Raw genomic sequence first — 144,179 nt, forward strand, 5'->3', positions numbered from 1 at the left:
GCATAACCTCCATATGCAGCACAGGCTTCCTCGCATTTTGATGGAGGGAAAGCCGCCCCATTTCCTATGGACATGGATTTTGAAGATGAAGAACAAAGGCATGATGTGCCACAAAAAGATAAGCCATTTCCTTAGTGGTACAGGCAACCTTTGGATAGAGCAAAACCTCTAACCATGATTTTTTTCTCTTCTGATAAAGGTACTCAAGATTCAAGAGCCTACCACCTTTGTTGAAGCACATGTAAGCAGAATATGACTCCATCCTAAAAAATCACACTTAAGACCTTATAGATCATCCTCCAAGACGTAAGGTAATTGGCACTAAGTGGGTTTAAAAAGAAAAATACATATCTAATGGTGTTTTGAAAAAGAAAAAGTCACGGGTGGTCACCAGAGGTTTTGCACAAGGTGAAGATTTTAACTTTCAAGAACTTTTAGGAAACCTTTGCTCCTACATCTAGGTTAATCACAATCTACACCATTCTTGCATTGGCAACACAAGTGGTCTCCAAAGGTTTTAACTTTTAGGAAACCTTCACTCCTACAACTAGGTTAACCCACAATTTGCACCATCCTTGCATTGGCAACACAAGTGGGATGGCTTGTTCTCCAAATAGATGTAAAATATTATTTCCTCAATAGGAACCTCGAGGAGGAGGTATATGTGGAATAGCCACCTAGGTTCGTGGGGTTCTCAATTTTGAAAGCAAAGTTTGCAGGTTATAGAAGGCACTCTCTGGGCTAAAATAGGCCCATGAGCATGGTACTAGAGGATTAATGCTTACTTTGTGAGTATTGGTCTCCTACGTAGCCCTTCAAATGAAAATTTATATGTCTTTTGTGACCAAGGGAAGTATATGGTCATTGTTCTCTCTGTAGATGACCTCGTCTTGACACGAGAATTACATGGTCATTATTGTCTATGTAGATAACCTCATCTTGATAGGGGATCACTAGAAAAAGATCTCACAAATACAACAAATGCTTAGTGTAGCGTTTAAGATGAAAAACCTTAGGCTCATGCATTATTGTTTGGGGATTGAGGTTTGGAAAAAGCAAGATATAATTTTCATCTCTCAACAAAAATATGCAGGTGAGATACTCAAGGAATTTGGCATGACCAAATGCAAGGCAGTTGGAACCCTAATGTAGATTGACTTCATAGAAGCCAGATAACATTTTCATCTTGTTAAAAATGTTATTCGATAGAAGCCAAATAACATTTTTTGTCTCTCAATAGAAATATACAAGTGAGATACTCAAGGAATTTGGCATGACCAACCTCCATTGGGACCCCAATGGAGGTTGATCCAAAGTTGTCCATTGAAGACATCGCAAGCCTTATGGATGAGACTTATAAGATTCCTCCCTCCAGCTTTTGAGGTGTACAGGTGTAATAACCTCCCCTTCTAATCTTGTAATTATTCCCCTCTTTGAAATAAAAGAAAGATTCTGTTTTACCCTGTTTTGACCTAGAGAGAGAAAAATATCTAGAGAGAGGTAATCCAAAATTGAGATATTTTTTGATATAAAAATCCTCCTAGTGTCTAAAATGGTTTCCCTTGAAACAAAAATTCAAAAAGAACTTTCCAATGTGCAACTGGAATTAATTGAAAATAAGTATAAAGGACCTTAGCCTAAGGTCTAGATTTTTAGAAAATTTTGGATTATGGTCCAATTAAGGTTCCTATGGGCCAATAGGATCAATCCAAGTGTGGGGAGGAGATAAATCTAATTTTTAAAAGAAAAATACCCAAATTTGAGTAAATGTCCACATAAGATGAAGAGTTGACTAAGTACAAGGTTTATTAGTAAAAAACTATGAATACTACTAAAAAATGAGATATTTTGGGTATAATGATTCAATTTTGGATATAATGCTTCAATTTTGACACCTTGGTAAGGAGAAGGGGGCTCTTCAAGGAGGCGCCTATTTCACATGTGTAGTGGAGTTTTAAACTCAAAAATATTGTGATATTTTTATCTCTCCTCTCTCCTAGATCAAACCAAATCAAAAGGGAGCCAAACTAGGTCTAAATCTTGTCCAAATTTAGCCAAACTGAACCTGAAAAATTCTAGAAAATAGTTAGACTTGGTTAGAGACCTCCCTCACCTATAAATAGATCCTTAGTCCTTTGTAAAAATATATGAGAACTATACCATGCTAGTATTATCTTGAAATAATGATATTTTCTATTATCCTCTAAAAATCCTCTACAAATTGAAGAGAGTTTCTCTCTCTCTCTCTTCAATCTTCCTTGGAGTCTTCGTCAACATACCAAACCAATTGATTGGTTGGGGGCCTCTACATTGATTAAAGAATCAAGCAATCTAGGAGGTAAAGTGTGGTTTATGGTCTTTTTTTAAAAAATCTCCAAATGTTTCTCTCTTCTCAACCCCTCTCAAGCTTGAGAAGCATTCAATTAAATGGCTTTTTTATACAATTGAAGTTCTTTAATGAATAGTAGTGATAAAACACATAAATTTCCATTTATGCTTAAATTAAATGTTTTTTTAAAGCATGTCTCTCTCTCTCTCTCCCCCAAAGAATGGTCATTCCTATGACCTATTCTATATTCAAATGATGCTTCTCATGAAGCAATTCTCTAATCTAAAAGTAATTTCTATGCTTGTCAAATTGAAGCCAAATAAGTGGCTTTTTAAATCTTTTATGTTATTTAATTCATGGAAAAATTAGGAATCAAGTCCATAATTGGATATTGATCCAATTAATGGTTATTCTATCATATGATATTACTAAACTTTATGTTTTCAAAATTATTGAGAATTATCAGTAATAGCAGCGAAGCTATGGTAAAATTTTAAAAAAATTAACACATAAATCATTTTCATTCATAATATGAAAAGAGGACTTCCCACCATATTCTAGGATTAATCATCCTAGATTAATTGAATGATTCTCATTATAATTATGAAAAATTTGATTTTTATGTTTATGCATAAATAGTTAATTAGAAAAAAGAGAAATTTCTAGTAATTCATTTTTATGTTTAAAGAGTAATCCCCATGACAATGAAAATCCATGTATTCCAATGAAGTAAGAGAAAAATTAGGATGCTAAAATAATGTATATTTTATTTAAAAATTAAAGAAGTATTTTAGTTAAATTTATCTATTTGCATAGATAAATTTAAATGATAAAAGAGGAATTCCCACCATATTGGAATTCAAAGTGTAATTTTTAGCATATTGAAATTAATGGGGGTATTTTATTTAAATTCAAAGATGAATTTTAGAAAAATTTATTTTATCTATGAGAAATATTTAAATGTTAAAAGAGGAATTTCTATGACATTTGGAATTCCATCATTTAGATGGGAAAAGAGGAATTCCTAGTATATTGGAATTAATGAGTATTTTATTTAAATTCAAAGATAAAATTTTAGATAAATTTATTTTATCTATGAGAAATATTTAAATGTTAAAAGAGGAATTCCTATGACATTTGGAATTCCATCATTTAGATGGGAAAAGAGGAATTCCTAGCATATTGGAATTAATTAGTATTTTATTTAAATTCAAAGATAAATTTTAGATAAATTTATTTTATCTATGAGAAATATTTAAATTTTAAAAGAGGAATTCCTATGACATTTGGAATTCCATCATTTAGATGAGAAAAGAGAAATTCCTCGCATATTGAAATCATGGATATTTTATTTTAGATGAATTTATTTTATGAGAAATATTTGATGATAAAAGAGAAATTCCCATAACATTGGATTGCAAATAATTAAATGCAAAAAGAGGAATTCCCATGGTAATTGAGATCCAAGAAATTCAATGGGAAGAAGAGGAATTTTTAGTATAATTCAATTTATGATTATTTACCAAAAGTGAAAATATGGGTAGAATTGATTTCTACAAATCCCATGAATTCTTTTATTCAAAAGAGGAATATTGAATATAATTCAATTGAGGAATTGAGAAGGAATATAGAAATAGTCGTTCGAGAAAAGGAACCTTTAATTAGGCCAAGCAATTTGGTAGAAATTTAGAAAAAGTCCCATTATCGGTATCAAACTAGAAAAAGCTATTAAATGGGAATAGCATGTGAATGGGTGTGAATGATGAGATGAGAATGAGATGAGAGGATATGTGAAAAGGGTGAGATGGGGAGTACATGGATATGGATGTGGATGTGTTTGTGAAAAAATGGATGTGGATGAGAATGAGAATGAAATGTGGATGTGTTTGTGAAAGAATGGATGTGTTTGTGAAAGAATGGATGTGGATGAGAATGAGAATGAAATGTGGTGTGATGTAAAGAGATGTGATGTGATGTGAATGTGATGTAGATGTGGATAAGATGTGGTGTGATGTAAAGAGATGTGATGTGATGTGAAATATATGTGGATGTGAAGTAATAGATGAGAATGTATGGATAGATGTGGGTAGTCGTACATGTGAGCGATTGGAGGGATGTGGATGAATGAGATGAGACATGTATGAATAAGACATGATGTGGATGTGATGTAATGTGGATGGGATGAATGGGATATGATGTGGGTAGATGTGATGTGATGTAATGTGGATAGAATGTATGTGATGGGATGGTGATGAGAATGAATGTGATGGATGTGAATGGATGGATGTGATGTGATGGATGTGAATGGATGAATGGATGGATGTGATGTGATGGATGTGAATGGATGAATGTGATGTGATGGATGTGAATGGGTGGATGTGATGTGATGTGAGTCGGACAAGTATGAATGAATGATATGTGATGTGAATGGATGAAATGTGATGTCATGTGAATCAGGATGTGAATGAATGATATGTGATGTGAATGGATGAGATGTGATGTGATGTGAATCGGAATGTGAATGAATGAGATGTGATGTGAATGAATGTAATGTGATGTGATGTGATGTGGATTGGGGTAGATATGAATGGATAAGATGTGAATGAATGTGATATGATGAGATGTGGAGATGGGTAGATGCGAGTGGATGAGATGTGATGAGGGTAAATGAGCAAAGATGTGATGAGATGGAAAATGATGTGTTTGGATGAGAATGGGTATACATATGAATTGGATGTGATGAGATGGAAAATGATATGATTGGATGAGAATGGGTATACATATGAATTGGACGTGGATTAAGTAATGTGGATTGATGTGCAACAATGTGGAAAGATGAGAGTTTGTTATAGAAACTGTATTTATGACCTGTTTTAAAATGACTGTTTTATGTCAATAATGCTGGGAAAGCATTTTGACCGTCTTGTGAATGAGGTCGTGGGAGACCTAACTGATAAAGTTACAATAGCTGACGGAGAGTCAATGGAGGACGTCTCACGTAGCAAGGTCGGCCGAGGTCTTGACCAACCTCGGTTCGATTTAAATGGTGAGCTTCCGGTACGGTGGATGAGGGACCAAGGAAGCGGCCTATGAGTGAAGCGCTAGGTGACCTGCGAAGGATCCTAGAGGGTGTTGACCATACGGTGCTCACCGAAGATACCCACACGTGCATCATGGAAGATATTGGAACAAGGAGTAAGAGTTGTTTTCTGAATTCGGACATGGATCTGGTTGATTGACCTTGCTGGTCCTCAACGGATGAATCCATGGCTCTTTTATATGGATCTGTTGGTTGATCTTACTGATCTCTCAACGGAGATTCCATCTTGATTTTTATAAGTGAATATATTATCGGGTACTATGAGCTAGGAACTATCGAAAAGGCCCCTGAGGGGGACAGGTGGTGAGCGTTTTGGTTGCCAATTATGCCATAGGTACACCGATGAAGGAATGATTGGAAATTAGGATTCACCGGATATTTTGGAGGATTATGATTAGTGACGATATGGTTTCATTAAATGATTGTTTTAAAGATAGCTGAATCTCTGAAAAAGGCAATTTCATATTGGAGGATTATGATTAGTGATGATATGGTTTCATTAAATGATTGTTTTAAAGATAGCTGAATCTCTGAAAAAGGCAATTTCATATTGAGTGTGTAAGTGGTGTGACTGGCGTTAAATTTGCATGAATATCCGGCTTGGGGGCCTGGGAACTCTTTTCCCTGGTACGTGGAACAAAACCTAACCAAATTCCTAATTGGATCCCATCAGTTGGCTAACCCATGGGACTGGATGGGGCTGGACTGATGGATCCGTAAAATGAGACTCTAGTACGATGGATGACGTAAATCCCAGATAGTAATTGTTTTATGGAAAAAGAATCAATGGCTGTGCCTCTCGATGGGGAAAAAAAGAGTTGGTTTCTATGATCTAGGTGCAAGTTTCTTCCTTGATCTGACCAAGTGACTCACAGGTTCGGTCAGATCAGTTTGGTCAGTAATGACCCTGTCTACGTTAGAGTAAAAATATCCTGGAGGAATCGCCCATGCTTTTTGGTGGGCGAGGGAAATTTTTCCGAGCTTGGTTTTGGAAGAACCAGGGGATTAGTCTTCTGTCCGGATATCCGTGCGAGGCCTCGAGTGAGAGGCCCTGTCCCATGCAAGAGGTGCTACTTCCGCCTGCTAGCACCCCGAATTCGTTGCGCAGAGGGGGCAGGGATCTTTCAAGACTTTACCAGAGATCAGTTTTGATGTTGGTGTTTTGAGCAGGTTCTGCCCAAAAAGCCCCAAGAGAATCATTGAAAATTAGGTATGCAAGTTTTATGATACATTGAAGGTACTCAGGAGTATGGCATCACCTATGCTATATGCAAAACAATGGCTTTTGTGACTCAGATTGGGTAGGTAATTCAAGGTGCTTAATAAGGATACTATTTTTCTCTTAGTTCAAGATGCATTTCTTAGACTATTGCACTCTTGTTGAGTACAAAGCTACATGCTTTGCATCATGTGAGGCATTGTGGCTAAGGAGGATTCTACAGGATATGGGAGTGGTGCAGAAGTAGCCTATAATACTATATTGACAACCAAAGTTGCATGGCCATTGCTCAGAATCCTATTGAGATTCATTATCACTTTATGTACAAGATCATCATGTTTAGGGAGGTCAAGATGGTCTAGTTCGTGAAAACAAAGAATTGTGCAAACATCTTCACAAAGTCTCTTAGTAGGGATTAGATGGAGCGGCATTTTCATTGACTTGGCTTTAGACCACATATGTATGGATATCGAGGGGGGGTGTTGGATATCAATGCCCCACCCTTATATTATATTGTCCAGGCAACACTGGCTATCTCATGTTTGTATAGCCCCTATTATGAGGAGTATCCATGGTTGAGCACCTCGAGCACCTAGCATCCCCTTATTTACACAGGAAGGGAGCTTATGAGGCCAAATGGTTTATAGACGACTTGGATTAGATTTGGAGCACTATCAAATATTCTTTTCCACACATGGACTAGGTAGACTTTACTCTTGGACACTTGTCTAGATATTTCAAGGGTCGAATAGGGTTCAAGATGAGCCCAAATGATCATGGGAGGCGGGGAAACTGCTACGGTGCTGTGCAATCACCAGTACGTCCTAAAGGGCTGATTCTACACTGCAAATGGTGTCACCAAATATGACCACAGACCTACATGGTCATGTCATAGCTACCCCATGTATACATGCCCATATAGACATAAAACTAGCCCATTCTCCACACACTTCATTGGTCACACTATGAGTTTGCTCCCTAGCTTCTAGCAACATATAGCCTCCAGCTTAACAATTCCAAATTAGCCCCATCAAATCTCCCTTTATCACAGGAGCACATGGGTGTGGTAATTTTCTATCTATTATATTACTTCAGTAATACGGTATTCTTCTCTATCTCTTGAGCACAACGAGTTCTACTAATCCACTCGTCAAAGGATATAAGAGGATCAGCCATATGATGATAAGGTAATGTGTGAGAATGAATGATGAATTACACATAGGAAAAGGCTAGAGAGTGAAAGCAAGTGAAGGTATAATGAAAATGAATGAACTTACTAATACTTATAACTCACTTATACTTACATTTATATTAATAAATCGTATTAATACTTAGATTTATAATTATACTTATATATATGCTGATACCTATATTTGAAACAATACTTAATTAATTACGAGTATATATACATAAGAAACTTATACACATACTTATAATCAAACAATTTAGAGTTTTAAAAAAAGCTTTATGTCAAACGTAGATTTGACTTACAATTCTACTTATTTTACAAGAACTTAAAAAATAAAATATAAACACAAATTTTACAAAAATCAAAAATTTCTATCATTAATTTCAGATGGGGAATGCTACAACTACTCCACAATCTCAAGGATGTGAGGGACAATACATTGCTTGCATATAAGGCTTTTCACATCTACTCCTAACCTTCTTACCATCTAGCTTGAAATAGAAGTTTGTAGGAGGATCATTTAACATCAATGTATCTCTTATCTAAGAAAGGCAAGAGACCAATTACGCCCTACGTTGGATATAATTGTGTCATGACCCTCCCAAAGAACAGACACATCCATCATAGTGGTTTGTTTGGGATCCCATAAATTTTGATCTAAATTAGCCAATCACCTCTTAAGATCCTCCATCTTCTATACATGAAATGCATACATAATTTTGTCGAACAATGAAGTACATTTTCATCAAAGCAAACAACATTAGTAAAACCATGTTTTTAGCAGTCACATTTATTCTAGTCACATTCATTGTAGCTCTTGCCTAAAGGTTATATGTATATCAATATATGTATATATATATGTACACACACACACACACACATATATATATGTTATGTATGTACATGTATGTATGTATATATATATATATATACCACAGACACACACATGTATGCATGTATGTATATATATACCACAGACACACACATGTATGCATGTATGTATATATATGTTATGTACTTTCTTTATAACAACATACGGTCCATAGTATCTGGGAGAGAGCTTCTTGTACTCCACTAAAGATAAGGAACTTCTTTTTGCTCGTACTCGAATGAAGACCATATCTAATTTTTCAAACACTCTCTCTGATCTATTTTTATCTACATACTGCTTTTGCCTATCTTGGGCTGCCTAAATATCTTTACGGATTGATTGCATTTGCTGGTCCATGTCATCAAGCATATGTCTGGACATTTCGACTCTGATCCATGGGTCGGACCAAGTCAATGGTGTAAGGCAATCTTGTCCATACATAGCTTTGAAATTACTCATCCCAATTGTAAGATTCCTCCCTCCAGCTTTTGAGGTGTGTAGGTATAAGAACCTCCCCTTCTGATCTTATAATTATTCCCCTCTCTGAAATAAAAGAAAGATCATGTTTTACCCTGTTTTGACCTGGAGAGAGAAAATGTCTAGAGGGAGGTAATTCAAAATTGAGATATTTTTGGATATAAAAATCCTCCTAGTGTCTAAAATAGTTTCCCCTAAAAATAGAAATTCAAAAAGAACTTTCCAATGTGCAATTGGAATTAATTGAATATAGGTATAAAGGACCTTAGCCTAAGGAGATTTTCAGAAATTTTTAGATTATGGTCCAATTAAGGTTCTTATGGACCAATAAGATTAATCCAAATGTAGGGAAGAGATAAATTAAGGTTCTTATGGACCAATAAGATTAATCCAAATGTAAGGAAGAGATAAATTGAAGAATAAAAGAAAAACCCCTCAAAATTGAGTAAATGCTCACATAAGATGAAGAGTGGACTAAGGACCAAAGAAAAGAATTAAAAAACTGAATTTTGACACCTCAGAGTGGGGATCTCCCCTCATGAAGGAGGCGCCTTTTCTCTCATCATTAACTCCAATTTTTAATCAATAAAATGAGATATTTCATCTCTCCTCTCTCCTATTCCAAAACTAGATCCAAAAAGTAAGCTGAACTGACCCAAAATGGTCAAAAATTGACCAAACAGATCTGGAAAATTCTAGAATCAATCTGCTTGGTTAGAGGCTCACTTTTTCCTATAAATAGAAGCCTCTCCCTTTGTAAAAGCTTAATGGTGTTTATGCACTATTACTCTGTTCCTATCCTAAGCCATTTACATTGAATTTTTTAATAATTCAATTGTTTTTGGCCTAATCCTCTCCAAAGTGAATTGGTGGCCACTCTTACTTCAAACAAGAGTAGAACCCTCAATCCCTCAAGCCAAAGGAGAGCTTACAAGCTCTATGTAAGTTAATTAAAAATCTATGGTTTTCTTGATTTTTATGTTTTGAAATGTTTGAATTAAATTCAAATGCTATGCCTTTGATAAAAAGGCCACCCCTTTCTCTTCTTTACATTCCAACCTTTCTCAATCCTAGAAAGATTAACTAAAGGATTAATTAAACTCTTCTTATTGTTTACTCTCTTGAATTTAGAAAATTGTGTAGATTAGAGTTCTATATATCTAATTTGGGTTAGTTTAAGTTAAATAGAGAATGATAAAAATGAGAAATGGTCAGCCATACAAAGGAGGTTATGGCAAAATTTTCCAGAATTTTGTGAAAAAGAAAGTTTGTTTTTATGTTATTCCAAAAGAGTAATTCCCACCATTTTTGCATCTGAAAGAAATATTCTAATTACTCCATGTACATATTCACCTATAAATATGCATGGATATCACTGATATTAATTTAATAAATTTGATTGTATGCATAGAAAGATGTATAAAGGAATTTTTTTATTACAAAAGTGTTATTCTCATTAAATTTGATTTTTATGCATAGAAAGATGCATAAAGGAATTTTTTTATTACAAAAGTGTTATTCTCATTAAATTTGATTTTATGTGAATAGAAAGATGCATAAAGGAATTGTTTTTTATTACAAAAGTGTTATTCTCATTAAATTTGATTTTATGCATAGCAAGATGCATAAAGGAATTTTTTCACTACAAAAGTGTTATTCTCATAAAATTTGATTTTGTGCATAGAAAGATGCATAAAGGAATTTTTTTAATTACAAAAGTGTTATTCTCATTAAATTTGATTTTTATGCATAGAAAGATGCATAAAGGAATTTTTTTTATTACAAAAGTGTTATTCTCATTAAAATTGATTTTTATGCATAGAAAGATGCATAAAGGATTTTTTTTCTTACAAAAGTGTTATTCTCGTTAAAATTGATTTTTATGCATAGAAAGATGCATAAAGAAATTTTATTTTATTACAAAAGTGTTATTCTCATTAAAATTTATTTTTATGCATAGAAAGATGCATAAATGAATTTTTTTATTACAAAAGTGTTATTCTCATTAAATTTGATTTTATGCATAGAAAGATGCATAAAGGAATTTTTTTATTACAAAAGTGTTATTCTCATTAAATTTGATTTTTATGCATAGAAAGATGCAGAAAGGAATTTTTTTAATTACAAAAGTGTTATTCTCATTAAATTTGATTTTATGCATAAATAGATGCATAAAAGGATTTTTCTTATAAAAGAGTTATTCCCATTGAAGTTGATTTTTATGCATAAACAGATGCATAAAGAATTTTTATATCAAAATTAGAATTCTCTTATATTCTATGAGTATTTGATAAATGAATAATTAAATACTCTAAGAGAAAATTTTCTATCGTTTTTTATATTCACGCAGATTGTAAAAAGAGAATTCAAGAAATCTATCGAGATCGAAATATTCAGATAAATGATTAATCTATTCCTCATTGGAATTCCTAACTAATTTAGAAATCAGTTAAGTGAATATTCAAAGAAAGAAATTCAGTAAAATAGTAACTGAATTATCAAATCTTTTTGAGAAAGATAGATCAAGAAAAATCTTATTCGACTCGAACCTTGAATCAGACTATGACCAAGACCAAACTCTTTTGTTAGTTTCGAGGAAAGAAGGTGTGACCAGTTTAGAAAAATACACTTAAAACTCCCGCCAAATCTAAAACTAAGTTTGAGACCCTTCCAATTGATCTGTGGATCAAGGTTATAGAATTCGAGGAATTCTGGTATGAAATTCTAAATTTTGATCAAGAAGTTTTGGGGATACTGATTCAAGAAATACTCCTTATATTCAAAAGAAAATCAAATTGAAAACTTGCATAGAAATGATATGTGATGTGAATAGATATGATGAGATGTAATGATGAGATGAGATGTCATGTAAATCAGATAGAAGTGAATGAATGGAGGGATGGGATGTGATGTGAATATGTATGTGAAGAATGGATGTGGATGTGTCTTGTGAATGAGGTCGTGGAGACCTATCTGATAAAGTTACAACAGCTGATGGAGAGTCAACAGAGGACATCTCGTGTAGTAGCAAGGTCGGCCGAGGTCTTGACCAGCCTCACTTCGATTTAAATGGTGAGCTTCTGGTACGGTGGATGAGTAACTAAGGAAGCGGCCTATGAGTGAAGTGCTAGGTGACCTGCAAAGGATCCTAGAGGATGCTGACCATACGGTGCTCGGGCTCTGGGTCGTCGAAGATACCCACACATACGTCATGGAAGACATTGGAACAAGGAGTAAGAGTTGTTTTCTGAATTCCGGCATGGATCTGGTTGATTGACCTTGCTAGTCCTCAATGGATGAGTCCATGGCTCTTTTATATGGATCTGTTGGTTGATCTTGCTGATCTTCGATTCCATTTTGATTTTTATAAGTGAATATATTGCCGGGTACTATGAGCTAGGAACTATTGAAAAGGCCCCTGAGTGGACAGGTGGTGAGCGTTCTGATTGCCAATGATGCCATAAGTACACTGATGAAGGAAAAATTAAAAATTAGGATTCAATCGGATTAATTTTGGAGGATGATGATCAATGATACTATAGTTTTATTAAATGATTGTTTTAAAGACAGCTGAATCTGTGAAAAAGGCAATTTCATATTGGGTGTGTAAGTGGTGTGACTAGTTTTAAGTTTGCATGAATATCCGGCTAGGGGGCCTGGGAATTCTTTTTCCTGGTACCCGGGACAAAACCTAACCAAATTCTTAAATGGATCCCATCACTATAGTAGTTGGGTGGTTGGCTAACCCACGGGACTAGATGGGGTTAGGCTGGACTGATGGATCCCTAAAATGAGACTCAATTCTATTATGGTACGATAGATGAAGTAAATCCCAGATAAAAATTTGTTCTATGGAAAAGAATCAACAGTTGTGCCTCTCAATGAGGAAAAAAGTATTGGTCTCTATGAGATCCAAGTGCAAGTCTTTTCCTTGATCTGACTATGATACTTACGGGTTCGGTCAGATCAGTTCAGTTAGTTAAGGCTCTTGACTACGTTAGAGAAAAAAATATCCTGGAGGAATCACCCGTGCTTTCCGGGTGAGGGAAGTTTTTTTGAGTTCGATTTTGGAAGAACTAAGGGATTAGTCTTTTGTCCGGATATTCGTGAGCGAGGCCCCAACAAGTGAAGGACCCTACCCCATGCAAGAAGTGCTACTTTCGCTACTAGCACCCCAAGTGAAGGACCCTACCCCATGCAAGAAGTGCTACTTTCGCTACTAGCATCCCAGGATTCATTGCGCGGAGGAGACAGGGATCTTTCACCAATGCCTCGATGATAAGACGCATTGTAAGCAAATTCAACCAGGTGCAAATGGCTTAACCACTTCTTGGGTTCTCTGCCAAAGCATGACCAAAGGATATCTTCTATTACCTGATTCACTCTTTTAGTCTGGCCATCTGTTTCGGGGTGATAGATTGTACTGAGATCCAAGAAAGTTCCTACTGCTTCGAAGAATGCAGTCTAGAATTTCGATGTGAACTTGGGATCTCTGTCACTTACTATCCTCCTAGGTAAGCCATGTAATCTAAAGATCTCTTTAAGAAAAACTCTGGAAACATCCACTACAGTGTATGTTTCTTTCACTGGAATCAAATGGGCAACTTTGGTTAGTCTGTCACAACAACTACCACAAAAATGGAGTTGTAACCTGATTGCACTAATGGTAGTCAAGTGACAAAATCCATACTGATACATTTCCACTTCATTTGTGGAATGTCTAGGGGTTGCAGCTTTCCTGGCATCTTGACTCTCTCTGCCTTGACTCTCTGACACATTAAGCATTGCGGCACATGATCAAGTACATCCTTTTTCAATCCTGGATAGAAGAAGCTTTCCTTCACAGACATATAGGTTTTTATAAGCCATGGATGTCTAGCTATTAGGCTATCATGGGCTTCTCTCAGAATCCTTTACTTTATTCCCTCATCATTGGGAATGCATAGCCGATTATTATAATACATGCATCCTTCATCCAATTTGTACCCAAGAACTTGACTCATTTCCTCATCAGGAGTCTTGCTTTCTTACATCTGAAGGGTAGCAATAGGAGCAAAGAATTTGTCCTGCATGATTCTCTCCCTTGCTTCACTGATCAATGGATTTGACACCATTGTAATTGCAAGCAAGGAGGCTTTTCTGCTGAGTGCAACTACCACCACATTTTCTTTCCCTAGCCGATACTTGATTTCAAAATCGAATTGCTGCATGGTCTGCATCCATCTCCTTTGACGCATGTTGAGATCCCTTTGGGTGAAGATCCACTTCAGACTTTGATGATCTGTCTCATCAAGGTGAACGTCTGTCCCAAAAGATAATGTCTCCACAACTTCAAAGCATAAAAACTACTGAGAGTAACTCCAAGTCATGGATGGCATAATTTCTCTCATGTGTGTCCTGAGTTTTTTGGATTCATAGGCCACTGCATGACCTTTCTACATAAGAGCACCGCCTAAGGCGAAACCATTGGCATCAGTAACTACCTCAAAAGGTTTGGTAAAATCTAGCAATTTAAGGACAGGGTTGGTTACTAAAGCTGTCTTTGGCTTATCAAAGGCACTCTGACACATAGCAGGCCACTGAAATAGGGTACTCTTCTTGAGAAGGCTAGTTAAAGGGGATGCTATCTAAGCATACCTGGGTATAAAGATTCTATACCATCCAGTTAATCCTAGGAATCCTCTGACTTCCTTTACCGTCTTGGGTTCTGGCCAATCTACGACTGCTTGGATCTTTGCGTGGTCAGGAGAAATTCCACTTTAGACACTATGAATCCCAAGTATTCCACCTGGTCAACAGAGAAAGAACACTTGCTCTTTTTTGCAAAGAGTTGGTGCTTTCTTAGGATTTCCAGGACCTTACGCACATGATCTTCATGATCTGCAGCATTTTTTGAGTATACCAAGATATCATCAAAGAAGACAAGAACAAAATCATCCAAGTATTCTTTGAGAATATCTTGCATAAGACAATTAAACGTTGCTATCTTGCATAAGACAATTAAACGTTGCCGGGGCATTAGTCAATCCAAACGGCATGACTGTGAACTCATAATGCCCATAGCGAGTATTGAATGTTGTCTTCGGGATGTCCTGTTCCTTGATTGTGATCTGGTAGTACCCATATTTGAGATCTATCTTTGTGAACATTTGGGTTCCACTTATCCAAAAGTTCATCAATCCTAGGGATAGGATACTTATTTTTAATTGTTAATTGATTCAATCCTCTGTAGTCAATATAAAGTCTTAACGTTCCATCCTTCTTCTTCTAAAAGAGAACGGAGGTGAGACAATGGGTCTGATGAATCCCTGTTCTAACAGTTATCTTAACTGCTCCTTAAGTTCTATGGCTTCAGGGATTGGCATTTTGTATGTACACTGCTGGGCTACTGGCTGAGCTTTTGGGGTTAACTTGATCTCATGATCTACTTCGCGAGTCGGAGGCATCTCAGTCAGCTCTTCGGGGAACACATCTCCATACTCACTTAACCACTCTAGTTCTTTAGCCTTGGATTTTAGGTCTACCGGATTCATCTTAACGACATAAACAGCTTGCCTCTTTCTGAGCCCTTTTAACAATTTAGAAGCTTTGACTAATTGTAGCACTGGGGATCCAAAAATTCCAATTCCTTGAACTTTATTCCCGTGTGAAGGTCAAGGAAAGAGATGGTTCCATTGTGACAATGAATGTCAACCTGATTCTTATGGAGCCAATCCATTCCAAGGATTCTATCATAGATTCCCAAGGGTAGGACTCTGAATTAGCAATCTGTTACGTTCCCATCTAGACTAAACTGAATAAGGTCTGTCTCAAGGTGTGAAAAGAATCTTTCCACTGGCCAATTCCACTTGCATAGGTTTCCCTGATTTTTGATTTATAACTAACTTACGCAGACATCCTGGGGAAATAAAAGAATGAGTACTGCATGAATCAATCAAAAGCTTGAATTGCTTACCCTGGTACTCTACTGGAGTCTGGAGGACTAAAAATTGACGATTCTGCCCCTAATGCCTCAATTGCGATATAGATCTCTCCTTTTTCTTCCTCCACTTCCTCAGCTAGTGATGGCTCTAGCTGTTGTAGTCTGAGGTGGAACTCTCTCTTTTTGGTTTCCCCAATTCTAGGAGGGAGTTCGGAGACCACTTTGCATGGAGGCTGTAGGCTGAGCTGGCACTCTTCTAGGGTTGCCCTGATTTTGGCGTGGGGGGCCCTGATTGGACTGATACGAAGGAGTCTGTCTCTGAACTCTGGGACCCTAGCTTCCTTGTCCCACAGAAGGAGATGGGCAATCCTTGAGCTGGTGCCCAAACCCCTAACAACCAAAACACATGTTCTCACTTTGAAGCTCTTCCCTCTGCATTCTTGAAAGAGCCGGAGTTTGTGAGAAAGAGCTTCGAGGAAAAGGTCTTCCTTCATTCCTGAAACTTCCTATCTCCAGATTCTGATTGGGACCTTGGTGTCTCTTTAGAGGCGGAAGGTTGGAAGAACTTCCCGGTGTTTGGAATCTCTTGAAGGATGAGGGAGCTGGCTTTGGCGAGACTTTAACGAGATGAAGGCTTTGGCGAAGTCCTTTGCCATCCTTACAGCTTCAGCCATGGGGACTAGCTTGGCATTCTTGACCTGGGTGTCTAAAGGTTCGTTCATTCCGTGTTGCAATATGTACATAGAGCATCTCGGCTCCAAAAAGTCAAAACCTCCTCGGGGAAATGGATGACGATGATACTGGGCGCTACAGACGTGCCCTGATATAAATGTTCCCTCACTGCTAAAGGAGCTACTATCTTACTCTTTGGAATAAAGTGACTAAGAAGTCTATAGATATGGCAGGAAAGTCTGAAATTTCGAGGCATGGGGGGGTGATACAGAATAACAACATGGATCCCTTTTAGCCTCATCAGGATCATAGCCAACGAGATATTCTCCCTCAACATCACTCGCTGGTCGGAAGAGACATGGACATACTACCCTGCGAACCACTTGTGCTGCCATCTCTAACCGCTGGGTTTGGGAAATATAAATCCTCGAAATGGCTTGCGAGTCTAGCTTGGCTCGTTTGAGTCATAGGCGGAAGAGATAATATGCTGGAAGGCAAAAGCAGTCATATCCTGTGATTGGGTGAGATCAGGAATAACGGATAAGCATAGAACTTCCATCTATAAAACCAAATTCTTTGATTAAAAATCTTCATTATAATGAAGCCTAAGGAATGAAAATACAATACGTAAATGAAGCTTAAGGAATGAAAATACAATACATAAATGATCTTTCTGAGTTTTCATTATATATTTCTAATAAGAATTCATTTTTCTTATTAATGAAGCTTAAGGAATGAAAATACAATACGTAAATGATCTTTCTGAGTTTTTATTATATATTTCTAATAAGAATTCATTTTTCTTATTAGCTTTTCACAAAGCTGTGATACCAGCTGTGAAACCCCTGCCCCCTCCGAGGGCGCTGACAACAGAAGCAACGTCAACCTCTCACACGGGGCAGGGATCCACACTTGGGGCCTCGCCCCCACGAATATCGGGACAAGAGACTAGCTCGGCAGTTCCTCCAAAACCGAACCCGAAAACTTTCCTCGCCCGGAAGGCACGGGCGATTCCACTAGGAAAATCATCTAATGGGAGAATTGATCTAACGAGTCAAAGTCTTAACTAACCAAATTGATCCGCAGAACCTGAAAGTCACATGGTCAGATCAAGGAAGAGACTTGCACTTGGTCCATAGAATCACCGCTTCACCCCCCTCGGCTGATCCCCTCCCACAGAACAAGGGTCTTCCCATAGGACTTAATCTAACTACGTAACTTAATCGTAACTATTTGTATCGTAAGAATCCCTCGATCCAGCCAACCAATCCATGGGTTAGCCAACCGCACAACCACTGTATTGGCGGGATTCCTTTATAAAAATTTGGTTATGTTTTGCTCGGGTACCGAGGAAAAGAGTTCCCATGCCCCCTAGCCGGCGCTTCAAGCAAAATTCAAGGTAGTCATACCACTTACACACCTAATATGAAATTGCCATTTTAATAGATTCGGTTGTCTTTAAAACAATCTTTCAATGAAATCATAGTATTACTGATCATAATCCTCCAAAATATTGAGTCTATTGTTTTACAAACTATATCATCCAGACTCTCCGTTGTTCAAGACCAGTTGGTCAACCAACGAGATCCAATATCAAAATTCAATTCACAAAAGCAATTCTTTTCAGTTCATCCGTATCTTCCTCGACGTATGCATGGGTGTCCTAGCAATCGCAAGCTCATGCATCACTTGGTCAGAACCCTCTAGGATCCTACTTAGGTGTCCTAGAACTTTACTCAAGGACCGCTTCATCGGTCCTCACCCACCGTACCGGAAGCGCACCATTTTGACCATACTGAGGCTGATCAAGACCTCGAGAGGCTTTGCGTGAGCAACGTCCTTTGACGACTCCCGCCAGCTATTACAACAAGTCTCTCCTTAGTTAATCACATACCAAATGCTTCCTCTAGCATTCTGGCATAAAATAATCCTTTAAAAAGAAAACAAAGGTTCTATGCAAGTAGAATTCCCAGTTCGAGATTGGCTCCACAAAACCCTTTTCCTATAATCCAAATTTTCTTAATGAGAAAACAAAGGTTCTATGCAAGTAGAATTCCCAGTTCGAGATTGGCTCCACAAAACCCTTTTCCTATAATCATTGATCTCTCATCAGGGTAATCTACCCATCATTTGACTGAATTTCCAACTAGATTCTTGGTGATTTTGGTTAAGGAAAAACTACGCTAATTCAGTGGTAGTCTATTCTTTGTGTCAAGAATTGGAAATGGTCTCGAGGTTTTTGCTTGATTCAGATTCGAGAGATGGGCAAGTAGTTTACTAGTCGCCCTTCTCACAGTCATGGTCTAACCAAAATTATTCGATTTACTTCTAGCTTTCCTAAGGATTAAGAAATAGTTCTATACGATAATATCAAGATTTTATAAAAATACTCTTCTTCCATTAATCCAATTTTGGGTATATATCAATTTGGTTTATCCACATAAAATTATCTAGGAATATTCTTACCACCAAATTAATTATCAACATTAAAATACCCTAATTTTCTAGGTGGAATTATGGTGAAAATTCCTCTTTTGTCATCAAAGTTAATTTAAACCTTTTTCTACTTAAAATACTATAAAAATTCCTCTTTTTAATTAAATACAAATATCCATTTTTTTGAATATGCCAAAAATTTCTCTTTTTGCATTTAAATGATTGAATTCCAAATGTCATAGGAATTCCTCTTTTATCATTTAAAAATTCTTATGCATAAAATAAATTTATCAAAAATTTATCTTTTAAATTAAATAAAAATATCCATTATTTTGAATATTTCAAATTCCTCTTTTTGCATTTAAATGATTGAATTTCAAATGTCATGGGAATTCCTCTTTTATCATTTAGAAATTCTTATGCATAAATTTATCATAAATTTCTTCTCTTTTTCTTAATTAAATAATTATGCATAAATACGAAAAGGTATTCTTTCCTAAATATGGTCAAAATCATTATTTTTGCTTACATTTCTAAACCTACACTATGGTAGGAGTTCCACTTTTAGTATTATGCATAAAAATAAGATATATATTTTTTTTTCAGAAAAATTTACCATAGCTTCGCTGCTCTTACTGATAATTTTTAAATTTCTTAGAAGAATAAAAGCTTGTAATGAAAATATGATAGAAGTTCTACTTTTAAGCTTAAATTTAAACTATGAATTTAAATCATAATTTTAACCATAATTATAATTATGATTATCCCACTAGATTAAGCTAAATTCAACATTCCTCTTTTTCCAATTTACTAGGATAATCCTTTTCTCGTTTAGAATGAATTAAAGTAGTTTTTTAACTACTCATAAACAATCTAAAGAATTAACCATTATTTTAATAGCACACAATCATGAAAATATCATTTTCTTAATCTCTAGCTCATCAAGCCTAGAGTTTGGTTTTGGAATAAGAGATTATCTTTGAGAAACATTCTTTTGTTAAAGAATTAGCCATAGAGATGACTATTCTTTTTGAGAGAGAGTTATTTTGAACTTCTGTTTCAGGGAAATATATTTTAGATATTAGAAAAATTTTAATATCCAAAAATATCTCGATATTGAATTACCTCTCTCTAGAATTTTTCTTCTCTCTAGGCAAAAACAAGGAAAAACAATATTTTCTTGCATTCTGAAATAGGGAATGATTACAAGGGATTGAGGTAAAAGCTTATTCAATATTCAAGCTGAGGAGGAATCTTACAGATATCCTCATTATACAGGTGGACATAGCTAAAACCAGTGTGATTTGGGTGCAAAATGAAAAATGTTGTTTTTTGGCTACATCAAGAAGGTACAACAAAATGTATTTTGGGAGGAGAACTTTCAGCTCCATGCTGGAAGTCTGGATAATTTGTTAGCCAGGGTTGTCCTCTTAGTTCTCTACTATATGCCATTGCTACGTATCTGATGCTCATATGACCTGCTACATGGAATTTCATGGGGTATGGAAACAAGTTTGTGGCTCAAGCCTATGCCAATGATTCTTTCTTTTTTCAACAGAGAGCTTGATGTGAGAATTCTCATGCAAGATTTGTCACTTTATGGGTTGGTTGTTGGGCTAAATATTAACTTCACAAAATTAAAGCTATTACCTTTGAAAATTTATGATTGGCATAGATTACTAATGCACATGACAAATTGTGCCACCTGATTAAATAGTCAAACATCTTGGATATCCCATTGGATGGGAAATCTCCCTCAAAGAAGAGTGAGTGAGTGATGCACAAGCTACATCACAAAATTGAATATTGTAAGTTGTCTACATGGACATTGCATGTATGTCTACGAATAGTGCAGCCAATAATCATGGCATATGTGCAATTTTATCTATCTTTTTTGCCCTTGTCTTACAGGCAGATTGATCATTTCATGTATAAAGCCTTGGAATGCCTGTGAAAAACAAAAGTAGACAGAAAATCCCTTTGTCTACTGATGAAGCAAGAATCGGTTTACTCGCTTAAGATGCATGGTGGACTTAATATTCTCAATATCCATTATCATATCTTTGTAAGGAAGGAAATGCTTCTACCTAATTTTGTGGCACAAATAAATCCATGGGCTTAAGATGCATGGTGGACTTAATATTCTCAATATCCATTATCATATCTTTGCAAGGAAGGAAATGCTTCTACCTAATTTTGTGGCACAAATAAATCCATGGGCTTGCATGTTGGGCAGTTTCTGTGTCTCCATACATACAGAAGCATATGGACTTTGGGTCACTTGTTTATGATTATTTAGTTTTTGGACATTTTAATGGTAAAATCATAGGTTCTCCCTATGTTACTGCTCTCATTCAAGGGTGGAAATCTTTGTTACTCCACCTTCATTGGTCGATCTGGCCCCCAAACTAGGGAAACTCTTTGATTATAGAGAGCATTCATTAAAGTAGGGTGTTTTAAGTGCCTCTTACATTATCCCACGCTTGGAATTCACCACATACAAGATATTATTAATGAGAATGGTATGGTTTTTTCGTTCCCTCAAGTAGTCATACATTATCATTTGGGATTGTATCATAGATTGATTTGAAAAGACATTACGGAGATGATGCAACCATTATAGCTAGTGCTTGCGCTTCAAGAAAAAAGGATAACTCTTAGAGACTCAATTTTTGATAGGTATCTCCCTAGATATACACCTCTTTCTTTTCATCAGCTCCCAGTTTCTAGGGCATTCAAGCTTCTTTTATCCCCCTTGGATTCATGAGCATGCAAATCATCTATGGATAATGCCTAAATCTTTGGTGGAAAGCGGCGTTGGGACAGATATGGAATAGTAGATTGTCCTTGAAGCGAAGACCATTTCTATGGAGATGTATTATGGGTGTTTTTCTAGTGGGGATTCTTTTGGCACAAAGCCATGTTGCTTTAGCCTCATGTAGGTTGGTGATTCTCTCACCCACATGAGACAGTGCCCTATCTTTTGTGGTACCACTCCCACTCTCGAGTCCTCCTGGATAGATTGTTAGGGTACCTACGAGCATGATTTTCTAGGCAAAAGTTTTGGGAGGTAGTTTTGCTTTTTGGTCAACTCTCTCCACCATTCCTAGCTTATGTAGTCTTTCTAAGTTGGATGAAATTTTGGGCACTTTGGACATCTATCATGTCTCGAGTCAACTACTTTTTTTTATGTTCATGTCAACCCTTTTTTCTTCTTCCATAGATCACTTTACCAGACTCTCATAAATCTTTTTAATCTTAGAGATCTCTCTTTTTTTATAGTTTTTACTGAGGTGTTTTTCCACTATTTTTGATCTAAGTCATAGCCATCCCATTGTAGGACAACTATGAATGTACATTTGTTAGCCCCATTTTGAGGTTAACTAGCATCTCTCCATTACACATGAGAGATAGCATAATTAGTATCATGTAACAGCACTCTAAAGGTTGTAATTATGAGAATAGCTAGCTATGCCATAAAACCATGTAATTTGTAAACCATTGAGTCCACCTTTTATTAAGTTTTGGGTGCCCAAGTGTGAATAAGGACTAGATGTATAAATAACACTATTCTCATAATGAAAGACACAATCGCTCTTTGTGCTAGTTGAGTTTAGTCTTATCGCCTTGCTTTCTTGCTTGTCTATGGTGTGTGAGAGAGTTAAGAGTAGAGAGCTACATTCTTGGTACATGTTCCTTTCATGCTTGTGTTCTTGAAGGTGAGAGTTGAGAGGAGTGAATGTCCTTGTGAGAAGCATGGCAACCAGCTTGAGGAGGAGGCAAGTGAGTGGTGCTAGCTACCACTAGTAAAGCTTATAGTAGTCTACACAGATACAAGCTTATACACTGGCAAGTACCCCATGACAAGTTAAGGTGAGCATTATCCTTTGTATTAGGGGAGGGGTGGTGCATCCTGTAATATTTTTGGTCTCATGACTAGGGAAAACTTTTCTACTCTATTTGCACTCCTAACATCTTCTTACAAGTCTATTTTCCCTTACTATAGTAGCTGTTGAAGCCCTGAGATGGGTTGAGATAAGAATAGCTTGTGGATAAGGTTGTGAAGAAAGAGGAGAAAAGGAGGAAAAAAATATTTTCTACTATTTGAGCATTGAAATTTATCATTTGCATTGTTTATAAGTTAGGTAACCAACTAGTTTAGCATTTGCATCAATATTTACATGGTGTGAACTCCATAATCATAATCGTGATTGTGCAGGAACACCCATTTGTTGCATTTTCCAAAGTCTCAAAAAATCATAAAAACTAAGAGCCATTGAGTCCATTGCTTGTTGTCATTGGAACATCTATTTTGCAAGGAATCAAATCGGAAAAACTAAACTAGAAAATTTAAGATTTGCAACGTGAAACATTGATTTTTGGGTCAAAACCTACAAAATCATGCTCACGTGATTCTGCAAGCTGCAAAATCATGGCCGCAATTTTTGTTCATGGTGTGATTCTCTCACAACTTATCCGATCCAAAATTTTTGGGATCGTGCATTAAATGCACCCTATTTTTGGAAAGATTCCATCTTATCCATTCGTAATTAACAACGAAACCAAAATTATGGCATGATTTTTTATCATGCATGATTGCCATGTCATCAAAAATCACGTCACTATCATGTCATGCTAGAAGTATCATATCCATGATTGATACATCATCAATCACAACCAAGGAATCACGTCTGTGACTATTATTCACATGTGATTACCACGTCATCCAAAATCACAGTAATAGGAGTTAACTAATTGATCAACTAGACCTCTAAAATAGGTTCTAAAGGTACCAGGAGACTCATTTGAACAATCCTTGGACCTTTTTTGAAAAAAAAATCATAGCCGTGATTCTAAAAGTTAATCACGGCCGTGATTCTCAACCCTATAAAATCACTTCTTGTGATATTTTTTAAATCAAAAGGAAAACTGTGAGAATAGTGTTATTTATGCGTCTAGTCCTTATTCACACTTGAGAATACCTAAGAAAGATTTCATAATTTCTTTTAGAATCACGCCCGTGATTATTAATTACATCGTGATACTATAAACCCTTGCCGTTATTCTTTAGAAACCTGTCATTTGTAGAGTTGAAAACTTCAAGTGTGCAAATGTTAAGTTTTTACCTGTTAAAACAAATTTATACACTTAAGGTCGGGAAGGCTTATTGGTGAGGACGACATTACTCCCAATGATAGCACATCTAACCAATCGGGATCCCCCTACCAGAGAAGCCTTGGGTCAGCTCACACGATCATCACACAAAGGAGTGCTTTGCATAGGCTTAACTCTTTTGAGTCATCAAGTAGTGAGGAATCCATGGAAAACCTTCTTAATGAGGAGGTAGCAGGGGAGAAGGTGTCATAAATGGTAGGAGCCGAGGAAGGGTCGCGTGCAAAGGGGTCCCACTTCCCTGTCGCCTAGCCACCAAAACCCCCAACCGTCCCCAAAAGCGTGGATCCGGGACAATGAGAGGGGTTGTATCAATGTGCTATATGAAGCCTATGTCGAGGTAGGAGAGGACACGATGTGGGGGGATGACCTAGGATATCATCCAATAGCTCCCCTCCTAGCGAATGCCAATGCACGGATTGCACACAATAGGAGGCCACACCAATGCACGGATTGCACACAATAGGAGGCCACACCAATGAGGAGAGCATCAAGGCCAACAGTAGGATGTTAAGGTGAGAGCATACACGAAATTAGATGGGGCAGATGCTGACAACCAAATGTAGACACACACTCTGATACCATGAAAATAGCAGGAGCCAAGAAAGGGTCGCAGGGAAGGGGGTCCCACTCCCCTGCTACCTAGCCACCCAAACCCCCCATTATCGCTCAAAGGGTGGATCCAAGATAATGAGGGGGTTGTATCAATGTGCCATATGAACCCTATGTTAAGGTAGGAAAGAACATGATCTGGGATAAGTGATATATGTCAAGCCTGAGGGGGATGAGCTAGGGTATCATCCAATAGAAGGAAACTTCTTCTCCAACACTATTTAAAGGGTTCATGGGCTTAGCCCGAGGAATCCTTGGGTATGCACAAGAGCTTGAAAGGGAAGCTCCACAAGTTACCAAGGGAGAACCATTGAGCTTAGACACAGAAGCAAGTATTGAAAGACCTAGAAGCACAGGACAACATCTAAGAGAGGAACTATTACCAAGAATGAGCAACCCTCAACCCATGGTATAGTATACTCCAAGAATACAAAAGGGATCTTGTGAGCACCTAAGAATAGAGGAAATTTACTTTCCCACTTCTAGAGAGCTAGAGATTATGGAAAAATAAGAGAAGCACAAGCCCAACTTAGAAGGATTGAACAAGAAAAGACCAACTTAGACCTCTACAGGGAGATGGCTGAGAGGCATGCTTATGATACGGCAAGTCATGGAGAGGATTCCACTAATCTTACAGGATTGAGGCATGATGAGAATTTGGTTGCATGAGCTAGAGAAGTTGAACTAGTAATGGAGGAGGGTATGCCACCCCTAGAGCCTATTCCAAAGGAGCCTCAAGATGACCTTGTGATGCTGGTCACAGCACCTCTCTCAAGAAACAACAAGGAACTATTACAAGGTGATGCAAAGAAGACATACACCAAGGCTAAGGTAGATGTAATGTTACGAGCCCAAGAATTCTAGGAGTATATGAGAGGCTTGTTGTTAACAAGGAGGGAGCCTGGGAGGGGCAGTCTGGGATGATGGCATAAATAGAAACATAGAAAATGTCCTAATACCACCTGACCCAAGGGTATAAATAAATCAACATGCTAGAGCCACGAGAGGCCAAGGCAAGGGGGACGAAAACAGGATGGTGTATGAGGCCCCACCAAGGGAGCCAATGAGCGTAGCCCCTCATATGAGAGTCACAACACCCATAAATCTAGTATGGCCAAAGAAATAGGAAGGGGAGTTGATAGGGAGTTAGGTACTGCATTGACACCACAAAGAGCAACACCAGTCAAGCCCACCAACCATGTGACAAGATTAATGTTAAAGTTTTTAAGTGATGGCAATACCATATTGCACTTGGAAATATTTGAATTGGTGGGTAAAATATGTAGACCATGATTAGTGACCAAATGAAGATATTTGCATTTTCCCTTACATTAGAAGGGAAAGCACATCAATGGTATCGAGATTGCTTAAGCCAGAAGACAGGATTACCTTCACACAACCTAAGAGTGCGTTTGTAACCAATTTTACATGAAGTGAAGATAAGTGGAGCCCTATTTCTCAATTGTATAACATTGAGCAAAAGGAGTATGAGTTGAAGCAAGGCAACATCTCTCATCTAAAGAACCTAAAATCTAGGTGTAAACCTAGAGAAAGGTTGACAGATGAGAAATTGCTACCATGCTTCCAAAGGGGGGTGAGGGATACTGAAATGCATGAGTACTTACTATTGACCAAACTAACATCGCTTAATAATTGTTGCAAGCTAGCCACATCGACTTTGAGGATCACATGCTTGAGTTACCATAACTTGATGACACCAAATCTATTCACTATAGTACGTGTGTCGAACAAGCAGACCACCTTAGAGAGACGTATAAAAAATATGACTCTAGATGAGCTAAGCACTACACTCCTAGAAAAGATAAAGCTAAAAGAGGCAAAGGAGACACCCACAAGCTAGCATTTATACCCTCGATAAGAGATGATATGGTGTTTCATGTATTGGAAAAATCATACGAGCATTGAGTGTCCTTAGTTTTGAGATCTCACTCATTGATGTATTTGCGCATTGTGTTCAACTTGGAAGCCATGATATGAGTATGAGTAGGTACCCATGTTTAAAATGCAACAGATGCAAGTACCTCAAGTGTTTGAGTTGCCTTCCACACGGGGTAATATTTAGCTTTACTACCTGCACCACCTGAGTAAGGGCTTGCACCAGAGGTAAATCTTTCAAATGTGCAAAACCAGACAAGGGTATTGTGTAGAGTACTTGAGGTACCTATACTGCCACCTATTCTACCACCATAACCACCAACACCTCGCATAACGCCAATCAATCAAAGGATCATTGAGGAGGTGCCAAACAAATGAGAGTATGCATGGGAGCCTCGAACAACTTTGGAGGAGTTATATGACAATTGGGAGGTGACCTTGGAGTATTTCCTAATACAAAGGAGTACACCAATGCTAGTATTCTAAGCTGTAACACAATGGAAGGGTCATGCAATTTATAACACCATGAGGAGAGCCCCATTTGCGATGATACCACTGTCAAGGACCTCATTGAGTGTCTACTTAAGAGATTTACACAACAAATCTGAAAACTATTCAAGTCAACACACCCTCAGTTGGTTGCATAAAGTGTGAAATTGACCACCTGATTAAGGATTTTCCTTACAAGGACACTAAAGAGTCTTCCACAACCACTAACCCAACCATAGGACTTTGAATGATTGGGGTGCAATCTAGGGTGGTGACAATAACACTTAATGTCATAAATCATACACAAGTACTAAAGACCTCGAAAGAAGAGTTGTTATAGCTAAGCCTTCTACATGAACAACAAGAAGGAGAAGACGAGCAAAGAAGGTGGGACGAGAAGAGTTTGTAGTAGTCATTTAGGACGGTTTAGATGAAGGAACAGTTAAAACGTCTTCCACTAATTCAAACTAGGAACATGTATTGACAAGAAAATATGAGGATATAGCAAGGGAGGGAACTGAGCGGATTGAAGAGCCCTAGACACCGAGGGGAGTGGAAAAATACCCAAATTCCAAGAAGGAGATCAAAAAGTTAAAGGTTGCACAAACTTTAGTTTGGGAAAGACAAAATATGATTGAAGAACCACCCGACAAGCTAGTCGGGTAGTTGAAACAATCTATCCTAGATAGAATCTCACGAAGGAAGCCAAATAGCTAAATGTGCCAGAGCCCATTTCAGAACACACCAAGGGTGAAACTGCTGACTCAGAAGAGGAAGGAACAAACGACTTATTCTCATGGATGTTTGATGAAGAAGGGGATTATCCCCTTTATGATTCAACAAATCTGGTTTTAGGCTCATACATTAATGAGGCTAGATGGGATCAAGCACCCAGGGATGTGGCCAGACTATCTTCCTTTCCTGTGTGGAAATCAAAATTTCGATTGGAAACTAGCTAGGAGGAAATTTCAGACTATGGACTAATCTAAAAGACTAGATGGAGAGTCGACGAAGGTAGGCTGATCCTCGAATCAATGAAGGAGTACCTATGCCTCTTGAAAAATAATGAAGATATGAAAGAAGCAAGAGATAATCTACCCAAACTTGTCCAGATTTTGGTTAACCAAATGGGAAATTATTGAGAGTGATGACACAAATGCAACACTTCTCATGGTGCATAAGGGTTATCAAGCTCTTATAATCCTGGATGGGAAAGCCGGAGTGAGTATCGTCGCAAAACAATGTTGGGAAAAATAGGGAAAGCCAACCTTAGAGCGGAGGAACCTCATTGTTAAGATGGCTAATGGTACCATGTCACAACCCATGGGAGTTCTACATAATTTAAAGATGAATGTCTCCTCTTTTCACTAATTGCCATACATTTGCAGTGATGAATTTTATTGAACATGTAGATTTATACAATGTGATTCTTGGAAGACCTTTTATGAGAAGTGCCAAATTGGTACATGATTGGGACACATATTACATCTATCTATGAAAGGATTCACAAATCCTAAAAATATACATGCAAACCTAGAAGATGCATCCCATGGATGAGGGGCTATTTCGCAATGACGATTCAAAAACTATAGAAAAAACTACCTCGTTATAACTATGTGCAACCTATGAACCACTAGAACCATCATAAGAAGAGAACATCTTATATTCTCTTCCAAATGATATTTTTTATGAGAATTGGATGCATATATTGGCCACGATAGATGTCACAGGGTAGACTAGACAAAATCTATGGAACCTGATGAGACACCAGTTACAATACAAATGTTGGGACCCTCAATAATGAACCAGTCTGAGGAGAGCTCTTCAAACAAGCAGGGAACTGAATCTGGTAAAGAGAACAAAGCCTCAATTTCAACCGTGCAAAGTTGAAGTTTTGGAAATGGCTGAAGAAGAAATGTTACCAAGCAAATTGTAATGAGATTCTAAGAAGAAGCCCCACGGATGCACAATGGCTAAGATACGTTAAAGCTATTGAAGTTCATGAGAAATTTTCTAAGAATTGGGGAAAGGAGTTGAGCAAGGTAATGCTATTAACTCCGCAGGAGCCAAAACTTAGCCAAGAGTCCCCCAAGCTTTTAAGGTCAACAAGAAGGAAGCAAAACAAAGCTTTGGCTAAGGTGAAACCAAAAGTAAAAAGAGCTTTGGTAAGAAGAGAGAAGAATGACAAAGAGCTCGATTTGCAGAAGGTTCCTAACCATTTCAAATCCTTCGATGTTGATGAGAGGAGATAGTTCACCCATGGGCACAATGCTCAAAAGGAGATCGAATAGGATCCTTGTATGATGGACCTTCATAGGTGAAAGAGGTGAATATTGCAAAGATTGATGAGGACCCTAAACGTATTTTCATTGTACGGACCTCACTCTGCAACAAGAAGAAGAGGCATTGATAACTCTGTTAAAAGAGTTTAAAGATTGCTTTAGAATAGTCCAACAGAAAGCACTTTGTATGTTAAACGTGTGGATGATGTACATCTAATCATTGCTCTCTATGTACCAAATGAATCTAAAATATTCAGCAATTATAAAGGAGTAAATCGATAAACTCATTGCAATGAATTTCATTTATAAAATTGAACACATAGATTGGGTATCACCACTTGTGATTGTACCAAAGAAAAACAAGAAGCTCCACATGTGTGTTGACTTGAAAAAGGTAAATGCAATGACTCAGAGTGATCATTGCCCATTACGATACACAGAACATGTTTGGAAATGGGTGACATGAGAGCTGAAGGTTATTCGCAATAGTGGGCGCTTGAGCTAAACACACTCAACTATAGCTGTAAATGTTGCCATGTACTCAGCTTCACAGCTAGAAGTGGCCACAGTGGGTTGCTTGTTATTGAGCCATAATATACATGAATCACCAAGGCGAATGCAAAAACCACTCGTGGACACTCGTGCATCATAAATCCAACCCAGTCAAAGTCTGTAAATGCATACAACTATGATTTACCCCCCTTGGGATAAAATAACCCAAAGTGCTCTTTAGGTAACAGAACACCCATTTAACAGACTGCCAATGCTTTGTATAAATCTACTCAATGTTGAGACCACATACTAAATGTCAAGCCCAGTGTTACACAAAAAGATAACTCATCCAATAGCTTCTTGATACAAGCCAGCATCAAAAGGATCACCTGCATCTTCAAGACTTAGTCATAAACCTCGCTCCATAGGTGAAGCCACAGGTTTACAATCTTCAAGATTGAACCTCTTCAACAACGCATCTATGTATTTCCTTTGCATCATAACAATGCCATCATTACGCTGCCAAAACTCAATGCCCAAATAATATCGCATGGAGATCTGACATCTCAAAAGACTTATCTAAATCAGCTCTACAAAAGCTAAAATATGATCATCATTAGGGTCGGTGAGCAGTATCTCATCAATGTATAACACGATGACTAATAAAACATCCTTATTTCCCTTAATATAGAGGGTACTATCAGTTGGCTATTGCAAAAACCTTGTGCAACCAAATATGCATGCATCTTTTCATCCATGCTCTAGGAGCCTGCTTAAGACCATATAAATCTTTATTTAATCTATGTACATTTGATTCTTGACTTTTCTTCAATCTAAGATACATAGACCTCCTCATGCAAATCTCCATTCAAGAAAGCATTTTTGATATCCAACTGATGTACATTCCAACCTTTATGTGCTGCAAATGCAATGATAGTCTACATGGCAGTCATACAACATGTGAGAGCAAAGGTTTCACCATAGTCGATGCCTTTCTCTTATGCATAACACTTTGCAAACAATAAGCATATCTTTGTATCGCTCAACACTATCATCCGCTCTACATTTGAGCTTGTAAACCCATTTTGCACCAATGCCTTCTTGCCAAGAGGCAAGTCTACCAAATCCCATGTATCATTTTGAGTATCGAATCATACTCATATTGCATAGCACTCATCCAATTTTCAGATTTCCTTGATTCATCAAAGGAGACAAGTTCCTCTTCATCGTATAAACTAGCAAGAAGAGCATGCTTGCATCATCTCTACTCACAAGAATCCGCTTAGTAGCAGGATAATAGAGATGATAACCCTTACTTTTCAAGTTGTATCCCACAAAAATACATTTAACAACTTTATCATCAAGCTTGCTGTAAATTTGCTCAGGCGGCACAAGTGTGTAAGCAAGATAACCAAAATGCGTAAGTGAGCCACAGAGGGCTTTCTACCATCCAAGCTTCAAAAGGCATAATTGTATGCAAAGCCTTTGTAGGACACTTGTTCAAAACATATATTATCACATGACTATTTCTAGCCAGAAACCGTGAGCTAACTCCTAACTGCTTCTAGCCGGAGGGCTTTCTACCATCCCAAGCTTCAAAGGGCATAATTATATTTATAAGACACCTGTTCAAAACATATGTTGCACACGACTGCTTCTAGCTAGAAACCATGAGGTAACTCCTGACTTTTGACCATACATCGTGCCATCTCCAAGAGAGACACCTATTTTTCCATTCAGCTACACCGTTTTGCTAAGGTGTATAATTCATAGTACATTGGTGTTTTAACCCATGAGTGATCAGCCATGTATGCATGAAACTCCTTAGACATATACTCCCCCCCTCGATCAGTACTACACGTAGGGTACCAATCTTACATGTAGAAACATTCCAGCTATCAGGCTATCATGGGCTTCTCTCAGAATCCTTCCTTTTATTCCCTCATCATTGAGAATGCCTAGCCAATTATTAAAATACATGCATCCTTCATCCAATTTGTACCCAAGAACTCGACTCATTTCCTGAGGAGTCTTGCTTTCCTGCATCAGAAGGGTAGCAATAGGGGCAAAGAATTTATCCTGCATGATTCTCTCCCTTGCTTCACTGATTAATGGATTTGACACCACTATAATTGCAAGCAAGGAGGCTTTTCTGCTGAGTGCATCTGCCACCACATTTTCTTTCCTTGGCCGATACTTAATTTCAAAATTGAATTCCTACAGGGTCTGCATCCATCTCCTTTGATGCATGTTGAGATCCCTTTGGGTGAAGATCCACTTTAGATTTTGATGATCTGTCATCAAGGTGAACGTCTGTCCCAAAAGATAATGTCTCCACAATTTCAGAGCATAAACTACTGAGAGTAACTCCAAGTCATGGACGGCATAATTTCTCTCATGTGTTCTGAGCTTTCTGGATTCATAGGCCACTGCATGACCTTCCTGCATAAGAGCACCGCCTAAGGCAAACCCACTGGCATCAGTAACTACCTCAAAAGGTTTGGTAAAATCTGGCAATTTAAGGATAGGGTTGGTTACTAAGGCTGTCTTCAGCTTATCAAAGGCACTCTGACACATAGCAGACCACTGAAATAGGTCACTCTTTTTAATAAGGTTAGTTAAAGGGGATGCTATAAAGATCCTATACCATCCAATTAATCCTAGGAATCCTCTGACTTCCTTTACTGTCTTGGGTTGCGGTCAATCTATGACTGCTTGGATCTTTGTAGGGTCAGAAGAAATCCCACCTTTTGACACTATAAATCCCAAGTATTCCACCTGGTCAACAGAGAAAGAACACTTCCTCTTTTTTGTAAAGAGTTAGTGCTTCCTTTTGCGCACATGATCTTCATGATCTGCAGCATTCTTTGAGTATACCAAGATGTCATCAAAGAAGACAAGAACAAAATCATCTAAGTATTCTCTGAGAATATCTTGCATAAGACGATTAAATGTCATTGGGGCATTAGTAAATCCAAACGGTATGACTGTGAACTCATAATGTCCATAGCGAGTATTGAATGCTGTCTTCGGGATGTCTTGTTCCTTGATTCTGATCTGGTAGTACTCGGATTTGAGATCTATCTTTGTGAACATTTGGGTCCCACTTAACCGATCCAGAAGTTCATCAATCCTAGGGATATGATACTTATTTTTAATTTGTTAATTGATTCAATCCTCTGTAGTCAATACAGAGTCTTAACATTCCATCTTTCTTCTTTTGAAAGAGAACAATCGCACCCTAAGGTGAGACACTAGGTCTGACAAATCCCTGCTCTAACAGTTGTCTTAACTGCTCCTTAAGTTCTATGGCTTCAGGGACCGGCATTTTGTATGCGCGCTAAGCTATTGGCTGAGCTCCGAGGGTTAACTCGATCTCATGATCTACTTCGCGAGTCGGAGGCATCTCAGTCAACTCTTTAGGGAACACATCTGCACACTTAACCACTCTGGTTCTTTAGCCTTGCATTTTATATCTATTGGATTCATCTTAACGACATAAATAGCTTGCCTCTTTTTGAGCCCTTTTAACAATTTAGAAGCCTTGACTAATTGTAGCATTGGGGATCCGGAAATTCCAGTTTCTTGAACTTTATTCTCATGAAGGCCAAGGAAAGAGATGGTTCCATTGTGACAATGAATGTCAGCCTAATTCTTTTGGAGCCAATCCATTCTAAGGATTCCATTATAGATTCCCAAGGGTAGGACTTTGAACTAGCACTTTGTTACGTTCCCATCTAGACTAAACTGAATAAGGTCTATCTCAAGGTATGTGAAAAGAATCTCCACTGGCCAATTCCACTTGCATAGGTTTCCCTGATTTTTGATTTAGGACTAACTTACGCAGACATCCTGGGGAATTAAAAGAATAAGTACTGCCTGAATCAAACGAAAGCTTGAATTGCTTACCTTGGTACTCTGCTGGAGTCTGGAGAGGAGGACTGAAAATTGATGATTATTCCCCTGATGCTCAATTGCGGCATAAATCTTTCCTTTTTCTTCCTCCACTTCCTCAGCTATAGTGACGGCTCTAGCTGCTGTAGTCTGAGGTGAAACTCTCTCTTTGGTTACTCCAATTCTAGGAGGGAGTTCGGAGACTGCTTTGCATGGAGGCTGCAGGCTGAGCTGGCACTCTTCTAGGGTTGCCCTGATTTTGGCACGGGGGACCCTGATTGGACTGATATGAAGGAGTTTGTCTCTGAACTCTAGGACCCTAGCTTCCTTGGCCCACAGAAGGAGATGGGCAATCCTTGATCTGGTGCCCAAACCCCTAACATCCAAAGCACACTTCTCACTTTGAAGCTCTTTCCTCTGCATTCTTATGTTATGATCTCTTGTGTAGAGGATCATATCTACTCACTTATTACCATTTCACACTATAGCTACATGCTATTGGATTGGAGTTATTCCTCTTGATGGTATGGGACATCAAGGTAGAGTTATTTCTCTTGATGGTATTGGATTAGAGTTATTCCTCTTGATGGTATGGGACATCAAGGTAGAGTTATTTCTCTTGATGGTATTGGATTAGAGTTATTCCTCTTGATGGTATGGGACATCAAGGTAGAGGTATGATGTATTTCATTATATTTCATGTGTGCATCCCTTGGGCTCGGGGGTGGTTGGGTGGATGAGTTTATACCCGATTTATGCATGTTTATGCATAACAATTATCTAGAGAGATCTTGGAGTTTTAACAGTGGTATAGGAGCAATCTCTAGTTAATTGTTGTTGATTTTTTCTTATTTCTAGTTAATAAAAATGTTATTTTGTTGATTTGTGGTGATGATTTACATGTGGATTGTCGATATGGCGATTGGAACGCATGTTATTACTATTCAATGGACGAATCGACGTTGCAGGGGAATTTCGTGAGTTTAATGCTATTTTTTTCTATTTTTTATGGTTTAAAATAAGCATTAATGGAAATTTCTACAAAAATATCACATATTTTATTGTGGATATTTTTTGGTAGAATGGATTCCCTAAATTTCTAGAATTTTAAGAAAATTTTTGAGTATTTTTATGGTCAAAAATGTATTTTTTATACTTTTTTGTGGATTTTTCCGTGGGTATGGGATAAAATTTTTGTCGATTTTCTTTTAAAATGCAGTAGGGAGGGACAACATGTTGATGCATGAAATGCTCTCCCATGTGCGTGGGATCCTCTCCGCCTCTCAATTCTGATTTTTCTCATCTTTTTTCCTCTCCCACCGTGTAAACTCCTTTTAAAAGGAATTTTTAATTAAATATTAATCATAATTAATGCTTAATTATAATTAAGTATAGGTTTAATTAAAAACTTTAATCAAATGATTAATTAAGGTTAAGCTCTTTGTAGTAACAGAGAGAGAAGGAGGGGAAATTGAGTGGAGAAGATGGAGAGGAGAAAAGGAGTGGAGATGGACAGGAGAGGTTCTCACCTCTCCTCCATTTTTCTACGCATAGGGTCGGCGGTGAAAAACGACCCCCCCCCCAAAAAATTTTATAAGCTTTTTATTCAGCTTATAAATCTTGTTTCTTTTCATTTTTTTAAAAATGAGTTTTTTATTATTTACAAAAAAAGCTTTTGAAATTAATTTTAAAAAAAGCTTGAAAAAAGCCTAAAAATTAGAGAAAAAATGAAATATGAGGAAAAAAAATCTCTGAAAATTTCTGAAATTTTTTTCTTGGTGCCTTTTGGCTTTTCATCTTCTCGGAAATCTTTTGGCTTTTTGCTTTCTCGAAACCTTTTAGCTTTTCGAATTCCGAAAAATATTTTGACCTTCCGTATTCCGTCACATGAATGAGCTAGTGTAGCAAATTAACAGGAGTTTAAAATTATTGAAAGTAAATCAAGAGTTCGCAAGGTGTCAAAGGTTAATCAAGGTTTATAACTAACCTAAGTCAAGAAAAATAACCAAGCTTAATAAATAAACAGATGACTACACTGTGTCTACTCTAAGAACAAGTTAATACCACGAGCCTAGGGACACAAGAAACATCAGAGTTACATGAGCCTTTTGCCTTTATTTTTTTTTATGCACGTGACAATTTTTACACACAATGGTGACCTTCCTAAAGCAAAACTAACATCGATCCTGGTACCATGTTTAACACAAGGCATTATCCAGGAATCTATTAGCTCACTTTGGGCAAGGCTACCCCCTACCAACCAAGGCATCGGTCTGGAGTAGAATACTCCTCGCCTACCAAGTATCAATAAGGCGATAGGCCAACATTAAAGCACATCATAGACTTGTATTGCCATTTATTGTAGGCTTTTTTTTTTAAATCTATTTCTTTTGATCTTCGCTCTTAAACTATAATTTGTCTTGCATCCTTTCGACAAAGGGGTAAAAGCTATGTCCTAGAGGTCAACACACACATGGCCAGGTGTCAAACATTAAGATGGTTTGACCCTATACCTAAGACAATCGTATTCCAAGGTTAACTAAAGACGTCATGCATTCTCAGGAATATATCCAATAAGGTTAAGCTCATTAATGATTTACACTAGCACGTCAAGCAACTTCAAAAACTAAGTAGTACATTGACAATTTCCATGTGGTCATGCATTATAGTTCATGCAATTAATTGAACAGAAAAAACGAAAGAGAGTGGGTATGGAAGAATTACACCTGTATTTTGGAGATCTCCTTGATTCGATGAGAGAAATGCCCGCAATTTGATGAGATATTTATGTATGAGTGTTGCGGCTATCTCAGGACTTGAAAGCGAACCCACCTCAAACTTTTCAACCTGTACAATAAACTAACAAGCACTATACCTTGAGAGGCACATCAGTGTGAAAAATTAAAGACTCGTTTAAGGAATCTAAACTAGAAAAAACTTGAAAACACTAACCTACCTACCAGTCACCACACTACTACTGAGGATACGGTAAGAGAATGTTGTAGAGTCCTAGCTCTAGCCCTAAGGCTAAGCCTCTATCTGCATCATCCAAATAAATAAAGTCAACCTCAGTAGTGCCATGAGTTTCATCCGTCCATTCATCATTGTCAGATATTTCGTTTTCATTTTCCCATCCACATAAACTCATCAAGAATGTAACCATGCGAGGATAGTCATCTTGTGGAAAAGAAAAGCATTAGGCTATCGGGGATATTTCCTCTACGGAGTAGGGGTCAGTCATGGTCAATTGGCGAATTAGCCATTCTAATTCCTTAACATTTTCCTCTCTGGCTAGTACATCTATATGATCCCATTCAGTTTCAATTATAGGATAGCACATGTGAAATATCTGAGAAAGGTACAGATGATACCTCTCACCAAAGGTGGGAGTGGATGAAGTGTATGATGATCGTGCATCTGCCATATCTGCAAACACAGATATAGCATCAGTAGGTTTATGACAGGTCAATCTAGTTCTTGATTGGATACGGATATTTCTCCTCTTTTTGTGCTCTTGCTCTTTTTACTATTTTTTCTTTATTTTTTTTAAAAAAAATATATGAAGCTATATATATACATCCCCTTGAATTTGGCAATTACATGGTCCGGGGAGAAGGTTAAGGAGGAAGCATTAGAATGTCGAGCGTGAGTACATGCTCCCCCTTTCCTTGGGTAGATCATATTATTTGCAATGATGTTGCAGCCTCTTGGAACCAATTTGTCCAGCGGGTCATAGGTTGTGATGTGGGCAGATAGCTTTTTATGACCCTTGTGGCCACATCCAATTGCAGAGATGGTAGTGTACGCTCCCATTGACGAATGGAGGAAATGGTTTCTGACGATACTATTACAAGGGGAGACGTAGAGTCATCGGTTTTTTGTTGGGTGTTGACAAGAGTAGGTGTAGAGCATGAAGACACTTTTATATCAATGTGTGCCTGGCATGAGGAGGTAGAAGCTTCATGTGGCTCCCCCCTTCCTGAGCTAGGTGGTATTGATCGATATCGTTTGGGAATCCAAACTAACTCTGGAAGAAGTGGTGCGGAGCACTCTGTTACCTTTCCCTTACCACAGTCTTGAATTGTCATTGGGGTGGCAACAATTGGTTTACAAGGTTTTATAGGTGATGTAGAGGGATTCACCTTATGTTTAGGGACCCAAATGTGGTCATTCCCCTCGTAGTACCCTTGGGCTACTAATAATTTTTTAGGGATCCATCGCGTTGTTACATTGCCCTTTCTTGGGTGGGTAGCTGCTTTCCTTTTACGAGGCTTCTTGGTGGCTGAACGAGATTGAGCAGGGGAAGTAGTTATTGACGAAGCTTTTGGGACCCATTTGTATGTGTTTTTTGGCATAGTAAGCGGAGCTTTAAAGACCACCCTGCATGTTTCCACTCTTAGCGTTGAAGCTTTAGAGGGGTGGCAAACAATCAAAGATGGTTTTGCCACTGGATTTTGTGATTTTTCATTATCTAACATTTTGTCCAGGGTTGATGGCTTAGGAGCGGGATTTTGAGCGGTCAGACCTAGTGTTGGTTCTTGCGTTGTGACTCGTCTAATTGCCCAATCGATATTGCACTTGGTGGCCATCATCCATTTGCGCCCTAAGTTTACAGTGCCTTCCATAGTACCAGCAGGCATAACCAAAAAGCTTTGAATTACGGTCCCCTTATCATAGGCAACCGAAGTGTGCAGAATTCCTGAGACACGGGTTTTCTTCTTGTTGATACCTTGAACTTGGATAGCACTCTTGGATAAAGGTGGTTTTCCAAGTTGACACCACATGCCATATGATAGCAAATTGTGTTGCGCTCTTGTATCCAATAATGCATTATACAGCACCTCTCCGTAAGGACTCTGTAACTCAATTGGGTATCTTAGAGGTGGGTCAGATTCCAGTGAATCCTCGTCTGCCTCCTCGAAAAATGCTTGTGTAGTCCCCAAGTTGGCTTCTCGTTGGCGCCTAGCATGCTGTTGACGTTCTTTGGCTTCAACTCTTGCTTGTATTTTCTTAAGCTCAGTTTGTTCTTTAGCTGCCTTCTTTTAATGGATTGCATATAACTCCTCTTGGCTTAGGGGGTCATAGTATCTTTTGAATTTACTCCCATTAAATGGTTTCAACTCCCTCGAGAGTCTCCACTCTGATGGTACCTTGCGGGGTAATTTATGGGGTCAGGCATTCCCTCACTAAACATTCTTTCAAGCAAAAAGGGTGTTTGCCCACTTCCTGATGTCCTATCCTCACTTTCTTCCCTAATGATACTAGGTATAGCTAACGGTGTATGGCTCCTGTGAGGCTGAACTTGCGTAAGAAACACTGTATCTGGAATTTTGATTTTTCTCGAGTTTGGTTCCAGTTCTCTTTGTGTTTCTTCCACCAAACCCCTTAAGTGTTGCACTTATTCAATCTCCTCAACTGGGTCGATGTGCTCCCTTGATTTGGTTGCATCTGAGTAGTGATCTTCTGTAGCCTATTAGGGCACTCCGCTACATGATGCGGTCCACCACAATCATAGCATTGAAGAGGTGGTCTCCTCGCCAAGGTATTAAGGTTTTGCCCTCTTGTGGCGAGAGCAGCCGCTTGATATACAGGCTTGACTTGCCCGAAATGATCCTCCATGTAGTACTGGGGAATCATTTCAAACGTATCAATCCCATATGGAGCAGTGGGGTCTATCTCCTCTTCATAATCCCCACACACACTATGTGACTCACAACCCATCTGGTTTATTCGGGTAATCCTTGGATGTGGAGGTTGTGGTCCTAGCACTGGCGGTGGTAATGGCACAGACCTGACTACATTCGGATTCCTTGGAACTATGTGCTGTGACGGTTGCTCGACAGGTTGTGCAGGCATTAGCGCGGGTACTTGAGGTGTGTTTGACCAGGCTAGTGGTGCTTGATTTGCCAACATTCGCTTAAGTACTAGACAATCTTTAGATTGATGGCCATACTTACCACATGCATTGCAATTCCCATTGAATTTAACTCTGAATGTGGGACATTCACTCGTGCTATGTGGTCCTAAGCACACCAAACACCATTGTTGCTCTCTCCTTGGGTACATATGGCTATTCTGAGGAGCTCGATTACCCCTAAAGTATTCTTGGAGAGCCTTAGTAAGGTCGGTCACAGACATTTCAGATATCTTGGGCTCCTTGGCAATGGGTTTTACCGTCATTGGCTCGTGCCTAGATACTTGCGAACTAACGGATTTTGTCTCCGAAGACACCTTTTTACCTGCAATCATCAAGTTGTCTTCTAACTGGATTGCATTGGCAGTGATGACTGCTTCCCACGTTGTAAGACCTCTAATGACTAGGCCATTGTATATGTCCTCATGGCGCAATCCCCGAATGAATCTATCGAGCTGTTTGTTATTATTGAAGCGCTCATCGGGAGTGCAACGAGAATTTAGATGCTTCAATCGACTTATAAAGTCTCTCACTGACTCCCCTTCTTCGCGTTCAGCTTTTTGGAGTTGAGATGCTACTCCCCAAAGCACACCCTCACATATGTATTCTTTCAAGAACAATCTCTTGAGAGTGGGGTAGTGAGTGCGCTCTTCAACTCCTATCACCTAGGTGAGCAGGCATAGCTGGTGGAGGCACTTCTGGGATAGCCTGGCTGATAGGAGTTGGTGTTGGTCTGAGTATGTTGGCAAATGACGTAGGATATGATATGTGACTAGGCCTAGCTCCTCTTGGATAAGGATTGTGATAAAGCAGTCGGTCATGGAGCATACGCCATTGGCATACTGAGAGGCGTAGGAGCTACATGAGCATGAGTAGCGATAGGTACATATGGTTGATAGGCACTGGCACGCACTGTTGTATGTACTGTTCCACTAGGTAGCGGCGTCGTACTAACTATAGCGGTAACAGGTGCACTTTCCATTATGCTCATCATTGGGGTAGGCATTGCGGATTCCCTAATGGAAAGTTGAGCCAAGGTTGGAAAGCTAAAGTTACTGCTCGTGGGCTCAACCTGCATTGAGACTCCAGGCGAAACAACATACGAAGGGTCTATGGGACTCACCGAGAGAGTCTCCAATTGTGATAGGGTTGGTTGTTTGGCCTTGCCCGTATCCAAAAACCTCATAGGGCCAGTGGAAACTAGGTTCACTCCCCTATTTTGCCTCTCAATTTGGATAATTCTATGAATAACCTCACATATCATTTGCTGTTGCTCTTCTAGATTAGTGGCGCTAGATGTAGATCGTAGGACTTCTAACCAACCCACATGGTATGTGTAACCCGTGTATAGGTCCGTTAGAGTCTCTGTGTGTAGATCATATTCCCAATTTTCATTGAGAAATATCCCATCCAGACTTGGTGTGCCAAACGGTTCTCTTGAAGTGGACGCAATGACACTTCTTATGGGTTGGCTTCTAGGGACCTCTACTTTAGGAAGAGCATCGGAATGTGGTAGCTCAGTAGGGCCCTCATTAAACGAATTGGGTAGAATATCCACATGGACACTCCTTGGGAGGGTAGGGTCCACATGAGATGTGAATGGGTATCGTTTAAAGGATCCTAGCATGCTTTACAGCACCGTGTTCGCCTATCCAAAGCTCTTGTGGTCTTCAAAGCAGTCCGTTTCCCTATGGGGGAAAGGGCAAAAGCCTATTTGCTTGTGGAGGGAAGGGTGAGGGCTTTATCCCACATGCTCACACTTTACTCCTTGGGGAGTGGGCTACATCCAGGGTCAGGATCAATTGGGGGTTTTTCTTTTCAAATTTTTTTTCTCTAATTAAAAAATCTTTCCTCTCCACATGTTTGGTTTTTTCTTTAAAAATAAAATTTTATTTTTTATTTTTTATTTTTTATTTTTTGAAATTAATTTTTTTAAAGATAAGTTTTCTAGGGTTTCTTTCTGGGGTTCAGCCTTGGTCGCGGTGCAGTTCGCACACAGCACAGGTCTGCTGGGGATTCAGAAATCCACCTTACACGCAGAAAACCAGATAACAGAATGCACGCCCACACGCGAAGCGAAAAAATAACAAAAGAAACAGAAATGCAGAAGACAAATTGCAGAAACAGATTGCAAAACACGGAAACACCTCAACAACAAACACACAGTCGCTTTCCTACAGTGTAAATTAAGCTTCGCGCAGCAGCCCGAGTTGCAAACTGGAGCTTGGTGCAGGGCAACTCCCCGGCAGCGGCGCCAAAAATGTGCGCTTTTGCCGCACAGGTCGTATAGCTGGTGAACACCGTATGCGAGCCACGAATGGCTGCAAGCATACAACCAGGAAAGCAAGCTCAAACAGAATGCAAAAGGTGTGTCACTCACCGCTCAACCGCCGCTTTGAAGGATTCCCGCGTCACAGTGAAGAAGGAGCCGCCCTCGCCGCTCTACCGCCTCTCCGTCGCCGTGCCGCTACACAGTGCTCGATCGCTCTCACTCTCTCTCTCTCTCTCTCTCTCTCTCTCACATGCAGGAGAAGGAAACCAAGGAGATAAGGCAAGAGCACTCTTGTATTCACAACACATGAGAATGAGGATTTTAGGGTTACATTTGACTCTTATAGGTGACTTGGCCGTTCACACTTGGGCGCCCATACATGGCCGGCCGATCCTAACCCTTATCCTACTGATATTCAAGGTGCGCCTCTCATCGGCGATCACCCAATCCCTTCATCCTTAACATATGGTGCCGACAAGCCCAGCCCATGACTCAGAATATTTAAATTAATGACGTAAAACATAGTACGTCTCAATGTCCGTCATAGGTTAACATGCAACAAGACTTCCTTCTTTCCGATGATGACATTGAGCAGGTGATGCATGCCTTCATGCTCACAATGGCCATGCTTGAAGATTGATTGAAATCTTTGAAGCCGCTGAGTTACTATAGTCAAGGTTGTCGCTTGGTTCACTGTGCACCATGTGTGCTTCTTTCTCACTTAGAAGCTTCCTTTCCTTCAAATACAAGCTACTATAGTTTTGGCTACCTTCCTTCTCTAGATGGCAATGCCTCACGATCTTGTCTTCCTCTTGCAACTTAGCTCTAACTGTTGTGCTGCCTTCTTCAAAACAGTAGAGTGCCTCCTCATTTTGATCATGTTTGGAAAATCCTGCCAATAGAGCACTCCACGAGACCATGTCTCAAACTTGAAGCATGTCACACCTCCAATGACTTCCACTACCAATAGTTCCCCTCTTCTTGCTGTAATAAGCTTTGCCTCTGCAACCTCTTTTGTGAGGTTTTAGCCAATAACTTGGCAATATTGAGTTCCCCATTGAGCTCCAAATTTTCATGCTCTCCTCTTGCATGCCAAAACTACTACAAGTGTGCTTTTCACATGGTCTCTTAAACGAAACCATAGGTGCATATAAAGTAAAAATGAATGCTCCAATAGCATCCACAACTAGCTCATCTTCCATGAGAAAATCAATGAGCACAATCCTTCCATAATGCTCCACTTGGGCTCCAATCAGCCCACTATTGCTTTTCTTCACACGAACAAGCATGCACCTCACATCCTTGCCAAATTGCAAGGTACTAAGGGATTCAAACAGCCCAAAATAGCAACCCCTTTCCAAAATTTCATGAGGCAAAACTCACAAAACCAACCTTCTTGAGACACCCTTTTCCGAATTCTTTTATGTGGCTCTCAACATTCACACATCTTATGTGGCATTCTTATCTTACCACAATATCTTGCACCTCTAGGGTGCTTTCCCACATACTCAACCAAATAACCTGTTCATTTTACATTGCACATTTCAACACAAGCTAATTTAATGGGTGGAGAAAGAGCTACTATGTTCGACTTAACGAGTTACAAAAATTATATTGGCACAATCCCTCTACATCCAGAGCTTCATCCAAATATTCATGGGCCTACCGCCATGAAGTATCTATCCTAGAATGCCCCATGACTTAACACAACAAGCCCGGAAGGACTAACAAGCTCCATACTCTCTCTACCTAACTTACCACCGTGATTCAGCAAAATCACAACCATGATTATGTAGAATCATGTCAACTAACTTTGTCCTATCCTCATCATGGAGGGCTACAATCAATTACCCCATGTCTCCCAAGCCCCATCTACCTCCTTATTGGCCAACACACCACTGTCTTGAAACCGTGATTCTTCCTCGTCGTGATTCTCATGTCTACATAATCACGCCTCACAAAATGATATGAAAATCATCTCTACACAAGCACGGTAAGGTTACATGCTTAGATTTCACAGAATCAAGTCCCTCTTAGCAATATTATTCGGCGTGATTCTTGATAATCACCGTTAGGTTTGACATGATCACACTAACCTTGACGTGATCACGCCGACCATTGTTATGATCATGACTCAAATTCTAAGACCGATAAAATCATCCCACATGTCATCACCATAATTCACCCAGCCGCCATGATCCCCCTGGCCATAAACAGTCTATTTTTTCATTGTTAGCATACTTTTTAAAATCTTTGTCTTTCAATTTCACTATTTTCATGGAGCTCTTCATCATCGTGTGGTGCTCCTCGCTTGCTCTCTCCATGTCTGCACTCCCTCTCACCATTAGCACCACACCACTCAAGTAGGACTCATGGTCCTCTGCTCTTTTTTGGTTGGTTGATTTTGTTTGTTTGGTTGTTTCATTCCAGCTAGTTTCATGGTCTTGTTTTCCGAAACCTTGTAAGCATTTTCATGGTTATGATTTTTAAATATTTCCATATTCTTTCACATGTTGATATCAAGGTCTATCAAATCTTTTTCACCCTCATGTCAAGGTCTATAATCTCTGAACACTTTCCTACATCAACCCCAACCTGTTGTGATTTTGCAGTCTACGAAATCACAGCATCCAATTCATAATGTATATGTATATGTATATGTATGTATGTGTAAATGTAAATGTACATATATGTGTAAATGTAAATGTAAATGTATATATATGTGTGTTATACATACACACACATGTACATATATGTATATGTGTGTGTATGTATGTAGATACATACATACACACACGTATATATATGTATACATGTGTGTATGTATGTAGATACATACATACACACACATATACATTTGTATATGTGTGTGTGTATGTATGTATATATGTATATGTGTGTGTATGTATATATGTATATATGTATACGTGTGTATAAGTATATATGTATATTTATGTGTGTATATATGTATGTATGTATGTCTATGTATGTATGTCTGTATGTATGTGTGTGTGTGTGTATATATTTACATATACATACATAGATATATGTATTTATATATGTGTAAATGTATCTGTGTGTGTGTGTGTGTGTGTGTGTGTGTGTGTGTGTATAGATATATATGTTGTGTATATATGTATGTATGTATGTATATGTTTATATGTATGTAGGTATGTGTTTGTATGTATACACACACACACACACACGCATGGACACACTCACAATGTTAATCACAAAAATATCAATGTGTTAATATAAATATACTTTACCATATTATATTAAAACAGGGAAAAGGAAAAGGGATAAAATGAAGCAAAAGTTGGATAGAAAGGGAAATATTACATATATTAACATTCCATATGTTTTTTTATGTTTTATAAAAGTTATTTTTTTAAAGCATGCCTCTACTAAGACCAATAGAACATAAGGCTATGTCATAAGTGTATATTTATGCAAGCAATAAACATATTCTGATCCTTAGTTTTTTTTTACACGCCTTCAAGACCAAAAGAACATAAGGCTATGTCATAAGTATATATTTATGTGGGCAAAAAAATTACAAATATCAATTTCAATGCTTCCTTAATATGCCACTTACTAACTCTGCAACCCTTTGATCGTGGGAAAAGCTTGTGGGAGAGATCAACCAAATTTTTATGTGTTTGCACATTAAGCATTATGGGTGATATCCTAAATTCACTCATTTAATCGTGAAATATCAAAGAATATTCTTGGAGGGAGACTAAGTCAAAGTCTTGATAAAATACCAACATCTAGAATAGCAAACAACTTTTGAATAAGCACCAATAAAAATAGAGAATCTCTCTCTCTCTCTCTCTCTCTCTCTCTCTCTCTCTCTCTCTCTCTCTCTCTCTCTCTCTCTCTCTCTCTCTCTCTCTCTCTCTCTCTCTCTCTCTCTCTCTCTCCGTAATAGAAGATATATTACCAAAAATTACTTTACAAATGGCCACATGGCCTTCGGGTGATGTACTAGCTTTCCCTCACTAATTACTCCGAACCATAGGTGTAACTCGGAGTACCCTCATCCAATATATAGCCTTGTCATTCTCCACCGAATGAGCTAACCCAAGGAAGAGGTTTGCCACAATAGTAGCCCTTTTATATGACCAATGTGAGCTGTAATACCAACTTTTGCATCAAATAGAAGGCATTCCTAGAGTTAGCCAGATATGCCACAAACCTATCCACCTGAAAAAATGAAAGAAAACTTAATATTATGGGTTATTTGGCCCATTTGGAATCTTGTCAAAAATCCAGTCTTTAATCTTTACGAGCCTATCTGTCAATGGAATCCATATGTGGGAAAGAAAATCCCACACCTTCTTTGCCACCGGACATGAAATGAAAAGATGTGGGCATGTTTCCAAGCATGTAATCCAAAACACACAATTACTAGAAGCAATCCACCGCTTTTGCAACTGGTCCCCCAATGGTAGGCCTCCAACTAGCATGCGCCATAGAAACACCTTCCCTTGATATGGAATCTTAGTCCACCAGCCCTGTAAGATTACTTCCTTCCACCAGGCCCTACTTTTCCTGATGTTCCATACCCTATTAGCCTTCTTAGTGATCTAATGCTTCTCTCTCTCTCTCTCTCTCTCTCTCTCTCTCTCTCTCTCATGTCCAATTCCTTTATTTTCTACCCAGCCTCCTCCTCCTCCTCCTTAAATATGCAAATCATTATTTAAGTTCTTTGTTCATAATAAGCACTAGACGACCTCTTTGAAGATAGGTAAAAATACCAAATTTTTCTCCATAGGAATTTTCATTAAATTTTTTGTTAGCTTTTGCAAGTTATTACGCTACTCGAATTGGATGGATTTTGCTATAGCTACAATTTTTTATAGGAAAAGGATCCATTACATCCCACTAAAAGTGATTCTAATTTAAAACTACACAATGGGGATTTTGAATATTAGACTATATCTTTAGCCCATAGGAATGAACTAATGGATGAAGGGCATGAACTTCCAATTTCATCACTTGATAAGGTTGAAATTTTTTTTATTTTATTAGTATTAATATTTTTATATGTTGGGGCATTAATTTATTTTCTTTAGGTCTATGCATTACAATCTTATCTCAAGAGCTAAGTGTTCATATTATACAGCTTATATAGGAAAGTGTTCATATTATACAGCTTATATAGGAAAATGTTCATATTATGGAATCTTATATAGGAATAGATTTAGCTCATTATGAGATAATGATCGTAAATGACCTTTTTGTTTCTTTTCACACCTTCCCTACCCACCCCTTATAGGGTAAAAAATAAACAATAAAGTGCTAGTTTTTGCTGCCTTTGTTTGTGAGGGTGAAAAAACTTGCCAAAAAATGTGCATAAAAATATATATATAATAGCATATACATTCCTTGCTTAACAAGGTGCTGGGGAATATATCTACATTTAGAACAACTATGTTGGTGTTAACACAGGGAACTCTTCTTGAACTCCAACATCATGTAGGCTCTAGTACCCACAAGTAATGAAACCATGGTGGTGTTAGCATGGGGCATTGTTCATGAACTCCATCACATAGGCTCTCGTACCCACAACAAGTACTTTATCATTATTGTTCTCAAGTCTAAGCCACTAGTGGAATTAGAATGGTCAAGTAATTGTGTCTATAGTTTTGTAAGATGGGAACTAGATATTCAATAACCCAATAATCTAAACCACTAGTAGAATTAGAATGCTTAGGTAATTGTGTCTATAGTTTTGTAAGATGGGTAACTAGATATTTAATAACCCACCAAGTGTGGTCTCAAAGCACGTACCATGTGCATAGTATCCATCTTTTGAGAAAATATTGATATTTGAATACCCAAGTTCTCACAAGATCTATAAGGACAATAAATCCAAGTGTGGATATTTGGTCTTAAATTTGGTTTGTGTTAGAAGTGTTAAGTCTCTCTGCTTTTCTTGTATAAAAATGACATTGCGTTTTAAGCACTAAGAAGATGGAATCTCATTGAGAAACCCATTGCTTAAACAACTTGTACTTAGTGGTTTATAACCATGATAAAGATAAGGGTTTGAGTGATAATTTCCAAGTTGATAGTCCTCTTAATTCTGTTGTAGCTCTTATGAAGTAATAAGTCACCTTGTTTCTTATTGTATGACATGTGGAGTAATGCTCTTCTTCTATTCATTGTTTTTTTCAATGCTCGTTCAAGGAAACAAGCATAACTTATCAAAAAAATTATGGCATTGATGTAAATTTAAGCATGTGGAGCTTTACTTAGGGGATTCTTCATTATTATTGTTTCATTGTATAAACAAAGGTAATAGCTTGCTTGGTGGTGGCATTAATGTTAGCCTAAGCATGATGAACACTAGTTAATGATTCATTTTTATCCTTTAGAAAGAAATAAAGACAAGTTTTGAAATGACATGGGATTGATATAAAACAAAGCATGCACAACACTAGTAGCTTGATGATTTAAAATGATTAGTACAAGGAAGTACAAGGGAGATATAAAGATTTGGGTATATGTTATTATGTTTACAAAGAATATAACTTGGTAAGCATAGTAAATGTGGAGTACTTGTAGGGCTCCACTAATTGGTTTCCATTACTAGGGCAACACAACCATCATGGTTGCAATTAAGGTGGCACTAATTATGGCTATGTTTATGGCTTGGGATGTAACTTAGGTTATGGGTAGCACAATTATGATGGTGGTGGTTATTGTTATGGATCCAACCATGTCAAAGCCACGAGCAAGGTGGTTATGGATCCAACCATGTCAAAGCCACGAGCAAGGTGGTAGTGGTGGTAGGCATAGTTGAGGGTTTCTAGGTGATGGGTCATAACATAGGCCAAGTTTTGAAATGCCTCCAGACACACACAAGAGTGGTGACCCTGGACTCTGCATTTTCTTCACACATGATAAATGCAATCCCTAACTGCATGGTCGTACTAGCTACAATATTGGCATGGCACACAATTGCTTGAGCGGTGCTTTATACTGCCACAATGATGTAGAAATTCAGAACACACAAACAGAAGGGGGGGGAAAGGAAACTCAAATGAACAAAACATGGCTGAAATAACTGGAAACGCCTATATTACTTATATTTCTTGCTTCATTACAAAATCAGCTTTGCTTCTTAAAGTGGCCAATTAGTTACATGCATAGATATGAAAGACATCCGATGAACAACTAGCTAAACATGCATCCTAATAACTAAGGTGTGAACCTGCCACCATCGACAATGTGTCTATTAAATGTAGAGCCCATGGGTATGTTGCAAGTGTTGTGCATGGGTATAATGCTAAAGGTGTGCCCGTGTAGAAGCTTCTTCCAAAGAAATCTCCAACACATTTATTTCTTTGAGTCTTTTAATTATGCTTTTTTGTAATCTTTTTTCATGCAACTTAAGTGTGGCACCCTAGGACATGGGTTTTACACCAACTTTGGGCCCATAAAGAATTTAGATAGTAGTAGAGGGACTCAACATGGGGTGAGACTTACCAACTGCATTGGTTCCAAAGATATCACAAATGTCATAGAAATACATGACAAAGGGCTTGCGGGAAAGCCAATGATTGAATTGGCGAATGATCTCAAAGGGTTTCCAAAATGTAATATCTAGAATATCTTTGAAAGTGATGACCAATGTATGGCCATGGACATATTTAACCACCATGACTTAAATTTGGGACCTTCATTGAGGTTGAAGACCAATTGCTTGTTCGTTGGTTCTTGCACCTCCTTAAGGATGAGGATAATAAGCTGGAAGAACTAGCATGTGGCTAGCAGAGTTGAGGGCCTTGGTATAGTAGATGCCATTGAAGTTCTTGGGCACCTCCTTAAAGATGGGGATAATGAGCTTGAAGAATTGACATGTGGCTACTATAGGAGGGGCAAGAACCTGGTATAGTTGAGGTCATTAAAGTTCTTTATTCGAAGCCTCCTTAAGGATGAGGATAATGAGCATGTGGAAGAACTAGCATGTGGCTACTATAGTGGGGTCAAGGACCTTGGTATAGTAGAGATCAATAAAGTTATTTATTCAAAGCCACATCTTTATAGTGGTGAGTGGTGTGGGGCCACCAATGTATGGGAAGTTATAGATAGACCTTTTTCCTTCCATGCACATGAATTTTCACTAGGACTACCTTGTACTTGGGGTCAATGTGGACTACTATGGATGTGGACATGTATCACATTTAGTGATCACACTAAGTGGTGCAACTCAGGTTAGACTCCAATATGACCTGCAATTGGATAGTGCCTATGATCAACAAAGTGACAGGCTCCTCTATGTGCTATAAGTTCCACTAGGCAAATGTGGACTACTGTGGATGTGGCCATGTGTCACATTTAGAGATCACTAATAGGGTGGCGCTACTCGGGTTAGACTCCAATACAACCTGCGATTGGATAGTCCCTAGGATCAACAAAGTGACAGGCTTCTCTAGTCTGCTATAAGTTCCACTAGGCAAATAGAAGATCCATGTGTTGATTCACCAGATGGATTTTGGTCATGTCAAAGGGTGTATCCAAGTGGTTATGGACGCTACCATGGGGAATGTAAGATCTCGCATAGTGGGCAAGTATGTGAGCTAATGTTCATGGTGGAAATGAAAGGACACCATTGGGTCCTTCCCATCATCTTCATTGATAGTGGTGCCTCATTGAGATTTGGCCTCGTATGGAATGATTTGAGGATGGTGGGGGCTCATGAATGTGGTTAATGAGGTGGTTGAGTTAGGGGATAAGCTCTAGGCTTTGGAAATGAACTGTGAAGAATTGTGGAGTGAGTAGAGGCTCTACCAAATGGTGTGGACAGATTAACAAGAGGGTTATGGGTGGGGTGTAGAGTTGGGCCGATTGGAGTGGTGGTGGGTGGGGTGGTCTTGGAAGCACTTCTAGCAGTGTTTGGGTTTGGCTCCTAGGTGGTTACTTTTCTATCCAAATGTTAGAAGAATGAGACAGATTTGCGTGTGCATCTTCTCTAGAAGACTACCTTGGTTTCCTTCTAATGATTCTTCAAGGTTATCCTCTTTGTCTTCAAGCTTGTGGCTTTGAAAAAGGTCATAGGCCTCTTGTGCCTTGTTAATGGAGAGGGCTTGTTGCAAGTAAGCCACATGGACTGTATGAATGGTGGCAATGGTGAGGTCTTGCTTGAGGTAAGCGTAGACTATATGATATAGCCAGAGTATGCCTTCCATGTTGTTTTGGTTTTTAGGCATGTTATAAAGCTGGTGGTAAGTATACATTCACTACTTAGTGAACAAGGGTCTTCATGGCTAGCATTACCAAGTGAAGTGAATCTTCGTGAGAGTAGGGAAGTTGAGTTTGGGTGGTGCTGTGAGATCGAGGAAGTGATCTTCCTAGATAATGAGTGTAGAATTCATGAACAAGTGGCACCACGTGGTGAGGTTGGACATAAACCACCCAAATGGATGGTATGAATGGTGGCATCTCCAATGATGAGGTTTTGCTTGAGGTAAGTGTAGACTATATGATATAACCAAAGGATGCCTTCCAGGTTGTTTTGGTTGTTGGGCATACTATATAGCTTGAGGTAAAAGTAGACTTTTAGTACTTAGTGAACAAGGGTCCTCCTGGCTAGCATGGCCAAGTGAAGTGAATCTTCATGGGTAGGGAAGTTGACGTTAAATAAAATAAATAAATCAAAAAACACATTTTGATCTAATGTGAATCATTTTGTGTACATATTTTGCATTCGTGTGATGTAGGTCATGTATCATATAAAAAATAAATTATATCACATATTGATCTCTTGTAGATTATTTTGTATGCACATATTAATATCTTGGGTATCAACTTGTGTATTATTTTGATCTCTTGTAGATCATTTTGTGTACAAATATTAATATCTTGGGTATCAACTTGTGCTTATCCCAAAGCTTGAAAATGTTAGTAAATTATATTTTATCTTCTTGAGATATTATGTATGTTTATTTTTGTATCTTTGAGACCCTCAAATATAGTTCTTTGATGCGGCATGTATTGGTAGCGAAAGGTCTATGGAATGTTATGGTTGATACTGTGAAACGTTTTAATTCCTCTGATGAACATGATGTAGAAGGAACATCTACATAGACTTAGTTTCACATGGTACACTACCACATGATAGCACACCTCCTGTGTAGGAACAAACAAAGTGGGATGGGAGAGATGTGTAAGCATATGCGTTGCTTGCTTTGTCGGTCAAGAGGAGTACCATTCCTCACATTCGGTCATGTAGGACTGTTAAACATGCTTGGGATGTACTTGCATTATTGTACCAAGTACATAATAAAGCACGCGTTGCTTATCTATGCAAGCAATTAGAGTCAGAGCATATGAATGAGGAAGACTCTATGGACAATTTCCTTATAAAAATCAAGGATTTTAAGGAGCAGTTGGCCAGTGTTGATGAATTCATTAGTGTCTACTATCTTAAATGCGTTGCCGAACTCCTATTAAAGTTTTTCTTCTACCATTAGACTCATAAATGAAAGACAATCCAAATGTCTTGAAGTTTAAGGAGTTACTTTATGTGCTATTGCAAGAAGAGTAATCAAGGCAAAACAAATCTATTATGTGTATAGGAGATCAGGCTTTTACTACTAATCAACAAAGAGGCAAAGGTAAATCCTTTCCTCATGGTAGTTATATAAGCTAAAATCAGAGTCATTGGGCAAGCCTACAGACAAGGAAGGAGATAAGGAAGGCGGCAAGACAAAGAAAAAGGAAAAATGCAACTGTAGCAAGAAAGCTGGTCACTACATTAATGAGTGTAGGAAGTGGATGGAGAAGGAGAAAAAGAAAGACTCAGATATGGCTGTAGTTGATGCATTAGCATCTAATGTAAAAAACAATGAATTTGTAAACTATGCACATGATGATTGGACTTTCATTGTGCAATGTAGTTTTGACCCTGTGCAAAAGGATGTATACATGGTTGTTATAGATGTACATGTCTAGTATTTTGACAGTGGTGCTAGTAAGCACATTACTTCTTATCCCAGTTTATTCTCATCACTTTGAATTTGCTCCACAGGGAAACACGGTTACATGTGCAAATAATTCCTCATATCATGTAAAAGAAGTTGGTAAAATTGTTCTCACTACTACAAATGGTGGAACAATCATGTTCTCAGATGTATTATATGTACTATGGATTAATAAGAACTTGTTATCTGTCTCTCCCATTACTAAGGTTAGCTTAGTGGTTCAGTTTGTGATAATAGATGTATTATTCATGATCGTATAGTGACGGTAATACAATTGTTGCTTCTAGTACTTTGTCTCATGGCCTTTATAAGCTAGATACATATGAAAGACAAAAGCATGTTGTATGTACAGTTTTTGCCACAAAGGCAATGGGTGATTGTAAGTTGTGGCATACACGCTTTGGTCACTTGAACTTTGGCAGTTTGTTGCATTTACGTAAGCATATCATGGAGTTTGAGTTTCCACATCTTGGAGCCCTTATCAAGCATGTTTGTAAGGGCTATATTCTTGAAAAAATGTAGCGGCATCATTTCCCAAAGATGGTTCAACTAGAGCTATCCAAAAAAAATTACAACTTATACACAATGATGTATGTGGTCCTATGAGGATACCATCTATTAGGGGCTACCTCTATATTGTCACATCTATTAGGGGCTACCTCTATATTGTCACATTTATTGATTATTATTTCATTCATACCTAGGTATATCCATTGAAATAGAAATCAGAGGTTTTTATGTGCTTTAAGCACTTTGTTGCTATGGTTGAAAATGTATCTACATGTAAGATTGGTACCCTACATACTGATCTCAAGGGGAGGAGTATATGTCTAAGAAGTTTCATGTATACATGGCTAATCATGGGAAAAAACGTTGAGCGATACAAATCAAGGCTTATTTGCAAAGGGTTATGCATAGGAAAAAGGCATTAACTACAGTGAGACCTTTGCACCCACATGTCGTGCTTTGTATGGTCTTAAGTAGGCTCCCAAAGCATGGTATGAGAAGATACATGCATACTTAAGAAATCCATAGGGATCCTATTATTGGTGCTCATATGGGTCTTGTTATTTATAAGACTCATAGTTCTCTTGCTCGTGGTTTCTTGTCTCTACGGGCAAAGTCATCGAAAATTGTTGTACTGGTGGTGCGGTTCTTGGAGGAACTAGTTGAGGTGGTAGTATCATAGGTGGATATGGCAATTATGACCGTCTATACATACCTCGTAGTTAAGGGGTTTTGATAGTGAAGCTTATGCTTGCTAGAAATGGATATGGCAATTATGGCCGTCTATACATACCAGTTAAGGGGTTTTGATAGTGATGCTTGTGCTTGATAATGAGGATGGGGGCTGGCAAGGCTAATGGTTACCTTGGCATGTAGGGAGCATGTCATGGTGCCAAAGTCCACCCTGAGAGTTCACCTTACTAGGTTTTCTTGGTAGTTATGTCATGGTTCTGGTGAATGGTTGCTATCTAGGCCTTAGGATTGGGCCATCCATACTTGTATGATTTCAATGGCAAGTTGCACACCAAACCATACTCTTCATGAAAATAGGAGAGGGTGTCCTAATTGAGGTGCTGGCTAGGACTGGCCTTGAGAATTCCCTTGGGATTGGCCCCTGTCACCACTTCTGGCTTAAAAATGATTTATCAGATTTTTTGCCAACTCATCCAAGAGTAGATAGGAGCTATCATAAATCACATTATTCTATACTACATTACTTAATTGGGGCAATAACAAATTTTAGGATTAAAAAATAGTTAGGAGCCATCATACATCACATTATTATATACTACATTAATTAATCCTATGGTCTAGTATTCAACCTTGTGCCTTCAACTTTAATAGCCCTACTCGCAAGCCCAATCTAGGCATGCTCATAGCCCTTGAATATAGCTTACACAAAATTTTGTGTGTGTGTGTGTGTGTGTGTGTGTGTGTGTGTGTGAGAGAGAGAGAGAGAGAGAGAGAGAGAGAGAGAGAGAGAGAGAGAGAGGAGCAATTAAGTTTAGAGTCCTTCCATCTCCCATACATAGACTGTGATCAAGGTTTCATTACTCCCAAACTTTGATTCACATCTATTGGGGTGCATGTGAGGGGGTGCAACCCCCCACATGCATCAATACATAGATAATATTTTATAAGAAAGAAAGATTTCTTCCTATTTTGGAAGATTTCTTTCTAGTAAAGAAAGATTTCATTCAACCCCTCCTCACATGCATCAACCTTACCTACACTTACGCCCACCTTACTATTTTCATAAGGTTTCATATCATGTTTATTCAATTAATTGAAAAATTTACAAGCGATCATATTGTAGCAATACAAAAGGGAGAAGACGAGGGAGAGGACATGCACATAAATGTTTGGTAGCCAAAATCTCAAGAATCAATAATATCTTATTTAGTAAGTCTAAAAATAGAAGGCCAAAAAGCCTTTTTATTTCATAAGAAGGTGCACATGTTCAAATAACTTGTATTTAATTAATGCAAATTCCACAAAATGTTTTGGGTGCATATTGATAAAACTAGATGATCGTGCATTTATTAATGCCCTCTAAAGTGGGCATTAATAAAAGCTTTGGAATTTTAAAGGTGTTGAAAAACCTTACAAATCAAAGGTTCTCTCCTGTCATGCTCCTGCAGTTCTACGATGCCCTATCTCCCCATTGTGACACCTTCCCCCCATGCAACTCTAAGAGTAGCACCCCTCCACCCTCCCTCCCCATTGTGACTCTTCTATTGCTCCGTGGAGGTTTTATCTTGTGTCGTGTTTTGCTTTGCACCCTCTCTCCTATGCATGTCATCACCCTAACATCCTTGCCTAAACCTCATTATTTGTAGTCTTTGCGCCTACTACATGCCACCTTTGCCTTACTACAAAGCTTTAGCTATAGTGCACCCTACCCATGGAACCTAAACCATTTGGCCTCCACCCCCACTAACCTTAGAGAAAGACATGATCATGTTTCTTAGATAGCAACAAGGGAGAGAAGCTTGTGTAGTCTTCTTGCTTAGAAGGTGTTCCTTTGCAAAGGAGGGAGGAAGGGGGAGAGAGAGAGCGAGCATCTACTATGTACGCACCCCCTTTGCTCCTATCTTTGTCAAGCTTTAGCATTGCGATCTTGTTGCTCGTGGTGTATACATGGAATTAGACATTGATCATTGCTACTACAAAAGGAAGTTTCAAGACAATTTCATACTAATAGAGAAACACACGCAAAACCTTAGAAAAATGTTATTTTCGAGTAAGGTTATGGCCATATTACTAAGGTTCTCCTACTTGGTTAATAAATCAACAAGTCACAAACGATTAGGAGACATATTCACTCTACTTGCCATTAATTAATTAATGCCCTCACTAATTAATTAATGATAACCAAGGTTTAAACCTTAGACCCAAGGTTTTACAGACCCACCTACATGCAGCCCCCATGCCCCCCCATGTCTTAGTTCGCCATCCTCCTCTACATTGTGCTAGAGAGAGACCAAAATAAATTTCTTATCCTCTACATCGCATCTATGAGAATAGAGATAAAGAAAGACAATAGGAAAAACCTCCTTTGCATTGACTATGTGAGAGAGGGAGAGACAATAGGAAAAATCTCCTTTGCATTGACTATGTGAGAGAGGGAGAGACAATAGGGAAAAAAATCTCCTAGACGAGAGACAACATAATTTTTTTTCTCCCTCTCTCTCTCTCTCTCTCTCTCTCTCTCTCTCTCTCTCTCTCTTCGAATGCGGTTTGGAACATTAGTGCATTTTTTTCTAGCGAATTCTCTAGAACATCAACGTGTCAACCTCAAGGTCCCACTCCCTAAGGTTCACAAAAAAAAAATCATCCTTGAGGTCCCGTCATCTCACTCCTTAGAGTTGCTTATACCCCATTAATAAATTAATGATTAATGTAAAAAAAATTTAGGACAACTTTTATTGTAGGTGTTTATATATTCATAACTTTTATTGTAGGCGTATTAATTAAATGCCACTGATGTGGCATTTAATTAATACAACCTTAGTATATGGGTTCTTCCACCCCTCTCTGTGCTTCTCTCTACTCATTGAATGCCCTTTGAGGCCTTTTATAGAGAATTGTGAGACATTAAATAGAAAGCATATGGGTGAATGCATGCAAATAGAAACTATATGGGGGGGTTCATCATTTCATTGCCTTAACACTGAGGATATAGATGGGTGAATGCATGAAAATAGAAAGTTTATGGGGTCATCATTTCATTGCCTTAAATAGAGAGGATATGGAAGGTCATCATTTCATTGACTTTTTCAAGCATTAGTCATTACATACTAAAATGAAACCTTAGAAAAACACTTATTCTTGAAAATCTCACAAATATATGTAATGGGAAATACAAAAAAACTATTTGAGATAACTATTTGATGTGTATTAATATTACAACGCCCTCCTTCGAGTCTCTCTCTCCTCCCCTCTCTCTCCCCCGGCGTGCATCCCTCTATCGCCTCCATCCCTCTCCGCGGTTACCTTGCCATTTTCAGCGCAAAACTGCTCCCCTCCGCCTGTGTCGGGACCCTCAGCAGGGTTCTCTTGGGCGAGCTTGGACGATTTGCAGGAAGGTAAAAAACAAAGAGACGTGCAGGGTTCTCTCTATAAACGAGCTTAGACTATCTTTGGTTTTCTTCGGTTGAGGAGCCCCTATATGTTGCATCTAGAAGCATGCAGAAAAGGGGGGAGAGACGAACATGTGTCCAACGATTAAAACCTTAATTTCATGCTCAGGATGCTGATGTTGATACTGAGGTTCTTCGCTGGCTATTATTAATTAATAGAAAAGAACGTTTTGGTGCCATAGATATTTATATATTTATTTTTGGCGAACGTACCGCAAACTCTAGGTTATCAGAATGATCAAGAGACAGTTTTACTCCCTCGAACATCGCTCGCGCGACAACGAAGCTTCGTCTGCATCTTCTTCCAGCTCCTCAGAATCCGAAGCTGACTCCTCTTCTGCAGGAGAATCACAGCTAGCCGGCAATGAAGAGGCTTCCTCTCCAGGTGAAACTGCGATGCATACACCGAGGTTCTTCGTGCCCCCGTATATACCACATACGTTAGTACGCTGTAGTTCATGTACTGATGCTCTTATGTATACCCTTTATCTTTGTTTTGAAACCAGGCCCTAGTGGCCAGGCCCCCCAAAGCTCAGATGATGTTTCTGCGGATAATGACAGTGATATTGTTGCAGGTCCAGGTATTTTTCCTCTAGGGTTTTGATAAGTAGATTGTAAAAAAAAAGTGAAATAGAGCGTCAATGTTTAGAGAGTGGATGCTGACGCTTTCATGTCAAATAGAGAGCGGATGCTGTGTCTTTCATGTCACATAGAGATTGGATGTTGAGACTTTCATTTCAAATAGAGAGTGGATGTTGGGACTTCTATGTCAAATAGAGAGTGGATGTTGAGACTTTCATTTCAATAGAGAGTGGATGTTGGGGCTTCTATGTCAAATAGAGAGTGAATGCTGAGATTTTTATGTCAAATAGAGTGTGAATGCTGAGACTTCTATGTCAACTAGAGAGTAGATGCTGAGACTTTCATATCAAGTAGAGAGTAGATGTTGAGGCTACTATGTCACATAGAGAGTGGGTTTTCGGACTTTCATTTCAAATGGAGAGTGGATGTTGAGACATTTAGATCACTTAGAGAGTGGGTGTCGAGACTTTCATGTCCAATAGAGATCGGATGCTGAGACTTCCATGTCACATAGAGAGTGGATGTTGAGGATGTTATGTCCACCACATCAGACTATACATGTCATAAGGTGTGAGAAAGCGGAACTAAGGCAGGGTCCTCCTGCTGGCTAAGAAGAAGTCTCTGTTTCTGTGCAGCTAAACGGGGGTTGGATCGTGCAGACAATGACAATGAAGACAACAAAGACTTGTCAAAACAACAAGGTAGGGAGAAGTGGACAAGTTCTGAAGTTAGTTTATCCAATCAGTGGGCGGACCTTGTTGCAGAGACACTAAATGAAAAAGCTGACGATTTTAGTGAAGAATGCGTTATAAGGTGCAAGAATGTTCTGAAGTGTAGATTGTGCCCGAAAACGATATGCCTAACAAGTGAGACCATGCGGACTCATCTAATTTCCAAGGTATGAGTGCTTAACACCTGTGTTTGTTTGTGTAATGTTGCCCCTTGTTAATTTCACTTCAGCTGGACTTATGGAATATGTAAACTTTGATATCAAATTAAAGGCCACATGCACTAAAAAACGACTGAAAGAAAAGGAAGCACACTTTGTTCAACTGCATATTGCAAGTGACTAATCTTGGGCTGGATACAGAACATTGGCTGCTCATCAATGGGGCTGATCCAGGCTGCATGTGAGGGATGGACAGGCAATCTTGCTCATCTGGTACAGAGCGGAGGGTTTTTGATGATTCCCTACTTGGGGAGTGTTCTGTATCCAGTCTCTAAGCAGATGGTTAGGCAACCTTGCTAGTTTGGTGGTGGAAGAGGAGGGTTTTTGATGATTCCCCACCTCCAAGCTTCCCATGAGGTATGAACAGGCAATCTTTCTTGTCCAGCATAAAGCAAGAGGAGAGGAGTTGATGATTCCCTGTCTAGGGAGTGTTTTTAAGGCTGGATACAGAATAGTACTTGAGAGATGGACAAGCAGTCTTGCCTGTCCAACTCATTGCCCATCTCATTGGCAGGGCATATTCCATCTGCAGCCTTAGAGGCTGGATACAAAAAAATGTATGCCAGAGGCTTCAGGCAATCTTGCCGGCCCAACTCCTTGCTTGTTTTCAGATTCCTTTGTCGAGGCAATCTTGCCGGCCCAACTCCTTGCTTGTTTTCAGATTCCTTTGTCGAGGCTTCTTGATTAGAATCTATCTATCTAGGACTAACTGATGTTATTCCTGGATGCATGAAGGAACGATTGATCACGACAACTCTGCCAGCAAAATAAAATTAGGAAAGTGCATAGGACCATCCAAGCGATCCTTCACATCATCAACCCCTGGTATATACCTTGTAGCTTGCAATCACAAGGATCCACACCATAAAAAATATTTGTCCCATCTCCCCCCCCCCCCCCCCCAACCTCCAAACCATACAGGTCAGGGAATAAGTTTTGGAAGATGCATCCATCCTGCATCACATGCTCAAATCTGCAAATCTGGCCATCACATCGAACTCATTGTCCCACTGAAGAAATTCAGTGTGGAACTGAGACTCAAATTCAGCCCTTGAAATTGGCTTATCCACAATCTTCCTCCACCCTTCCCTAAGCTCTGAGAGGAACCCTTCTACAATTTGTACTTTCCCCATTACCCAAGAAAGGTGGAAGTCCAAGTGGATAATCGCTCAGTTCAGCCAAGAATCCTCAAACTTCAGAGTTGCTCCCTCTTGTCACTTGCATAAAGCTTTGGTGTGAAAAAAGGCCACCAAACTATGTATCACAAAAGAACACGGGTTCAAAACTACCCACTACAAGAGAACTAATTGCCTAAAGGCATGTGCTTATATGTAGTGCTGCATGTGAACAAGCACTAACTCCAGGGGCACTTTTGTCCTACGGGTTTTTCCCCTTGGACATTTGGTGTGAAAGGACACCTAGACTAGGTTTTATTATTATCACTTGTACTTGTCTCTTATCTTCATTGTGTGAATATACGTGCAAGAACTTCTCCCACTCTAGCTTTCTCTTGCTTGCTTGGTGTGTGTGTGTGAGCTTCCATTGCTGTCCAAACCCTAACCCTAACACTTGTGTGCCATTTGTTATCGGAGCCTTGCTTAACTTTGCCTTGTACAGTCATTGCCACATGCCGTATAGTTTGTACACATACATGGTGCCCGTACTTGTCCGTACATCCTCATGGAGTCTTGTGCATGCTTGTAGTTCCTCACGCAACATCCGTACAGTTGGTGTACTTAATGTGCGTACTATCTACTTGCGTGATGCACTGGCTGAACTTGCAATTGTTGCTATGCCAAATTATTTTGGGGGTTTTTTGATTTTGGGATTACCGAGCTTCCCGACATTGGCTATGTGCACACAACACTATTCCGGTGTCAAAAACTTACGTTTGTAAGTGGAAAATCAAGGCTTTTTCCATTCTTTCCTTTGTATTCTTGCAACAAGTTTGTGCAAGTTAAGCACATGTTACTTCATTTAGTGGTAGTTTGTGCTCAGCATGCTTGGTAGTGCACATTAGTGCATATTTGGGTTGCATACAGGATATCTTTGCCTTTTGCTAGTCCTTGCCAGTTGTGTATTTTGTAAAATGGCATAGAATGCAGGAGATGTATTTGGTGTTTTGTCCCAAGAGGACAAAGATGGGAGCAATTACTCTTTATAGAGTTTTATGGTCAAAAGTTTTCCAGTGGCCAAGGGCCTGTGGGGTTATGTAAACGGCGACGATGCTTGTCTTGTAGATGTTGCACTTGCCACACGTCAAAGGGGTGAGCGGGGTGGTGCCCAGCAAGTTGTAGTACCTGCATATGCCACTCAGGAACAAAAGAGGTGGGATGTGCGGGATGCCCAAGCTATGGCTTTGATCTCTTTGTTTGTCAAGAGGTCAATCATTCCACACAGCCGGTCATGCAAGACTTCATAGCTTGCATGGGATGTATTGGGAACTATGTACCAGGCAAAGAATGAGGCCAGAGTTGCATACCTCAAGAAAGAACTTGAGAATGTGGATATGCATTAAGGTGACAGTATGGCTGATCATCTTATGAAAATCCAAGATCTTCGGGAGCAATTGCTCAATATTGATGAGGTCATTCTTGAAAAGGAACTTGTATCCAAAACATTGTAGTCACGTCCAGAATCCTGCTTGAATTTCCACACTTCTCTTACGTCTTTGAGGGGCAACTGAGAGCCTTTACAGTTTGAGGAGTTGGTGGGTTTGTTATTATAGGAGGAGCAAAATACGAAGAATAAATCTTCCATCATTCGTGGCAGTGACTAGGCCTTTGTTGCGAATGACAAAGACAACGGCAAGGCAAAGGGTGGTTACTATCAGTCTAAGGTTAATTTTGGACAATCGTCAAGCAAAGCAAAGAATGATGCAGATCAGCCCAAGAAGATAGATCAGCCCAAGAAGAAGGGCAAGTGTCATTATTGCAAAAAGCCAAGGCACTACATTAGTGAGTGCAAAAAGAGACAGGTCAAAGAGAAGATGAAGGAATCTGGTTTGGTAGTGGACTCTTCTAATGTTCTTGCAGGCAAAGCTGATGATTCGGCTGATTTTGTGTAGGATGATTGGCCTTTTTTGGTTTGCAGTTATGATGCATCACAGGAGGATGTGCCTCTCAATGTGAATGAGAAACATGTCATTTGGTATTTTGACAGTGGAGCCTTGAGACATATTACCTCTATGAGGAATTTGTTCAAGTCTTTGAGGGAAGGTCACGTGTGCTAATAATTCTTCTTATCCTATCAAAAGGATTGGTGAGATCATACTCACAGTCACAAATGGTTCAGATTCATCTGGCCTTACGATGGTACATATTACAGATGTACTCTTATGTACCAAGCCTAAAGAAGAATTTGCTGTGAGTCTCCTCTTTTGCTAAAAGAGGGTATGCTGTCCACTTTGAGGATGACAGGTTTAGAGTGAGAGAAAGAGACAAGGACTATGAGAGTCACTTTTGGGACATTATACCAGGGCTTGTATCAGTTGGACTCGTTTGAGAAGAGAGCATAGGATGTATTTATGGCTACTACTTATACTTCTGACATGCAAGAGGGAGAGTTATGGCATGCTAGGCTGGACATGTAAACTATGGTAGTCTGATGCTTTTGCATAGGCATAAAATGGTATAGAATGAAAGAAAGTGAAGCAAATATAAAACACAGATGTAGGCCCAGGTACAAGACTTGTAAATGCTGGAAACTGATGTTTATTGTTGAAATCTGAGCCCGAGGGAAGCCTGTAGGTGTTGTACAATGGTGAGAAGTAGTAGCAGCTGTTAATGACCTCAATTGAATGCTGAAAAATGAGATGAATTGAGGGAAAGGGAGCCAACCCTTATACACTCCCTCGGGATGCTAGTCGGCCAGTTGTAGCAAGCTGACAGCATGGCAGTAGCATAAAATGCTTAAAAATATCAAAAAATGTTAGAAAAATGCTGAATAATCTCTGCTAAGATATGCCAATGCAGGGCCTTGTAAATGGCCAATACAAGCATGAAAAAGATGATGTAGACCCTCTAGAGATGATATAATCCAACACCTCCTCTAAACAGCGTTCTGCAGAAGATAAACATGGGTGTCCTGTCCTTGAATCACAATACTAGGAGGCTGCTCAACATAAACTTCCTCCTCTAAATCTCCATTCAGAAAAGTGGATTTAACATCCATCTGGAACACGGGCCATGTGAAGTGTGCAGCCAGAGCCAAAACAACCCTGATGGTGTTATACCTGGTTGTAGGAGCAAATGTCTCATCAAAGTCTACACTTGCCTTCAAGCTCATATCCTTGTGCAACAAGGCGGGTTTTGTACTTGTCCAAAGTACCATTTGCATGAAACTTGACTTTGAAAATCCATTTCACACCAATTACACGACGATGTAAAGGCCGTGGTACCAAAGACCAAGTGTTATTCCTCTCAATGGAGGCCATCTCTGCTTCCATGGCTTGCAGCCACTGTGGTTGTGAAAGAGCCTCCTCTAGACTCTCAGGCTCATCAATCTCCCGGAGAGAACTCATGAGAGCATAATTCAATGTGATGAGATGTGGAAGCCCGAGATGAACGACGAGGTCTAGAGGTGGTGGTAGAGATTTGGTTATGGAGCTGTGCATCAGTGAGACCAGAATCTCTAAAGAGTTGCTGAACCCACCGAGGTAGGCCAGCCTTTCTCTCAATGCGTGAAGAAGAAGATCCAGCTACAGTAGAGGACTCATCTGATGCTGTTGGAAGTGGTGATGAGGTAAGCACTGGTGAGGGTAATCTCGGAGTCAAAGCAAGACTCGTAGAGGGGCTGGGAGCTGCAGAAGCTGATGCAACGAGAACAAGTGACTGTAAAGGAGCAGCTGGCACCGGGGTTGCAACAGGGGGAGGAGGAGGAGCTGCACGTGGAAGAGGTAAAAGATCACTAGCATCTGTCGGGAATGGATCATCTAGAAAGTTGGAAGATGCATCAGGTGGAATCAATGCCAAACAAGCTCTCATCAAATCGAGCATCACGGGAAATGATGATGTCATCAACCTCCGGATCGCAGAAGCAGTATCCTTTGGATCTTAGACTGTAGCCTGTGAAGATCATCCTCTTTGACTTCGGGGCGAGTGTGGTCCTTTTCTTATCTGGGACATGCACATAAGCAACACAGTCGAAAACACGAAGATGAGATACAGAAGGCTTGTGTCCTGTAAAGGCCTCCTCTGGAGTCATCCCCTCAACCGCTTTTGTGAGAGAGCGGTTAATGAGATAAACTGAGGTAGCCACAGCTTCACCCTAGAAAGCAAGAGGGAGACCTGCATGATGTAACAAAGCCTGAGCCATCTCTGTGACGGTCCGGTTCCACAACTCCATTCTGCTGAGGAGTGTAAGGAACCGAAGTCTGTCGGTGAATGCCCTTTGAAGCAAGGAAGTCATCAAATGGTACAAACTCGCCACCATTATCAGTCCGAAGGAATGAAACTCTACCCCCAGATTGATTTTCCACCATCGCGATCCAGGCAAAAGCATCTGACTTGAGAGCTAGAAAACATACCCAGACGTTGCGAGTGAAATCATCCACAAGAAGAAGAAAATATCGAGTCCCGCCAAGAGACTCAACCTCCATAGGTCTTGCAAGATTTGCACGTATAAGCTCCAATCTTCGGGTTGCTCGATGAGTGGCCTCCTCTTGAAATGCATCTCAATGATGCTTGCCCATCATGTAGGATGAGCAGATGCGTGAGAGAGACCTGAGCTGAGGTAGTCCGTTGACAATTTGCTTAGAATGGAACTTTTGTAAGGCAGCAATGGGTACATGACTGAAGCGAGAATGCTACAAAGAAGTATTGTCTGAGAAACCAAAGCCAACACAGGTGAGAAAAGCTGATGAATATGGGAATCATTGTGAGGGATCTGGGAAGAAAAATTGGTGATCTTGTAGACATCCCCATCATGGACTCCATTGGCAACAATCGAGAGTCTTCCTGTCGATTACTTCGATGACCTCATCATCAAAGTACACACCAAGTTCCTTCTGAGAAGCTTTGTATACTGAAAACAGATTTTTGGAAATTCGTGGTACATACAGAACATCATGTAAGGTGGTAGAGGAACCCAAAGAAACATTATCAACACCGGTGACAGGAAGCGAAGAGTTGTTGCCGATACGAACTGAAGAAGAGATAGTCTGGTAGTCCTCCAAGATATGGGCCTGATTGGTCATGTGGGCAGAAGCACCACTATCACCAACCCATTCCACCGCTTCAGGTGTGACACTAACCACTTTAGGAGAAGTCATATCTGTGATCACGAGGAATGAATTCTTTGAAGAAGTGGATGAATCTGGGACTGCCATGTATGCAACTTTGGTAGATCCCTCCTCTGAAACTTTGCCTTTATCTTTGGTGTTGTCCTTGTCAGAAGCTTTAGAAGCATCTTGGGCTTTATACTTGGCTTTTGCTACTCGAGAATCATCGCGATGAGCAAAGCAACGAGCCTCAGTATGACCTGTCCTGCCACAATAATCACATTCATTGCTTTTGTCCTTGGATTCCTTAGAATCCTGTTTACCCTTGCCTTTGCCTTTGTTTTTGTTGTTGTTGCTGTTGTTGTTGGAGTTCCCTTTTCCGCCTTTGCCTTTGCCTTTGTTAGAGACAACAAAAGAAGACTCCGACTTGCCTTTTCCGCGAAGCATGCACTTGTCATGGAGATAACTCACGACTTCCTCAAAAGGGGAGGAGAGGATCATGGAAATAAATATTATCCCTGAAAGAATCAAAGGAAGCAGGCAACTTGCCAAGAAGTTTATGGATGGGATTGTTGATGGTGCTTCCGTACTCCTCAAGTTGCAGCTTGATACGGGAAAACTCTCCAATCTTCTCAATCAGGTTATTTGACTCAGTGATGGTAAGCTTCTCCAGATCTGACTCCAATTTGGCAATCTTTACTATCGAAACTCCAATCTTTACTGTCGAAACTCTCCCATTCCTCCTCTGGATCTCTGTCCACATTTGATGAGCATTACTCTGGGAGGAGACAAACTGTGTCTGTATGGATGGAGTCATGCAATGGATGATGATAAGATGGCCCCGAGCATCCAATATGCTTCTCAAAGCAGGGTCCACCAAGTGAGGTGTGGAGATAGCCATCCACACACCGGCTCCTTCCAGCAACAACTGAGTGTAGAAAGATCAAGTATGATAGTTGATTGTGGTAAAAGCTTAATGGAGTCACTGACTTGGGGAGGATTGTAGGATGGTATGTGGGTAGGGGTGGGAGCAAGACCTGGATGAGAGAAACTCGAGAGGAAAGATTGGGAATAGGAACCACCTGTGGAGCGGTGGGAGCTGGGGATCTAGGCTGTGATGGTGTTGGAGAATCAACAGGAGGAGCAGCAGTAGAGATTTAGCAGTAGAGAAATCTCGTGAAGCCATGTCCTTTGACAAGAAACCTTCTTTGAAGAAAGGGGCTGAAAAAAATTGTCCTTCTCTCAGGCTGTGCACAACAAGAAGAAAGGGAGGGAGGGTGGGAAACTGAAAGGAGAGGAAGATCTCTCCAAGATGTTCCTTGTCCTCAGCACCTAGAAGAGGGCTTCAGCAATCAGAAAAATCAGCAATCTTTGCTGAAAATTCAGAAATACAACAGTCCCAAGTGTTAGATGAAGAAAACGCAGCACTCTTGAGGAAGCCTCTGCTCCCGGAAGAAAACGCAGCACCTTCTACGCTGAAATCTGCAGAAAACGCAGCAAACTGTCGAAGCCTCTGCTCCAAAACAGAAAATGCAGCTCTCTTCTGCTCACAGGTCAGCGTTTTTCTCTGATACCATGAAAGAAAGTGAAGCAAATATAAAACACAGATGTAGGTCCAAGTACAACACGTGTAAATGCTGGAAACTGATGTTTATTGCTGAAATCTGAGCATGAGGGAAGCTCGTAGGTGCTGTACAATGGTGAGAAGCAGTAGCAACTGCTAATGACCTCAACTGAATGCTGAAAAATGAGATGAATTGAGGGAAAGGGAGCCAGCCCTTATATACTCCCTTAGGCATAGTAACATGGGATGGGGAACGGGGACGGGGAACGGCAAAAGGCAAAAGGCAGGGAACAGGGATGGGGGGGACGGGGATGGCATATGGAATATGCAATTTATTGACTACAAAACAAAGAGTGAGAGAGTGGCCCGCGAGAGAGAGAGAGAGAGAGAGAGAGAGAGAGAGAGAGAGAGAGAGAGAGAGAGAGAGAGCGCTTGTTGCTTAAGCCTTAAGCTCTAGAGTGGGGAGAGGGAGTGGGGCGGCTGGCCAAGAGAGAGAGAGTGGGGGGGAGAGAGAGAGGAGAGCTCAAGCCTTATAGGCTCATGGCGGTGCAGCCTTGCAGGTCACGGGTGATGGCAGCCAGGCCAATGTGAGGAAAGCAACGGGCAGCTGCCAGCCACCAACGGGAGGAAAGCAACGGGCAGTTGCCAGCCACCAACGGGAGGAAAGCAACGGCCAGCTGCAATGGGCAGAAGTGAAAAAAAAATGGCGAAAAAACGGCGGAAAAAAAAGCGAAAAAGGGCGCAAAAACAGCGAAAAAAAAAGGTGCGCGGCCGTGCCGTTTCAGTCCCGTCCTCGACATGTGCTGCCCCTTCCGTTGTTCCCGGGACAGTGTCCCCTTGTGATGCAGTTGCCCGAGGCGTCCCCTCCGTCCCCAGCCTGTGCCGGAACGCTTCGCCGATTCGGGACGGCGTTTCCGCGTCCGGCCCTACGTCCCCTCCGTCCCCTGTTACTATGCCCTCAGGATGCTGGTCGGCTAGCTGTAGCAGGCCGACAGCATGGCAGTAGCATAAAATGCTTAAAAATACCAAAAAATGGTAGAAAAATGTTGAATAATCTCTGCTAAGATATGCCAATGCAAGGCCTCATAAATGGCCAATACAAGCATGAAAAAGATGATGTAGACCCTCTGGAGATGATATAATCCAACATAGAATATGCCACATGTTGAGCTACCTCCCAGACATGTATATGAGGGATGCATTCTTGGTAAAAAGCATCGTAATGCTTTCCCAAGAGATGGTTCAATGAGGGCTGGCTGGAAATTACAGCTTGTACATAGTGATGTGCGTGGTTCTATGAGTAAACCATCACTTGGAAAGCATCTTTACTTTGTGGCTTTCGTTGACGACTACTCGAGATTTGCTTGGGTGTTTGTGTTTTCAGCATTATTGTGCAAGGGCTGAAAATGAGACAGGTTGCAAAGTGTAGACCCTCTATATAGATTGAGGGAGGGAATATATGTCTGATGCTTTTAAAGCATACTTGGTTGAAAAGGCATTAAGCATCAATGTACCATGCCATACACACCACAGCAAAATGGTGTTGTGGATGTATGGTCAAAGGCAAGGGTTTGTGTCCCAAGATGAAAGTGTGCTTACGCTAATTAAAGATTGAATTCTTCATCAAGCATGGCTAATTTACCATATACATAGCCATGCTTGATGAAGAATTCAGTCTTTAATTAGTGTAGCACACTTCCGTCTTGTGATAGTTGTATCAGAGCAAGGCTTTTTTCACTTTCTCAAGAGGAAGGCGATTTTGGAGAATCCACGGACAACATTTTGGCATTATTTTGGGTTGTGCTCCGTTGCTCTACTGTGAGAAGGGCAACTCCAAAGCAATTTGAAGCAATTGGGTATTGGTGATACAGTCGTCATGGGCACTCCCCCATCCCAAAGTGGAGCTGAAATTCAGCAACTAAAGTAGGAAGTGGCTGAATTGAAGTCTATCTTGGCCAGTCCGGAAATTTAGCATGCTCTAGAATCTTTGAAAAAGAGGCACAGCGAGCCAATTCCTCATGCATCTAAGGAGGGTTCTTCTTGGTCTCATTCCCTTTCTCATTCTCATGCCCATACCCAAACCCGAAATCATTCTTTCTCATCAAGTCGTAGTTCTTCCAATCACTCCCGTTCTCATTCTCATGCTCACACACATACTTAAAATCATTCCCCTTCACCTAGTTGCAGTTCTTCTACTCATAGAAGCCATTCACATCACCATTCTAAAAGCCATGTTAAAGCCAAAGCCCATTCTCCTCCTTCCCTTGGAAAACCATGGAAGAAATTGAAGATTTTCATGGTTGGGGATAAGGATATCAAGTTCGAATCATATAATGGTAAATGGGATATCAACAAAGCTTTATCTTTTATTTGTGAATGGGAGTTTTACGGAAAAATCTAAGCTTCATCATGTGGGTATGTATTTAAAAGATACAGCTAGCAATTGGTGGCTGGCTAAGATACTTGAGAGGAGAGATGCTAACACTTGGGAGGATTTTGGGTCCCAGTTTTATGAGCAATTCCTTCCTCCTGATTTTGAGAAGGATGCGAAGAAAGAATGGGATTGGTTGTCTTTAAAAGAACATGAAAGTGTGTTTGCTTATGTGGACACATTCTGGGTTGTTTTGTTTAAGGTGGCTTCTTTTATGAAGATCTCTAATGATCAAAAGATGCGGAAGTTTGAGTTTGGTTTACAATCATTGTTAGGATGAGCCTCAAACTCTATCCTAATAGCACTTTACAACATATGATGGAGTTAGCTATGATAGCTAAAAATTTGCATACTAAGGGCATGTCATGTGCACAGTGGGTATCTACCGTGTGCTATACGCATGCAAGACTAGTTTCGAGGCTTGGGGAAGCTTGGAACTAGGCAGGTTGATTGACGAGCTGAGTTAGGGATATACTAACGGGCGGGCACCCAAGTATGGACGGGCGGGCGGCCAAGTGTGGACGCCCGATGACCGGCCAAGAGCCTATAAAAGGGTGGCCAAGGTTAGTTATTGTATGATAGAGAGTCTCGCGAGTTTGTGAGAGCTCTATGGTCTTGGAGCCTGGATCTAGTGCAGACGTGCACCTGCTTTATGCAGCCGAGGCCGGCAGCAATCTCGAGGCCCGCGAGGGCAGCTTCGTGGCGGTATGGGACGTCACGAGGAGGAGATTGGTCGGTACGTCAACCTAGTTAGCTCAGCTCGTGGCTCGGTGGGGACAGCCAAGATTGTGGGCTCGCCCACGGCTGTCATGGTTGGGAGGTGAGTCAGGCCTGCACCCCCTTGCTTGTTTGTTTGTTCGTTTGTTTGCAGGATTCGAGTTTCGAACCAAGATCGATCACGAGGGGATCCGTGGGGATTTGACAGTGGTATCAGAGCATACCTCGTGAACGAGCAAGTCGGTAGGTAGAGAAGAAGAGGTCGAAGAAAGGTATATGTGCACAGTGGGTATCTACCGTGTGCTATACGCATGCAAGACTAGTTTCGAGGCTTGGGGAAGCTTGGAACTAGGCAGGCTGATTGACGAGCTGAGTTAGGGATATACTAACGGGCGGGCACCCAAGTATGGACGGGCGGGCGGCCAAGTGTGGACGCTCGATGACCGGCCAAGAGCCTATAAAAGGGTGGCCAAGGTTAGTTATTGTATGATAGAGAGTCTCGCGAGTTTGTGAGAGCTCTATGGTCTTGGAGCCTGGATCTAGTGCAGACGTGCACTTGCTTTATGCAGCCGAGGCCGGCAGCAATCTCGAGGCCCGCGAGGGCAGCTTCGTGGCGGTATGGGACGTCACGAGGAGGAGATTGGTCGGTACGTCAACCTAGTTAGCTCAGCTCGTGGCTCGGTGGGGATAGCCAAGACTGTGGGCTCGCCCACGGCTGTCATGGTTGGGAGGTGAGTCAGGCCTGCACCCCCTTGCTTGTTTGTTTGTTCGTTTGTTTGCAGGATTCGAGTTTCGAACCAAGATCGATCACGAGGGGATCCGTGGGGATTTGACAGGGCACCCCTAGAAACCAAGAGTTTAGCTCATACAAAACTAAACAAAGGGCAAATCCAGAGCAGTCCAAGGCTGGATAGCTAGCTAAAGGAGATGAGAAAGAGCCCAAGAAGCAAGGGTTTGACAAAAAGAAGCCGGGGGGTAAGAATAAGTCAACTCGTTTGAGTCAACAACAACTTAAACAATATCTGGAGCAAGGTCAATGCTTCCATTGTGGCAACAAAGACCACATGAAGCGGAAATGTCCTCAACTAGTGAAAGAAGAGGCTACTGAGGGAGCCATACCTTCTTCAAATGCGGTCCTTAGCTGATCCGAACAGCCATGCATTGCCTAAGGCTTGGGGTAAATTGCAAAATAAAAATGCTTTGTTTTTATTTGATCGTGGTTCTATAGACAATTTTATTTCTGTTGATCTCCCGAGCAGATGGGATTGAGTATGCATGCAGAGTCCACTTTCCAAGGACTAAATGCACATGTTACGCTAGTGGTTGGCAAGCTTCGCATACAAATTGCAATTATGGTGATCATGAGGAGTTCCTCATAGGTCCTACTTCTTTAGGATATGATGTTTTACTTGGCATGCTTTGGCATTTTTCGTATGCTTCCAGTGCCAGATTTTAAAGAGAAAAAGCTTACTTTTGTCATAAGGGCAAACAATGGTGTGTTAATGCAGGCATTGAAGGTGCCACTATTCCAGTTGGAGGTTATGTGGCCATCAAGAAAGAACTAAAGAAGTTTGTTTGTTCTTACTTGGTTTTTGTCAAAAAATGTCTTAATGACAATAAGATGTCTCATTTGGATAGAAGCAAGACACATTCCTTGTTCCATTATGAGGATTTACTTGGACAACTTTCCCTAGAGCGTCTAGAGGATCATCATATAGACTTGATCCACCCTTACAGTGAGTAAGTACAAGCGAACAAGAGGAAATCATGACACAAGTTAATGATTTTCTCAAGAAGGGCTTGATAAGGCCTAGATCGTCTCCTTATTACTCACCAGTGTTATTGGTACGGAAGAAGGATGGTTCATATAGAATGTGCATTGACTATAGGGCTTTGAACAAGGTAACCATCAAGAATCGGTTTCCAATATTGAGGATTTATGATATCTTGGATAGGCTTCAAGGAGTATCTATTTTCAGTTGTATAGATTTGAAGAGTGGCTACCATCAAATACGCGTGGCCCCTCAAGATGTACATAAGACAACGTTTAGGACTACATTCGGTCTATATGAGTATTTGGTAATGCCTTTTGGCCTTACAAATTCTCCTGCTACCTTTAACCGAATGATGGATCGTATTTTTAGGTCTTATTAATGTTTACAGGAGTTTTCTTTGATGATGTGCTAATCTTCTTTAAATCGGAAGAGGAACACAACATCATTTGACCATTGTTTTTGAAGATTTTCGTAAGCATAAGTTGTATATTAATGCCAAAAAGAGTGAATTTTTCTTGGCTAAAATTCACTATCTTGGCCATATTGTCTCCAAAGATGGGGTTCAAATGGACCGTGCTAAGATTCAAGCTATTGTTGAATGGCATATATTAACTTCTGTGCATGAAGTCAAAAGCTTTCTTGGTTTATGTTCATACTATCGTTGTAGCATACGCCAAGCTAGGACCGTGCGAAACAACAAGGCCTTCTTTAAACCCGAGTTTAGTGAGTCTTTAGCAATCCTTTAAACAACATACATGAATCTAAAAGATGTAGTCAAGACGAAACCAGATGGGGTCCCAAATTATCCATTGAAAGCCTCCCCCCTCCTTGTTTTATTTCTTCTAGAGAATTGAATACAAGCTGAATTGTGTCCACAAGACTAAGCGGACAAATTGACTGATTGATCGCCAAATGCAAGGACACAGCGACCAAATGCTGGGTAGAACTGTGCATAAGCCGTAGGCGACTATGAAGCTATCTTCGAAGAGGATGCACCGGCGTGAGATTGAGGGTTGGTGTGCTGAGAACACTTGAAGAGGTTGAGCTTCGTTTGCCTTGGGCTGAAAGCACGCTCTAAGTATGCAAAGGTTGAAGCCTAAGCACACATGCTTGAGACTTGATTTGATTTTTGATGATCAATGGACTGAGGCTAGCTTGCCTATTTATATGTCCATGGGTTGCTGGTTACTGTCAGAAGGGGCTCTTGGCCTGCATTAAATATGCCACAACCTGTTTAGTCAACATTGAATGCTGATTTGTCGCGTGAACTAGTCTGTGGGCTAGTTGACTGGAGTCTGCATTTGGCCGACTGTAGGTTGAGCCTTGGCCGACTGTAGGCTGAGCCTTGGCCGACTGTAGCCCTAGCCAATTGATGGCTGCTGATTGGGCTTTGCTGTTGGCTAAGGGTGTTTACACCCCTCGCAAGGCACTCCCTCCTTGGGGTTGGCCCTACTACATGAGTGCAACTAACATGCCTATGATGCATACTACTCCTAAGGGTGACATCTACATGCACCTACATTATGATCATTTGCTGAATTCTCCAAAGTGGGTTAAGAGATTTGACCTGACAAACCTCTATGGCGGGGAGACTGACCTATGTAGCTTGTGCTTGACATGTCCCGGACTAGGGCTCACAAAGGGGTCACAGCATATGACAAAATATCTTAATAAGGTACTACTTCTGTACATGATTCTTACACTGTTGATGAGCTAGTTTGTCATCGTGTACACCACAGTGCATGGGTGCACGTGACAATCATAGATTATTAAACACTTTGCTCTTTTGGCTAGTCCTTTGCATGATCTCACAAAAAAAGAGAGCCTTTGTATGGGGTAACAGGCAACAGTTTGCTTTTCAAAAATTAAAGGATGCCATAAGCCATGGGCCAATACTCATTGTATCAGATTTGCACAAGCCTTTTATTGTGGAATATGATGCATGTGGTGATTGCATAGGAGCAATGTTGAATCAAGATGGCCATGCAATGGCTTTTGGGAGCTGAAGATTGCAGCATGCAGAATTGCATAGTACTATTTATGAGAAGGTTCAAGGAACTAATGGTCGTGATACATGCTCGCATCATATGGAAGCACTATCTTTTAGGTGCTGAATTTATGGTAACAACTAATAATCAAAGTCTCAGGCACTTTCTCACACAGAGAAAACTTCAAAGAAGCAGATGCATGTTTCATTTTCAGATTTTGTACACACCTGGAAAGAAGAATTCAATGGCCGATGCTTTATCTTGTTGGCCTAAAGTGAATGCCATCACTATTGCCTACCATGAGGACTTCCCCTCTATGTTTGATATGTATGTTTTTGATGTAGATTTCAAGAATGTATGGGCTGATTTGCAGGCTGGAAAATCAGTCCATCCTTACTCAAGTAAAGATAGCTTTTTGTACATACATCATGCTAAATGCGTAGCCAAGCAGCTTCGTCACAAAGTTATGGATGAAGCGCATGCACCTCCTGAAGGAGAGCTACGGGACCTTCTGGAGCACAGCCATGGTGATGGTGATGAAGAGAGAGAAATGCGAACTATAGAGAGAGAAAGAGAGACAATACTTGAAACGCTAGAGACGACCAAGACTCAAGATAATTTGATTAATTGATATATCTAAATGAAGTACAAGGCCTTTGCATATATAGCCCTTCCAATATGCTAAACCCTTTGACCCTTATTAAATGCGAGCTCATCCACCTATAAGAGATGGTTCACATGTGAATACTCTAAAGCGTACTTACAGTCATCAAAGGGGCTGTTTACACACATACATGCTCCGATATATCCCAACAATCCTCCCTTCGGAGAGAAGGTGGTGAGACTCGAAAGCAAAAGAAGTTGCTGCCACCTACCCCATCCAATCTACCTCACCATCTGCACCTCCCGTGCCATGGTAGTTAGGGTAAGACTGAGGTAGCGAGGCTAGCACTTAGTCACCCGTCTGGCTCCTAACTGGGATAGAGAAAAAAAAAGAAGCCTTTTATAATTGAAGGCAAACACACAGATACAATCAGATTTTAGGGGGACTACCCAAGGGAGAGAACCCTCATTTTACACACACATTGATAAAGGAAGCTAGAATGTCCATGCCCACTCATTGTCTACCTCATCGAGGGAGACTTGGGCCATTGCTGCAAATATGTTCTCCTCTTCAGTAGGTTCTTCTTCATCTTCAGTAGCAAGATTTGCGTGGTGTTTCTCTTGCTCTTTCTTGAGCTTTTTGAAACAGTTGGCCTCCTTATGCCGCATTCTCTTGTAGTACGTGCACTGAATCTTCTTGTTGGTCCTCCACTTCTGTTCTTCTACAAAAGCTTTGCCATAGTTCACATTGTTGCATGCTTGACTTTCTTTGTTTCTTCTGTCTTTTTCAAGCAGCAAGGCTAATCACTGTGTAGACAGACCATCAGACCTTGCGTTATTTCCTCACGCAAACTAAGCTTTCTGAGAAGCATGTGCGATGGGCCAATCAGGCCTTGCGTTATTTCCTCACGCAAACTAAGCTTTCTGAGAAGCATGTGCGATGGGCCAACTTTTTGTCTATGTTCCACTTCCAGATTGTGCATGTGGAAGGCAAAAAGAATGTTGTGGCCGATGCTTTGTCACGCAAGCCATAGGTCTCAGCAGTTTCACTTGCTTATCATCGTGAGCTTGATGAAATGAAAGAGCAGTATGTCCATGATGAGGACTTTGAAAGGTTGTATGATCAGATGTCTGAGGGTCAACGGCATGATCATTATACTCTCAGAGATGGGTGTTTTTATTGTGCATGGTAGACTGTGTTACCAGGCAATTGCGACTCAAGGTAATGATTGAAAGTCATGCTCCACCGTATGCAGGTCATAGAGGAATTGACGCCACGGTAAAAGCAGTTGAAACTTTCTTTTATTGGCCAACCTTGCGAAGAGATGTTGATGCTTTTGTTAGGCAATGCATCGTATGTCAGAAGGTGAAGTTTGACTGTCAAAAGACACCAGGGTTACTTCAGCCTTTACCTATTCCAGATAGACCATGGGAGAGCATTGCCATGGATTTTATATTTGATCTTCCACGTACACAAACGGGGAATGATGGCATTTGGACTATCATATGCAGGTTCAGCAAGGAGGTTAATTTCATTCCTGTGCGTAAGACGATCAAAGTTGATCATATGGTGAAGTTGTTCATGGCGAACATCTTCAAGTATCATGGCTTGCCTTCGTTTATCATTAGTGACCATGATCCACGGATGACAAGTTTATTCTGGAGAGGGTTGTTTGACAACGTGGGTACAACTCTCAAGTTTTCATCTTCATTTCATCCACAAACAGATGGTCAATCGGAAGAGGCTAATTCTACAGTGTTAGATCTTAAGTGTTATGTGTCAGAGCACAAGCAACAATGGGAAAAGTATCTTCCTTTGGTGGAGTTTGTATATAATAACACCGTTCATATCTCAACGGGCAAGGCACCTTTTGAGATTGTGGAAGGAGGGAAGAAGGTACCACCTATTTTGCATACAAAGGATAAGATCTTTGAGGCTGATCAGCATGTTGAGAATATGGATGAAGCTTATCGGAGAGTTAAGTTGGTACTCTAGAAAACTCAGCAAAAGCAAAAGAAAGCAGCAGACCGTCGCAGACGTGTATTAGAGTTTGCATTGGATGATTGGGTTCTTTTGCGATTTGAAAAAGCTAGGCTCAAGAAGATGAAGGGTAAAGAGCGCTTATTGCCTAAGTTGAGCATGCGCTATTATGGACCTTTTCAGGTATTGGAAAAGATTGGCCTGAGGATGTATCAGATGAGGCTCAGCCGGAAGTTGAGGAACTTGATGAGGTTCTTATTCCAGAGCAGATACTGGCACATAAGGAAAGAAAGGTATGAGGTAAAGTTTTCCGTCGCTATCTTGTGAAGTTCAAGAACTATTCATCGATGGATGCGAAGTGGATGGAGGAAGGTGACTTTACAGATTCACCTCAGGTTTTGCAGCTTTATCTCGATGCCTTTGAGTTGGAGCCGACTTTTGTTACGGCTCATTCAGGTTCAGCAGAGCATGGGTCTGGAGCATTGCCTGATGCTCAAGAGGGGGGTAGCACCTCCACTCCCTTGATACAGACAGGCTCAGATGACATCTAGAGGTCGCTTGGTGCAGCTTTTGTCTCACCCGAAGGTACTGATAACTGACAGTACATCTGTTTATGGGACTTCTATGACATATGTGTACTAGTCACATTGGATGTTGTGGTTGTGTATGGTTCACAGTGGTATACAACTTGAACTACTACTACACCATTGTTTTGCGGTGAATGTTGCTACATATGCATGGCCATTGAGAGATTGGGACGTTGATCTTGCCATACTGTACATTTCACTTTGGATATTTTGCTGTATCACCAGATTGCAATCGAGGACGCTTGCCATTTTTCAAGAGGGGGGTATGTCATGACTCTGTGAAAGTAAAACAGCACAAGTGTGGGCATGGTGGTTGGTGAGCAAAATAAATATTTAATGATTCACATTTGGGTTCCTAGACAAATAGAAATATGGTGGACATCTTCAAATGTGAAGGGGGACCAAGGACATTAATATTTTTAATGTTTTAACCTTGGGTGGTCCCTAGGCATAAGTGGCCCTTAGGAACTTTAAGAATATTAAAAAAAGGGGCCTAGGATATTATTGGAAGGGGGGGTAACTCCACTTTTGGGAGTTACACGCCTCTCTCATCTCTCTCTCTCTTGCTTTTGGAAAATTGTGCAAGCTATGTGCGTGGAGGAGAAGAGAAACTCTGTGGATTGGCTGTTGGATTTTCTGCGTGCAGAACAGGCCATACAAAACTTGGCCGTATAGACCAGGTGGTTGCAGGCCGTACAGCGTTGGTGGAGGCTGCCCGTACAGAGCTGTTGATAGCAGGTACAGTGGTACGACTGCTGCAGGTTCAGGCGGCGCTGACAGGGACGGACAGCAGGTACAGTCCGTACTGTTGGTACTGGCGGCGGTTGCTGTACGACAACAGGTACAGGCTGTGCAGTCGGCTGGTTCAGGCGGCATTGGCGACCAAAGTACAGACAGCACGCGGCTGCAGGTTCAGGCGGCTGCTGTACGATAGCTGACACAGGCAGTAGTTGCACGTACAGAACTGTACGGACAGGTACAGCAGAGTACTACAGAACTGTACGGATTGGTACAGGCTATTACAGTACTGTTCAGTCCTGAACAGTTACAGGCGGCGTTTTATCAGAGTCCGGATGGTGCATCAGTTATGTGGTTACGGGGAGAACAGTACAGACAGCCTGGTGCAAGTACAGACTGGTACAGTCAGTCACTTTGGTGCAGAATCACGCATTGAATTGGTAAGCTGTGAACTTGTCAATCTTTCTTTCTTTCCACTGGCTTATGTTTGCTGCAGAGTTGTGTAGGGGTATGGCAGTTTGAAGGGCGGAAACAGAGATTGGACAGTGGATGTGTATTTGAACTGAGTTGAAACCATGTTCATGGAACAGCCAGATGTGTGCTCAAGGCTGCCCTGCTGAATTGTCTTGGTTGACTAGAGGGAAGCACAGTGTGTTGCTTTTGTGGGACACAGATCTGTGTGTGAATTCTCTGTGCTAAGAGGTGTTGAGGGCTGCCAGATTGGACATGCAGGTTTACTCTCCTGGACTGGCTTTGTTGTACTCAGTTATACCTTTCATTGAATTTGAATAAAGAAATACCGAAAGGGGCGCCAAGCTTTGGGACCAACAGGTGTCGATTTCATTTCAGTTTTGGGGCATTCTAGCTCCAGTTAATTTTGTTATTTATTGGACTACAATTGGAAGGGTCTACCGCACTTTGGTTTCTACCAGAGGTCGGTAGTATTGCAGATGCGCTTAGTCGAATTCGAGAGGTGAATACTTTGTCGTTCACCGAGATTTCTACTGACTTATTTGAGTCATTGAGAGGGCTTTGCAGGACTGATAGTTATTTTGGTCCATTTTGGCGGAAGATCTAGGACGGGAGCTCATTGATTGACCAAGACTCCATGACTAAGCAGTCTACCATTCAGGCTGCAGGAGGCCAGTGGATGATTCGGAATGGTTTACTATTCCGTAATGACAAAATTTGTGTACCACAGATCCCGGACATTAGGTCCAAGATTCTTAAGGAGTGTCATGACGCTCCTTCTGCTGGACACCCTGAGATACACAGGACATTATCATTAGTGAAACACACTTTTTATTGGCCAAAGATGAAAGGGTATGTAGAAGATTATGTTCTCAAGTGTCAAATTTGTCAGGCAAATAAAGCTGAACGCTTTAGACAGGCTGGGTTGTTGCATCCTTTGCAAATCCCAGGTAATAAATGGAAAAGTATTTCCATGGATTTTATTACCGGATTGCCAAGAACACATCAAGGCCACGATTCTATTTGAGTTGTGGTAGATCGCTTGACAAAAATGGCTAGATTTTTACCGACCCGGAAGACTATTACAGCCACGCAATTAGCACGGCATCGAGCAATTGTTTAGACTGTACGGGTTACCGCAGGACATAGTCAGTGATAGGGACTCTAAGTTTACGAGTGATTTTTGGAAACTTGTTTTTGAGAAGTTGGAAACAACTTTGAATTTGAGTTCCTCTGATCATTCTCAATTTGATGGCCAGAGTGAAAGAGTGAATCAGATTTTGGAGGATATGCTTCGAGCATATGTATCCAAAAGACAGAATTCATGGGAGGATTATCTTCCTATGTTAGAATTTGCATATAACAGTACTAAGCATACGAGTACAGGGTTTAGTCCTTTCATGCTTGTGTATGGTTTTCAACCTAGATCACCTGTTACAGTAGGATTCTCAGGACTTGAGCATGATGCAGCACGTAATTTTTTGCAAGATATGCAGGAAATGTTACAAGATGCAAAGGAATCTATTAGAAGTGCTCAAGACCGAGATAGGTTTTATTCTAATAGACATCGTTCACCCAGAGAGTTCTCTGAAGGAACGATGGTGTATTTGCGAGTTCCGAAAGATTCCGAGACTTGAGAACACTGGGGTTCGACCCTACATACTTGCGAAGGAGACTCACATGAAAAGCATTGTGTATGTGCTAATGATTAGGCAAAGCTAACTTGAAAGCCACTTCATTGATCTTCTTGATCACTCGAAAAGGCCCATAATACCTAGTTGCAAGCTTAGGGTATGCACCCTCTTTACTAGGTTGCTTTTCAAGTCTTGCTTTCTTAAATTTCAGCAATACCCAATCATTTTGTTTGACATCAAATTGCCTTCTATGCTTGTCTGCAATCTTTTTATGCTTGTTTTGTGACCTTGCAATGGTTGCCCACACTTGAGCAAAAGCAATACCCAAGTCTCTTACATACTCATCAGGTGCAAATATCTCATCCTTTGTGTGAAGGATGGATGGCAAAACCACCTTACCATAAACAATCTCAAACGGGGCCTTTCCCGTAGATGCATGCACCAAGTTGTTGTATGCAAATTCCACAAGTGGTAAGTACTTGTCCCAAGAAGACTTTTAATCCGCCACATAACATTTCAAGAGATCCAACACGGTTGTGATATGCAGCGGAAGTCTTTGTATTGGGAGATCCTGTCACACAAATGCTCACACCGTCTTCTGTATCCTGAGTTTCGTGAGTTTAGCAATCCACTTTAATACTTCAAACTTTAAAGAGATGAGAGAGAGATATATGAGAACTGTACACCAGATTGGGACCCGAATTACCCACTGAAGGGCCCCTATCCCGATAACGAGATAGTATTTGCTTTATTTCTTTAGAGAGAATGACTGTGGACTGTAGATAAGCCAAACGCAAGATCTCGGAGGATCGGAGATTGGCTGAACTGTACACGGCTGTAGAAACACCTCGATGAACTGATCACGAGTCTATGTACTCTTCCCAAGGGCATGAGGAAGGGCTGCGCACCTGAGGCTGAGAAAAGAAGATGGTGGACTGTTCTAAGCTATGTTAGAATGCTGTAAATGCTTATGAATGCTATGTTACCTTCACCAGATGGCTGTAGCATGTATGGATGATGCATATAGGCGGAGGAACTGCTGTAGGACTGAAAACGCAAGGTCGGACTGCTGGAAACTGCTGAACTGCAGGCGTTGGAGAACCAGGGCTGGTTGAAGCAAACTCAAGCACTCCAAGGACTGGATGAGACTAGTCTAGTGTTGAAGGCAAGGGAACTCCTAGGGTTGAGGAGGAAAGCTCTTAGCACACTGAAGACTGAATGAGAAACTAAGCCCTATGCAAGCCTATTTATACTAACTAGAGGTTGGTCAAGTTGGATGGTCATTTAATAAAGTTTATATTTATAAATGATAATTAAATGCTAAATAAATACTATAAAATATGAAAAAAATACCAGATAAATCCTAGTAAATTTCCTAAGGCTTCTAGGATGTTGTAAATGATGCACAGGCATTTGAATGCATATTATGCAAAATGGAGAGTGCTTTCTGATGCAAACCCTAAGGCTTCTACTGACTCTACATGCGTGAATGATTCTCTCCAAGTGGGTTAAGGGACTTGACTGACTGACTGACCCGCTAAGGCTGAGGAATGACCTACGTAGCTCGTGCCTGACTTATCCTGGACTGAGGATGTACAATGGGGTCACGGCGTACGACAATTATCATCCTACTGGGTTCTAATACTGTTCAACTGTTGCACTGCTGATGATGAGTCATCTTGTCACCATGCACTGAGTGCAGAGTGCATGTGACAACGGTTGAATTTGCAGCCTCACTTTGCCTATCCGTTTGAGGGTGAGAAGCTGATGAGAAGTGCAATTTGGTGCCCATATTATCAAATACGGTCCACCAAAAGAGACTTGTAGTCTTGGGATCTCTATCCCCCACAATGGACTTCGGCATTCCATGATGCTTGAACGCTTGTGCAAGATATAATTTAACCATATGCTCAGCTTTGATGGTCTTCTTGACCGGCAAGAAGTGAGCGTGCTTGCTAAACCTGTCCACAATTGTCCAAATAGCATCATTATCCTGTTGGGTCCGTGGCAAGTCCATAATGAAATCTATTGTAATAGTTTCCCATGGCTACGTGGGAATAGGCAATGGCTGAAGCGAACCCGGTTCCTTTTGTCTTTTGCCTACGTGGGAATAGGCAATGGTTGAAGCAAACCCGATGCCATAATGAAATCCATTGTAATAATTTCCCATGGCTACGTGGGAATAGGCAATGGTTGAAGCAAACCCGGTGCCTTTTGACGGGTGATACATGCACGTATATGCGCCTCTATGTCCTTCTGTATACTTGGCCAAAAGAAATACCGCTAAATTATGCGTAGTAGGCATTATGCCTCTATGACCAACATACGGTGGAGCATGGCACTGGTCCAAAACCTTTTGACCACACATAGGCAATTATCTTTCATGAGATAACCCTCTTTGATCACGTATGAGGCATGTGCATGACCAGCCATCAAATCAGTCCAAATAGTGGCGAAATCAGCATCCGTATGATACAAATCACGCATGGTAGACAAGTCTCCATGAGAGGCAACCGAGATAGCTTCTACATACGGCTTTCATGACAATGCATCTGCCACTACATTCTTCTTTCCTGGGGTATGCAAGATCTGAAAATGAAACATAGAGAGGAAATTGGTCATCCTTATATGCTTCTCCAACAATTTAGTTTGAGTAAGAAAATACCTCAAACTTTGGTGATCTGTCTTCAGAGTGAAATCAGTCCCAAGAAGGTAATATTTCCATATGGTGAGTGCATGAATTACAGCCAGGAGATCTTTCTCATAAATGCCAAGAGAGAGCTTTGCATCATGCAATGTACGGCTCTCATAAGCCACGGCATGTCCCTCTTGATTTAGGATAGCTCCTATGCAATTTCCAGATGCATCACATTCCACACTGAATGGCTTTTGCAAATCCAGAATGATCACACTGGACCATGTGTAGTTATATCTTTCAATTTGAGGAATGCATGCCTCTCTACATCAGTCCATTTGAATGTAGCTCTCTTCTTTGTCAAGTCATGCAAAGGAGAAGCAATCCATGCAAAGTGCCGAATGAACCTATGGTAGTGAAGAGCATAATCCAAGAAAACTATGGATCTCATGTACTAATCCCAATTTGGGCCAATTCCGAATTGCATCAATCTTTGCAGGATCCATCCGCACTCCATCTTTGGACACAATATGCACAAGATAATGTATCTCTGACAAGAAAAACTCACTCTTCTTTGCGTTTATGAAGAGTTTATGCTTACGGAGTTCTTCAAAAACAATAGCCAAATGAGCTCTAAGCTCTTCTTCGGTCTTCGAGAAGACTAGGATGTCATCAAAGAAGACACCTCTAAATTTCTTGTATCCACGAAATATACGATCCATCATTCTATTGAACGTAGATGGGGCATTTGTAAGACCAAAAGGCATAACAAGATACTCAAAGTCCAAATGCTGTCCTGAAAGCAGTTTTATGTACATCCTTGGGTACCACGTGCACTTGATGATATCCACTCTTGAGATCAATTTTCTAAGGCATGCCGATACATCCAACTTGTCAAGGATGTCATCTAAGTGGAAAATCGGAAATCAATTCTTGATGGTCGGCTTATTCAAAGCTCTATAATCCACACACATACGAAAAGATCCATCCTTCTTTTGAACCAAGAGGACGGGTGAATAATATGGGGAAGGGCTTGGGTGAACCAAACCCTTCTCAAGAAGCTCATTTACCTGCATCATGATCTCCTCTTTTTGGGATGCACTTACACGATAGATTGGCCTATTAGGTGGTGAGCAACGAGCTACTTGGCACAAGATCAATGCGATGATCTTCCAGTCGTACGGGTAGCAACTCATTAGGTAACTCATCAACAAAACAATCATTGTACTCTTGCAAGAATTTCAGCCTATCATTACTAAGAGTGTTTGCATGCGCATTATTTCTTCAACTGATCCGGTATAAAAATCAAGTACGCAAAAACACTTTTTTTCATTACTTTCTTAATTTGTACATGAGATACAAGGGGAATGGTATCACCTTCTTCACCAGCATCAATCACATGCTCGAGTCTCGCGGCCTTTATGCATGATCCTGTTGGTCTTGTAAGCCTTGGATGGATCAATGCGTGGGTACCAAGGCGTTCCAAGCAATACATTACATCCATTCAAAGGTGCTACAAGAAAGTCCTCATGATCCACATAGCCTTGAATGTGAATGCACAACTTGCCAATAATAGGCATAACCTGCACTTCTCTACCAACAAAGGTAGTCCTTGCTTCAATTTGAGGTCCCATGTCCTCCACTTCAATACACAAAGCAGCTGCCATCTGTGTAGATATGAAGTTCTCAGTTGCACAATCATCAAACATGAACAAAGCAGGCTAATTCTTAAAGCTTTACATACAACCCTGTCTTTGCTATCATGTGTAGTGTTGCTCTGCACACCGGAACCATATGCACATTAGGCTTTGATGCATTCGCATTATCACGCTTCTTCTTGTTTGGGCATGCATTTGCAATATCGTCAATGCTACCACAAGTAAAGAATTTCCTCTCACTCATCTATTGCTTTTTCTGCTCCGGCTTTGAAGTCACGAGACTTTGATGCATTAGCATGCATCTCAACATGTTTTTCCGCATGTTTGTCTATTGGGGCAGTCCCGGTGACTGGCATCATTTTAGGAACAAAAGGTGATGCATTAGGCATAGATACATGTGCTGTGTAAGCATGAGGCATGCCTGGCCCCTCAACACACATTGGTGCATTTTTACCCATAGCTTCTCCCTCACGAGCACACTCGAAGGCATGAGGGGCATGAGAGATGCGCGGAATACCTGCACCAATAGAAAATTGCAGCCCATGTTGCATGTGTTGTGCATGCACATTTTCAACTAGCAATGGCATTTGACATACATTTTGACCACTGCCATAAACATTGTATCCTTCACTGGCTACATAAGGTACTCCTACATAGTGTGAAGTCGCCGATGATTCCTCTCCAATAGCATGAGGATTCATCCTCTTAGACATAAGTTCTTGTTTGGGCACCCTTGGGGATACCAAGGCATATGGGATGGTTGCCTTTTCTGCATGGGCATCCTCGGTATGAGCCAAGTATGCATGTGTTGTATCCCCGGTTGCATGTGCAACTCTTGAGCATTGCCATTGCATGATCTTTATAAGATTCAGCTTTCTTGGCCTTCAAACGATCATGTACCAATGGATCCCCGTGGTGGTAGAGCTTCAATTCTTCTAGTTGTGCATAAAGAAGAGCTTGCATATGAGTAAGTTCAGCCCTTAAGGCTATGGACTCTTCTTCCTGCATTTACTCTTTGCCACAGGATGCTTGTCCCACATGTTCCTGTTTCCTAATGTGCACCACATGAGTTTGCTCATCCTGTAAAGCATTGCAAGCATGCATTTCATTGTCCCTGCCTCGTGTTAGCATCTCCAACATTCACTGTATGGCTGTCCATAGTGTTTTAAGTGTAGAGATACCTAGTGTTCGCGGTGAAGATAGAAGTGAAAGAGAACCGTATGCCATGATACCAATGTAACTTGGTTGAACACAATGCTAATCAATACACTTAAATACACCAAGATTTAATGGACAACATGCTCAATACAAGAAGTAATTTGTTGAATTGACAAGAGACGCACAATGAGCCGAAACGGCCGGCCCCTCCCTCAAATAAAGTATATTGATCTTGGGAGAATCAAGTACATAGTGTCATGGGCATTTCTGACCAGATTTCCATACCAATGTATATGAACACAGTATTGCAAATAATGTGTTGTCGGTGTGGACTTGCAACTCACACTACCCTCTCAAGTGCCCATGTTCTCTACATCTGCTCTCTATTGTTCCACCAACACATGGTAGCAACAATCTTCAAGAGAGCACACGTAGGACAAGAGAACACTAGACATGGTACTTGAACATGGAGTCTAGTTCCTCCCTATTGCTACTTGCTTCCATATTTAAGCATCAAAGCTTACCAATTGCAAGTAGAGTCGATGACAGCAGAAGTCTTTGCGATGGAAGCGTTTGGAGTGTTGAAATCTTCAATCTGTCGTGATCCTTCGCGACAAAAGTCTTCAAGAGGATGAAGGGAATCCTGGGAAAGCTTCCCCTATGGTTGAACTTGATTAAGGAAGGCTGAAATTAGGGTTTTCAGCAAAAGATCATAAATTACAGAAAAAATAAGAGCTATTTACTGAATTTCAGTCTTTGGGAGTGTGTGGGAGAGTGAACACCACTTGGAAACACTTTTGGAAGCTTGGAAAACATAGTAGCAAGCTTGGATACGGAGTCGGGAAGGAGAAAGTGCAGAAAATACAGCCAAATAGGCCTCATGAAGGGGGCGACTACTTCTAGAGAGAGGGAAGAGAGATGGTGAGTTGTCTATTGTAGGTGTCAAGTAGAGAGGACCATAGTTCATAACATGTGCATGTGCATGATGAAGCAAACGTTTGTACCATACACGTATGAAACACAAGTTTCATACGTGCCTTTTTTTAATGTTTTATGTGCCGACCTGAAGCTTTTTCGAAGTTCGAAGTGCGCTTGCCGCCGACTGTCAACGTGCTGCACCGGCCAGCCTACAGCTGCCAGCATGACCAGAGAAGCGGCGAAGCCCAACACGACCAGCCCGCGAGCGCCCGCCGCCGAAGAGAGAGAGAGCCGCACGCATTTAAGAAACAGAAGAAAAAAAAACGCGATGTTGACGTGCGTTCGCTCTTCATTTTTTAACCTGCATTAATCAAACTCCCACGTTCACTAATGTTTCCAAACGTTAGTGAACGTTTCATTCGTTTCAAACATTTGGATCCTATCCAAACTGCGTTTGGATGCAACCTTGACCCTAACTCCTTCCCATTGTTTCTGTACTTGCAGCCTTCCACTTGGGACTTGGGAAGCTTGGTCCCGTGCTGTACAGTACTATAGAGTAGTGACTAGTCTGTACAATGTACATGTTATACAAAGTCTGGACTCTGTACAGTGCTGTACTGTACTGTAGTATGTACTATGTAGTGACTAGTTTGTACTATGTACAGTACAGTATAGTGCTGTACTGTAGTATGTACTATGTAGTGACTAGTTTGTACTATGTACAGTACAGTATAGTGCTGTACTGTAGACTGTAGTACTAGTTTGTAATATGTACGTGTACTTCAATGCTGTACAGTGTGCTGTAGCCTGTAGCCTGTAGCCTGTAGGGAGTAGTTACTAACTTACTAGTATGTACTATCATCTATGTAGTATGTACACAGGGTGTAATATTTACAAGGGCCTTGAATCTCATGGACTTTTCTTTTTCTTGCAAGTTTGCAAATTGCAGGCCCCAGGAATTTTGAGAAATGGGCAGACCTAAAGGCTTAGAATGGGAGCATGTGACCGTTGTTAAGTCTCTTGGCAGGGCTATGATACATGCAAGTGCAAATATTGCCCCCATCAATGGAATGGAGGCCCTTTTCGCATAAGGGCACATATCTTGCATCTAATAGACCAAGGGGTTGGCCCATGTGACAATGCCCCCGAAAGTGCAAAAGACGTATGCAGAAGGTGGCATGTTGGTTTGATGCCTCAAGGAGAAGCAGCACTAATTGATGAGCAAGTTGCAGATTTGGGTGGAACAGGTGGATCCTCAGCCTCCTTTGTGGGTGAAGATGCAATGCCTGTAGGCAAGAGACATAAAGTCTCTACAAAGGGTCAAATGCAAGGGAGTTTATCAAGAGTATGGTAGTTGCAAGCTAGAAAGGATGCCATAGTAGCCACCAGGAGGTTCTTTTATGCAGAGGATATCCCACATTTCAAGGTTAAGAGTCCTTACTTTCTTGAAATGGTACGGGCTATTGGACATGTGGGTTCTAGCTTCAAGCCTCCTTCATATGATGCCTTGCGTAAGAAGGAATTGAAGGATGAGGTGAAATGCATTGACAAAGACTTGTTGGGGATACGAGAGAAGTGGAAGAAATATGGATGCACCATAGTTTGTGATGGTTGGTCAGATAATAGGCGGAGACCTATTATTAATATTCTTGCTTCTTCCATACATGGCATTGTCTTTCTCAAGTCTGTTGACTTAAGTGGACAATACAAGTCAGGAGAGTATATTTTTGGCATTTTGAAAGATGCAATTCTTGATGTGGGGCCAACAAATGTTGTGCAAGTATGCATGGAAAATGCATCAAATTGTGTGCGTGCAGGAGAGCTTATAGAGCAAGAATGGCCATCTATCTTTTACACTAGGTGTACATGCCATTGTTTGGACTTGTTGTTTGAGGACATTGGCAACTTGCCATGGGTTGAGCTTGTGTTGGAGCAAGGAAGGAAGATTGTGACCTTCATCACAAGGAAACAAAAGGCACTTAGCATCTTCAGGAAATGTAGCAGCAAGGAGCTTTTGAAGCCTGCTGAAACTCGATTTGCCTACATGTTTTTAGTGCTGGCCAATTTGTTGGATGAGAAGGTTTATAATGGCTTAAGGAGAATGGTGGTATCTGATGAGTGGTTGAAATGGAAAACATCCCACACAGTCAAAGGTGAGGAGGTTACATGAATAATCTTAGGACCCTCTTTTTGGAAAGATGCGAAGATGATTGTCAAGATATGTGCACCCATCTTGAAGATTCTTCGATTAGCAGATCGAGAAGGAGCAACCATGGGGCTGATTTATGAGCTAATAGACCGCATGGTGGAGAAGATACAAAACATGGAGGACATTGATACAACCAAGCTTGCAGATGTTAAAAATCTCTGAGTTAATAGATGGGACATGATGCATTCTCCTTTACATGCTACAGGTTTTGTTTTGCATCCCATTTGGAGAGGGAAGGGTCAAGAGTCTGACAATGAAGCGCATGATGGATGGATGACGGTCATAGAGCGATATACTAGATATGATACAGAGATGCAGGGTATCTTGATTGATGAGTTGGATGTGTATAAATCAGAGGGGGGTTCTTTCTCTCGTGCCCTTGCAAAAGAGGAGAAGAGAATGCACCAAGCAGTGAAATGGTGGGAGACATTTGGTGCAAGTACTCCCAAATTGCAGCAGCTTGCTATCTTGTGCTTTCTCAAGGGAGTTGTGCCTCTCCATGTGAGAGAAATTGGAGCACTTTCTCTCTCATTCATACTAAGAGAAGAAACAGGTTGAAGCCCTCCAATACAGAGATGTTGGTTTATATACATACTAATCTACGACTCATCACAAAAATTAAGGCTAGAGGGTTTGAGAAGATGGAGATCACCTTGGACATGATCAACAAGGAAAAAGATGATGAAAGGCTGATTTCTTTGCAGGAGATGCAAGAGCCCGATGACATTGGGACAGCCACAACCACAAATGTTGGAGGCATTGAGAAAAATGTGGATAATGAGTCAGATGATGATGATGAGGATTCTTCTTCTTCCTCTCATGAGGATGAAGAGGAAGAAGTAGAAGGGGATGAGAATACAACAGAATAGGCTCTTCCAAAGTTCCAAGTTTCATGAAGTATTTTATCTCTAGAGTAGCATTTAAATTTCTGTTATGGATGTTTGTTTGCTACAAGTTACAACTTGTGCTTTGTTTCATCTAGTTTTCACTATTTAGCCTTGAGGCTTGACCCTTGGGTAAGCAAAGAGCCTTTATGTAACTTGTAAGTGTTGTAACTTTGGAAGTTTTTATAATGGAACTTGGAGAGCTTGAGTTTACAATGTATATTTGTATCTATTTGTCTAAATCTCGTCCTTTCTATGAGGTATTATATGGGTTGCGTATGTTACTCAGCCCAGGCCCGAAACATACTTGAAACATTCTTACATACCCGAATGCGTATGCGTTTGCTAAACGTATGTTATGAACTATGGAGAGGACAATTGCCTTGTGGTGCAAGCTAGAACGGACACATGGCTGGTTGCTCCCTTTGTACAAAGGGGATAAGGTCTGGGCGGTGGGCATTGGGTTTTGTCCACCTCGGGACATTAGTGTGTGCGAACACAAGGCTGGTTATAACTTATAAGTGAGTTTTGGTCATCCAAAACTTAATGAAGTGTGTACACACTCACTTATAAATTTTAACATTATAACTCTTCATTGACCTTCGAATACCTATTCTTGTTCTGCACAAATCCACACACTACAGGTGAAAAGAAGACAGTCTGTGCAGCACACTGACAATCCAGGAGTCCTCGGATCCATGGGCCCGACATGCGATGAAACCCAGCATTGTCCAAGCACGGAAAACATTATACACAAATTAAAATAAACCATGCACATAATGTATGCATCTTAATACATATTTTGAAAGAAACCCCAGTTATTCACATGTACATGAAATCCTTACAAACAAGGGCATTTGGCTCTCCAAGATCCATCAAATGCCCATGGTTATGTGGCATGTGACAGGTGGTAAGTATTGGTCTGTCCAGATCTCAAAAGTAGCGCCATACAAATAATGTGACCACATTTTTAGAGCATGAATAATAGCTCTTTGGCCAAGTAGTTATGTTAGGCGTGGTCAAGCTTTTTGCTTTCAAATGCAACAGGCGTCCCCTTTGCATTAAAATCGCCTCTATAGCCTTCCAACTTGCGTCTGTCTCCAATACAAAAAGTTCATTGGGATCCACAATACTCAAAACAGGTGCTGCGGCTATGGCCACCTTGAGTTTTTCAAAACTCCTTTGTTGAGGATCCTCCCAACGAATAGTTTTGTCCTTTGTCAATCAGTTAAGGGGATTGCGATCTTCGCATAGTCCTTGACATACTGTCGGTAAAACCCCGACAAGCTTAGAAAATTTTACAATTCTTCAAGGTTTTTTTTTTCCGAGCATTTGAGAATGGATTCCACTTTCTCAGGGTCCATCGGCGTTTCCTTTACGGATATAACATGATCCAAATATTGAATTTCCTTAGCAAAAAATGTGCATTTACTTTCCTTTGCAAAAGCTTATTTTTCCTAAGCAATTCGAATACCAAGCGCAAATGTTGTGTAAGTGTTCTCTAGACTTACTATAAACTAGTATGTCATCTAGTAAAACTACTACGAATTTTCCTAAGTATGGACGTAACACATTCTTCATCAGCGTCATAAATGTCGTTGGCACATTCGTCAAGCTGAATGGCATGACTAGGAATTCATAATGTCCAAAACGAATCCTAAATGCGGTCTCACGAATATCCTATTTCCCTGTCTTAACTTGGTGTGGCATGGTTTGTTTGACCAACGTCCACCTTGTCCCCTCTGATCACCTATGATTTCCATGCATCTTGTTACTTCGAAACGATTTTCTTTTAAAATTATCACCCTTCTTGTGAACTGTCTTACTAAGACTGGATTTGGATTGATGTAAAATGTCGTCATAAATTTGGGTATATTTAATTGTTTCATTGAAATCTTTGGGCTACCTAGACTCAATATAAGCCTCGTAATCAAGAGATAAAGCTGTCAAGAACCCGCATAAAGATTGGAATTTATCGATTCCCTTTAACTTCAATACGATCTCGTGGTAGTTAGAGATATATTGGGTGAGGGAGATTCCCTACATCGAGCATCTATCCCACTCCCACTACGATCTCTGGACTTCGTTCACTAGCAGGAATTTCTTTCAAAATAGGGTTTCGAACTCTACCCAAGTACGAGGACGCGCGGCACTGTGAGCCAAGCTCATCCACAACTTTTATGCCTTACCTGTCAAACGATAAGCTGGCCTCTATGGGCCTCACCTCATCTGGCAATTGCCTGAGGTTATGAACATTCGACCACTTCTGCAGGAATATATTCACTGCGTCCTTATTGTGCTCTTTTTTCTCCCTCCCAAAGGTCAACGTCTTTAGGTCCTTGAGAAAATTTACAGATGCTACGGATTGCTTCGCAAGCATTGCGGCTTGGTTACTTGCACGAGGTCCTACATCCTCTTGAGAAGGAAATCGTACCCTCCTCTGCGTAGATTTTTGCGCAGCAGTGCTGTCCATGGGCGTGGCTGGGGCGGCATCCAAGTGAGCGTGAATGCTCCTAAACATAGCTAAGATCTCATTTTGATTTTTCTCTACGGTCTTGGTCCTAGCAAATAAATTGGCAAGGGACTCATGCGAGATCTCCATCTTGGAATCGTCCACATTCATGTCTGTATGGAGAGCATCCTCTCCATATTTCTCCTCATCAAGGAGATCGTCCTGGGTGGGGTCATCGTCAGTCTCGCCAGCCTTTGTGGACTGGTCGCAGTCTAACGCCACGTCGTCCATCGCTACGGACAGACCAACATGGTTGTCAACGGACAAGATCTGTAAAAGGGGATCCACTGGCTCATGTGAAATCGACGGCGGGCGAACCACGTCAGTCTGGTTGGTTACTGTGGCTTGGCGTATACACCCAAGCTCGGCGTGTGAGAGGTCAAAAATAGGAGACGAGAGCCTAGAAAACCCACTCGAAGTCCCTATCGGCGGACTATCCCCACTAGATGTCATTTTCAAGTTTTAAAAAGAAACAACTTTTTTTGAATTTTGAATATATGAAAATAAGTTTTCATAACAAAAATAAATAAATAAAGAAATGCAAGGGCGATTATTGAAACTAGCTACCTGGTCCCTAGGTGTGCCGGCCAATGTGATGAAGTGTGCACTACGGCAACGAACCCGACGATGACATTTCCAATATGAATACGTGTGCATGTGTCCCTCAGCGAGTTGTGAATGCGTTGAAGGAGCTCCAAGAGCACAATGCAAGGGTAATAGCTGATGAAGAAAGCCACACTTGAAACAGATGAGGTGAGTGCCTTATGAGTCTCGAAAGTCTATCCACCATTGACTAGGATAATAGCATGCCTTCTGATATTCCGGTCTAGGTGGCTGTTCACGGTATTAGCACATGAGCAAATAAACTCATTGTCCCCACTAGATGTCATTTTCAGGTTCTAAAAAGAAACAACTTTTTTTGAATTTTGAATATACGAAAATAAATTTTCATAGCAAAAATAAATAAATAAAGAAATGCAAGGGCGATTATTGAAACTAGCTACCTTGTCCTTAGGTGTGCCGGCCAATGTGATGAAGTGTGCACTAGGGCAACGAACCTGATGATGATATCTCCGATATGACGACGTGTGCATGTGTCCCTCGGCGAGTTGTGAATGCGTTGAAGGAGCTCTGTAACTCGCGGCGGGTGCCCGGGAGACTAGGGCCTTCTACACACTTGTTGATACCATCAATGAATGTTAAAACACTTAAACATGGCCACAGCCTTAACACATATCCATCATCACTTTGCATAAAACATAAAGCTGGACAAAACATCCACAAATGCTGATAATGGAGCTTGCACGTGTGACACCGCATAGAGGCCGGAATGGGCCGACCCCCCCCCTTGGAGTATTTTATTACCCAAGGAGAATAATATCATGTACAAGCTTTGAGGGCCTTACTCTCCCCACGGGAGATGCCGGATTATCCATATACAAATGCCATAACACAGCCCAACACAAGGCAACCAAGCCGGAACATAGGCCCAGAGAAATGCCGAGCCAACAATATAATCCATATACCTCCGTGTGGGTACTGATTCTTCCCCAAAAACCACGGGTCTTCATGCAATAGAGCTAGTACAGCAAGTACAACTCTCCATTCAGCCGGTACAGCAGGTACAATGGCTGGTACAGCAGGCACGGTGGCTGGTACAGCCGGTACAGCAAGTACAGAAGCTGGTACAGCAAGTACAGTGGTTGGTACAGCAAGTATAGTGGCTGGTACAGCCGGTACGGTGGTTGGTACAGGTGGTACAGCAAGTACAAAAGTTGGTACAGCAAGTACAGTGGTTGGTACAGCAAGTACAGTGGCTGGTACAGCCGGTACGCTGGCTGGTACAACAAGTACGGTGGCTGGTACAGCCGGTACGGTGGCTGGTACAGCAGGTACAGCAAGTACAAATGCTGGTACAACACATACAATGGCTAGAAATCATTGAATACCCTTGCCTTAAGTCTTTCTTCGCGATGGAAGCCTCCAAAACAGTCCCCAACAGCCGGTATTCTTCATGGGCAGCCTTCAAGAGAGAGAGAAAGAGAGTAGCCATCATTAGAGAAGCCTTCAACGGTGGTAGAGGCTAGTGTGCAGCAAGAGAGCCTCTATTAATGAAGAGAGAGGGCTCCAATTTATAGATTTGGGCCTCCCATGAGCTAAAATGGTAAGAGAAGGCTACGATGACAAGTGGAGAGGCACACAATAGCTGAAGTGACAAGTGTGAGGCCACTTGTCTCACTTTGATCCTTTTTCTAACAAGTGTCAGGCCACTTGTCTCACTTTGGTCCACTTTCTTGCCACATGTCCCAATCTAAGAGATGGGTCCTTCCATAATCTTTACCTCTAAAAATATCCCAACTGGTAGACATTCTGTCATAGGCACTTTGCCAACTCTTGGTATCTGCTCAATTCCAGATGTAATGACGCGAACAGAATTTCCATCGGAGAGGGGCCAAAAATAGCAACTCTCCTAAATTTTCGGAGTGTGGTCCTTTGTATTCTAGGATAATCCCCCATTCCCAAAGCTTGTACTTTCCAAATATTTAAACATCCTGGAGTCCACCAGACCCCTTTCAGACTGGGAAATGTCCAGGCTGGTGACATCCTCCCCAACTTCTTAAAAGTTGTCCGCAACTTTAAGCTTCAAGCCATATATTCAAGATATAATCATGTCCCATCGATTGGGCGAGACGAGACAGTCTCAAAAAATCCAATATAACTGAAGAATCCATGTCCCAAAGAAATGGGCGAGACTCAATAAGTCTCCATAATACCAATATCAAAATCGTGTCCCAAGATAAATGGGTGAGACAAAAACAGTCCCATAAGTCGAGATATCATAATCATGTCCCAATCTAAATGGGCGAGACAAAACAGTCCCATAAGTCCAGATATCATAATCCATGTCCCAAGTAAATGGGCGAGACAAATCAGTCCCATAAGTCCAGATATCATAATCCATGTAGATCACCAAGGAGCTGCCTTGACGCCCGGCCCGACTTCAGTGCCCATATTCTCTACTATTGGCTCTATGTTCTACCAAGCAAGGTAGCAACATCTTGAAGAGCACTTAGGACAAGAGAAGTACTACACAGGGCGGCTAAACAAGGAGTCCTGAAAACAATCACTCGCAGGCATAGATAACCTGGTGTTCCATACGCATTTCTGCTACACATAGTTTATAGGCATTTCGGCCACCAACTCACACTACCCTCTCAAGTGCCCATGTTCCCTTCCATCTGCTCTCTATTGTTCCACCCACACATGGTAGAAACAATCTTCAAGAGAGTACGTAGGACAAGAGAACACTACACAGGGTATGTTGTGCTTGTCACTACCCTTTGAAGTGCCCATGTTCCCTTCCATCTGCTCTCTATTGTTCCACCCTCGCATGGTAGAAACAATCTTCAAGAGAGCACGTAGGACAAGAGAACACTACACAGGGTATGTGAATCATGAGTTCCATAAGTCCAATGCATCCCAAATAAAGAGAGCCAAAAAGAATAATCCATCCCAGTAAAAGGGAGCCATAAACATAATCCATAAACCTGAGGATGGATCCAAATCCCTAGAAAAGAAGTCCAGGAATCCATAGACCTGTATACCATAATCTTTGTATACCATAACTCTTACCACATACTCCGTGCTATCCACACACCTTGGAGTAGAGGTGGACTTTATCCATAAAAGCATCATATCCATGAGATATCCAAAGATTTCTTCTCTATAAACTGGGACAGATTCGTCCATAGAAATTGCTTGTGAAGCCCAATATGTATATAAATCTCCTCCAAGAAAGAAATCTCCATTGATATATTCCATCTCAATAAAGGGAGCCATGAAAAGAATTCATCCCATTAAAGGGAGCCATAAACAATGTTTCCCTGAAACCATCTCAAGGCAAACAACAACACCTTTCTCCTTGCATAGCTATACAAGGGTTAGTGAACATCAAAAACACTTCATAGCAAAAGCACTAACTTTGCAAACTCAAAGTATACTTAGCTTTTCTTTGCCAGGTTGGTCATGAAGCCAAAAGAAATATCTCGTCACCATATCCTTAAGATATCCTAAGATATATCTCCATATAGCTTGCCTGTAAGCTTGATAATATAATCCACAATATCCATATGGAAAGAGTGCTAAACGTGTGCACATAAAGCCAACTCCATACTTCCAAGATAAATTTTGTGAATTCCTAAATCCTTAGACCAAGCTGTCTATTGCTCATGCTCTTGCTTCATGGGCTCTGAAGTGGCTGGCCATGCTTAATAGCAATGATGGTAAGTGTGGTCCCCACTTGAGATCTTTTCTCTTCCTTATTGATAGAAAGAAGCCTCTGCTTCCAAGAAAGCCTATGCTCTGATACCAATGTAACTCGCGGCGGGTGCCCGGGAGACTAGGGCCTTCTACACACTTGTTGATACCATCAATGAATGTTAAAACACTTAAACATGGCCACAGCCTTAACACATATCCATCATCACTTTGCATAAAACATAAAGCTGGACAAAACATCCACAAATGCTGATAATGGAGCTTGCACGTGTGACACCGCATAGAGGCCGGAATGGGCCGACCCCCCCCCTTGGAGTATTTTATTACCCAAGGAGAATAATATCATGTACAAGCTTTGAGGGCCTTACTCTCCCCACGGGAGATGCCGGATTATCCATATACAAATGCCATAACACAGCCCAACACAAGGCAACCAAGCCGGAACATAGGCCCAGAGAAATGCCGAGCCAACAATATAATCCATATACCTCCGTGTGGGTACTGATTCTTCCCCAAAAACCACGGGTCTTCATGCAATAGAGCTAGTACAGCAAGTACAACTCTCCATTCAGCCGGTACAGCAGGTACAATGGCTGGTACAGCAGGCACGGTGGTTGGTACAGCCGGTACAGCAAGTACAGAAGCTGGTACAGCAAGTACAGTGGTTGGTACAGCAAGTATAGTGGCTGGTACAGCCGGTACGGTGGTTGGTACAGGTGGTACAGCAAGTACAAAAGTTGGTACAGCAAGTACAGTGGTTGGTACAGCAAGTATAGTGGCTGGTACAGCCGGTACGCTGGCTGGTACAACAAGTACGGTGGCTGGTACAGCCGGTACGGTGGCTGGTACAGCAGGTACAGCAAGTACAAATGCTGGTACAACACATACAATGGCTAGAAATCATAATAAATGATTGAATACCCTTGCCTTAAGTCTTTCTTCGCGATGGAAGCCTCCAAAACAGTCCCCAACAGCCGGTATTCTTCATGGGCAGCCTTCAAGAGAGAGAGAAAGAGAGTAGCCATCATTAGAGAAGCCTTCAACGGTGGTAGAGGCTAGTGTGCAGCAAGAGAGCCTCTATTAATGAAGAGAGAGGGCTCCAATTTATAGATTTGGGCCTCCCATGAGCTAAAATGGCAAGAGAAGGCTACGATGACAAGTGGAGAGGCACACAATAGCTGAAGTGACAAGTGTGAGGCCACTTGTCTCACTTTGATCCTTTTTCTAACAAGTGTCAGGCCACTTGTCTCACTTTGGTCCACTTTCTTGCCACATGTCCCAATCTAAGAGATGGGTCCTTCCATAATCTTTACCTCTAAAAATATCCCAACTGGTAGACATTCTGTCATAGGCACTTTGCCAACTCTTGGTATCTGCTCAATTCCAGATGTAATGACGCGAACAGAATTTCCATCGGAGAGGGGCCAAAAATAGCAACTCTCCTAAATTTTCGGAGTGTGGTCCTTTGTATTCTAGGATAATCCCCCATTCCCAAAGCTTGTACTTTCCAAATATTTAAACATCCTGGAGTCCACCAGACCCCTTTCAGACTGGGAAATGTCCAGGCTGGTGACAAGCTCCAAGAGCACAATGCAAGGGTAATAGCCGATGAAGAAAGCCACACTTGAAACAGATGAGGTGAGTGCCTTATGAGTCTCGAAAGTCTATCCACCATTGACTAGGATAATAGCATGCCTTCCGATATTCCGGTCTAGGTGGCTGTTCACGGTATCAGCACGTGAGCAAATAAACTCGTTGTCCCAATGGATCTTGTTGAGGCCCTGTGCCACAACACGCACATGGAGAATGGGAAGAATAAGGGTGAAGGTAGCATGTAGAGAGCGATCCCAGTTGGTGTGTGGATCGCCTTTGCTGGTGCACACCTCGTTTCTCAGCGTCTCCAGAGTCCAGGCGAGACTAGCTAGTAAAGCCAACCATTGATGCGCCCACTCTTGCCATACCTTGTCCCCCATGATCACTCTGATTCCCTTGTTCCTTGTCACTCTGAAACAATTTTCTTTTAAAATTACCACCCTTCTCGTGAACTGTCTTACTAAGACTGGATTTGGATAGATGTAAAATGTCGTCATAAATCTCGGGATATTTAATTGCTTCATTGAAATATTTGGGCTGCTCAGGCTCAACATAAGCCTTGTAATCAGTAGATAAACACCTCATGAACCCACATAAAGTTTGGAATTTATCGATTACCTTTAACTTCAATACGATCTCACGGTAGTTAGAGATATATTGGGTGAGGGAAATCCCCTACATCTAGCACTTATCCCACTTCCGCCACAATCTCTGGACTTTGTTCACTGGCAGGAATTCCTTTCGAAACAGGGTTTCGAACTCTACCCAAGTACAAGGACGCGCGGCATGTCAGCCAAGCTCATCCATCACTTGTATGCTTTACCTGTCTCAACGACAGGCTAGCCTCTACGGGCCTCAACTTATCTGGCAAGTGCCTGAGGTTATGAACATCCGATGGCTTTTGCAGGAATATATTCACTAAGTCCTTGTTGTGCTCTTTCTTCTCCCCCCCCAAAGGTCAGCGTCTCTAGGTCCTTGAGGAAATTAGTTGATGCTACGGACTATGCTTCGCAAGCATTGCGGCTTGCTTACTCGCACGAGGTGCTACATCCTCTCGAGAAGGAAATCTTACCCTTCTTTGCGCGGATTTTTGCGCAATAGTGCTACCTATGGGCGTGGATCCAAACAAGCGTGAATGCTCCTAAGCATAGCTAAGATCTCATTTTGATTTTTCTTTATGGCCTTGGTCCTAGCAAATAAATTGGCAAGGGACTCATGTGAGATTTCCATCTTGAAATCGTCCACATCCGTGTCTGTACAGAGAGCATCGTCTCCATATTTCTCCTCATCAAGGAGATCGTCCTGGGTGGGGTCGTCGTCAGCCTCGCGAGCTTCTGTGGACTAGTCATAGTCTAACACTGTGTCGTCCATTGCTATGGACAGACCGACATGGTTGTCAACGGACAAGGTTTGTGGAAGGGGATCCACTGGCTCACGCAAAATTGACGGCGGGCAAACCATGTTAGTCTAGTTGGTTACTGCGGCTTGGCGTATACGCCCAAAGTTGGCTTGCGAGAGGTCCAAAATAGGAGACAAGAGCCTAGAAAACCCACCTGAAGTCCCTATTGGCTGACTACCTCCACTAGATGTCATTTTCTTTTTCTTTTAGGTGAATTTTGAATATATGAAAATATATATTCAGAGCAAAAATAAATAAATAAAGAAATGCAAGGGAGAGAATCAGAACTAGCTACTTGGTCCCTAGGTGTGCCGGCCAATGTGATGAAGTGTGCAATACGGTGACTCCATGAAGGGCCCCACACTAGTCTGTAATGAATACATGGGTTCCCATATCGGGATGGAGCTCGACCGGTTGACGAGATCGCATGGTGGAGCGCAGGCGGTGAGTGCTACTAGGGTTCAGGGGTGAGGGTGCCCCAGGGCGGAGTCCCAAGGGCGGCCAGGCCCCTATATATCCTGGCAATGAGGATAGCTTTCCTCATTCTCTCTTAAGTTGGGTGGTGATCCAAAGCTCCACTCCTGCATGTGCATCATAGTTATGTTGGGTTTAACATTGGTATCGGAGCGTCTCTCCTCCGTGGGAAATGTCGCCGGGCCCACTAAGATTTAAGCACCTTATCTTATCTTGATGTTATTTTATTTTATATGGTGGGAATTGACGGGTGGATTGTGTGGAGAGGAGAAGCCGCCATAGCCAAGCTTTGCTTCCACTCCTTCCCTCTCGCCATTTTCTAGGAAGCAGGAGTTTTTGAAATCTCCAAGGGAAACAAACTCAACTCTCTTCTTCGTTGCTGGGCAGCCGCCACCAAGAAAGCAACTCTCTTCTTCATTTTTGCTTGTGTGGGCAGCAGCCACCAAGGGGAAGCAACTCTTCTTCGTTTTTGCTTGTGTGGGCAGCGGCTGCCAAGGGGGGAGACTATTTCTCTCCGTTTTTTCTTGCTTTGGCAGTCTTGCTTGCATGGGCAGCAGCCGCCAAGAGAAAGGTAGGGGGCTAAGCCATATCAAGCGCAGTAGCCCAAAAGGCGGGAGGTCGACACTACAAAAGTATTGCACACCAAAATACCAGCCAGCTTGGCGGCAAGAGTGGGCACATCAGTGGCTGGCTTTACTGGCTAGTCTCGCCTAGATTCTAGAGATGCTGAGAAACGTGGTGTGCACCGCCACCGCTAGGAGCGTCGCCTCCCTCTACCTGGCCAGCGAAGGCGATCCACACACCAAGTGGAATCGCTCTCTACATGCTGCCTTCACCCTTATTGTTCCCATTCCCCATGTCCTTCGTGTTGTGGCACGGGACCTCAACAAGATCCATGAGGATGAGTTTATGTGCTCATGTGCTGATACCGTGAACAGCCACCTGGACTAGAATATCGGGAGGCATGCTATTATCCTAGTCAGTGGTGGATGGACTTTCGGGATTCATAAGGCACTCACCTCATCTGTTTCAAGTGTGGCTTTCTACATCGGCTATTACCCTTGCATTGTGCTCTTGGAGCTCCCTCAATGCATTGGCACATGCACGCGTAGTCGTATCGGGGACGTCATCGTCAGGTTCGTTGGTCGCCATGCTACATGCAAAGTTATCTACATGCATGCATGCAACATGCAACACTACCCCTACATGCATGCATGCTACATGCAAACTTATCTAGATGCATGCAACATGCAAAGCTACCTTCATGCATGCATGTCGCATGCAAGCCTACCTACCTGCATGCATGCTACATGGAAGCCCATGCAAGTTCATGCAGGCCCATGCAACCATACAAGCAATGCAAGCACATGCAAGCTCACCTTTTTGCAAGTAACCTCATCCACTAGCATGTAAAGCTATCTACCCCACCCAAGTCTATAAAAGAGCAGCTACCAGTTAAGAGAAACTCATTCTTTCCATTTTCGTCTCATCTACTTGATGCCTAGAGCTGGGCGCCGTACTTCAGCCCGTTTCTTCGGAAAGGTTTGTCAGGTATGATGCCAGGCTTAATTCAAAAGTCTATGTGGACAAGGAGGATGCAGATTCGAGTTCATCTTCAGAGATGGAGATGGTAAATGGTTCCCTATTAGATGAGGAGATTCTTGAGGAGTCTACTATGGTCTTGGAGCTGACCAAGGAGACATGTGGCTTGGATGATCTCTTGGCACTCCTCTTAGCTAGGCGCCCTGTTTTCAGCCCCCTTCTGGCGCCCCAATAGCTGCACAATCTGATTTCAGCCCCCTCTTGGCATAGCTATTGCTGTACAGCCTGTTTTCAGCCTCTTTTCGGGCAGCCCAAAGGTGTGCGCGACAGTATTAGAGCTATACAACCAGCTATTCCAGCCATTTCTCTACACATTTGCTATGCTTGGGAGCTCTCTATTGCTGCCACATTGCTGCTGAACCTGATTTGCGCTCCTTTTTGGCATGCAACCACAAGAGAAGGGTATCATCGAAGCTTAGAGTAGGTGAAGAAAAAGTCTTGTACTTGCTGCTATGGGTGTTTTTGGTGAAGAATCAAGCGGGGAGACTCTTGGGAAGTACCTGCCTAAGGTGGTAATCAACTATTGGGTAGTTGGATCTTGGGAAGATGGGCTTAAATCTCTTGAAGATTGCTGAGCAATCTTTGAGGGCGGTGCTGGGCACGTTGTTGCTTGTGGTAGCTAGGCTACTTGTAAGCTAGCTGATTGATTGATTTGTTTTCATTGAGCTAAGCTCGAGAACTTGCCGTAAGACCCAAGATCTCACTCAAGCAACAAGATGAAAGAATGAGACAATGTAAGAGTATGTTCCACAAAGGATCACCACAAGTGTATTCCACCAAGGACCATAGACCACCAAGGTTACAACAAGTAGTGTACACCCACTTGCCCCTCTCCACTTGCATAGCCCACTAGCCATTGTTATGGCTCACCCCCCTAACCCTCCTTGAAACACATCCAATAAGAGATTACCCGGTGAACTGTAACTGTCGTGAGGATCTTTCCAATGGCTGAGCTCGTAATCTTTGAGGTCTCCAAGCTCTACAACTCCTTGAGAAGGAATTCCACCGCACCTCTGCGAGTGTTGTCACACCGTCGCGTTGCACTACGGGTACTCGTCCTTCATCTCACCTCACTTCACTCACACACTCAGTAGCATGTCTTAGGGAGAGAGATTAGCAAGAGCAAGACTCAATTACACAATGGGAGAGTATGTTGTATTATGAGAGAGATTTACTTATATACATGGCCATAAGTGTTCACACTCACTGAAAAAGTAGCTCGAGTACGTTTTCGTGTTGTTTTTTTTTATTTTTCGTGCTTTTTGGATTATTTTTTGTCTCGATTTTTGGGTCGAATTTTGAGGCTGTTGGTCGGAGACCAAAACAATCGAATTTGACGTCGGACGACCAGGTCCAATTTTGAAGAGCTCAATGTCGGCTTTCTGATGAGTCCTAGAGTGCCTTCATCGGATTCACGGTTTAGGAGATACGAGCGTCTTAACAGGGGTGTTTTTTAGAGTCTTTTTTTTTTGGGCCGACGGACCTTCTTTTACGTCGTGAACTACTAGGGTGCAGTTCTCGGCGTGAAGCGGACTTCACGCATTTTATCAAATTTGATTTTTTTTTTGTGTGTGTGAGGTCTTAAGGCGTGAGACCCTTAATCCGTGAGATGCTTGGCCGTGAAACTTTTGGTTGTGAAAGGCTTGGCCGTGAAACTTTAGGGCGCGTTAAAGTGCAGAAATGGTTCACGGGGTGAATCATTTTTTTGGAGGTTTTTTTTTTTTTTTTTGGACACGGACTTGTAGGACGTGAAACCTTAGGCCGTGAAAGTTTAAAAATGGTTCATGGCGTAAACCAGTTTTTTGAGGTTTTTTTTTTGACCCCTATGGTGTGAAACCTTAGGCCGTGAAAGTGTAGTAATGATTCCTTGCGTGAATCATTTTTTTCCGAGGTTTTTTTTTTTGGCGCGGACTTCTAAGACGTGAAACCTTAGGACGTGAAAGTGTAGAAATGGATCACGATGTGAATCTTTTTTTTTTTTTGGAGTCTAGTAGAAAATACGAATTTCCTTGTTTGGGAGGGGATATTTTTTGAATTTAAAATTAAGGAGATATTGACATTTTTTCTAAAAGATAAGTGAATTAAAAAAGTGAACCTTTTAATGACATCTCTTACACCCTTTATAAAATGGACAATTTAACAACTTATGAGTATCTACTTATTGAATGCTTATTTAACCTTAATGAGTTATGAAAAAAAGTGATTAAAAATTAATTAAAGATTAATCTTTTTACTAATCTTTTCTTCTTTTACAATAATTAAGGACTAATTAATCATTAATCTCTATTTAATTCACACAGTGAAGCACATCATTGGATAGAGCAAGAGAATGCTAAGCTATGTGCATCAACAATTGCGTAAATTAATCTAAAATAGAAGACTAATTAGACTCTTAATTTTGGTCTCTTATTTTAAGACAAAATTAAGCAGAGAGTCAAATTCCTTCAATTGATGTAATTAGGTGTTTTGATGCATCTAGATGCTCTCAAAACACTAAAAAATACTAATTTCGACTACTCACATGATTAATTTAGATCCTAATTAACATATTTATTAATTTTTGAGCCCCTTGAACAAGATTAATCATCCTTAATGACAAAAATCAATCTTTTAAGAAAAATTAGTCGAATTTAAGGATTTTTTGATAGTTTTTTTTTGAAAGATTAAGCTACTCCCAATGCTTGTTAACACTTTAATGGAAACAATTGAAATAAAAAACACATAACTAAGCTAAAAATAATGATTTTAGTTTTATGTTTAACACTAAAGAGAGCTAACATTCACTAAAAATTGCATTCTATTGCATTGTTTGATGCAATGCATACAAACTAAGCCTAATACAAACTATGTGCAAGCCCTAAGAACATGAAGAACCACAATAACAACAAAAACAATAAATTAAGCTAAAATTAAGCAAAAAGCATTCTTTATAAAAACAAAAAAAGAGAGAGATTCTACACCAAATCACACATAAATCACCATCAAATCCACATCTTTTTCATATGGAAAACCATTGATCAAGACAATGGGCAATGAGTAATGCGTATATTAGAGGAAAAACGATGGAAAAAGCCAAGGTATGACTCTCCGGCAGTGGTGTAAAAAATGTTATGGTTCACCCTAATCTCCCTTGAAATACATCCACTAAGAGATTACCTGGTGAAGTGCAAGTGTCGTGAGGATCTTTTCAATGGTTGAACTCGTAACTCTTGAGGTCTCCAAGCTCTACAACTCCTTGAGAAGCAACTCCACCGCGCCTCTCGCGCGACGAGCGTTGTTACACCGTCGCGTTGTACTACGGGTACTCGTCTCTCCTTTCACCTCATTTCACTTACACACACTCACTAGCATGCCTTAGAGAGAGAGATTAGCAAGAGCAAGACTCAATTGCATAATGGGAGAGTATGTTGTATTATGAGAGAGATTCACTTATATACATGGCCATAAGTGTTCACACTTACTTAAACAATGGTCGGCCGAGCACTTTAAGCTCATAAGAGGCCTAATGTTATTACAATGACTACTCTTATAATATATCCATGAAGTATATTACTTAGGAACTCTCATAATATATCCATGAAGTATATTACTCTAGGAACTCATCCTAACTTGCTATCACACACTCTTGAAGCGGGAATCGTCATAAATACTATGCCATATCATTACAGGCGCCCATCCAAGTTGTAGCTTTGGACACCATTGCTTCATATCTTGAATATATGACTCTTTGGTGTATCTACCGGGACTCCTTGATGTAAGATAATGGCGGTAGCTCTTGTTAACTCTTGGAATGGGTTAACAGCCATGTGTAAAGATGTCCCTCCACCCACTAGAGGAGGTGCCTTGAATGCTAGGGTAACTATACATCAACTATGGTTGAAGTAGACCATAGTACCTTAGCCTAAAGACTAAATCATCTTTAATGAGGACATGTGACCTAAACTCATTAATGTAGATCACATTTCGAATAATAATGCTCCACAAAACTCCGATAAAAGACTGTAAGGCCAAGAAATCCATGAAGCTCGTATACATTTCTTGGTATGGGCCACAAAACAGTGGCATCAATCTTCTTCGGATCCGTTGAGATTTCAGTTTCCAAGATTACATGTTTCAAAAAAGAAATTCAACCATGAAAAACTCAAGGTGAAGCCGCAAATTATGGGCTTCAATCAACCGCAAGGTCTTCTCCATGCTCATCTTTAGGCTTGCTTGAATGGCTTGAACATATATTATACATGTATGACTATCCTTGCGTACCACCCGTTTCGCTCTACTTAGTGTTTATGCTAATCTAGATTACAATATGGTATTAGATTTGTAGGTTGCATTAGGGTTTCTTGAGAGAATAGCATCTCCAATGGAGCTAGTTTCAGTGGATCATTGGGTGTATTAGGTTCAATTAGAGAGTTTTGTGCATCTCATTTACTAAACAGCTCCAAGTGAGAGGGAGAACAATCTTGAAGAGAGAGATTGGTTGTACTACAAGGATTAACTTTGTGTCATCAAGGGCGAGGATATCCGCCTAGTGCTTCTACACGAGATACATAATGTTCCCGTTTCAAGACACCGAGTGAGGGCCCAACATTGGAGAAGTTATCCGTCTTTTTTTTTGGCTTCGCATGAAGCAAAATGTTCATTAGTATTTACAATTTTGCCAGGTTTGCCAAAAGTCAAAGCTAGACACTAAGAAAGTTGCCAGTAAGTTGCACCCATTGCATGTTCCTGAGGTGTCATGGGAGGACATTTCTATGGACGTTGTGGTTGGATTGTTGAAAAGACAATGGTTTTAGGATGATTGTATTTTTATAGTTGTTGATCGGTTGAGTAAGAAGGCCCACCTTATTCCTTGCAACTCAGATGTAAATGCTCAGGAGGTGTGGCCAGGCTTTTTCATTTGGGAGGTGTTTCGCTTACATGGACTTTCGAAGAGGATCGTTTAGATAGGGACCCAAAATTTGCTGGAGGTTTTTGGAGCGCCTTGTTCTATGGTTTGGGGACGAAGTTACTGATTACTACTGCCTTTCATTCCTAGACAGACGGCCAGACCTATGAACAAGATTATGATCACAATGGTGCGATGCTATTGTCAAGAGCATCAAACTCTTTGGGAGGAGTTCTTGCCATTGGTGGAGTATGCTATCAATGATATAGTGCAAGCATCAATCAAGAAGACCCCCTTTGAGGCGGTATATGGTTGTCCGGTTATTAACCCGATGATCCGAGCTCTCGCAACTTTCACATTGAACTAATGGTGCAGACGAGGTGGTTCATGATTTGGACCAGCTATTGCGACAAGTTCGGGAAGAAGTATGGAAGGTGCCGACAAAGCAAGTCCATGAGGCTAATACACACCGTATGCTCTATTCTCCAAGTGGGTTAAGTGACACATACTGACACCTAAGGCTTTAGATGTGATGTACGTAGCTTGTGCCTGACATGTCCGTGGACAAGGGCTCACAATGGGGGCATGGCTTACGACTAATAAATCCGTAAAAAGGTTCTATTGATGTACAAATCAGCACTGATGATGAGCTAGTGTGTCACATAACAACTCAGTGCATGGTTGCATTTAACAAGGAAGGAACAAGAGTTAACATTATCACTAAGAAATGTTGGGAAAAATGGGGAAAACCTTACTTAGAATGAACGGATGTGTGTGTGTGTGTGTGTGTGTGAGAGAGAGAGAGAGAGAGAGAGAGAGAGAGAGAGAGAGAGAGTAATATTAATGTCTACAGAAGGCCACAAGGACCTATGAGACCAGATACATAATTGAAAGACCATGTCAGTCTTGAGCTAAATAATCGATGGTCCAAAAAAAGAAAACATGCATTAAAACATCCTACTAATCTACTAGGAAACTTGCAATGTGTAGGCCTAGCATCAAGTACAATAATCATGCACTACTGGATTTATTTTTTGGGGTTTGACTCAGGTTTTGTTTAGGGAAATCCTCAATGAGTACTCTACCTTCACGATAGAGCTGCTTTGACCTTGACTAATTTTGTATTTTTCTACTTGAGTTGCATTGGGGTGAGTTCTTCATCAGTCCATATCTTTGTACCCCTGAGTGAGTTTGATTGTTTTTAGGACCAATCTTAATGGTTTTGTAACGATAAATGATTACCTTGGCTTGAAACTGATGCAAATACTAGTTCCCAATCAATCCTTGGCACTGCTGCACAAGTTGATTTTTGATTTGATGTGTCCTCTTAAATCTTCTGGTTTGAGAGAGAGAGAGAGAGGTGTGCACGTGTGTGTTTGTGCAATTTTCTGTGTGTCGTGTGACTGTATTGCATATACTTTTGATTGAAGTGCAAAGTTTCATACCACGTAAGGCTCTTTTTCCTTTCTTGGTAATAATGTTTCAATGCAATCATAGACATGTTTATATGTTTTGGCAAATTGTCTTACAAATTTACAGAAACATGCTCGCACTTTGAAGCATATGAAAGAGGGCAAGCTGAGAGTGATGCTTAATAGTGATGGAGAAGAGGAGGAACAAGGAGAAACTCATGCAGAAAGACATGCTAGAACTGTTGCCTTTGTAGAGGTTTGCTCATTATTTTCTCGTTTTTACCTGCTATTGTCTACACATGAAGATTTATTAGGTTGTAGCATGTCAAGAGAATAGACATCCTAAAAATATGATTCTCTTTAGAGTATGAAGAAATAGATCCGGAAGATGCTTATCTTCACCTTTTGCAGGAAACTTGTCTTTTTAAATCTTCCTCTCTAAGTTTCCTCTCACTCAATAATAAAGCCTGCAGTGCGTCCAATTGCTCTTACATGGTGAGAGGTTGTGGTCATCCACCGTGATAAGATTTTAAAGAAGTAAAAGGAGAAAAAAAATATTGCAAATATAAAATTGCTAATAAAATAAACAGTTAGAATTCTTTGTTTGTCACTCATTATTTACAAAATATAAATGGCCCAGCTCAAGTTGTTAATCCCACTCAAGGTAGATGAATTTGGAGTTTATTTGATGGAAAAATGGACCCACAAATCTACATGTACAAGAATAAATGTGATGTAAAGATGCAGGGGGAAAGAGAGGTTCAGCTCTTGCAAGCACACACACACACTCACAAAACCCTAATAGAGAACACACAAGGTGAGAGGCTGAAAATCTTCTTCTACTTCACTCAACACTCAACACACCATATACAAGATAAGAGTACACCCAATATAAAAGGTACTCAACCAAATACATACAAGGGTTCTCTATAGTGTGAACCCAACTAAATGAGCTGGCGTTATAACTATGCCAGTCTCTAGAATGGTTGTCACACAGCCTGTCATCCCACTGGCCGCATATCACCCAAGATCTCACCAACCATGCCAGTGGTGTAAGTGTGGAGCCTATCCCCCAGGCGGGTCATCAGTGTCCACCGCCTCACTAGACGAGCTCGATATCTCAACACTCCCCCTCGAGCTCAACTCCATCTCATGTACACCAAGTGAAGCTCTGAATCTGCGGAGCTTCTCTATACCCAATGCTTTGGTGAAGATGGCCGCATATCACCCAAGATCTCACCAACCATGCCAGTGGTGTAAGTGTGGAGCCTATCCCCCATGCGGGTCATCAGTGTCCACCGCCTCACTAGACGAGCTCGATATCTCAACACTCCCCCTCGAGCTCAACTCCATCTCATGTACACCAAGTGAAGCTCTGAATCTGCGGAGCTTCTCTATACTCAATGCTTTGGTGAAGATGTCAGCTACCTGATCTTGTGTGCTGACATAAACAAGGTCAAGGTCTCCTGTCAAGACCTTCTCTCAGACAAAATGGTAGTGGACCTCTATATGCTTCGTGCAAGCATGAAAAACTGGGTTCCTAGCCAACTGTATACTGCTAATGTTGTCACAGAAAATGACAACTTGTCTATCCACTGATAGACCCAAATCTGCAAGTAGCTTTCTCAACCAAGCTACCTCACATGCTGCCATAGCAGCTCCTCTGTACTTGGCCTCTGTACTGGATAGAGCAACCGTAGGTTGCTTCTTGCTGCTCCAAGTCACAGCAGCACTCCCTAAAGAAAACATGAAGCCACTAGTAGATCTTCTATCTGAGATACTACCAGTCCAATTAACATCTGTGTACCCATGTACACATATCTCTGTCCCAGTCTCATAAAATAGCCCACAATGCAAAGTAGATCTCACATACCTCAGTATGCGTCTCAATGCATCTAAATGCGGCTTCCGTGGAACCTGCATAAACTGACTCACCAACCCAACAACATAGCTCAAATCTGGTCTGGTGATCGTCATGTAGATCAAGCTTCCTACTATGCGCCTATACATAGTAGGATCCTCCAAGATCTCTCCTGAATCTGCACTCAACTTGCCATTCTGATCTAATGGCACGGGAATAGGCTTACAGTCTGTCATCCCATACTTGGACAACATGTCCAAGCCATACTGTCTCTGCAGTAATCGAATACCATGTGGTGACCTAATCACCTCAATGTCCAAGAAATATTTGAGCTCCCCCAGATCCTTCATCTCGAACTTCTGTCTAAGCAAGATCTTTACATCAAAGATCTCTGCATCATGGTCTCCCGTAATGATCAAGTCATCTACATAGATGACAACAAGCACAACCCCTCTATCACCATGTCTCACATACAGCGAGAAATCTGCATTGGCTACATGAAAGCCAATAGTGACAAGATATTCAGAAATCTTGTCAGACCATGCTCTTGGTGCTTGTTTTAAGCCATACAAGGCTTTCTTCAACCTGCAAACATGCTCGGGGTGACCCACATCCTCATAACCAGGTGGCTGCAACATATACACTTCTTGCAAATCCCCATGCAAGAATGCATTCTTTACATCTATCTGATGTAAAGACCATTGCTTTGACGCAGCCACTGCTATCACAACTCTCCATGTTGCCATCTTGGCAACTGGGCTGAAAGTTTTCTCATAATCAATGTCATATGTCTGCGCATTCTCTTTGGCTACCAATCTAGCCTTATACCTGTTTATGCTTCCATCACTGTTATGTTTTACTTTGTACACCCACTTGCATCCAATGGCTTTCTTGCCTTCAGGCAATTGCACTAAATCCCAAGTCTCATTTCCATATAGTGCATTCATCTCCTCATCCGTAGCTTTCTTCCAACACACATTTCCAACAGCCTCATCAATGCATGTGGGCTCTACAACCTGCACAACCTTTGCCATACGTGCATAGTGATGTGCCACATAACCATCATAGATAAACCTCTGCACAGGGTTTTTCACTCTCCCTGATCTTTGCAGCTTTTCATTCATGGCTTCCATAGCCTTCTTTACACCAGGTGTTCTCATAGCTGGGATCCCAAGCTCATCATCAAGGCTCATCTCTGAGCCACTAGACTCTCCATCAACATGAGAATGCCCTGCAGAAATGTCAGGCATACCAAGGGGCTCAACCACTTTCTCTTTTCCTTTACGTGATGTACTAATCACATTTACGGGACTGGTATTATGACGCAGTCTGCCACTCCATGGTCTATCAACAGACCCAGTAGATGAGGACTCTCTTGGTTCACTCAAAAACTGTGATTGCTGACTTGCATTCTGTGCAACCACACTTCCACTCACATCAGCCCCAACAGCTTCTTTTTCAGCAGCATACTAGCTGCTCATCTCATCAAAGACAACATCCCTGCTTACCCTCAACTCACGTGTAGCAGGGTTATAACACCTGTATCCCTTTTGCTCAAGGGAATATCCAATAAACATACATTTTTCAGTTTTTGGATCCAGCTTAGTTCTTAGCTCATCTGGCACATGCACATATGCAATGCATCCAAAGAGAGCTCATTGGAGAAGTACTCTCCCCCTCCATCTGACCTTAGGCACTTTACATATTTCCCTGTTTGCTTTTCAACCAGAACTCTGAAATTCTGAAAGTGAGTGAACACCTCACTCTTCTCCTTCATGAAATATACCCACACTTTCCTTGTGTGGTCATCAATGAATGTCACATAATACCTGCAGCCTCCCATGGACATGGTCTTCGTAGGACCCCATACATCTGAATGCACAACATCTAGTGCATTTCTCCTCACATATCTGTTACGTGGAAATACATGCTTTGTTTGCTTTCCAAATTGGCATGCTTCACATATTCTTTGCATACCTTTCACTTTAAATTTTGGCAGCCCTGTCACAATTCCTTTAGTCTGCATAGACTTCATTCTCTGTACATTCACATGTCCAATTCTTTTATGCCAAATGTCTGTGTCTGCAACAATTCTTGAACCATTTGCAAACATCACAGCACTCATTTCAGGCATGTCTACATTCAACGTAAACATTCTGCCCACTCTGTTGCCTTTTGCAACCAACCTGCACTTGTCTTTAAAGTCTTCAACATAACAACCATCAAGGTTAAACCGAACCTGCAAACCCTGCTCAATCATTTGGCCAACTGAAACCAGATTCTTTGTTATGTTCGGAACGTGAAGTACATCTGCAAGGTACTTCACTTTGTCATCCTGCATAGACAATGGCACATCTCCAACATGGGCAATTGGATGAGCAGTGTCATTCCCTGTTTCCACAAAACCTGGTCGTTCAAGGTTTTTCATCTCCTTGAACCACTCTCCATGACTTGTCATGTGGTTCGAAGCACCTGAATCCACATACCATACATCATCTTTTTGTGCTGCTTCAACATTTTTAGACATGGCATTCACGACATGCTGCATAACAAACAACCTTTCATTATCCTCATTGTTTCTGCTTGAGGATGCATAGTTATTCTGCTGCACTTTTCCATTTTGCATGTCAGCCTGCTTCTTATAACATTCTGTCTGCACATGTCGAGGCTTACCACAATAAAAGCATTCACGTGCATCATTATATTGTCTTTGCCAATTTCCACGTCCTCTTTGACTCCCCGTGCCTGTGAATTTGCCTCTTCCACTTGTGTGTTGTTGATGTTGTTGTTGTGTATTCTGGGATTATTGTTGCTGCTGCTGCTGGCCATAATTCTGATTACCTGTTCGGCCACCTCCTTGACCGCGTCCATGGCCTCCTCTATCTCGTCCTCTACCTGAACTTGTGTAGAAGGCCTGTTGCTCTGAACTGTTTTTGTTTTGTGAAGAGTGCTGGTCTTCACCCAAGCTCTTCTCTTCTATAATCAGCATAGACACCAAATCTGTAAAGTTGGGAATGTTTTCCCGAGTCTGAATAGACGTCTTGAACGCCTTATATTGTGGCTCGAGACCACGTAGACCGACTTCCACCTTATCATCATCATCTACTGACACACCAATAGATGCAAGGGATTCCACAATACCCTTTATCTTCAATGCATAGTCATTCACAGACATGCTCTTTTTCTCCACAGTATGAAGTTCATTCTTCAACTGTATCTTACGTGGCTTGGTATTTGTTTCATAGAGTTTTACCAAGGTGCCCCACGCCTCCTTGGGGGACTTGGCATCCTGAATGTGCCCAATCATGGTGTCCTGTATACTAATGGAGAGCCAATATATAACTTTCCTGGCTCCTTGGTTCCAGTCTTTAAACTCTTTCATATCTGCAGCAGTCGGATTTATGTCCGGTATCTCCGGTACCTCCTCATGCTCACCTTCTATGTAGTCCCAATAGCCCTTTTCCATCAGGAAATTCGTCAACCTGAACCTCCAAGCATGGAAGTTGTTCTTATCAAGCTTCTCAGCCACAATTTGGGTTATCCCATCATTTGACATCTTGCCAGACACAATTTTACCAGAAACAGCACTCTGGTTTGTCTTGCACAAACTGCTGTATTTCTTGCAGCGGTACTGTAGTACTCTCAAATGTCACAACCAGTGACTTCAATATGCATACATACGCCCAATGGCAACTGTTGACCTCTTTGCAGCACCCACAGTGTCGGCACAGCCAATCTGTCTTCCTGCAGTTCTTAAAACAGATATCTGCAGAGAATCGATGACTTACCCGCAGCGCTTGAAATCGCCTGCTTTCCGAAAAACGGAGATCCAAACGCGCTCGAAACGCGTTTTCGGCCCAGAAAATGTAGTCCAATAGGACAGTATGGTTGTCCTATAGCTTTACTCCTGCGAAGAAAGCTCCTCAATCAGAGATCGTTTTTCGGTGCCTCCCGTAGAGCTCCCGACAAGGGTGTAGTCACCAACACAAATAGGGAAGAGTACTTGAAGCTCTTACCGTCGTACCGTTTCCTGTGGTTCTCTTGCTTGTAGCTCAGCCCTTAGCACAAACCAGGCTCTGATACCATGTAAAGATGCAGGGGGGACGAGAGCTTGAGCTCTTGCAAGCACACACACACACTCACAAAACCCTAATAGAGAACACACAAGGTGAGAGGCTGAAAATCTTCTTCTACTTCACTCAACAATATGAAAGGTACTCAACCAAATACATACAAGGGTTCTCTATAGTGTAAACCCAACTAAATGAGCTGGCGCTATAACTATGCCAGTCTCTAGAATGGCTGTCACACAGCCTGTCATCCCACTGGCCGCATATCACCCAAGATCTCACCAACCATGCCAGTGGTGTAAGTGTGGGGCCTATCCCCCAGGCGGGTCATCAGTGTCCACCGTCTCACTAGACGAGCTCGATATCTCAACATGCGACACGTCAAATTCAGTCAAATTTAAGAATTTTAGATTTTATTGTGGATGCCTTGGCAACGTGCTGAGATTTGTGAATGAACCAGCCTATGAAACTGATTTTGTTGAACCGCCCTAATCCTACAAGTAGTGTCTCTGGCTCTCCCTTGGGCTGCTGCAGCGGCAACTGCTCGCTGGTCTGCCTGCAATCGCTGGCCACGTGCCCACAGCTAAGCTCCGATGGGCTAAGAACCAGAGAAAGAAAGAGATCTTCTGGGGACGGAAGCTGCACCGGAGTCCTTGCGAGAAATCCTCAATGAAAATGCTGCTGTGCCGCCGGGGTGCCGTGTGTGGTCTCGAGGAGGATTGGACGGCCGAGCCATTCAGAGTAATCAAAGAATGGGATGGCGGCCTCGGGATCCTTAATCAACGGGTCTCTCCACTTCTACTCTCCGGGGTCCCACTGTATGTGAACCAGCAGACTGTTCTCCAAAAGCCATAAGCACCAGGATGCCACGCCTCTGACCTCTAGATGAGGGGGATTTGTCACCCACTTTCTGCCCTTGCGGCCCATAGGCCACCACGCGGACCTGCTAAGGGGGGAGGAAGGGTCATCATTGATCTGGCACTAGGACACTCTCAGGAGGCCGCCTGGTCCAACCCCATGAATGCTGATGAGGCTGCCCTGTGAAAAACCAAAAACCACCAAGGGAACTTTGGTGCGGGTGAAAGCAGCCATCCACGGGTTATCTCGGGGGATCCTTGGGAGGAAGAAACCAATCCCGTGGGATGGTGGAGTTGACCCCCGCCCCCCACCCCCTTCCCCTTGAGTAGTAGCAACTTGAGTGGGCACCCGAGGGCAGCTTGGTCTCCCGCCTGAAGGTGGTGCAATTTTAGCTACAAGCGGCCCAGATGTGGCGAGAGCATGCCGGGGTTGGAACTCGGGACCTGCCCCTTCGTAGTCACAAACCGACACCACTAGGTTACATGCCTATTGGCACCAAGGAAACGGGACCGTCATGTTTAGATATTCAATCATGGCCAAACCCTTCAATATCCAGCAACAATGATGACAGCATTCAGGATGTAGCCCTGGCCTTTGATGAGAATCCTCATGCAAAAGCACTTGTTGAAACACCTCTTGATGAGAATTCTCCCGAAAGACCCCCTCCTGGAAGTCAGTGAAGCACCCTGATCGGCTAGTCCACATACCGAGACAGATGATCAAAACTCTCTTTGCAAAATCTAAAGTAGCCTTGGTATGAAAGAGTCAGTTGCAACTTGCTCCTCATAACCTCTGATTGGAACCTGTAACTTTTTTTTAAATGAGAAAAAGATCCTTCTATTAGTTACTGAAAAAACAGCCACGAAGGGCTAGATACAAACTCGCCTCATGTACAGGGCGGGAATCAAGTAATCAAAAGAGGGGAAAGAGATGCTTCTCTCCTCCGGCTGGCCCCTCTTTTGAGGAGAAGGCTATCTGATGGGTGGTGGGGGGGGGGGGGGGGGGGGGGGGGGGGGGGGGGGTTGAGGGGGAACAGCCACATAGGTGGTTTGTAATGCCAAGTGGGGTCACCACCTTTATCAATGAGAAAAGGGCCAGGCCGCTAGAGCCTCAAGGAAGCTTCCCACTTCTTCCGCATGCAGTTAGATCCACCCTACAACTTCCCCCACCGAACACGGAGGGTATGTATGATATTGAGCCAAATGCTCCTGATAGACTCTGCTGGCGGAGTGTGGTTACCCTCAATGGCTTCGCTGCATCTAGCTCACCATATGTGCCAGGCTGCAATTCTATTGTGAATCTCCCATCTCTAGCATGAGCCTGGTCACCAGTGATCTGTAGGTGGGGCTACGACTGGTACTGCTGTAATGCGGTGGTGAGGGACTTGAAGGGCTAGCCCTCCCCCATCCTCCTTGTAAGCGCTAACCACCTTAGCCTCTGTGGCCCAAGTGTCAGTGCCCCATGTAATGATCCGGGTCGAGGCCCTATCCATAGTGAAGATGAGAATAAAGGAATGGACATAGAAAAGTAGGACCCTAATTCAAATTTGTAGGTGGTATGTACATTCCACGGATAGCTTGTAATCAACCTGAATGTTCCTGTCATGTACCACAATAAAGAGATTAAGGAGCTCTACTTTATCGAAGTCCTACTGATGAAACACAATGGAAGAGTTACTATCCCCACCACAAAGCTTATCAAGACTGTGAGATTGCGGCCTTGTAGCTGATCACAAGATCATAATGGCCATTGTCTGATTAATATGGATTTACGAGGAACACATTATTTTATTCACAAATATGTGTTATGCTGAATCGGTACTTGATGCTTAGTTTAGTTCACTAATTTTTATGGTAATACATGCTGTCACTATTCTCATTATATGTGATAATTGCTTCATGTTGGCAGGGCATGTTTTTAAATCCTTTATATAAATGTACTTGTTAGATCATGTGATTAGGATAGTGGGTCAGTGGGTTGAACTCTCTAAATTCGAACTATTCAAAATGTTACTAACTCAACAATTTTAACGCAGGATACATGACAGGACAGTCCCCTTCTCTTGACCACTTCTTGAGTTTGTGTTGTGAATTATGTTCTTGTGCAGCAAGAAAAAATTGAAGGAGATCCCAAAAGGAAGAGAGCTTCAGGTCGGCAACGACAACGCAAACGTGCAAAGCGAAAGGTAGGGCTCTCAGAGGCAGTTCCTTCCATTTTTGGCCTGCAAGCTTCTCTGCTGTTTACTTTGTGCTAAATCATGTGATTTTTAGGCATTAATGGCATGGAAGGAAGAGCAAAGGCCCGCTAGTATTGATAATGAAGAGGCTGCTTTGAAATGTTTGCCTCTGAAGAACTCTGCTGCCAAGGGGTCAAGGCGAAAGCTGAAGAAAGAGAAGGCTAAACTTGCGAGTGGAGATTAACGTGGGACCTTGGGGTAGCTTCATTGCTACTCGCAGTTAGGGAAGAAGGTCATGGTTTGAGCTTTTGTTAATGGAAACATAGGCATGTGCGTGTGTGTGTGTGTGTGTGTGTGAGCGCGCGAGAGAGAGAGAGAGAGAGAGAGAGAGAGAGAGAGCCTTGCAATGAAGAGGTCCAGGCTTGTTGACATCTTGACATCGTGTGTTCTTCCTTGCCCAAGGAAGAAAATGATTTCTGCAGACATGAAACCCATCGCATTTGAGGATTTGTGTCAACAATATCGTCGAGGAATTTCTGTAGGAGTTGTGAATTGGCAACAAAGAGCATGTAGAAGCGTTTACTACTCTCACAAACGCACGTTACATGTTGCAACTCTCACAACCAGTAACGGAAGAATGGTATGAGATCTTGGAACTTTATATAGGTATGAAGCTAATAGCGAACCAAAGCTAGCTAGAAATGAAATCTTGTTACTTAGTTTACCACCTCTTGATAAGGGTTAGCAACCTTTGTGAATTAACGGTATGAAGACAAAGCGGATGAAATGACATGCAAAACAATCTCTTTGCATTAAGGCTCCCTCTCTCCCTTGGATAGTCTTTCTACCACCAAGAGGGCGCATTGGACAACCTTTTTGCCATCCAACATGCGGCACACTCATCTTGTGGACCGCTTGAGGTCGAAACCCATCAACTGTTGAGATGCTCGACAACGGTTGGGATTATTTCCCAAAGGTTGAGAGAGTATTTCAAGCGGGAGCATCACAACTTTTGTGCCACTCGACGTGGGGTATATTGGTGGTTGTAGATCTCCTTTAAGTTGGAAACTCGTTGATTGTTTGGTATGCTTAATCATTTCTTTGATGTTAAGAAAAGAATCTTTTAAGTGGTGTGTCAATTTAAAGAGATCTCATCGGACAACCTTTTTGCCATCCAATGTGGGGTATATTTGTTTAGCCAGAGAATCCTCTTTTTGGTTATAGACTTGTTCAAAATTTGCTGAATGTTTTGATACGCTCAATTGTGGTTGGGATTATTCTTGATGTTGATAAGAAACTTCTCAACTTTTGTGTTCCGATAACTCTTTATCCTTGGGGCAAATTGGTTTGTTTGAAAGTTCTTTGTGTGGTTGTGGACTTATTTGAGTTTGAAACCTCGATACACACAATAATGGGTGGGATTATTCTCAGACATTAGAAAAACTCTCAAGTGGGGGGGGGGTGAGTTTAAATAGGGCTCATTGGTGGAGAAGGTTTTTGCCATTGTGGGGCATATTGGTTAGTCCGAGAGTCCTCTTTTTGGTTGTGAGTTGAACCTTGTTGACTATTTGATGCACCTGATAGTGATTTGGATTATTTCCTAGATGTTAAAAGAATATGCTCAAGTGGTATGAGTTTAAAGGGTACATTGGTTAGCATGAGCATCCTCTTTTTGATTGTTGACTTGCCTAAGTCTGAAATTTGTGAACTGTGTGATACATTCAACAATAGGGGTCTTTTTAAGTGGGGTGTGCGAGTTTAAGGCTCACCATATAATCTTTTGCTACTTAATGTGGGGCAAATTGATTGATTCCAAAGTCCTCCTGATTGTGGATCCATTTGACCTCAAAACATGTTGAGCATTTGATATGCCTAGTAGTGGATGGGGCTTTTAGCAAGACATTCCTCCCCTTCTCCCTTGTGTGCATGTGCACTCGCATGCTGGCTGAGACGCATGGTCTTTGTTGTCTCTCATTTGCATCTCTCTCTCTCTCTCTCTCTCTCTCTCTCTCTCTCTCTCACACACACACACACACACACACACACACACACACACACACACACACAAGATTTGAGCACTCTGTACCGGACCATAAAAGCGATGGTTGAACTTCAACGTAAGATTTGCGGGCAATGCAATCTTTTGGGCACTAATGAGGACCAAGTCGTCCTCATGAAACTCATCGTGATGCCTCTGCGTCTGCATTCTGTACACGCATGCACACGTGCATGATAATGCTTTGGGCATGAGGTCTCTCACTGACCAAGTAATGGATGTTTGATCTGTAATCTTGGTCTTCTAAAGCTATGACCATTCCATCGTGAGTATCATTAAGAACAACAATACAAAATATTAACTTGAATTTTGTGTGAATCCTTGTTTATCAGAAGCTTCAATTTTTGGAAAAATGTCAAGAGGTTTAGTCATTAGTCATTCATAATAGAGGTTTTACGTTATTAATTCTTAGGTCTATAAAAAGTGTGAGTTAAAATTTTTAAAGATAAAGTTCATATAGACATGTCTAACTCAATGGGTTAACACTTGTGAAAGAGTCGCAATCGCCATAGCTTGCTTGTGGATAAATGTTCAAGTCAAGGTCTTACCTTAGCTTTTTTGAAGCATGTGTTGTTGGGTCTTGCACTCCAGTCGCAAATGCAACTTTCTATTATGGATGCGATAGCTTGTCTGTCGCATCCTCACTCTGTTGTTCACTAGAATACTTCTTGTTGAGGGGGTGAAGAGAGAGCTCTCAATGTCTAGATGGAGGCAAGTAGAGATGGTCCTTAGTGATGGTTCTTTTTCACAAGAAGCGGGAAAAAAAAGAAGGTAATAAAAGTGGAAACCTACAATCACACCTATTTAAACAAGCATCCATCGAGCAAGTGGGAATACAATAGCTCTATTGAGGTTCCCAATCTATCATGTTAGGCATTGCGATACATCATTACTTTGTGAGAAAGAAGGTTCTAGTAAGTGATATGGATTTGGTATATGTTAGCACAAAGGGTCAGGTGGTTGATATCTTCATGAAGGCATTGGGTACAAAGAAGCTTCACAAGTTTAGGAGCGAGCTTGGAATGTAGTGTGGACTTGAGCTCAAGGGAGAGTTTGAGATAACTAGTGCTGTGGACATTGATGATTCACTTGGGTGATAGCTTCCATACTTATGTCACCGGCATGGTTGGCAAGATTATGGGACGATACGTAGCCAATGGTTTACAGGGTATGTGATAGCCACTTTGGTGTACTAGAGTTATGGCATAGTTATAATGCCAGCTCATGTACTCGGGTTCACTCTTTGGACCAACTAGTGTATGTTATACTTTCTTTTATAGTATGTACTCTTATCTCTTTATGTTGTAGTTATAGAGAAGAGAAGAGAATAGAAGAAAATTCAAGCATCTCTCTCTATTGTATGTTTGTCTACTCATGTGTATGTGTGTTTTCTTACAACAAGAATCTCAAGGTCATCTTCTCTTCTACATTCTTCTCACATCAATGAGCATCGTTATAAAGAAATGCTTTCATTTTTATCTATCATAATAAAGCATCACGCAACTTCGATCTTGGATAGTGGAGTAGGGAAGAGTATCATTACAAAGAATTACTCCAAAAATAAGAAAAAGTGACCTTTGAATGAACAAATATTATCATAAAAATGCTTGATAGAACGTTTTCGAGATCCATGGGAGTTTTCTTATAGTGGATCAAATTAAAAATGCTTTTATTCTGATATCATTCACACATTTGTACTGAGAAACTTCTTATACCAACAGATTCATATGATGTCGTACTTGAAATGCCTTTGGACTCAATGAAGCAAGGTCTTTTAACTTACATCTTGATGATAAGAGTTGGGGCTCACGCTAATGTGTCAGAAACAAAGTTGTCAACATGTTGTGACAGCGAGTCATCACCAAAAGAGAAGCACATTAGAAAATGATTAAGATAAAAGTGTTATTAGTACCAAAAGGGAAGTACAGTAGAAAATGGTTAAGACAAAAGCATTATCATGCTAGGCATAACATGCTACGAACTAAATGGATAGATGCGCAGTGGCTAAGATACATTGAGGTTACAAAGGTGCATGAGAAGTTTGGGCGAAGAACTAGAAAAAATCATTGTCCATGGTAAGACACAAGAGAGACCCCAATATCTATAGAAGGATGACTTTTTAGATTAGAAAAATGTCGGAGAAATAAAGCCTTGGCACAAGTAAAAGCAGAAGCCAAGAGAATTTCGGTCTAGATCGATGCAAAAGAAGATGATGTAGTGGACTAAAGATGTGTTCTTGAGTATCATAAATCAGATACAATGGGTGAATAAACATTTAATGTCTCAGAGCTCAATGCTTTAAAACAAAGGGTAAGAAGGAATTTTATATATCATGGATCCACTGAGGTCAAAGAGGTAGACTTAGCTAAACTTGGGGAGGAGCAAAAACCAGTGTTCAGTGCTAAGGATCTAACTCCAGATGATGAAACTTATAGACTTGTTACGAGAATTTAAGGATTTCTTTGCATGGAAATACATGGATATGAATGGTATAACACACAATCCCTATCATAGAAGGATCAAGACCAACTAGGCAAATACCTTATTAGATGAATCCCAAATATTTTGCCATTGTACAAGAAGAAATTGACAAGCTTATTGTTGCAGTATTCATTTATGAAATCGAGCACATTGATTGGGTATCATCCATTGTGATTGTCGAAGAAGAATGAAAAGTTGCGAGTGTGTGTGGACTTGAAAAAAGTCAATGTGGCCATGCAAATTAGATCATTACTCATTGTTGTATACTAAGCATGTTTTAGAAAGAGTTGTCGGTGAGGAGGCCTGCATTTGCTTGGATGGTTTCTTTGGCTATAACCAAGTGGCCACATCGCACCTCAAGGTCATTGTAACATTTCAACAGCTACAACTTATGTGGAGATTCTTTGATTTTGTAATGGATTCTCTTTTCTCTTGCTCGAGGTTATATATTCAAGTGATGGGACCTCATCTTTGTCTACTTGGAGATAATCCAATTGTGATGGTGTATCTTAGATCTCATAAAGGCATTTTGTAGTATTTAGAGATCTAAACCATTGATGGGTTTTGGCTTTAAGAAAAAGACCAAAAGTAGACATCTTTGTGGGTTACTTAATTCTTTCAAAGGCACATATCTTTGTGGGATAATGAATTCTTCCAAAAGCTTCATAAACTTGATTGAAAATTTTAAAGCATGGAATCTTTCAAATTTGTTTATTAGCTTTTCCATTTCCATCAAATTTAAAATGTGGACTAGTTTGATCAAGCCTTGATCTAGGGCCCTATCCATGAGTGCTATAATCATGGAAACATCTTAGAAATATCTTTCTTAGGCAAGTGTTCCTTCGATTTGGTGTGAGTGCATAGGTCATTAATAAAAATCTCTAATCACTTTTGCAAGTAGTCCTTGAAAGTTGTACACATTAAGTGTTAAAATGTAGTTGGGGAATTGGTTAATCCAAATGGCATAACCTTGTAGGCAAAAGTATACCACGTTATATTGAATGATTAATGTTCATCCTTGAGGGAAATGGAGACTTGGTTGTAGTGTAAGAAACCTTTTAAGAAAACTATAAGCTTCTTTTCTGACAACTCTTTTCAAAACATTCTCGAGGCTTAATGGTCTTTGTGGGTTATTACATTGACCTTCTTTACATCCACACATATTCTAAGCTTGTCTTTTTTCTTATGTACAATGATAATGGAGGGTGAAAGCCAATCCGTGTGCTTAATCTCATAAATGAATTTCACAATAAACTACTTCCTACCTATTTTCAATGTAATATTCTTTCCATTTTCTTTCATTGTATGGATGATATGCCGGTTAATTTCACTGTTATTTCCTTACCTATTTTTTTGCTACCCATCCTTACTCCACTTTCCTATTTCTTTCCAGTTCATGATCCTCCATCTAATATAATGGAATATATTGGATTCGATAATGTTATTACACGATGCCATGGTTGGAGTATAGTTGACTCTTTGACGGGTCCAGTTAGCCGTACATTCATGGAAATTTGAGTACTTCAGGAAAGGTGCTTATTATCAAGCTTTTTATAAAGCTCTCATTCAATCTTTTGATCTATCCGTTGAGGTTGGAACACATTTTTGTTAATTTATGGCTCATTGCCATAAAGCCACATCATCCTCACCATATAAATTCTAAGCTCTATACATCAATGTGAACCATGATGTGTCCCAAGAGCAAATCAATCTTTAATATAACTTTTCTTGAGATTCAAGTTCTAGATTTGGGGTTCATATTGAACAAATGTTGTAATTTTTGCAAAATCTCCCATTGTATTACATTGATGAAGCCAAAAAGGGTTAACTTGGGTAAAGATGATTTCATGCCTTAGAAAGAAATACTATGTCATTGGTTATCCTTAATGAGTATGTGCTCACACATGATGTAATACCTCAATGTACTTATAATGCTCTTCAAGTTGGGAATATGATGAGATGGTTTGTGAATTGTTTGTTCCTTTTTAATGTAACCAATGGACTAACATACAATATTTTCTATAATTTTTCATTTCCAATGCATTACATAACACTCTGATCAACTATCGCTAATGCGTTACCATAGAATCGCACAAGTCCATTAGATTACTTAAGCTAGTGAGAGCCTTTTGTTTATACCTTAAAACATATTCATGAGTGTTATGTAATGGCTTTATTCCTCATAAGCTTGCCTTACTAAGGATATTGCATTAAGTTATGTAATGGTTGTATTTATCATAAGCCTTACTAAGTGTTAGTCATAACCTCTATGGGGATGCCCATTATTTCATTGAAAATATCTCGGGGATATTTTTATTTTGGATGCACCTTTTATTTATGTCATTTTCTAGGATTAATGTGTTTATGTTTGATCAGAGTTCAGTGCAACAAACACCCGCAAAGGACGTCTCAGCATAAGGTCCCCCCTCCACCCTCTATATCCCATCACCCACTCACCCATAAAGGGTATTGGACGGATGAAGGGGAAGGTCACCTATTACATTATATATGTATTTAATTTGAACCCCCAAATTCACGATGTAGGATATAACAACTAGTAGTGACACCTTGCCATCATCGTGGAGCTTGCTTTGTTGATGGCGCTAACTCCAATACCCTCCCCCCGATGGCGGCAAGCTAGCGACCACCCCTGCACTTGATAGTGAGACTCACTGGAAGCCAGTTCCTCTTGTCGCGCCCCCACAAGCCATGGCCTCTACCACCGAGAGCCAGCCTTTTTATACCCGCCAGCCATGATGTCCACCCGACAGACTAGCGCTTGTAGCTATAACCCAAGAAGCAAGGCCGACAATGTCAACAACCATCCAAACTCCACGCAAGGCAAGCGCAAGACCCTCCCTCGTTGTGATACCAATGTTGAATTAGTGTTCAGTGCAACAAACACCTTGCAAAGGATGCATGAGACACGACGTAAGGCCCCCTCCTCCCCCCCCCGGTCGCCCTTTTCGTATCCCATCACGCACTCACCCATAAAGGGTGTTGGAGGGATGACGGGAAAGGGATCCTATTAAATTATATATATATATAATTTGAACCCCCAAATTCACGATATGGGATATATCAACTAGCAACAACACCTTGCCATCCACGTGGACTTGCTTGACGGCGCCAACTTCAATAAAGTTAATCAGTTGTGTGTTGGTATGATATAGTATCAATTTCCAAGATTTATGTGTTTAATTAGTTGTGTGCGTTGGTGTGATATATAGTCATGATTAATGTGTTTAATCAACTATGTGCGCTAACTAATATTATTTTGAATATAGGTGATGATATAAGAAATAGGGCAAATTTCAAAGGCTTTATCCAATGTTAATTTTTGGTAACACAATCAAGGGTTTCAAGAGAAATACATCATCCAAGTTTTAAAACTTACAGGCTTCTTTGATATCTTTTTTTGCATAAGTCAATCATTAAACTCAAACTTGACTTCTCTCTCAAGTAAGAGGGTAAACTCAAACTTGAGAATATTTCAAATCATCTAGGTATGCCCAAACTTATCAGGAGACTTAAGTCTGTGAAGACCAACCACGTAGTTACGTTACCTCCTAGATTTTATGGAACTTTCAAGATTATTGCCAAAGATAAATGATAATGCATTTAAGCTGGAGCTACCATCTGATTGGCATATACATAATTCTCTTCGTATTAGTTTGTTAAGACTTGTTAAAGGACCTCTTCCTTCTCATCCTACAATAGAAGAACCTCCTAAATTAATAGAAGCACTACACGTACATGCAACACTTATGTTAAGTATCTTGTGACTTTTAAGAATCATCCTACTAAAGATCCTAGATGGATGACGAGGAAGTTCTTCCGTTCTTACCAAAATCTCATCCACCCATACCATCCACGTAATTGACGTCAATCCGAGCAAGAGGGAATGTTAGACATAACCACTACGGGAATTCCCATGATTTCATTGAGAATATCTTAGGGATACTTTATTTTGGATATGCCTTTTATTTATATCTTTTTTTGGATTAATGTATTTAATTAGATATGTGTGCTGGTATGATATAATATCATTTTCTAGGATTAATGTGTTTAATAAGCTATGTTGTACGCTGATATGATATAGTCAGGATTAATGTGGTTAATCGGCTATGTTGTACGCTGATATGATATACCTAGGATTAATGTGTTTAATAAGCTATGTTGTACGTTGATATGATATAGTCAGGATTAATGTGGTTAATCGACTATGTGCGCTGACTAATATTATTTTGGATGTAGGTGATGATTGAGTGGTGGATCATGTGTTAATCGTAGGTGGAACATGTATTAGACTACTATGAGATATTTTGAAACACTTGTGAACATCTATTATGGTTTCATATTTTGGCATAATATTTTTGTAAGGCTAAGGTCTCAAACTTTTATACATACCAATTAGTATTTCATACTTTTGGTAGGTCCAAGGCTTTATATTTGTAGCTTTCTACATTTTTGTAAGAGCTTTTACGCTCAAAACTCAAAAGCACTTCTGCTTTGTTTTTGGACTTATCTTTTTAAAGTAATATTTTAATACATATAAATATGGGTGACTGATATCAAGGGCCACACTCATCCAGGGGAGATTCGACAGACCTAATCTTGTGTGTCGATGATGATCTCTTTCTATTTTTAAGTTCTCTTGTTTATTTAACTTTGTTTATGCTTTTAATTTGTTATAGTCTATGGTTTGCTCTAATTTTTGTACTTTCTCCAAGTGGCTTAAAGGTCATAATACTAAGACCAATAAGGTACCAATTAAACTACACAAAAAGCACCTAGATGTTCTTTGCCTACTACTAAAGGTTTATGCTTTTAAATTGTCATAGTTTATGGTTTGCTCTAATTTTTGTACTTTCTCCAAGTGGCTTAAAGGTCATAGTACTAAGACCAATAAGGTACCAATTAAACTACATAAGAAGCACCTAGATGTTCTTTGCCTACTACTAAAGGTAATACTATAAAGGCACATTAGGTAGTCATTGCTATCTTTTTAATATGGTTGCCTTTATATTTAGTATGGAAGCTAAGTATATAATCAAAAGTACAAAATCTATATAGTAGATTGCTATTAGTGCCTCAATATGCATGGCTTATTTATTTATACATGCGCATGCACATACATACATGTGGTGTGCATGCATGTGTGTGTATCACCTTATGCTACATTGGACTTTACACTTTCAAATCATACATATGGACTTCATGTATTAAAACGTGCACTTGCACAATAATAGTAGCTCAACATCTACTATCTAATGATGAACACTTATTGGAGACCTCATTAACTTTCTCAACAACCTTCTCCAACATGCTTGTAGCTGCAAAACCATCCTCATGGAGACTCTCATTAACAACTTCAAGCTATTAGACACAAATTATTTAACCTAAGCCTTCACATAATCTCAGGATCAAATACTATCAACACACAAGTTTTGAAAAACATGGATCTAGGCTAGTCTATGGAGGATCAAAATTAATTAACCCCAAATCAAGTGATTAAGAGAACTAGAAGGCTTGATAAATGATTAAATTAACAATGTATTAACTCAAGGTAAAAGCACAATAATCGTCTTGCATTAGAATTAATCAAAGTACATTCTTGTATAGCTCTCATGGAGCTTCGAAATCACAACCTATGTGTATCCTCGTGCCATCCATGTATCAGTAAAAATGCTCACACTCCATGTGCCACCTTGTGCTTTTCAAGTGCTATCTTTCTGACCATTGACTTTACCTTTATGGGTGACCATACAATTCAACCCCTTTGATCTAGGACCCTTAGTCTTTCTATTTCTTTTCTAATGTGATGTTCTCCTCACACATTGTTATTTCAACACTTCCCCTCTCAATGTGATGAGAGGATCTAGCACCGAACATGCTACATTAGACCTACACTCTAGTCATGTGTGCTGGAGTGACTTGTCTCAGCTTGGCCTGTAGGCTCAAATGTTGGCTTTGACTGGACCATGTGGGATTATGCTAGGTGCTAAATGCTCACTCCTTATTTACCAAGACTTGTGCTCCATGGCACCATATTTTTTAACACTCCTCCCCCCTTGGTGCCATATTCTTAGGCTACTACAAGGTGGTTGGATGCAAGGTTTACAACTTCAATACTCCCCCCTAGGTGCTTAATTTACTACTTTCATGTGGTAAGTTTGGTTACAACTCTTACACCTCTCCGTTAGTGTATTTATATGCTATTTAAGGTGGATGTGGATAAAAAGAAATGAGATGAGATGGGTGTCTACTCATATGGTGACCCCTTTTACAACATTTATAAAAAACATAGGCTTGGGTAGTGAATTTTGTTGATGTAGTTCATAAAAGAGTCTATCGTCGGAGATCTCCTCTTTGCTTAACGAAGCAATTGATGCTACTACACTCAATGAAGGTTGTATTGCAAAAGCAATCGATGTTGCTACACTCAATGAAGGTTGTATTGTGGAAGAATTTTTGTAGGTTGAAAAGCCCATTGTGTAGATGGAGATGAGTGTGAGGCTAGTATAAATGTGAACTGCCTCTTGGTGTAGAGTATTGTCACACCACAAATTTTAATAAAATCTTATCAACAAGCTAGGTGAAGCTGATTGTTTTGGGTCACTTTCTTAAGAATGCAATAAGTGCTGATGTGTAGAGAAGGTTCAGGAGCTAGTCAGGCTTGTGCTGCATGCGCTATAAGGTTATGCCTACATGCCTGTTGTGTGCTGTGACTGAGGGAAGCTCCAAAAGCTTCAATCTATTGCTACTAGAAGAGAGGCTTTTGTTCTACTGGTGCTACACAGGTTGCTGCCCAAAGAGTCGCTTGAAGTGCTGCTTGGTGATGAAACTCTGAGGTTACTAGCAATGAAGTCAAAACTACTATCATGTTGTTGATGAAGGGCGCCTTGCTAGTTGTAAATGAAGAAACACCACCTGCGCACCTGCTCACCTTCTTACGTAAAAAGCAATGAAATAATTCTCTGTCTTCGATTTAGCAAGATTAACACCAATGTTTTGCTAATCAATCAAATGGAATGAAATGATACTCTAACAAAAGCATTCCCTAAACTATCCTAGAGTAAACTAGATCCACCATATCCTAGCCACCATGGCCATGATACTATGTTGGAAAACATGAATCTAGGCTAGTGTATGGAGAATCAAAACTAATTAACTCCATAGTCAAGTGATTAAGAGAACTAGAAGGCTTGATAAATGATGAAATTAACAATGGATTAACTCAAGGCAAAAGACATAATTATCATCTTGCATTAGAATTGATCCAAGTACATCCTTTTATAGCTCTCATGGCGCTCCCAAATCACAATCTATGTGTACCCTTGTGCCATCCATGTGTCAATAAATGCTCAAACTTCTGGAGTTGTCATCTGCAAACAATTGGCATGCAAATTTTCTACCAAATGGAAATGGGAGAGGTTTTAGTGCATCTCTTTGAATAAGTAAGTCAATATTTCTCAGCAGAGGATCTGTAGCTAAGGCAAAGAGAAAGGGAGCAAGGGGGCACCCTTGTCTTACAGATCTCCTCAGGGCAAACTTGTTGGAAACGTAACCATTAACTTGAACAGTAGCATAGGCATTTCTAAAAAGTGTTTGTACCATGCTAGTGAACATTGACCCAAAGCCCATCTTCTTAAGCACTGCCAATATGAATTTCCAACCCACTCTGTCATATGCCTTCTCAAGATCCATGTTAATCATAGCATAATCCTCTTCTTGTTCAGTGGACCAATCCATGGATGTTAATACATTAAAGATAGCTTCATGTATGCTCCTACCATGCACAAAGCCATATTGCATTGGGTGCATCCTTTCACTTGTCAGTGCCTTTATATTTAAGAGGCTAGAGTTTTAGCCACCATAACTTTGTAAATTGTATTTAGCATTGTCAAAGGCCTATAGTTCTTTACTTCATGCTTGTTCCCATACTTGGGTATGAGTTTAATAAGTCAAGTATTGATGCTCTGTGGCATGTATCTATCCCTCCTGCATGCATTAAGAAGCTCACAGATGTCATCTACTGCATAAGGCACCATTTCTTGAAGCACTTCAGCGTGCAAACCATTAAGACCTAGGGAATTTTCTTTTTTCAGAGACTTGATGACATATTCAACCTCATAAGGGGAAAAGGGTCTACCCAGTAGGTGACTTTTTTCCTCAGTGATGTCATCATGTATAGGCTCCAGAAAGTGTTATAGTTTCTCTTGATAGTCACCTGTTGTGTCCAATGCTGTGCCTACAATGTTGGAGAGGTTATCAACAAAGAGCTGTCTTATCTCCTCCTCATTTTCTGTAATCCTACCATCCAAGTCCTTGACTACAGTGATCAGGTCAGCATCCTTCTTGGCCCTAAGAGATTTGAAGAATACCCTACTTGGAGTGTCCCCAACCTTAAGCCAGTATAAGCCTATCTGCACTCTAGCTGACTCTGCCTTCCTAGCTTGAATTCTTCTTGCATAGTCCTCAAGGTTATGAAGCATGTAAGGATCAGGGGGCTCAGAGTTGCATATTGCCTTGATACACATGAGTGCCTTCTCCAAGCCACTTTCATCCTTTCTCCTGGTTTTAGCTCTTTTCTTCCCTTCCCTCTTGGCATACTCTGTGATAGCTTGGACACCAGTTTTCCATCTTTTGTAAGGGTCACTGCCTACCTCCCTTGCCTCTAACCAGTTGCCTCTAACCATACCTTTCTCAATCCTTCACAAAACCCTTTATCCTTCAAGAATGAAACATTGAACTTGCAAAAGGGGGGGCCATTTCCAACTCTTCTCTGCACTTTGCATCTAAATGTCACCCTCAGAGGAGTGTGGTCTGAAACAATGTGTGAGTGCATAAGATTACCTTCTATATCATGTTTAAGCCATGAGGCATGTCAGATGCAGACAGTCTATCCAGTCTTTTGGCCACGTAGCCACCTTGCATCTGCCTTTAATGCACTACATCCTTCCATCATGGCAAGGTCTATGACATCATGTTTCTTTGTCCATTCTTTCCATTGCAAGAGGGGGGGGAGGGGGGGGGGGGGGGGGGGGGGGGGGGGGGGGGGGGGGTCATCTTGGGATGACTCAAAATTCTAGTCCCCTCCAAAAAGAATAGGGACATCCCAGTCCATAATATTGGCTAGCAGTTCCCACATCTGCCTTCTTTCCAGTTCCACATTAGAGGCATATACATTAACTAGCCCTATTTCACAGCCCTCAATCATAACCTTACATGCAATCATTCTTCCACAATCAGAATGCATACTGCTAGTAATGGACAATTTCTTATTAATCAGCAGCATACAACCACTAAAACCCCTGTCAGCCTTGCTGACTATGCACTCATAGTTTTTGACATTCAGCTGGGTCTCTTGCAGCATTAATATATCAAAACTCTCAGAAAGAAGCAACCTTCTAACATACCCTTGTCTCTCCTGTGAGCATACGCCTCTAATATTCCATGAGGCCATGGATATTAGCTTAGAATACATTTCAGTCATTGATATGGCTGTTTGGGGGTGAATTCTCATCCTCATTACATTCCAACAGTACTGCAAAGGACCTATTTCTGTTCCTAGCCTGTTTCTTGAGGTTAACTTTGTCCTTATGCTTGTTAGTAATGTCCTGCAGAGGTTGCTTTGCATTATTTGAGGGCTTGCTACTTTTGAGCCTCCTGTGATTTGAGGCTTGCCAGTCATCTGTATCCTTGTCCTTAACAGGAGCTTTAGGGGTTTGAGCTCCTTTAGAAGTGATTGCACTCTGTTGTACATTAGAGTCTTTCCCACCTTCCTTGGAGACCTCTTGAGTTGCAGGGGCTGGGGCCTTGTTTTGATCCACTGAGCTCTCATTCTTGTCTTCTTTGTGTTCTGGTTGTGATGGTGGGACCTTACCTTAAGGAGCAGTCCTTTGCAAAGTGACCTTACCCTCTACATTTGAAGCAAGAGTCAGGGAATCGAAAGTGAACCTCCACATCCACTCTAAGCCTGGCCATGTTGAATTGCAACAAGAAGTCTGGGATCTCTTGCCTCCTGTCCCAGAGGATGCATGCTTTCTTAACTGCTTTGCTCTCATACATGCCCTCTTTGGGGACATGGAGAAACTTACCCATTGCATTAGCCAATTCCCTAACCTGGTCCTAGAAGTAGTATGGCAGACCTAGGAATTCAACCCATACTGGACATTGGTGTAATAGTACCTCTTCAGTCTTGATGGCAGGGGTCCAAGGGAGGGAGTATACAATATTCCCTCTAAAGGCAACAACTGTAGCAAGAACATAGTCTCTTTGCCCTTCTGTTTCCACCATAGCCTGGAAGAAGCCTCTGCCTGCAAAGTGGAACCTATGCAAGGTAACCTTACCCCCCATATACTTCCTGGAATTCCTCCTCAGATTATGGTGGCTTCCCCATGTACAGGTACAATCCACATGCCATGGCTTTGTGAAGTTCATTGAGGGTCTTGTGCCCAGTGATAACTCCTTGCCTGCATACAGAGTTTTTTTTCCCCTCTATGACCCTGGCAGACATTTTACCCAGTCCTGCACCGGCTCGTGTTGAAGGAGAGCTTTAACCTGTTCAGAAAAACACCCACTTTGCACTTTCTCTGCATAACTTAGTGGGCTTGAGTCCATACCTTCAGCACTACTCTCAACGCATGCCCGCTTCCGTGCGGGTCTCTGCCCACATTCGTCACTCGAGGACTCCAGCGGCCAAATAGAAATGTGCCCTCTGGTTTGTTGTACCCTGCTCAGGTTCAAAATTGCGTGCCCTCTCCTTTCGATGCCCAAGAGGAATGCTAATCACCAGCTACAAACTACCACAACTGCTTTCAATCTATCGTAGACTTGGCCATGGAGTTATGATGACACTATGATTGCACGCTGCGCTTGTGAAGAGTGGGTGTTCTATCTGGTGTTGCTTGGCATCCAACTAACCCCTTCTTCTAGCATCGATGACACATGGAGCTTCTGGCCTGGGCACTACTGGCTCCTCTGGTCAATCAAGAGACCCTTTTGGTCTGGATTGGCCTCATGCGTTGCCCACCTGGAATTTGGCTCCGGCCCACCATCTCCTGGGGCTGCCGCGGTTGGAGGCTTCGCTGGCTGTGCTTTTGTCTGCATGCTTGCTACATGATGGTGAGGCTTGCCTCCATCCATTTGAAGAAAATATCCAAAGCTTTTACAAAAAGCATGGCATACACACACACATATATGTTTATGTTTATGTTTATATATATATATATATATATATATATATACATATATATATATATACATATATATAGAATGAGGTTAATGTCTAGTGTACCTCCACGAGGAACCTTGGTAAGGCTTCCCTCCATCCATTTGAAGAAAATACCCAAAGCTTAGGTCCCTATAAAAAGCATGAATGAGGTTACTGTACCTCATGACTCCATTAGGAACCTTGGAGGCTAAGTTTAGGGTTTGCGGTTTAGGGTCTTAGTTGGCAAGTGATAAGAAATTCAATGAACCAACAATGCAAACATTGGGATGACATTAAGTGAACCACATATCAGGTAAGTCGATTGCATCCACTCAAGCCCAATCCCTTCAAGGGTTGTGCAAAACAGGAATCCACCTAGGCCCTTTACCACCACCACCACACATTTGTAGAAATAGACATGGCATGGTGATGCATTAAAGTTTATGCAACACTTTGAGACCACTTGCCTACTAGGATTTTTTTCCCTCTACATCAATTACTAAAAGGAGAAGCGCATGCAGCATGCAACCTAGATGTGAAGTGTGGGAGCTATTGATTGATTGATATGTGGATACGTTGGCATGGGGTGATCAACTACATGGAGCATTCATCATTGCGTTCCATCTGGTAGGACTTTGGGATCAACTTGTCTTGCAACTACCAATAAAGGATGGCAAGATCATCGATTGTTGCAAGGGTACACATCATCATTATAATAATGTGCTCATAAAGCAAGCTTTCCTAAACCCCCAAATACCTACATGTTTCAAAAGCGAAGGCATCAGATGCAAGCACCCTTCACATCACACTCCATGTGAGACTAGGTCACCCTGGTGCCTAGGATATGCCTAGCCCACCTCACCACGTTGGTCCACATTGCTTTGAGGGCAAGACAACTCAAAATAAATGCTATGAGTCCTCATTATTAGATTTGCACCAATAACATTTCCTTGATTTGAATGTCTCGTTTCAACAGATTTGAGACCTATGAAGAGAGGACCCATCAAGATCTTCCATATAGGAAAGATATAACCTTCTCTAGCAATGACAAGGCACACATATCAACCCAGCTTTTGCCCCAAATCTCAATAAGGCAATAAAGACTCCATTCTTTGTTAATATGGTCCACATTCAAGCCAGTCTTACACATAACAAAGTACAAGGACTTGGTGATGGGTCCGAAGAAAGGGTGCACTCCTAGCTAGGACCAATCTTTAGGCCAAGGCAACATATTCACAACATATACACATCATAAAGTATAAAGACTTGGTAATGGATTCAAATAAAGGATGCACTCCTATAGCTAGGACTAGTCTTTAGGCCAGGTCAACATATTCATTGTAGTGGAGAATTGGATCTCTTACAGTTTGACAATTAGCTCACTTCTAGTAATTTACCCTTTGTTCAACACTCGCTTATGGCCAAGGTAAGATTAACACAACTATCCTTTGTTTCTAATTCCACGTAATGGGGAAGAACTAGCTATGTAAAGCAGGGACTATGAACATAGCAATGGCCTTATCACTCCATCAATCAATGCTCATCAAGGTCTGCATACATAACAAATGAGGCTTTTCATTATACCTTGATCCTCCTTGAAGCTCTTGAGGCGGATGAGGATTCAAAAAAGCTGCTCCTTTTACTTGATGTTGTTTCTTGGTTGAATACTTACCATTAAAAATTACCATATGGCACTCATTAGTGTGCGAAAAGCCAAGGCTGGATACCTCGTCAGTGGCATTCAATTAATGTTGAAATTAGAGCAATGTGATGAGCTATGGTGGATCAAATACTAGAATCAACATCATTAACAAAGTGATTAGTAAATAATTAAGATGTAATTAGTGAATAATTAGCAAATAGCTTAATGTAGGCATGGATAATAAAAAACCAGCAAATTCTCATTAGGCCAATGCCTCAATTTATAGAGTTTACATCCAAGCATCAAATCCCACTGATTTCTCCTTGATTCACTCCACCTCTCCCAGAATATCTCCACCTCTTTTGCTTGATTCTCTCCACCTCTTTACTTTTCCCAGAATATCTCCACATTTCCTAAATCTTCTCATGCTACCCTTTATTCTCTCCCAGTAGATTCTTCTCACCTTTTCACAGGTTTTTTCACATTTACACATTCTCTTTTATAGTCTCTAACCAAGGGCTTGTTCCCGCACACACCCTATTCACTTGTATTTCAACACCTCCCCTCAAGTGAATACTCTCTAGCACACTTGGACCCTATACCAAGTTTCCCTCTTACTTGATAGCCCGCGACCAGTGCCTCAAGTCCCTAAACTCATAGTCCTTGACACACTCTCTCTCTATGTGTCCAAGGCTACTACAAGTGCCTGCGACCTTGACTAAAGTGCTCACATATACATCTACCACGTGGCCTACATCATCGGTGGCTCAGAGGTGGTTTTACTTTGTTGGGGCAGGTTACATTGGGTTGTGGGGTCTCTCTCTCTCTCTCTCTCTCTCTCTCTCTCTCTCTCTCTCTCTCATAAAAGATGATCCGACTCCACTTCCTTTGGAGCCTCCATGAAGTTTGCCGATGTCGTTCCTTCTCCACTGGGTTTGCTGTAGCAGTCTCTTGCCACGTGTCCTGGCTTTCCACAGTTATGGTGGCAAGTGAAGGTCCTTCCTCCTACTCTGCCTCTTCCTCGTCCTCATCCTCGAGAGAATCCTCCTCGGGTGAATAATGCTTTTTCTTCTCCTGCTGTTGAGTCGAGCCATTTCTTCTCTTTGCCTCTACTCTCTTGCTCTCGTAGAGCTGCTTCTATCTCTCGTGTAGCTTCAATTCAGGTACATTCTTTAGTGTTGCTATAATATTTTCATATTCACCTTTGTCCACACTCTTTAGAAGCACTGCTAGTGCCTCATCATCTTCTACCTTTTTGCCAATAGCTGCCAGTTGTTGCTTAATGCTTTTATATCTATTCAAGTGTGTCATTAAAGGTTCACTTTCCTTCATGTCCAATTTGTAGAATTGCATTAACAGATTTATCTTTGATTTTTTTGCTTGTGTGCCAAATAATTTATTGAGTTCATCCCATGCATCTTTTGCCCATTGTATCCCTGTGATGTGATGAATGATTTCATCATTTAAACTGAGTGCAATAAGTCCCAATGCTTTTTCATTCCTGCTCTTCCACTTATTTTTCCCTCTCGCCTCTAGGCATTCATCTCTTCCCTCAACTAGCCCCCACTGATTTTTCCTCATGAGCAAATACATGGTTTTTGTCTGCCATGTGTAAAACTGCTCCCCATTAAATTTGGCTATTTGTTGTGCTATACTCATGAATGATGTGAAGGGGGTCTTACCTCTTGATCCACTTTCAAGATTCAAGGGCAGTGTCTACCCTTTTACAACTCAATCTGGTGTTTAAAGGATGATTACAACAAATTTATCAACATAAAATCACCAAAAGTTACATTAAATCAAGGGTAACCAATTTGTACGGAATGGTTGGAGTATCAAACCAACTCCGAACTGCAATCTGAAGTTATAGGAATTTGTATCAGATACCTAATGGTTAATTTGAACCCTCAATTGTACCAAAATACAGTGATTAACACTAATTAATCACTAATTAACAAATTAATCCTCTATTTTGTGTGCAAAAAATAGAGTATGCGAGGAGTCCAAATCTGGTGCCTTAGACTTCAAATGAGCTCAAATGCTTTCAAAGACATCAATAGCAATGAGTATAGTAGAGGATTAAGCCAAGAAACACAGGATTTGACCAAATATTGAATGCTTAATCTCTGTTTTACCAAAGTCACCTCTGCAGATTTGATGAAGAGCTTGGATCTCACTGTAGACTTGATCAAATTGAATTCTGACTTCACAGCTTGTAGAGCATGCTTGAAAACACTTGGGGCTAAGAGGAATTAGACCCATTTGAACTGTGGAAGTGAAGATCTCAAATTTTCTCCTAGAAATAGGCGCCTGCTAAATTCATGATTTCTCCTAAATCCATCGGCGAAAATGCGCTGATTTGATGAGCTTGAGTAGCAATGAGTTGGCTGGTTGTGGCTAGAAGGGTTTGGCCTAATGTGATGTGTGCAAGGAGCTAGAGCTCCTCCACCAGCTGGGGGTACAGAGGTGAGTTAAAAAAAAGAAGAAAAATTATAATTTTCTACTAATCCTAATCAGTAAAATGATTAGCAAGATAATGGGCTCACAAAATGATGGATTCTAGGCATGGCTCTGATACCATGTTGAAATTAGAGCAATGTGATGCGCTATGGTAGATCAAATACTAGAATCCTTGTCATAAGAATTGAGCCTATACAGCCCACGAAACAAGGTGCCAAATGCAATAATCGTATCACCAGAAGTCAAATCATGAACAGTACATCTGTCATCCACAAATTTGACTACAAGTCCAAGTCTAGCAAACAAGTGCAGAGATAGACAATAGATTCTTCTTTATCCCTGGCGCATACAAAGCATCTGAAAGTGTGAAAGCGCTGCCATTTGTAGCAGCAGTAAGCATAATTTTACCAACGCTCTTCACTGGGTAAGAAGCATTATTGGCACATGTGACAGTATTCCCATTAGGGGGACAGCCTCAAGAGACAAGTGAACATATCACGAGCGAGGTAATGTGCTTTGTAGCACCACTGTCAAACATGCATCATGTACAGATGGGTCATACTGGCAATACACGCTAAACGTCCATTCTGTATCCTGCACAACATATCTTGCACAACATTTGCAGAATCTGCATTTGTAGAAGCATCCGCTATTGTGGCTGGATTTGACTCTTTCTTCTTTGCCTCTTTAGCCTTTAGCTTAGGGCAATTCTTAATGACATGATCAGTTGCCTTACAATAGTTGCACCTGATTTTTTTCTTGCCTTTATCATCAAGAGCCTTCTCAAACCTATTGTTGCTACCTGTGTGGAAGGAGAAGAAGTTGCAGACCTACTAATAGGAGAAGAAACAGTGGAAGGGGCTGCCTTACCGCTTCTTCTCTGCGCTGGGCAGCAACAAATGCCTAATCAATTGCACGTTGCCTAGCCCTGTTTTGCCTGGACTGTGCTTCTTGCAAGAGCTTGTTGACTAAAGTATCATACTTGACAACATCAGGTCTGTTCTCAGTAACAAGTCTCCACGTGGAAGCAAAAGTGTGATATGACTTAAGTAAAGCATCAAGAACGGTCTGCACAAGAGAATGATCAGGAATAATCTCACCTGCAAAAATCAATTGTTCCTTGAGATCTTTAATCTCGGCAAGAAAAACATTCATGTCGTCATCTTCCTACATAATCTTCGATTCTAGCTCTTTACGCAGGTAAGAGATTTTTGCCTCGTTACGACCTGCATACAAACCAGCTAGAATATCCCAAGCCTGTTTTGCTGTTTTAGCTGAACGAATATGTGGAGTGATGTTACGTTTAACAGAAAGTGCAATCAAGGCATGAGCCTGTGCATCTTTACCATCCCAACGAGCTTGTTCAGCAGTGGTTAGTAAAACAGCATCAACAGTAGAGCTGTTGGAACCTGCAACATCCTCAGCAGATCCTACATCCACAGAACCTGGACGTACATCCATACCCTGCACGATGTTCCACACTCCTTTTGCAACCAAAACATGCTGCATCATGTATGCCCAAAGTGGATAGTTGCTGTCTCCATCCAATTTGTCTCATCAGCAGAGATAACATGCGAAATACATCATTGCTGTTATCAGCCATGGCCACTGACTGAAATTGATGCAAAAGCTACCTGTAATGAAGCAAAGACTGAGTAGAAAACAACTCGTGCTATGTAGCACCGTGCTATGTAGCACGGTCCACAATAGAATACGTATGCCTATTTTGCAGAAAACTGCACTGTCGAAATTTCTGCACAAAATGACGAAAACACTTGTACAGAACTTGTAATGAAAAAACGGAGCCCGAAACGACCTCAGATGCAATTTCTGAGTACGCATAGCCCTAACGGGCTGTATTTGTAGAGTATAGGGACTTGCAAGCACTCGTGAAAGCTCACCTCAATCGGAGAACGTGAGTCGGAGGGTGCTAGCGACGTAGCCCTGGGAGCAGATGCCTGCTGAAATACCAATTGTTGGAATTAGGGTTGCAAGAAAGCACACAAAGCTTGGAGAAGAAGAAGCAAGAATGCACACAACACACAGTGTATTAGATTGTGTCAATGTACAAAAGATAAGTTAGCCCTAGAATAATGGGCGTATATACAAGCCAGGGGAAAAGACCTCCTAAAGAGGAAAAAAGTACCCCGACGGTCCTAAGTGTATTCACACACATCACTACCTATATATATTATGGCAACAGTAACCATAGAGAAAATGGATGCAATGTTTTATAATTGAGGTGTTGCTAAAGATGTTTCTATGGTCTATGTTGAGACCAACACCTCAAGAGTAGCAGCTTGTTTAGGGCTACTTGCTAGGGAGCATGAACAAGGTGGTAAGCCATGGTGGACTCAAGTCCGATTCTTTTAGAAGCCTCAAATGCTGTGTGCACTAGTAAAGTAGTCATTTTTTGATGCCTTAGAGCTCCTTGTCACAGTGGGCGGAGAAGAGACTTGCAAATCAATTCAATCTAAAAGAAATTCAATGACCTGTATTGTAGAAATTTGCGAGCCCTCCTAGTAAGGAATTGCGTAGAGCATGTGCCTAGCCTATCCTCCCGCCCCCTTTTTCTTGAAATTATAGAAAATGGATATTTACATCTACAACTTGCTTATGTATACAACTCACACACACCGTTAACAATTTATACAAAGATGCAGAATTTGTACAAAGATACATATCCACTGTACTGAGCGAGCCTCAGAACTATCTAACATGGGGTCTTAAAGACCCTTGTCGGTGGATGGCATTGATCTACGTCTTTTTTGGGCTGTCAGATGGAGTAAACTACGTCGGACAAGTAAACTATGGCGAGTAAATTGAAAAAATTATATCTTAGTTTACTTTGTAGTTTACTAAGAGATCGTAGTTTACTTCCTAGTTTACTTTGTAGTTTACTAAACGGACATAGTTCACTTCCTAGTTTACTCCGCAAATCATAGTTTACATCATGGGATGAGGGCGAATTTTGGTTTGGAACTTAGAAAAATTTAGAGCAAAATGTTATGTGTAAAAGGGGATTTGAACTTGAGACCTTGGATCGCCCTAATGGAAACGTCTTACCACTACACTATACATTTGAGCAATGAAATTGTGTGGTTTCAAGCCATTATTAATTACATCTTAGTTTACTTTATAGTTTACTAAGCGATCGTAGTTTACTTCCTAATCTACTTTGTAGTTTACTAAACGGACATAGTTTACTTCCTAGTTTACTCGACAAATCATAGTTTACTTCGTAGTTTACATCTTGGGATGAGGATGAATTTTGGTTTGGGACTTGGAAAAATTTGGAGCAAAATGTTATGTGCCAAAAAAAGGACTTGAACTCGAGATTTTGGGTTGCCCCAACGGAAACATCTTACCACTATACTATACCTTCGGGCAATGAAATTGTGCAGTTTCAAGCCATTATTAGGTGCTATTTCCCAACGCTACATAGTTTATTCAATCGAATTTACTTTGAAGATGGATCGTCAAGATTTGTGCGTGCAATCTTCAGTGTAATGGCCGTGGATCTCACCTCACAAAGATCTTTAAGATCTCGTACTAGATAATGATGGAGGTGAGCTAGTATATATAGGGTCTTTTGTACTTTTCCTTTTATTTAAATATATTCTCTTCTTTCTCGCCCAAAAACAGAGAGTAGTTAATGTGCTTTTGTGTAATGCCTGTTGATGTCAAATCCTGATTAGGCTTTATTGTTATGCATTTTATGAGGGAAAAAAAGCAGGCGTAGAGATGACTTTTTGGACTATATGATTGCAGGGTGCGCCTTGGCTGCAGTTGTGAAGAGAGTGGGTGTGCTATCTGGTGTTTCTTGGCGTCCAGCTAACCCCTTTTCCTCTGGCAACACACATGGAGCTTCTGGCCTGGGCGCTACTGGCTCCTCTGGTCAGTCGAGAGACCCTTTTGGTCCGGATTGGCCTCATGCGCTGCGGCTTACCTTGGAGCCTAGGTTTAGGGTTTGGGCTTCGTTGGCAAATAATAAGGAATTCAATGAACCACCCAATGCAAACATCAGGATCACATTTTCAGTGAACTGCAAATGAAGTGCGTCAATTGCATCCACCACCACCACACATTCGTAGAATTTACACATGGCATGGTGATGCAACACTTTGAGACCAGTTGCCTAGCAGGATTTATTGCCCTCTACATCAATTACTAAAAGGAGAGCGCATGCTACATGCAACCTTGATGTGCAGAGTGGGAGCAATGGATTTGTAGGCATGGGGAAGGATGGCAAGATCATTGACTGTTGCAAGGGTACACAGCATCACTGCAATAATGTGCTCGTAAAGAAAGAAAGATCTAGGTGGAGTGGCAAAAAGTACACTCATTGAACAGCTCAAAGTCTCAAAGATACGGTGGCAAAGGCTACAACTAGCATAGGTGTTGGTGACCATGACGCAAGAGCAAATGGAGGTGAGCAAAGTGGTGCATCAAAGGTTCAATTTACTAAAATACACAGCCACAACATGATTATATTTGAGTCTCCATGATTATATATGTGTGTTCCTCATGCAAAACAACATTTTTTCCTTAAGCACTCCCAGCTTTATGCCACCTTATTGCTCATGTAGCTCCCAAAAAATCCATGCTGCTGCACATATTATCATTTTGTGGCCTTTAAGTAGTATCAAGGACTGCAAATTATATAGATGATGTACAGCAAATAAGAATGGTGGCTGTGGTTCAACTCGGCTTTTGAACTAAATTTGCAATAACTGGCATTGGTGGGAATTACACATAGTTCCATATCTCTTATACTAATGATTGACGAAGAAAGAACCCCATGTGCAAGAGACCAATGCAGGCTTGCTCCTCAATGGTGAAGTTGTGGCTGAAAAAAGCCACTGTTTCATTCTCATCATTCCAACTCCAACCTAGGAAGACTTACTCCATTTGCTTTTTGTGAAATCCCTCCCTTTGGTTTTGGTCTTGGAAAGGAGTGTTTTATGATTTATCAGATGAGTGACAACTAGAACTCAAGGAGAGGGAGAGGCGGGGGGGGTGGGGGGGGGGGGGGGGGGGGGGGGGATGGTGTGGCTTTGGGAGCAGCTGAAAGAAAAATAGGAAAGGGCATTAAGGTAGGCATTCATGTGGATTGGCATAGAAATAATCTTCCTCTTTGGGCCTGTCAAGGATTACTCTCCTCTTTGTTGCCACACTACCCATGCGGTTTTGATGGGCTGCTTGTACGGCACTCGAGAACTCATCCCATTGCAAAGATCCATTCTGATGCTGATCGAGCAGCCCAACTAGCAGCTTTCGATCCAACAGTATTGTTTTCCGGAACCCCAAATACCTGCATGTTTACAAAAGCAAAGGCATCAGCTGCAATCACCCTTTCACATCACACTGCATGTTTCCAAAAGCAAAGGCATCAACTGCAATCACCCTTCACATCACACTCCATGTTTCCAAAAGCAAAAGGCATCAGCTGCAATCACCCTTCACATCACACTGCATAAAAATGCACTTGTATCATCATTTCATCAAAAGGCATACCTCCGATGACCTTCCACCAGCTTGGCCATGTTTCCATCATATGTGGGCACAAATGCATCACTTTCAATTGCCACCAAATAATCCAGGGCAGCCATTTGAGAGGAATGGTTTTGGAAATGTCTTAATTCATTCGAGCTCAGAAGCATTTCCTTCCGGACCTGGGAAAAGGGTGCAAGGCTCTCAAAAAACACACCAAGATGAAAGAGAACTCTCAAGCTTGCTATAAAACATGAATGAGCATAAGAAGCCTTTGCTTGATTGACCTGAGCTCAGACCTTTCCAACCCATATGCATGTTGATTGCATCAATGAAACTCTCAAGTCACACGAGATATTACTGTAAAAAATGAAGATCTCTTCAAGATAACCGTTTTTGGTCCACTTTAGCTTGATCTCAAATAATTGCAGCTCAATGTGCATAGCCAAGAACTCAAAACAAAAGAGTTAAAACAGCATGAAAATGAAGAATGCATAGCCTTATTTATCCGGCAATGCTATCCAAGACTGCTTTCAAAAGATCAAGGGCTCCATAGCAAGTAGATATAAAGGGCACTGCACAAGATCAAACACTGAAGTTATGACTGCTTTTGACTACATTGGGCAATCGTGCCAGTACTGTTGGGGCCAACCTTTGATGTTTGTGACTTCGTAGTGGTGAGAGCCCACCTGGAAGGGTTGATGCAAGTTGAGGGATAAAAGATACCCTAAGGGGGGTGAACAGCCTGATCCCTAGTGTGGTGCACCATTTGCATGTGTTTTATTTATAATTGTGGGTGGATTACGCCTTTTAGTGAATAGCCCAACCTAGGAGTTGCAAAGTTTTCTAAGTTTGTGGGATGGATTGTGTTTTTTAGGGAATTAGTTCAGCTGAGGAGTTGCAAAGCTTTTCTGCCCCTTTGTTAACCACTGTATTGGTGAAAATCTCAGGCTTTTTCCCTTTTTCAATTTCCGAAATACTGGGTTAATTGTTAATCCATTAAAAAGCAGGGAATATTCTCCATGTAAGCTTTGATGAGCTTTCAAAGTCGAAACTTTGAAGATTTCATCAATTTGTTTTGGAGTTTAGAGTAGAAACAGTTCTGAAGTTGAAAGGTTTGAAGGTTTTTGGGTAATTAAGTTACTGTGATATGAATACACTCTCTCATGTTGGACCCATGAAATCTGGGTGGAGGATAACCATGACTCACAAGTCAAACAGCTGAGCAGATCTACCGAAGTCCCACAAAATGTGTGGTCTTCGTCCTAAGAGACGACTTGAGGTGGGGAGGATGAGCTGAATCAAAATGAAGTTCCATAAAGTGGGGTTGAACCTGAATGAGAAACTACAGATTTGAGAAGGCTGAAGAATGGAACCCCCATCAGCATGGGGGTTTGATAGGGGCCTAGAGGAAGTAGATGAGCAGAAACTCAATATACACTTGTGTCATGGAGCTAGCCAATGCTGAATGGATGTAGTAAGGGTTGCAACTACAGTTGGAGAAATGGCCCATTTCCCCATGGGGAACATTTCTCACTGGAAAAAAATTCAGGCTGTGCATGTGGGAAACACCGTTCCCTGCCTGTTTCCTGTGTTTCCCATAACTAGCAAAGCAAAAGTTGCTGGGACCATAACTCTGCCTCTTTAAAAATGCACCTATGGCCCAGCATCCATGGCCCCAAAAGGAAGATTTTTGGCATTTAAAACAAAGGTTCAAGCTTATCTTAGCTGATTCAATTTACCTTACTACTTGAACAAACAAATTCTCAATCTTATTCCCCCCAAAACCTGAAGTTTAGACACTAAGAAGCAAAGCATTCTAGTGAAGCCCAATCCAAGTTTTGTGAGCCAAAAGACACTTACAATGTTTGGATAAGTTGCATGCAAGCCTGCCATCCTTCTCTCACTACCATAAATCTCCCCTGCAGCTATGTATATTTGGGTCTCCTTGCCATAACCAAATGCTTTCAATATCAATAAAGTCTCCTCAGGTGTAAGTGGGCAAAGGCCATCCAATCTCCTTTGTTTAGAATCAATGACCTTCTCTTTCCACCAGGGGTATGCATATCTGTAAGCAGAAATCCAACCTTATTAATCACACACAACGCAAACATACTGCACAC

The 144,179-nt window shown here is 41.0% G+C and overlaps 2 protein-coding genes across 2 annotated transcripts in view; one reads left to right on the forward strand and one right to left on the reverse strand.

Annotated features, from left to right (window-relative positions):
• The first annotated feature begins 57,663 nt into the window (after positions 1 to 57,663).
• LOC147640702 (uncharacterized) lies at positions 57,664 to 117,522 on the forward strand. The gene is made up of 7 exons (XM_086814349.1): positions 57,664 to 57,830; positions 58,110 to 58,269; positions 58,391 to 58,465; positions 59,102 to 59,364; positions 107,869 to 107,997; positions 116,638 to 116,715; positions 116,801 to 117,522. Exons 2-7 carry the CDS (start codon positions 58,119 to 58,121, stop codon positions 116,948 to 116,950), a joined length of 846 nt encoding a protein of 281 aa, XP_086670475.1. The 5' UTR covers positions 57,664 to 57,830; positions 58,110 to 58,118; the 3' UTR covers positions 116,951 to 117,522.
• Positions 117,523 to 141,251: 23,729 nt separating this feature from the next.
• Positions 141,252 to 144,179, reverse strand: part of LOC147640703 (rhamnogalacturonan I rhamnosyltransferase 4-like) — a 5,183-nt gene continuing 2,255 nt past the window's right edge. The window contains exons 6-8 of the mRNA XM_086814325.1: positions 143,920 to 144,124; positions 142,081 to 142,238; positions 141,252 to 141,877 (exon numbers count right to left, since the gene is read on the reverse strand). Of these exons, the coding sequence (XP_086670451.1) occupies positions 141,655 to 141,877; positions 142,081 to 142,238; positions 143,920 to 144,124 (586 nt within the window). The 3' untranslated portion in view covers positions 141,252 to 141,654. The remainder of the gene's footprint in view (positions 141,878 to 142,080; positions 142,239 to 143,919; positions 144,125 to 144,179) is intronic.

Source organism: Cibotium barometz, chromosome 2, assembly GCF_041138505.1.
Source record: "Cibotium barometz isolate CiBa-2024 chromosome 2, ASM4113850v1, whole genome shotgun sequence".
NCBI lineage: Eukaryota > Viridiplantae > Streptophyta > Polypodiopsida > Cyatheales > Cibotiaceae > Cibotium > Cibotium barometz.

Bases quoted from the DNA above. Each gene is read 5' to 3' on its own strand.
- LOC147640702 (XM_086814349.1), top strand. From the start codon at position 58,119: ATGATCAAGAGACAGTTTTACTCCCTCGAACATCGCTCGCGCGACAAC. The intron at 58,466-59,101 runs GTATTTTTCCTC...GTTTCTGTGCAG, and splicing joins TGATATTGTTGCAGGTCCAG to CTAAACGGGGGTTGGATCGT. The intron at 107,998-116,637 runs GTTTGCTCATTA...GTTCTTGTGCAG, and splicing joins GAACTGTTGCCTTTGTAGAG to CAAGAAAAAATTGAAGGAGA.